Here is a 144179-nt window from a genome sequence, read left to right as displayed (position 1 = left end):
TTCACTGACATGTTCGGCTTGTGCACGCCCAGGCCGTTGCTCCTCAGAAGAAGAAGATGACATTCTGATGCATGCATGCAGAAAGAAATGGCAGAAATTAGGACATATATAGACAGAAAACAGAAAATAAAGACATTGGCTAGGATATACTCACATTGTTCAGAGTGTAGATTCCTTCCTGTGTCTGGTCTGCTGCGTCTGCTCTTGTTCCCAGTCTGCTGAGTAGTGACCTGCAAATGTCCACTCCCTCCCTTTATCAGTTTGTGTGGGGGTGGTGGCTAATCAGTGTCAAGACATATTTTCCTGTGGTGCAACACATGCGTTCACAAACACAAGCAAACGCATGAGCTTGTGAGCGCATGCGTTCACATAGACAGCAATGCTTTTTTTTGCCGCATTCCTTCCGCTAACAAACGCATACGTTTCTAGACGGCAAATTGATGCCTCTAAAATTACTACATGTAGCGTTTACGGCGCCAAACTGCAGACGATGAAACGATGCATGTGTCATCAAACGTGGCAAAACGCAACCGATCGCAGACACATGCATCCCTAATGTTAAATATAGGAATACATGACGCATGCAGATAATTGCAGAAGAAACGCTGCGTACACAACCGCAAATGTGAAACCAGCCTTAGACAGTGGTATAGAAGAAAGTAGAAAATGAAAAAAGAAATTCGTTTTGGTGTGCCTATGATCTATAGTGAACTGCAAAATCATAGTGATGACTGCTACTTTTGTACATGCAACATGAAGAGATTCAACCTTAAAAATTAAAAGGAAATTATATACACGGACCTCCCGAAGGGGATTCACCCTGTGGCTCACAATTCAGGAATACCTGTCCCTTCACCTCGGGAGAAACTTAAAGATTCACCTGATTCAGAACGTGAAGATCAAGATACTGAAGATTCACCTGATTCAGAATGTGAAGATCAAGATTCTGCAAAAGACTTTCACGCTAGCCCAAACGAGCCACAGCTTTTTACATATCTTTAATTAAATGATTTAGTCAGGGACTTAGACCTTTCTAAATATTCTGCAAAACTTTAGTATACTAAAGGAAAAGAAAACACAAAAGCGCACAGAGAGGTAAAAAAAATACTCTGTTGTAAAAAAGTCACAGTAAATAAGCAAGTGCTAGTCAAAAAATGAAAAAAATACAGGGTGTTTAGTTAATACTTTTTTTGCAAAAAAAGTATGTTAAGCTGCTCCACCAATCGCCAAGGTATACCCATAATAGAGCAGTCCTGTCTAATGTATATAATCCCTATCTGATGTATTTAAAAACCTGATCATCTGTATAGTACCTGTATGAACAAGGCTCAGAGAGAAAATATCCACGTTGAACATGCGAGATGGAACAGCTACAATGCAAATGACCCACAGAGGAGTGGTGAACTCCCCAGTCTTGTAGAAACAAGAGAACAATTATAAAACCAAAAACACATGGGCCACCTGCATAGTGAACAAGTCTGTAGGAACCTGTTCACACCACCAAAGAACTTGAAAACACAAAAGCGCACAGAGAGGTCAAAAAATAATCTGTTGTAAAAAAGTCACAGTAAATAAGCAAGTGCTAGTCAAAAAATGAAAAAATACAGGGTATTTAGTTAATACGTTTTTTTTGCAAAAAAAAGTATGTTGTTTTTGGTTTTACTAAAGGAAAAGAGCCTGATAGTTCTTGGTACCTGTTTTTCACTGTACAGAAGCAGAGAAAAGGAATTCCTTCCATATTTTTCTAAAACCAGTGCTCTAGTGTATTGCAGTAATGTTCATGAGCTGATGGAAAAATTTAACACTGAGTACAATGTGAGCAAGTGGAGACTCTTTTATTGATTTATCTGTAACACCCCAGGTAACCGGTTGTTACAGTGGAATTGCTTTCCTCACGGGGAGAGTGATGCCATGCTTGGAAGCAAGGAAGGATCCCTTTAACAGGTATCACATACATGCAACACGTTATGACTCCAGGCCAGAAGGGGAAGCTCTTATCCAGTTTGTGGGTTGCTCCCTTATATATATTCTGGCAGGAGGAAGAGGTAGTCAGTGAGTCTGTGAGAGGAGAAGAGTAAGGAAGAAAGATGGGACCGTGCAGACAAGCAGTTCTGCAGCTCCAGGAAAGGAAAGAAAGGAACAGAACAGTTTTGTAGAGAGAGTGAAGGAGGAAGAGAAGCAAAGGAGAGTGAAGAGCTGGAGGGAAGCTGCGACTGAGCTTCCTCCACACTGAAGGACAGGAATCGGTGGCCGAAGACTGAGGGGGTAACTTCATGCCCCACAGCAGAAACCGGCAGACAGCAGATTGCAAGTCTCCTGTCCACCATTAATATCCAAAGGCACAGTAACATATAGAGCCCGGAGTCATCTGAGAGACCCTGTAAAAAGGCTCAAGTTATCTGTCATGTGGGTAGTGTCCTACCTAAAGGGGGACAGAGAGAAAGTGAGGACATTGTGTGAGGCTTAAGGCAGCAAGGAACTATAATGCAGCGCAGAGAGATCATAGATACTTTATGGAATACACACCAGTCACCAATATAGTTATATTCTCAATGAGGGATTCAATATCAAAGAGTAATGGGACTGAATAGGACCATAATGGACAAACTTCATATTCATTCAGAACAAACTATCCATAAAAACGCAGTCATAAGTCCGAATAATTCAAAATACAAAAACCTTTATTAGTTACAACAGGCTAAAAACAGCAGATAGGAAAAGTCCCCGTGCCACCCTCAGCATGTACAAAAGGACGGGAATGGGTGCAAATAAATTATATCAATATAATCAGCATGAATAGTGACCATACAAAGTGCACAATAGATCAGTCCAACTATACACACATTATGCTAGGAATTGATGTCAACAAAAGAGGACAGATATACATAGTATACATATCGGTCAATATAAAGGCACCAGTGTGCAGGCACCCCACACCCATCCACCCCGACGCATGTTTCAGAAAATGCCTTCCTCAAGGGGGACAGAGAGAAAGTGAGGACCTTGTGTGAGGCTTAAAGGGACACTGTCACCTGAATTTGGAGGGAACAATCTTCAGCCATAGAGGCGGGGTTTTGGGGTTTTTGACTCACCCTTTCCTTACCCGCTGGCTGCATGCTGGCTGCAATATTGGATTGAAGTTCATTATTTGTCCTCCGTAGTGCATGCCTGCACAAGGCAATCTTGCCTTGCGCAGGCGTGTACTATGGAGGACAGAGAATGAACTTCAATCCAATATTCCAGCCAGCATGCAGCCAGCGGGTAAGGAAAGGGTGAATCAAAAACCCCAAAACCCCGCCTCCATGGCTGAAGATTGTTCCCTCCAAATTCAGGTGACAGTGTCCCTTTAAGGCAGCAAGGAACTACAATGCAGCGCAGAGAGGAAGGCTTCCAACCCCACCTGGCTAGAGGGATTCCTGAGTTGCTTCCAAGCTGGCCAGACCATACCAGGACCTGTGATCCGGTACCCTGGACTGTGGCTACCTTACACCAGTAAAGAGGTAAATAGACTACAACCTTATGTCCTTTGTTTCTTACTACACCATCTTTATCTACTACATTGGGAGCTCTGGGAACCCAGCTTCACGTGTGAGAAGCCATACCATCCCTGCTGCCATAACATCACCCCAGTGGACCCCTTTAATAAGCAGTGTTGGTTAACCCTGACCTAATACCACAGATGGCACCACGAACATTTCTTATTCTTAAAACCCCTTTAAAGACATTCCCTTTAAGTTGGACGCCCAGGACCACGGACCAGGTTGCTGCCACTATGACCACCCCGTTAACCACCACCGGACCCGGTACCAAGTATCCCATGGCCCTGGTGGGCACTCCAGTACTTGGCATCAAGACAGCTTTATTGAGAGACTATTGAATTGCTAATTGCTGCCCAAACTGACACCATTAAAGCACCACGAGGAGCGCAGGAGAAGAAAGGCATGCCATCGAGGGTGGAGACTAGTTGTGAGGCGCGAAAATCATGAATTCCACCTTCAAGTGTTGGTATACCACAAGGACATGTCCATCAGCAAGGGAGGTTCGCCTCCTGATTTGTTATGGCAGGAACCAGAAGAAGAAGAAGAAGCCCCGCCCATGGAGAACAGAACAGGAACAGCGCATGTGTGCAGCCGCCAACATGGAGAAAAAGATAGCAAGCAGTGGCCACCCAGAGTAGTGGAGTAGCAGCAGAGGACTGTCCCGAATGACGGGAGGAGGATCTGGACCTACCAATGCTTGTGGATCTGGAGCTCCTGGGTGCACAAGTGGAGGAGCTGAGCCGCCAGCTCCTGAGCACGGAGCTGACCATGGTAAGGAAATAGAAGGCGGCCCTGCACAGAAAGACTGTGCTGGAGGAGCTGCGGCCTGTCCTGCGATCAACATCCACAGCCTCAGCAGAGGAGCAGACCGGCACCGGAGGGATCACATCTGAAGCAGGTATGGAGAACAACCCTGCCCCGGAGACCGACCCCACTTCAGCGACTGCTTCTCCCCCTGCTACTGACCCCACTCCAGAGACTGACCTTACCACAGCCACTGACAGTACCGCTCTGCAGACCAAAGAGACACTGGTAGGCCCACTCCCAGCACCATCAGCCCCCCGACCTGGTTGGGATCATTACAACGTTGCCTGGAACCAGGCAGAGAATGATAGGACTCATTACTGGAGCCAAAAGGTTGGCAAATGAGAACATCTTCACAACCTGGATTCAAGAACTTAGTTGAGGAAAGTTTACTTGATCCCATTGAAGTTCTTTTGCCACCACTAAACATTAAGCTTTGACTGATGAATCAGTTTGTGAAATCTCTACGAAAAGAAAGATAAACTTTTGATATTTGTGTATGAAGTTTCAGGGACTGCCCAGGCAAAACTGAAGGAAGGCATTTTTGTGGCTCCAAATATTCAGAAACTCATGAAGGAAGACATGTTCAAAACAAAAATGAAAGCTGTTGAGAAAAGGGCTCAGGATTCTTTTAAACAAGTCATGAAGAAATGTCCGAGTAACAACAAAAATCCTAAATTTAAGTACATCATGGAGAACATGCTGAAATCAAACCTTCAGACCTTGAGTTGTCTGATGAACTTGAAGCTACATTATTTACATTCCCATTTGGACTACTTTCCTGATAACCTTGGGGCTGTGACTGAAAAGGAAGGAGGAATTTTTTACCAGGATATCAAAGAGATGGAAAGACGATACCAAGGTATATGTAACATGAACATGATCAGAGACTACTGCTGGATGCTTCACAGAAAATGTCCGCAGGTCTTCTATAAGGCCGGGATCACACATGTAAGAAATAATGCTGAGTCTCGCATGTTAATACCCGGCATTGCCACTGCCACACAGGAGCGGAGCATCCAGCCGCATAGCAATTAATGCAGCCACTCCCTCTGCTCCTGAGTGACGACGGAAATGACGGGTATTAACATGCGAGACTCGGCCATATTTCTCACATGTGTGATCCCGGCATTAGACAAAAGATATCAAGAGAAGCTTTGAAAAGAAAAGGACAAGGTGCAAGAATTCATTTCCAATAAAGTTGCAGAATGAATGTCCAATAAATATTTCTATATCATATTGTGTATAATAGAGATTTTTCCTGTTCGCCTTGCTTGTACATAATTTCGTGCATGATTTGTGAAAAATCCATATGTGATAGTTAAAAATAGAAGTGTTTGTTTTTTTTTTTTTAAATCAGGGCACAAGAAACTATAAGAATCAGTTATTGGACTTAAAAATAATGTACAGTGCCTTGCGAAAGTATTCGGCTCCCTGGAACTTTTCAACCTTTTCCCACATATCATGCTTCAAACATAAAGAGTCCAAATGTAAATTTTTGGTGACGAATTGACAACAAGTGGAACACAATTGTGAAGTTGAATGAAATTTATTGGATATTTTTGTGGAAATTCAAAAACTGAAAAGTGGGGAGTACAATATTATTTGGTCCCTTTACTTTCAGTGCAGCAAACTCACTCCGGAAGTTCATTGTGGATCTCTGAATGATCCAATGTTGTCCTAAATGTCTAATGATGATAAATATATTCCACCTGTGTGTAATCAAGTCTCCGTATAAATGCACCTGCTCTGTGATAGTCTCATGGTTCTGTTTGAAGCACAGAGAGCATCATGAAGACCAAGGAACACAACAGGCAGGTCCGTGATACTGTTGTGGAGAAGTGTAAAGCTAGATTTGGATACAAAATGATTTCTTCAGCTTTGAACATCCCAAGAGCACTGTGCAAGCGATCATATTGAAATGGAAGGAGTATCGTACCTCTGCAAATCTACCAAGACCAGTCCGTCCCTCTAAACTTTCATCTCAAACAAGGAGAAGACTGATCAGAGATGCAGCCAAGAGGCCCATGATCACTCTGGATGAATTGCAGAGATCTACAGCTGAGGTGGGACAGTCTGTCCATAGGTCAACAATCAGTCATACACTGCACAAATCTGGCCTTTATGGAACAGTGGCAAGAAGAAAGACATTTCTCAAAGATATTCATAAAAAGTGTAATTTAAAGTTTGCAACAAGCCACCTGGGAGACACACCAAACCTGTGGAAGAAGGTGCTCTGGTCAGATGAAACCAAAATTGAACTTTTTGGCAACAATGCCAAACGATATGTTTGGAATAAAGGTAACACAGCTCATCACCCTGAACACACCATCCCCACTGTCAAACGTGGTGGCAGCATCATGGTTTGGGCCTGCTTTTCTTCAGCGGGGACAGGGAAGACGGTTAAAATTGATGGGAAGATGGATTGAGCCAAATACAGGACCATCTTTGAAAAAAACCTGTTGGAGCCTGCAAAAGACCTGAGACTTGGACAAAGATTTGTCTTCCAACAAGACAATTATCCCAAACTTAAAGCAAAATCTACAATGGAATGCTTCACAAATAAACGTATCCAGGTGTTAGAATGGCCAAATCAAAGTCCAGACCTCAATCCAATACATAATTTGTGGAAAGAGCTGAAAACTGCTGTTCACAAACGATCTCCAAACCTCACTGAGCTCGAGCTGTTTGCCAAGGAAGAATGGGCAAGAATTTTAGTCTCTCCATGTACAAAACTGATAGAGACATACAACAACCGACTTGCAGCTGTAATCGCAGCAAAATGTGGTGCAACAAAGTATTAGGTTAAAGGGGCCGAACAATATTGCACACCCCACTTTTCAGTTTTTGAATTTCCACAAAAATTAAAAAAAACCAATAAATTTCGTTCAACTTCACAATTGTGTTCCACGTGTTGTTGATTCTTACCAAATGTAAATTTTTGGTGATCTTTGTGTTTGAAGCATGATATGTGGGAAAACGTTGAATAGTTCCAGGGAGCCGAACACTTTTGCAAGGCACTGTACATAATACAAAATTTTACATACCTGTGATATCAATGATCTCAAGATTACAAGTCAATTTCCAAAAATCTTGATGTTACTTTGTCCATGGTGTGCAACATAATGAAGAATTTTACAACGCATAACACTGTAGCTAATCTCCCTGGTTGTGGATGGCAGAGAATAATTGATGAAAGGTTACAATGCGGGACAATCCAGATGGTGGATAAGCAGTCCAAAGAAGTTCCAAAGAAATTCAAGCTGTCCTGCAGGCTCAGGATGCATCAATGTCCGCGTGAACTATTTGCTACTGTGAGTAAGCCACAAACCTTCTGGGAAAGTGTATTTTGGACAGATGAGCCCAAGATAGAGATTTTTGGTAAAACACATCATTCTACTACATTTCTACATTTTACTGAAAATGGAATAAGACCAACAAAGAAAAGAACACAGTACCTACAGTCAAATATGGTGGAGGTTCAAAAATGTTTTGGGGTTGATTTGCTGCCTCCGGCACTGGGTGTTAGGGCTAGCGGAACGCACCAAGTAATTAGAGAAAAGGCATAAGGTGCATTTGCAGCCCGGGGTCCACCGTGCAGAGATGGTTCCTGCTGCTAAGCAATGACGGACTATATGGCGGTACAATGAGGATACATATGGGTTAGCTTCACCCTGTGCGAAAGAAGCAAACCCTGTTGGGTCACAGGGCCACAGCACAACATGTAACAAAGCTAATAATTAAATAGCATGAGAGTGCGAGCTGTACTGTACTGGAGGATGCCACTAACCACCCTGACTTTGGCTAAAGAAGTGCTCTAATGGCGCATGGCGCCGTACTGTTGGTCACAGCAGTAGATGCTGTTTCGTGTGTTAACGCTGTGAGTTCAGCCGGGCGCTAGATTGCAGCCATACACCTTACGCGAACAGTCATACACAAGGGATGAGTTTTTTAAGGAACGACTTGCACTCATCAACACACACATGATTACAATTGTATTCTAGCGCATGGCCGTGCGGCCATGCAAACCTTTTATAGCTGCAGCATGTACAGGACCTTCCCAGAAGGACCAATGGGAGGCTGCCACAGAAGTTGAGCACCTTCAGGACCTTCCTGGAGGACCAATGGGATCTGTTGCAGTATCTGAGTATGTGACCCTCGATCTCGAACGGGAGACCTTGCCCTGGGCATGCTCAGAAGGGGAAAAGCAGGACTTAGTCCCAAAAGCATCTGCTCGCCGCTGTCCAGCACTGGCTTCAATGGCAGAAGCAGGAAAAGCAGCAGCAACCCTTTGCACAGAGTGAGACAGAGCAAGACGCTGGGACCAACGTCTCCGCTGAGCAGGCTCCACTTCGGCTGATGCAGAATGAGAGACTGCAGCAGACATGGTTCGAGATTCCCCTGTGCAGCGGTGGGAACTCGACTCCTAACATTACCCCCCCTCCGAGGGCCCCCCTCCTTGGGCCTCACTACACTCAAAGGCTGCTATGAACAGCAGAGCCCGAATGTGCTCTACAGGTTCCCAGGTTCTGTCCTCAGGGCCGTGGCCCTTCCAGTCCACCAGATAGTATTTTTTGCCACGTACTACCTTGCACCCCACGATAGCATTCAGCTCATACTCATCCATGGACGAACCCGATGTCCCGGCAGATGACTCAGAAAACCGGGACATATAGATGGGCTTTAAGAGGGAAACATGGAAGGTGTCGGTGATACGAAGGCACGGAGGAATAGCCAAACGGTAAACCACAGGGTTTACCTGTTCCAGAACTTTGAAAGGACCAATGTAGCGAGGCGCAAACTTAGTGGACTCAACTCGCAGCCTGATGTTACGGGTGGAGAGCCACACTCAGTCGCCAGGAGCAAAGGTCGGAGCAGGGGCGCCGGTGAGCATCGGCAGAAACCCTCATTCTCTCCTTGGAAGCCCGAATGGCATCCTGTGTGCGGTCCCAAATGTCACGTGTCTCCACTGCCCAGTTTGCCACCCTGGAATCAGTGGATGACACAGTCATGGGCACAGGGACACACGGATGCTGGCCATAATTAAGGAGAAAAGGAGTCTGCCCAGTGGAATCAGCTACGGCGTTGTTCAGAGCAAATTCTGCCCAAGGTAGCAAAGATGCCCAGTCATCCTGCCTAGCAGAGACAAAATGTTGCAAATATGTCACCAGAGTATGGTTGGCTCTCTCTACCAACCCATTTGTCTCGGGATGATATGCAGAGGAGAGATTTAGTTCTATGCTGAGTAAATGACAAAGCTCTCTCCAAAACCGAGACGCGAACTTGGGACCCCGATCACTGACAATTTTATCAGGCATGCCATGTAAACGGAAAATATGTTTATTGAACGGCGCTGCCAAGGCCCGTGCAAAAGGTAACCGTGGAAGTGGCACCAAGTGCACCATCTTAGAGAAATGATCGGTGACAACCCAGATAACAGTGCAGTTGCGAGACTTGGGTAAGCCCACCTCAAAGTCCATCCCGACCATCTCCCAGGGCCTGTCTGCCACCGGCAGGGGGTAAAGTTGCCCAGCAGGTCGTTGCCGAGGAGACCGATTCTTGGCGCAGGAGACACATGCCCAAATATAGTCCTCGACGTCATGGGCCATATGCGGCCACCAGTACATCCTCGCGAAAAGCTCAGATGTCCTCTTGGTCCCAAAATGTCCACCCACCCTGGATGAGTGAGCCCAAGAGAGAACCTCCTGTTTCAAATTAGATGGAACGAAAGTCTTGCCTGGCGGTACAGACTCTAGCGAAACCGGAGCTACAGTTCTCAGGCTCTCTGGAGGGACAATAAGCCGATGCTCCTCCTCCTCAGATGACACTACGGAGTGAGAGAGAGCGTCGGCACGAATGTTCTTCTCCCCGGAGAGAAAATGGAGAGTAAAATGGAATCGGGAGAAGAACAGGGACCCTCTAGCCTGGCGAGAATTCAGCTGCTGGGCCGTTTGTAAGTACACCAATTTCTTGTGGTCTGTGAACACTTGGAAAGGAAAGCCGGCTCGATTCAAGAGGTGTCTCCACTCTGAGAAAGCCAACTTCATGGCTAGCAACTCCCTGTCCCCGATGGAATAATTCCTCTCCGCTGGTGAAAAGGTCTTGGAGAAGAAGAAGCAAGGATACTTCCAACCTTGAGCATCCTTTTGGAAGAGGACTGCTCCAGCACCAAGGGATGAGGCATCCACCTCCATAATAAATGGCTTATCTACATCGGGGAGATGTAGGTTGGGAGCACTAGCGAAGAATTACTTAATCAAGAGAAAGGCCTTGGAGACCTCCTCCGACAACAACTTGGGATTTGCTCCCTTCTTGGTGAGGGCAACCAAGGGTGCGACCAAAGTTGAGAACTGTGGGATGAACTGGCGATAGTAATTAACGAACCTCATAAAGCGCTGCACCGCTTTAAGAGACTGGGGTTCTTGCCAGTCCATCACAGCCTGTAGCTTGGCAGGATCCATAGCCAATCCCTGGGCAGAGATGATATAGCCAAGGAAAGGCAAGGACTCCTGCTCAAACACACACTTCTCCAACTTGGCGTAGAGGAAGTTTGCCCGAAAGAGGTCAAAAACTTTGCGAACATCTCTCCGATGGGAGTCAATATCTGGAGAGTAGATGAGAATATCATCCAGATAGACTACGACCGAGGTGGTGAGCATCTCCCGGAAGATGTCGTTCACAAAGTCTTGGAAAACGGCTGGGGCATTACAGAGCCCAAAGAGCATCACCAGATATTCATAGTGCCCATCCCTGGTGTTAAAAGCCGTCTTCCATTTGTCCCTCTCATGGATGCGAATCAAGTTGTGAGCACCCCGCAGATCTAACTTAGTAAATACCCTTGCTCTCCATAGCCTATCAAAAAGCTCAGATATCAGGGGTAGTGGGTATTTTTTCTTAACGGTGATGGCATTAAGACCCCTGTAGTCTATGCATGGACATAGTTCTCCATTCTTCTTCTGCACGAGGAAGAAGCCAGCCCCTGCAGGTGACACTGACTTCCTAATTAATCCTCTTGCCAGATTCTCTTGAATGTAATGGGACATTGCCTCCGTCTCTGGGAGAGAACGGATAGACTCGACCCCAGGGAGGCTCTGCACCAGACAATAGGTCAATGGGACAGTCATAGGGGCAGTGAGGAGGAAGGGTCCTTGCAGCCCTTTTGGAGAACACATCAGCATAGGACCAATAGTGCTTGGGGAGAGAGGAAAGATCTGCAGGTACCTCTGTAGAAGTAACCTGAACGCACTCCCTCTGACATCTACCTTCACATGATTTACTCCATCCCAAAATTTTCCCTGAGGACCACTCTATATGAGGAGAATGATAGCGAAGCCATGGTATCCCCAACAGGACCTCATCAATTCCCTCAGGAATGACTAATAGGGAGATAATCTCCTGATGTGATGGAGACATAGAGTGAATGGAATGGTCTGATGTGTAATCTGTGAGGGTAGTGTCGACCCATTTAACACTCGTACGGTCACAGGTTTGGCGAGCATCTCCAGGGGTATTGCGTGACGCTGGGCAAAAGCAGATGACATGAAATTGCCTTCCGCCCCAAAGTGCAGGCAAAGCTCTACCATAAGAGTGGATGGGCCTATGGTTATTTTCCCCTTGAAGGACAATTTAGAGGAAAACGTCTCCGTGTCTAGTGTACCTCCTCCAACTACCACTAGATGCCCACGTTCCCCCGACCGCTGAGAACACTTGGAGGAAAAATGTCCTGACTGCTGGCAAACATGACAGACCATAGGTGCACGAGTGGACCGGGACTTAGATCCCACACGCAACGCCTCTATGGCCTCAGGTGACTCGGACGCCTGGACCGGAGATTCCTGAGGTTTGGCGAAGGTGGGAGCCAGCCGAAACCTCTGCCTACACTGGGCTCGCTCCAACCTTCGCTCGTGAAAACGAAGGTCAATGCAGGTGGATATAGCTATGAGCTCCTCCAGTGTGGCGGGAATCTCCCTAGTGGCCAAAGCGTCCATCACATGGTCAGCCAGCCCTCTCCAAAATATCGGGATGACCATTCCAGCTCAGACGCTAATGTCCGGAAGTGGATGGCAAAATGGCTCAATGAGTCAATGCCAGCAGTTGGAGCGCCGTATCATGGGTGACTTGGGGTCCTAAAAAGACCTGTTTCAGACCTGTTTCAGAGTGCTCAAAAACCGAGGAGCACTCTGCACCACATGATCATTACGCTCCCACAGTGGCATAGCCGACTCCAATGCCCTGTTTGATAGCATAGAAATTATGAATCCCACCTTTGCCCGCTCTGTGGGAAAACGTGCAGCCAGGAGCTCGAGGTGTATAACCCACTGGCTCACGAAACCCCTACAGGATTTACTGTCACCAAAGTATTTCTCTGGCAGCGGGAGGTGAGATAAGGTCGGAACAGAGATGGCAGTAGGTAAAGCTGCCGCAGCCACTTTAGCAGCCTGAAAAGCTATTGCGGTAACATCCACCGCTGAGGTTGCACGCTCGAGAGCCGCCAACCTGCCCTCCAGCAGCTGGATGTACCCCTGCAATCGCTGTTCGTCCGTCATTACTTAGCCAGACCCTGGCGCTAGTATAATGTTAGGGCTAGCGGAATGCACCAACTAATTAGAGAAAAGGAATAAGGTGCGTTCGCAGCCTGGGGTCCACCATGCTGAGATGGTACCTGCTGCTAAGCAATGACGGACTATATGGCGGTACAATGAGGATACATATGGGTTAGCTTCACCCTGTGTGAAAGAAGCGAACCCTGTTGCATCACAGGGCTGCAGTACCACACATAACAAAACTAATAATTAAATAGCATGTGCCGTACTGGCGGTGTCACAGGGATCCTAGGTAGACTAAAGCTAATAACCCGGGCCCCTGCGATTTCCCTAAGACTAGGGAAACCCTGTCTGTCCCTCTCCCAGAGATTACACTGATGGTGTGCTTGTCTGGGCCGCCAGGCCTGACCCTAACTCCTGATTCAGTACTAAACTGAAACCTCCACCCTCCACCCAGTGATAATCTTAACACCAACCTTTACAGAAAGCACAGACAGGGAAAACCAAAAACGCACCACGCCACAAACACACTCAGGAAAACACTATAATGTGCACAGGGCAAAACAAAACACGAATATAGGAAGGAGAAATATGACAAGGATCATACACCACCAGATCTGATATTTCCACTCCAAGACCACCACTCCGAACCGAGATCATCAGGCACAAGACACAAGCTATAATCGGCAACGCCCATAGTTCAGAAGAACTATATAAAGGCCGTGGGCGTGCCCCAGCCTCCAATCCGAGTACCAGCTAGATTAACCCCGGGCAACCTAGATAAAATCTAGCCGGCGCCACTGAGCGCATAGTGGACGAATGCAGAATTACCGCTGTCTGTCGGACACCCTAGTGTGAATAGCGTCCGACATGACAGGCGGACGCCACTAACCACCCAGACTTGGGCTAAAGAAGCGCTCTAATGGTGCGTGGCGCAGTAGACGCTGTTTCTTGTGTTAACACTGTGAGTTCAGCCGGGCACTAGACTACAGCCATACACCTTACGCGAATAGTCATACACAAGGGATGGTTTTTTTAAGGAACGACTTACACTCATCAACACACACACGATTGCAATTGTATACTAGCGCATAGCCATGCGGCCATGCAAACCTTTTATAGCTGCAGCATGTACAGGACCTTCCCAGAAGGACCAATGGGAGGCTGCCACAGAAGTTGAGCACCTTCAGGACCTTCCTGGAGGACCAATGGGATCTGCTGCAGTATCTGAGCATGTGACCCTCGATCTCGAACGGGAGACCTTGCCCTGGGCATGCTCAGAAGGGGAAAAGCAGGACTTAGTCCCAAAAGCATCTGCTCGCCGCTGCCCAGCACTGGCTTCAATGGCAGAAGCAGGAAAAGCAGCAGCAACCCTTTGCACAGAGTGAGACTGAGCAAGTTGCTGGGACCGACATCTCCACTGAGCAGGCTCCACTGCGGCTGATGCAGAATGAGAGACCACAGCAGACATGGTTCGAGATTCCCCCTGTGCAGCGGCAGGAACTTGACTCCTAACATTGGGTGCCTTGATTGTGTGCAAGTCATCATGAAATCTGAATATTACTAAAGGATTTGGAGCCGCAATGTAGTGCCCAGTGTCAGAATGCTGGTTTTATGTCATGGGTGTTACAGCAGGACAATTAGCGCAAACATACTTAAAGGGTAGATAAATGCATAGTTAAACACAATATCATAGTTTGTGATAACTGTGTAACTGTTATTGTAGGGGAACAATATGTGCTTTGACTGTGGGTGGGTTAAAGCTGGTCTAAAGGAAAAAAAGGAAGTAACCTGTGATTGGTCCATGTGACCTGTGTGTAGAGTGTTTGTTCTGGAAGTTTTTGGGAAATTCAACTGTGTTGTGCTGTGCTGCCTGGAGGACTAAAAATTCCAGTGAGTCTAAGCGAGGCTGCAGAGCGGAGCAGAGGCAGTATTAAAGTGCAAATGGGGTAGATAAGTACATAGTTAAACTCAATATCATAGTTTAACATAAGAGCATAGTTTGGTGCTTTCTTTTACTTTTCTTCTTTTATCGTTACTGTTTATCCACATTTAACATGTGCTCAATGGACAATGCTTCCAGGTGTGTGACCTGTGAGATGTATGCATGCCTTGGACATCCGTTTCATTTTTTCACATTAATGTACACTCTGCACCCCATCTTCACTGAACAAAGACAGAAATGTAGAAATTTTTGCAAATTTAATAAAATAGAAAAACTGAAATGTCATAAGTATTCAGACCCTTTGCTCAGTATTGAGTAGAAGCATCCTTTTGAGTTAGTACAGTCATGAGTAGTGTTGAGCATTCCGATACTGCAGTATCGGGTATCGGCCGATATTTGCGGTATCGGAATTCCGATACCGAGTTCCGATATTTTTGTGATATTGGGAATTGGTATCGGGATTAAGATTCATGTTTAAAATAAAGCCGCGACGTCATCGAAGGTCCTTAACGCGCTCATTCTTAGGAAGGGAATCATGGCGGTTGCAGCGGTGACAACCAGGGCGCGTCCGAGGGTAAGTATATCAATATTTTTTATTTTTATTCTTTATTTTACACATGAATATGGATCCCAGGGCCTGAAGGAGAGTTTCCTCTCCTTTAGACCCTGGGAACCATAGAGGATACCTTCCGATATTTGTGTCCCATTGACTTGTATTGGTATCGGATATCGGTATCGGCGATATCCGATATTTTTCAGATATCGGCCGATACCATCCGATGCCGATACTTTCAAATATCGGACGGTATCGCTCAACACTAGTCATGAGACTTCTTGGGAATGATTGAACAAGTTTTTCGCACATGGATTTGGGGATCCTCTGCCATTCTTCCTTGCAGATCCTCTCCAGTTCCGTCAGGTTGGATGGTGAACGTTGGTGGACCCGAACTTTTTGTAACAGTTCAGTCGAACCCTCTGGACCCGAACATCCAAGTGTCTGCCCATACAGTCATACAGCATCTAGGTAATGCAGATTGTACCTGAAACTGTAGCTGACAATGCACAGCACCACCTAGTAACAGCACATCTTGTTGGCAGCATGTAGCAGGTATAACATGGCATAATATAAGCATATATGTAATATTTGCATAGCAATAAAACAAAATATAGGGGTTCTCCATCAATTTTGTTTAATAAACCGAGTGTGTTATAAAAAAAGAAATAGTGAATGCGCAGTGATGGAGCCACCACCACTTTTCCATACCGCTAGCCTTGTCCCCCACAAATCTCTTTTATTATACTTCTGGCCTGGTCAATTCTTGATCACTAATGAATACTCCGATCAGCCACTCCAGAGCTCACTGTTATTAGCGGCAGCAGGCATCTGCTGATGGGAGCAGTAATCCCATCGGACAACACCATTGACCAAAGGTAAACTTTATACCTCGGATCACAGCTGCGGGATTACACTGTCATCTGATGATTTTACCACCTATCAGAAGCAGTGTTTGCCAAGTTGTCATGCATATGACAGCATGACAAACACCCGGTGTGTTTGGGGGGAGCAAAACTGAACAGCAACACTGTCGTCCTGGTGAAGTCCGTGTTCGGTGTCTGTGCTCGAACAGTAGTTGTTCGGTACGGATGCTGACCTTTACTGTTCGGGTTCGCCCATCTCTATATATGACCCATTATTTATTTCAAAGGGAATCTGTCACCAAATTTTTGCTACTTAATCTGAGATCACCATAATTTAGGAGCCTGACTCTAGGAGGGATGTCACTTGCTGCAGTTTCAGCAGAGAAAACAGGGATTCTATCCAACCAACCCCAAGAAATCCAGTAAGTGACACATCACTGGTATCAGGATCTCTGCTCCTGCCTCACGCAGTTCTCAGATTCCATAGTAAAAACTTACTGACATATTTCATTTAATAGCTAAATGGCAAATACTCCTCTGTCAATTGAACTAAAAAAACATTATCATCAAGAAAGTTAAATGTATTGCACTTTTTTTTAACCTTTTTATGAGTAGTCTCAGAGAAGATTGGGTGTCACAAACCCACATGAATAAAGCATTTAAAAAAAATAAGTGCGGAACTTAATTAATCCTAGAGCTTTGCTTTTACTAAATATGAAATCAAATGATCCATCTACAATCAGTTGTTTACCATTAGGATAGACTTTATGCTTTATTTATACATGGGAGGCATTATAAAAGGTCCAGCATTCATCTATTTAATATTGAGAACAAACATTGTAGTAATAATATAAATTATGGTATGGATATGGAAGACATTGAGCTCAGTGTTCCCTTTATAGTGCTGTCTTATAAGCTCACTGTCTCCCTTTAAATTGCTTTGCATGACACGATGTGCCAAGTTCTGCTTGGTATAGCTGTGGCATATTATCTCTATTAATTACTGATTGGTCTACTACTTGCACATGAAAAATGTCATGCAGCTGCCAATTTTATTGTCAGCTTAAGAAAATCCTTTTGTGAGATTCTTCACTCTAGTTGACATATTTAAATATTGTTAGAGCTTTTTCACATGCCGTTTTTCAATTTTACTTTTACATATCAAGAAATCATTTTTTAAAGCACCAGTCCAGCATTTTTTTAATGTTACTGTTGGAGTGGTCTCAGGAATATAAGTTCTCTGCCCTTAGTCTCATACTCACCAGCCACCATTTTCATCTTTCCTGGTGCGGCTCCTATCGGTGTTCTGCAGGTTGTGACTATTGATGGGCGAACCCGAACAGTACAGTTCAAGGTCCGTACCGAACACCTAGTGTCCATGCACGGACCCCGAACATGGATTTCTCCAGAATGTCTGTGTTACTGTTCAGGTTCGGCACCCCGAACATTGGCTGTTCGCCATGCTGTCATCTATGTGACAGCACGAGAAACACAGGTGTCTCTGATTGGCGGTAAGTTACCGTATTTTTCGGACTACAAGACGCACTTTTTCCCCCCAAAAAAAGGGGGGAAAATGGGGGGTGCGTCTAATAGTCGCAATGCAGGCTTACCGTGGCGGCAGAGGTCCGGTGGCAGAGGTGCAGTGGCAGAGGTGCGGCGGCAGAGGTGTGGGGGCAGAGGAGGCGCAGTAAGCGGGGTCCAATTCTCCGGTGAGGTGATGCAGCAGCCCGGTATGCAGCAGAGCCGGGTGAATCCTGTTGTTATCGGTGGGCGCGGCCATTTTCCTGAGGCCGCGCGTGCGCAGATGAAGTGCTCTGCTTCCCGGGGCTTCAGGAAAATGGCCGTGGGAGGCCGCGCGTGCGCAGATGGAGATCGCGGCGGCCATTTTCCTGAAGCCCCGGGAAGCAGAGCGCTCCATCTGCGATTCACCCGGCTCTGCTGCATACCGGGCTGCTGCATCACCAAGGGACCCCGCTTACTGTGCCTCCTCTGCCGCTGCACCTCTGCCACCGCACCTCTGCGGCCACGGTAAGCCTGCATTGCCTGCACGGTAAGCCTGGGACCCCTCTCACGCCATACCTCTCACTGCACCTCCTGATCCCAGCACCTCCTGATCCCAGCACCTCCTGATCCCAGCACCTCCTGATCCCAGCACCTTCTCATCCCAGCACCTCCTCATCCCAGCACCTCCTCATCCCAGCACCTCCTGATCCCAGCACCTTCTCATCCCAGCACCTCCTCATCCCAGCACCTCCTGATCCCAGCACCTCCTGATCCCAGCACATCCTGATCCCAGCACCTTCTCATCCCAGCACCTCCTGATCCCAGCACCTCCTGATCCCAGCACCTTCTCATCCCAGCACCTCCTGATCCCAGCACCTTCTCATCCCAGCACCTTCTCATCCCAGCACCTCCTCATCCCAGCACCTCCTGATCCCAGCACCTCCTGATCCCAGCACCTTCTCATCCCAGCACCTCCTGATCCCAGCACCTCCTGATCCCAGCACCTCCTGATCCCAGCAGCTTCTCATCCCAGCACCTCCTCATCCCAGCATCACCCCACCTCTGCCGACACCTTGCCTCCTGTGACCCTGCTCTGCCACTGCCAGCCCTCAGGTAAGATACTGTAAATTCGGACAATAAGACGGACCCCCATCTTATAAAAAATCTTTTTTTCTGCAATGTTCACCCCAAATTTGGGGTGCGTCTTATGGTCCGGGGCGTCTTATAGTCCGAAAAATACGGTAGTTACCGCCAGTCACAGAGCTGTGGTTCCCACACTGTCAGATGACAGCATGTGAACAAGCAGCTGTGACCAGCGGTAGAAAGGTTATTACTCTCACCAGCATATGCCTACTGTCGCTGATAGCAACAAGAACAGGCAAGGCTAATGAGAGTATTCTTCAGCTGGTGCCTGTGCTCTAAATAAATAAATCATTTAAAAAAATGACTTGGGATCTCTTCTATTTTTAATAATCAAATAATCATTGCAGGCAAAACCAAACCATTAACTGTGGGATACAACCCTCAGCTTTCAGCTTTATCATGGCTGGATATCAAGAATAGAGGGGTCCCACGACATTATTTAAATTTAAATAAATAATTAAAAAACATGAAATGGAGTTCCCCCATTTTTGACAACCAGCCAAGCTAAAGCAGGCAGCTGGGGGATGGTATTCTCAGACTGGGAAAGGACCATGGGTATTAGCCTTCCCCTTTTCCAAGCCTAAAAATAACATCCCGCAGCCACCACAGAAAAAGCACGTCTTTTAGATGCGCCAATTCTGGCACTTTTCCCAGCTCTTCCCACTTGCCCTGGTGTGGTGGAAAGTAGGATAAAAGGTTTGGGATTGATGTCAGCTGTTTTATGGTCGCTGACATCAAGCTCAGGGATTAATAATGGAGAGGCATCTAGAAGACGCCCCCATTACTACCCCCATAGATAGATTGTAAAAAAAACAGCCAGAATAAAATTCTTTAATTAAAGTAAAGATACTAACATCTTTATTTGAAATAAAAATAAAAAACAAACTTATGCTCACCTTTACGCCTAATATATTGATGCCTATGTCCCCTGTAAAAGACAAAAAATAATAAAACACATATTCCTCACCTGTCTGACAAGAAGATATCCACTGAAGCTCATGCCCCCCTGTAAAAGACAAAAAATAGCAAAATACCATATTCCTCACCTGTCTGACAATAATACATTAATTCGCATGTCCCACGACGATCCGGATGGCTATGTCCCCTATAAAAGGCAAAAAGTAATGCAACATATTCCTCACCTGTCCAACGATAATCCATTAATGGGCGTATCCCACGACGATCAGGATGATTTGGAAAGCGGTCACATCAGTGATGTGACTGTTCTCCACTACAGCCAGAACACACTGAGACAGGAGCGTGATTACTTTAGACAGACTACAAGAAGTTAAAAAAATAGATTCTGGGATAACACCTTTAACCCCTTCCCGACCTTTGACGCCACGTAGGCGTCATGAAAGTCGGTGCCAATCCGACCCATGACGCCTATGTGGCGTCATGGAAAGATCGCGTCCCTGCAGATCGGGTGAAAGGGTTAACTCCCATTTCACCCGATCTGCAGGGACAGGGGGAGTGGTAGTTTAGCCCAGGGGGCTTCACCCCCCCGTGGCTACGATCGGTCTGATTGGCTGTTGAAAGTGAAACTGCCAATCAGAGCGATTTGTAATATTTCACCTATTATAACTGGTGAAATATTACAATCCAGCCATGGCCGATGCTGCAATATCATCGGCCATGGCTGGAAACACTAATGTGCCCCCACCCCACCCCACCGATCGCCCCCCCAGCCCTCCGATCTGTCCTGTACACTGCTCCGGCTCCCCTCCGTCCTGTTCTCCGCTCCCCCCGTGCTCTTGTCCGCTCCCCCTGTGGTCCAATCACCCCCCGTGCTCCAATCACCCCCCCTGCACTCCGATCCACCCCCTCCCGTGCTCCGTTCCACCCCTCCGTGCTCCGTTCCACCCCCCCATGCTCCGTTCCACCCCCCGTGCTCCGTTCCACCCCTCCAGCGCTCCGATCCACCCCCCCATGCTCTGATCTTCCCCCCCCCGTGCTCCCCCCCACCCCATCATACTTACCGATCCGTCCGTCTTCTCCCTGGGCGCCGCCATCTTCCAAAATGGCGGGCACATGCGCAGTGCGCCCGCCGAATCTGCCGGCCGGCAGATTCGTTCCAAAGTACATTTTGATCACTGAGATATAATCTATCTCAGTGACCAAAATAAAAAAAATAATAAATGACCCCCCCCCCCTTTGTCACCCCCATAGGTAGGGACAATAAAAAAAAAATAATTTTTTTTTTCCACTAATGTTAGAATAGGGTTAGGGTTAGGGGTAGGGTTAGGGCTAGGGTTAGGGGTAGGGTTAGGGTTAGGGGTAGGGTTAGGGTTAGGGTTAGGGTTAGAGGTAGAGTTAGGGGTAGGGTTAGGGGTAGGGTTAGGGGTAGGGTTAGGGCTAGGGTTAGGGTTAGGGGTAGGGTTAGGGGTAGGGTTAGGGCTAGGGTTAGGGCTAGTGTTAGGGTTAGGAGTAGGGTTAGGGCTAGGGTTAGGGTTAGGAATGTGCACACGTATTCTGGTCCTCTGCGGATTTTTCCGCTGCGGATTTGATAAATCCGCAGTGCTAAACCGCTGCGGATTTATGGCGGATTTACTGCGTTTTTTCTGCGCATTTCACTGCGGTTTTACAACTGCGATTTTCTGTTTGAGCAGTTGTAAAACCGCTGCGGAATCCGCACAAAGAAGTGACATGCTGCGGAATGTAAACCGCTGCGTTTCCGTGCAGTTTTTCCGCAGCATGTGTACAGCGATTTTTGCTTCCCATAGGTTTACATTGAACTGTAAACTCATGGGAAACTGCTGCGGATCCGCAGCGTTTTCCGCAGCGTGTGCACATACCTTTAGAATTAGGCTATGTGCACATGGTGCAGATTTGGCTGCGGATCCGCAGCAGTGTTCCATCAGGTTTACAGTACCATGTAAACCTATGGAAAACCAAATCCGCTGTGCCCATGGTGCGGAAAATACAGCGCGGAAACGCTGCGTTGTATTTTCCGTAGCATGTCAATTCTTTGTGCGGATTCCGCAGCGTTTTACACCTGTTCCTCAATAGGAATCCGCAGGTGAAATCCGCACAAAAAACACTGGAAATCCGCGGAAAATCCGCAGGTAACACGCAGTGCCTTTTATCCGCGGATTTTTCAAAAATGATGCTGAAAAATCTCACACAAATCCGCAACGTGGGCACATAGCCTTAGGGTTAGGGTTGGAATTAGGGTTGTGGTTAGGGTTGTGATTAGGGTTATGGCTACAGTTGGGAGTAGGGTTAGGGGTGTGTTGGGGTTAGTGTTGGAGGTAGAATTGAGGGGTTACCACTGTTTAGGCACATCAGGGGTCTCCAAACGCAACATGGCGCCACCATTGATTCCAGCCAATCTTGTATTCAAAAAGTCAAATGGTGCTCCCTCAATTCCGAGCCCCGACGTGTGCCCAAACAGTGGTTTACCCCCACATATGGGGTACCAGCATACTCAGGATAAACTGCGCAACAATTACTGGGGTCCAATTTCTCCTGTTATCCTTGTGAAAATAAAAAAATGCTTGCTAAAACATCATTTTTGAGGAAAGAAAAATGATTTTTTATTTTCACGGCTCTGCGTTGTAAACGTCTGTGAAGCACTTGGGGGTTCAAAGTGCTCACCACATATCTAGATAAGTTCCTTGGGGGGTCTAGTTTCTAAAATGGGGTCACTTGTGGGGGGTTTCTACTGTTTAGGCACACCAGGGGCTCTGCAAACACAACGTGACGCCCGCAGACCATTCCATCAAAGTCTGCATTTCAAAAGTCACTACTTCCCTTCTGAGCCCCGACGTGTGCCCAAACAGTGGTTTACCTCCACACATGGGGTATCAGCGTACTCAGGAGAAACTGGCCAACAACTTCTGGGGTCCAATTTCTCCTGTAACTCTTGGGAAAATAAAAAATTCTGGGCTAAATAATTATTTTTGAGGAAAGAAAACGTATTTATTATTTTCACGGCTCTGCATTATAAACTTCTATGAAGCATTTGGGGGTTTAAAGTGCTCACCACACATCTAGATAAGTTCCTTTCGGGGTCTAGTTTCCAAAATGGGGTCACTTGTGGGGGGTTTCTACTGTTTAGCCACATCAGGGGCTCTGCAAACGCAACGTGACACCCGCAGAGCATTCCACCAAAGTCTGCATTTCAAAACGTCACTACTTCAATTCCGGGCCCCGGCATGTGCCCAAACAGTAGTTTACCCCCACATATGGGGTATCACCGTACTCAGGAGAAACTGGACAACAAATATTGGGGTCAAATTTCTCCTGTTACCCTTGGGAAAATTAAAAAATTCTGGGCTAAATAATTATTTTTGAGGAAAGAAAACGTATTTATTATTTTCACGGCTCTGAATTATAAACTTCTGTGAAGCACTTGGGGATTCAAAGTGCTCACCACACATCTAGATAAGTTCCTTTCGGGGTCTAGTTTCCAAAATGGGGGGCACCCGCAGAGCATTCCACCAAAGTCTGCATTTCAAAATGTCACTACTTCACTTCCGAGCCACGGCATGTGCCCAAACAGTAGTTTACCCCCACATACGGGGTATCAGCGTACTCAGGAGAAACTGGACAACAACTTTTGTGGTCAAATTTCTCCTGTTACCCTTGGGAAAATAAAAAATTGCAGGCTAAAAGATCATTTTTGAGAAAATAATTTTTTTTTTTTATTTTCATGGCTCTGCGTTATAAACTTCTGTGACGCACTTGGGGGTTCAAAGTCCTCACCACACATCTAGATTAGTTCCTTTGGGGGTCTAGTTTCCAAAATGGGGTCATTTCTGGGGGATCTCCAATGTTTAAGCACACAGGGGCTCTCCAAACGTGACATGGTGTCCGCTAATGATTGGAGCTAATTTTCCATTTAAAAAGCCAAATGGCGTGCCTTCCCTTCCGAGCCCTGCCGTGCGCCCAAACAGTGGTTTACCCCCACATATGGGGTATCAGCGTACTCAGGAGAAACTGGACAACAACATTTGTTGTCCAATTTCTCCTATTACCCTTGGCAAAATAGGATATTCCAGGCTACAAAAACATTTTTGAGGAAAGAAAAATTATTTTTTATTTTCATGGCTCTGCGTTATAAACTTTTGTGAAGCACCTGGGGGTTTAAAGTGCTCAATATGCATCTAGATAAGTTCCTTGGGGGGTCTAGTTTCCAAAATGGGGTCACTTGTGGGGGAGCTCCAATGTTTAGGCACACAGGGGCTCTCCAAACGCGACATGGTGTCCGCTAACAATTGGAGCTAATTTTCCATTCAAAAAGTCAAATGGCGCGCCTTCCCTTCCGAGCCCTGCCGAGTGCCCAAACAGTGGTTTACCCCCACATATGAGGTATCGGCGTACTCGGGAGAAATTGCCCAACAAATTTTATGATCCACTTTATCCTATTGCCCATGTGAAAATGAAAAAAAATGAGGCGAAAATAATTTTTTTGTGAAAAAAAAGTACTTTTTCATTTTTACAGATCAATTTGTGAAGCACCTGAGGGTTTAAAGTGCTCACTAGGCATCTAGATAAGTTCCTTGGGGGGTCTAGTTTCCAAAATGGGGTCACTTGTGGGGGAGCGCCAATGTTTAGGCACACAGGGGCTCTCCAAACGCGACATGGTGTCCGCTAACGATGGAGATAATTTTTCATTCAAAAAGTCAAATGGCGCTCCTTCCCTTCCGAGCCTTACCATGTGCCCAAACAGTGGTTTACCCCCACATATAAGGTATTGGTGTACTCAGGAGAAATTGCCCAACAAATTTTAGGATCCATTTTATCCTGTTGCCCATGTGAAAATGAAAAAATTGATGCTAAAATAATTTTTGTGTGAAAAAAAAGTACTTTTTCATATTTACGGATCAATTTGTGAAGCACCTGGGGGTTCAAAGTGCTCACTATGCATCTAGATAAGTTCCTTGGGGCGTCTAGTTTCCAAAATGGGGTCATTTGTGGGGGAGCTCCAATTTTTAGGCACACGGGGGCTCTCCAAACATGACATGGTGTCCGCTAAAGAGTGGAGCCAATTTTTCATTCAAAAAGTCAAATGGCGCTCCTTCCCTTCCAAGCCCTGCCGTGCGCCCAAACAGTGGTTTACCCCCACATATGAGGTATCAGCGTACTCAGGACAAATTGTACAACAACTTTCGTGGTTCAGTTTCTCCTTTTACCATTGGGAAAATAAAAAAATTGTTGCTAATAAATAATTTTTGTGACTAAAAAGTTAAATGTTCATTTTTTCCTTCCATGTTGCTTCTGCTGCTGTGAAGCACCTGAAGGGTTAATAAACTTCTTGAATGTGGTTTTGAGTACCTTGAGGGGTGCAGTTTTTAGAATGGTGTCAGTTTTGGGTATTTTCAGCCATATAGACCCCTCAAACTGACTTCAAATGTGAGGTGGTCCCTAAAAAAAATGGTTTTGTAAATTTCGTTGTAAAAATGAGAAATCGCTGGTCAAATTTTAACCCTTATAACTTCCTAGCAAAAAAAAATTTTGTTTCCAAAATTGTGCTTATGTAAAGTATACATGTGGGAAATGTTATTTATTAACTATTTTGTGTCACATAACTCTCTGGTTTAACAGAATAAAAATTCAAAATGTGAAAATTGCAAAATTTTCAAAATTTTCGCCAAATTTCCGTTTTTATCACAAATAAACACAGAATTTATTGACCTAAATTTACCACTAACATGAAGCCCAATATGTCACGAAAAAACAATCTCAGAACCGCTAGGATCCGTTGAAGCGTTCCTGAGTTATTACCTCATAAAGGGACACTGGTCAGAATTGCAAAAAACGGCAAGGTCTTTAAGGTCAAAATAGGCTGGGTCATGAAGGGGTTAAATGATGTTATTGTATATGTGTAAATCAAGGACTTATGAAGCTTGGAGTGATGCCACCTATTATTTGTATACGGAAGAGCAAAACCTACAAAACAGCAGCACTGCACAGGCCAAGTAATAGAAATCAGTCTTTATTTCATGAATAACACAAATGATTAAAAAAAATTTCAGCACAGAATGCTATTCCACGAGGTAGGACCAAGTAAAGTAATGCCGTTTAGAATACATTAATTGCATCTGTTATCTGCCAAAATACAGTATATTACTTAGCAAAAGATAAAAATCATCAAATATGAGGGGTAAGTACAATCTATAGCAAGTCCAAGCATTTACCCATGGGGTGCACGTTTTGTATTTAGCTTCTTAATAATGTGGGAAGGGGAGGTCACCCATCACTACCATCATGTGGTTACACCTTCTGAAAGATAATAGATACAGTGGGGCAAAAAAGTATTTAGTCAGTCCGCAATAGTGCAAGTTCCACCACTTAAAAAGATGAGAGGCGTCTGTAATTTACATCATAGGTAGACCTCAAATATGGGAGACAAACTGAGAAAAAAAAATCCAGAAAATCACATTGTCTGTTTTTTTAACATTTTATTTGCATATTATGGTGGAAAATAAGTATTTGGTCAGAAACAAAATTTCATCTCAATACTTTGTAATATATCCTTTGTTGGCAATGACAGAGGTCAAACGTTTTCTGTAAGTCTTCACAAGGTTGCCACACACTGTTGTTGGTATGTTGGCCCATTCCTCCATGCAGATCTCCTCTAGAGCAGTGATGTTTTTGGCTTTTCGCTTGGCAACACGGACTTTCAACTCCCTCCAAAGGTTTTCTATAGGGTTGAGATCTGGAGACTGGCTAGGCCACTCCAGGACCTTGAAATGCTTCTTACGAAGCCACTCCTTCGTTGCCCTGGCGGTGTGCTTTGGATCATTGTCATGTTGAAAGACCCAGCCACGTTTCATCTTCAATGCCCTTGCTGATGGAAGGAGGTTTGCACTCAAAATCTCACGATACATGGCCCCATTCATTCTTTCATGTACCCGGATCAGTCGTCCTGGCCCCTTTGCAGAGAAACAGCCCCAAAGCATGATGTTTCCACCACCATACTTTACAGTAGATATGGTGTTTGATGGATGCAACTCAGTATTCTTTTTCCTCCAAACACGACAAGTTGTGTTTCTACCAAACAGTTCCAGTTTGGTTTCATCAGACCATAGGACATTCTCCCAAAACTCCTCTGGATCATCCAAATGCTCTCTAGCAAACTTCAGACGGGCCCGGACATGTACTGGCTTAAGCAGTGGGACACGTCTGGCACTGCAGGATCTGAGTCCATGGTGGCGTAGTGTGTTACTTATGGTAGGCCTTGTTACATTGGTCCCAGCTCTCTGCAGTTCATTCACTAGGTCCCCCCGCGTGGTTCTGGGATTTTTGCTCACCGTTCTTGTGATCATTCTGACCCCACGGGGTGGGATTTTGCGTGGAGCCCCAGATCGAGGGAGATTATTAGTGGTCTTGTATGTCTTCCATTTTCTAATTATTGCTCCCACTGTTGATTTCTTCACTCCAAGCTGGTTGGCTATTGCAGATTCAGTCTTCCCAGCCTGGTGCAGGGCTACAATTTTGTTTCTGGTGTCCTTTGACAGCTCTTTGGTCTTCACCATAGTGGAGTTTGGAGTCAGACTGTTTGAGGGTGTGCACAGGTGTCTTTTTATACTGATAACAAGTTTAAACAGGTGCCATTACTACAGGTAATGAGTGGAGGAAAGAGGAGACTCTTAAAGAAGAAGTTACAGGTCTGTGAGAGCCAGAAATCTTGATTGTTTGTTTCTGACTAAATACTTATTTTCCACCATAATATGCAAATAAAATGTTAAAAAAACAGACAATGTGATTTTCTGGATTTTTTTTTCTCAGTTTGTCTCCCATAGTTGAGGTCTACCTATGATGTAAATTACAGACGCCTCTCATCTTTTTAAGTGGTGGAACTTGCACTATTGCTGACTGACGAAATACTTTTTTGCCCCACTGTATATAGATAGATAGATAGATAGATAGATAGATAGATAGATAGATAGATAGATAGATAGATAGATAGATAGATAGTTGAAAAAAGGAGAAACAGCACAAAAACTTTTTTAAAAAGTGGACTTTATTGCCCAGTGTTTCACTTTTTTGTAGTATTTCACTTTTTTACGAAAAGATTTACCTTTATAATATTCACAGTATGACACAGTCAGGGCACAAATCAAGAGAAGATTACCTGGGATATGTGGTTTGGCCTCAGGATGCGATGGATACCGACAGGTCACGCTGGTGTTACCATGACAACTGTATGACATTTTGTTCTTTGCTTGTGTGTGTGGTCTTTTTTATCTTTTAGACATTTAATGCTAACTTCCCAAATGTATTAACCTCTTTGCAATCAAGGGACTGGAGAATAAGTTTTTGTTTTACAAGGGTAATTCTGTTGTACAATGTACAATTTGCAAAACTGGATGAAAATAACTCAGGAAGAAAAAGTGTTTTTAGATCATCACCTTTTTGTCTCTTCTCTGTTTTGACCAATGTAATACTATACTTATTTATTTATCTCACGTGTATAGCGCCATTAATTCAACAGCGCTTTATAGACATTATTGGCACTGTTCCCAATGGAAGCCTATGGGAGCCAGAAGGTGCCGGATCCGGAAAATGACGGATTCTGGCGCCGGATTCTGTTTTTTTAAACTGAGCATGCTCCAATTTTTTTTTTATCCAATTATCTGGATATGCTAGTTGGATCCGTTGAGAAAATTGGATCCGTCCCATCAGTTTTCACAATCTGCGCCGGATCTGTTTTTTCCAACATTCGCCAGATTGTGCCTGATGCAAAAAACCTGATGTGTGAAAGTAGCCTTACATAGTAACATAGTTTTTAAGGTTGAAGGAAGACTTTAAGTCCATCTAGTTCAACCCATATCCTAACCTAACATGCCCTAACATGTTGATCCAGAGGAAGGCAAAAAAAACCATTTGGTAAGAGTAAGCTCCACAATGGGGAAAAAAAATCCTTCCTTTATGTGAAGCAGAAGTTGCCTTTACATTGCATACAGTATTCTTGTTCACCAAACAGAACAAAGTAATGCATGCTGCTATTTTTATTTCCATGAAAAGCCTCTGTCCGCTTGGAAAATCGTCCATGTTCACTGAATCTCTCCAAAACTGAACTTTTCATGTTTCATGCTTCTACTAACTTACCTATTCATGATATTTCAACTACATTGGGGTGTTCAACCATAACTCACTGCCGCTCACTGTCTTGGGGTCATATTTGACACAGAATTTGACAAAATATCACATGTTTAGATCTTTTTCATTTTTATTAGGCTAAATTATTCTTCCAATTGTAAAACATTAAGTTACTAAATTAAAAACAGTGCTAGGCCTGTAGATATGGGTCTCCACATTCATAATTTCATAGTTTTTAAGGCTGAAGGTAGGCATAAATCCCCTGTATTCAACCTACAATCCTACCATTATATATATTAAGTGATCATTTTTATCCCTGGATATATTCCTTTCATCCTTGTTGTGACCTGATCTATAATGGCTTCTAGCACACAAGTTAAAAAGTCTACATTTTTTTTCTTTTGCTAGTTTACAACCTGGCAGATATCTTCAAAAAAATATACTTTCAAATGTTTCCAGTCTTTTTATATAGGATGATGTACATTAGTGAATTATGTGCTGCTCCATTCTTAAAGTATATTGCCACTGCAGGTGAGCAAGTGACTTTTTTATGTATAGGCCATTTTAGTTAGTGAAATATTTGGTGGGGTGAAAAGAGGCTTGAGTTGGTGGTGATTTATTTTTTAAAGACTATATGGGTCAGATTTCATAACATATATGGCCTAGTATTCTGTCTTAATTGGCTTCCAAAATCTTTCATAGATGGCTTGCACTACAGTTATTATACAGGTTAAATGCTTTATATGACATGCTCAACACAGGGGTGTGGACTAGAGGAATGTTCAAAAGAGTAGTGGGATACATTGCTACACCATGGGGAAAATTGCACCAAAAATTGGCGCAAACCCTGGTTACAAAATAAAAAAGTAATAGATGAAGTAAACTTACACTAGACAGTCTTAGGATATGCCAAAGGTATCAAGCTGCATTTATTATTTTAATACGTTTTCCACATTTTAAAACTGTTAAGTTTGCCCTGTTCAAAAGGCATTATTTGTAAATTTATCAATTTTCCTACGGTTATGTACTATGTACCTGATTTTACATTACTTCTGTCTAGGTAAAATCTATTGGTCAAGTCTTCTGGAATACAAAACAGCAAGTGTCTAAAATTAGTTTTTTTCCCTAATTCTTCACTTCTCAGATCTACAAAGAGCATCACATAGAATTCCAGACACACAATCATCCTGTAAGCTGCAGGATTTAGGGCTTCCTTTGATGGTTATTAGAGGTACCATAGTTTACAGCTAAAACCTGCCTCTTCTGTCATGATCTAGAGCAGAAAACACAGACTGAATATTTCCTTCGTATTGATGTTTACCTTTCAAAGGATGAACCTTTAACTGACATAATCCTGCAATTTTATCATCATAGAAATGGCAAGCTTGTAGAATCTGTCAGTAAGGTTTTATAGATGACCTGACAATTTTGCAGAATGGAGAAGAATATTAAGAAAGAGATGATTTGCAGTGGGGATAATAGCGGATTCTAGGAGCTTGCCTGGAATACTGTTTAACTTTTTTGTTAAATAAACTCCTTATTTCCTGATTTAAATTATTATAATTTATGGTATATACAATAGACATGAGTGAACATTAAAAATTAGAATTTTTCAGCTTTGCAAATTTTTCCAAAAAATGTAATTCCCTGTGAATTGGTTCAAAATAAATCCAAAGCCTCCAATTGCCCTAAAAAACGTTTGACTTTCTGAGGTTTCCTAGAACTGTTCCAACCCCTTAATGCTGTTTAAGGCAACACAGCCTTAGCAATGTCAAGGTGGGCATTATCAACATACATGGCTGTGAGTAACTAGGCAATCTGCGGTAACACCTGTTTAATAATCCACAGACTTTACATGATTTCTAAAATAATAAAGTCCAAAAATTATCACTTTTTTAAGATAAGGCAGACAATTCTCCTGCTACCTTTAAGGGAACATTAGAATTGATGACAATTGAGAACCCTGGTTTCCAGAAAAATGGTTAGTGTAAACAGGCTGCCAATCACTCAGTAAACTTGCTTAAACATTATTGTTCTTCACAGCACATTATTATGTGTAATCAAGATGTGACATTGAAAAAAAAATGAAAGCCTATGTATACACAAGCTATTAAACAATCACTGCTCGACTTCTATGTAGCCGATCAGTGATCATTTAACAGCTGCAGCATGGGCCTAATATGTTTGGTGCAGGGGACTACCGGCCAAAATAATTTGCCACAGTCTATGGTCATGCCAAATTAAGTTGGACAACACATTTTATAAAAGATGAACTCAGGGCAGTTACTGTCTACCCTAATAACTTTGTATGTTGCCTTATGTGGCATGATGCCCAGACCAAAAATTAGAGTTTGATTCCTGTTTCAATTACACACTCTGACCCATGAGGTAGTGAGGAAAAGTCACATTAAAAAAATCTGTACCCAGTCCTTGGCAGGGACCCAATCCCGATTAAAATATGCTCATTTGTAAACAGAAAAACGCAAAAGATGAAAAGTAATATATTAATCTTGGAAGTCATAATTTTTGTTTCTATTTTTGCCTTTTCGGCTCAATCCTTTGCTGGGGTCCAATCCAATCCAATGGTCTACTGGGGAAATTCACAAAAGTCAATGAACAATAAAGACCCATTGTTTCAAACAGTGAGAATGATGGTAAAAAAAATAGCAATCATGGAAGACATGGAATTATTTTTAGGAAAAATGTTTAGTCTTTTGTGCCCAGTCGAGAATAAGCGCACACTGGCAGAATATACATCAGTCAATGGTCTAACAACCCCCATTTTTACCAAAATTATAATGATTGTAAATAAGGGATTATGGAAGGAATGGCTTATTTTTCAAGATTTAACAAAACAAATATCTAAATGTCTATAAATGTTACATTTTCTTGCACACAGACCAAAGAAAGCCCCAAGAAAGTAGTATTGACATTTATAAAGTAATGTTATGCTGCAGGGGTTGTCCTATATACTATTGCCTGTAAAAACGTAATGTGAAGAACAACGGGGCCTCAACCGAACAAGCGTGGTGGGATGTTTGGAAATTTCTGTTCTTGCTCCATGCCTTGTTGCCAGTTTTTTTTTCCATTCTAAATAAAAGAGGCATTCATTCCACAGTTGTCCTTACTAACAAGTTTTGCATCCTATTTACTAGGGCCTCAGAAGGCAATACACCCCATTCATCATATGTCATTAGTGAATTTCAAGGTAACATAAGCTCCAATTTGTGTGCTGAATTATATAATCAGTCACATCACCATCTTATATTGCTTGTACAGATGTTTCAACAAATGCAGCAATGAATTCCATTTTGTAGCAAATCACATGGGGATAAGTCATGCCGCTCTGTCATTGCAAACTTAGGAGACCGTTATTTGCCACGTAAGTGCTCACATACTCTCCTGGCCATTAGAATCACATTGTTCAGATGGTATATTTGTTTAAAAATGTTGCACGATCAAATTGAGGACATATGTCATGCTGGTAGCATGTGTTACTTTGCCCACACAAATTGCAGCCAATTTTATGTTCCTGGCATTGTCGCTTGTTAAGTTGCTCAGTTGTAGTTGGTGTAGAGCCATCCAGGATGAGATTTGATCAAATATTCTGCCCTGCTCCTGTTGGGGATGCAGAAATATCCATTATGTGGAGGAAATGAAGGGACAGCATGAGTGCCTCCTGATGTGAAGCTATTACCTGTCACAATCCAGCCTGCCTGTGGTAGCATACCCACAGTTCAAAACATTGACTCATTGGGCCATGGAAGACATGTAAAGTCCCTGACAGCCAGTGCTGTGGTTGATGGTGGAATGCACTTTGCTACACAATGACAATTTCAAGGATGCAAAGCTGATCTGACAACAGCAATTAGAGAAAGTTGGAGCCAGATTGATGAAAACTGTTTGACACTTATTAAATCAATGCCTCAGAGACTGCAAGATGTTATAAAAGCCAGAGGTGGTGCAACAAAATACTAGTGATGTGTTGGAGTGTTTGTTTGTTTGTTTTTCATAATTCCATAATTTTTCCTCAGAATTTAGTGATTCCATAATTTTTCCTCTATGCTTGATTAAAAAAAAGTAACCATTACTGACTACTACATTTTTTGTTCTTGATTTCTTTCAGTGTTTCTCAAAGCCAGAAAGTTGCCATTTGAAATTACTTTAGTTTTGCGCCATGTCTGTGATCTGCTTTTTTTCTACAAAATTAAACAACTGAATGAACATCCTCCAAGGCCGGTGATTCCATAATTTTGCCAGGGGTTGTATACAGCTTGCATAGTCTCCTTTATCATGGATATTACCGTCCCTTATTACACATATCGGATTATTTATAACGTACTGTTCTTTACTACATATCGTTCTCTCTTGTAAACAAAACTAGAAAAAAAACATAAAATAGTCATTATTTAATGTAATAAAATATTATTAAAATACTAGAACGTAGAAGATAGGAAAGCATATATGAATGTAAAATAACAAAAGTAATGTGGTTTAGGGAATGGACTTCATAGTACCTAGCTCAACCCTAAACACCCCCTACCAGTCCACAGAGGTTGGCACCCTAATGCATACGATGTGGTGCACCCGTGTGAGCAGGTTGTGGGATGCAGTGAAGGACAGGAGATAGAGCAAGAGTTAACAATTTTAATTAATACTGATACAGTATACTCCACGCAGGGAGGTTAAAGGTTAACCAGGGGGTTGAGTAGGCAGTTTAAAATATAGAAAGTATGCAGAGATTAAAGAAAAGTGAAAAATGGTATTAACAGTTCTTGGGGGTTAACTTATCCTGTCAGACGTTTATCAAGACGTGGTAGTTCCAGAGCAGGTGATGGCGCCAACAACGGCTAATGGGGCACTTGTCTGATAATGACCTTTAGGTAACGATGATACGTCTTCTGTTGGCAGCGGTTGGTCTCCGGCACCTTCCGCTGAGCCCCTAGTCCATATACTGATGTGGCCAGAAGAGCGTGGGCCACAGTTCTGTCTGAGCCCGACGTGGCCCAGCAGACATACACTGGTGAATCAGGGTGCAGATAGCAGTCCTGCACCCAGTCTCTCTCTGTCAGCACATACGCAGTACTCACTAGCCCAGAACGTTCAACATCTTGCTTTGTGGTGACCAACGGGCACACTGCACGTCTCCTCACAGTCTCTGTCGGTGATGACGGGGAAGCTCGAGTGTGGGCCTGCGCTATATTGATGCTCGAGGGCCGGAGCACTCACTTCGCTGCGTGCTGTCTCTTCCCGCCACGTCTGCCCATTTCTGCATGTGCTGTGTCTGTAAGCACTTAGCCAAACCCCCTATTTCCACCTGCAATGATTGATCCGGTCTCTTAAGCTTTCACCCTGACAACAGAGAAGACAGCCTTGATTCCGGACCCGGCACAAGAAAGGTACACATGGCACGGTCCTTCTTCTTAGACCAAGGGACTGACCCTATTGGTTGCTGCAAGACCCTATTCGTGAATTGCGCACCACAGCTTGTAGAGTCACATAACATAATACAACAATTTATCTACTTGTTCAGTAATACATTGGTATCCTTTTAGTAATAAAAGATTTAGCTGAATAAACTTGTGTAAGGTAGATTTTTAGTTGTCAATTAATATGGCAGGACCTTTAATTTAAAAGGACGTAGTATCCCACAAGTATCCTATAGGAATGTCTAAGATGCCCATAGTGTATTAATAAATATTTATAGCATCACATTGAATAAGGTCACACATGGGTGGTCATACCGCATGTGTAGCCGATGCAGCTGCATAGGGACCCAGGAGGACAGGGGGCCTGATCAGCTGCTGAAATATCTTGTTCTCTGATAGAACCAGCAACAACAGAGGAAAGTCTTTTACTGTCAGAGAGGGGCCCCCTTCCTCTCCTCTGAGTTGATGCTGCCGCTTGCTCTATGATGCAGGAGCTCGGGATTCCTGGACATGCTCCCTGCTTCTCTGCGTCCTGCAGGCAGGAACAGGCCTGGTAAGTATAGCTGATCTCAGCCAATCCTCTCTCCTGCCTCCTCCTTACTGCCTCTGACTACTGCTGGGAACAGCCTTCCAGCAATCAGTATAACTGACACCTCTCCTGCCTCCTGAGGAGTTCTGACAACTGAACTGCCTAATTGTTCATATGAGCTAGCACATAAATCCTCCTGCCCCCTTGTAGCTACTTCCACCCCCTGTACTGAGGGGGCTTTATTGGAAAACCGCTGCACTGGCCAACTCAGAAGCAGGAACTGCAGTGTGAATGCTGCCTGACTGGACCAGTGCAGCCATTTCTCAATAAAGACCCATCAGTACAGGGGATGGTAAGTGGCTACAGGGGGGAGGGGAGGGTGATGTGATGGCCGATGTTCACATGGGTCAGACACCTTCCAGAACTTCTCAGGAGGAAGGAGAAGTGTCAGATGTAGTGAAGAGGCAGAAGACAGGACTGTCTGACAGCTGGAGATCTGGCCAGTAAGTGCTGATGGAGGACTGAAGACCCCCAGGATGGAGCTGCTGAAGATGGAAGAATGCACCTGCCAGAGGGACGACATATGTAAGTAATAACTGCAGATTCTTTCTTCCCTTGGCATCAAAGGCCTTGCCCTGTCCTGGATTGCCTCACACCTTTCCGACCGCACATTTAGCGTTTCCCACTCACCCACTACCTCCTCACCCCACCCCCTCTCTGTTGGAGTCCCTCAAGGCTCTGTCCTAGGGCCTCTACTTTTTTCCATCTATACCCTTGGCCTAGGATAACTCATAAAATCCCATGGCTTCCAGTACCACCTATATGCGGATGACACTCAGATCTACCTCTCTGGCTCAGATGTCACCTCTCTGCTGTCCAGAATCCCGGAGTGTCTTTCAGACATATCCTCCTTCTTCAAATCTCACTTCCTAAAACTCAATGTAGACAAAACCGAACTCATTATCTTTCCCCCATCTCGCGTATCCCCCCTACCTGAACTATCTATTATAGTAAACGGCATCGCACTCTCTCCCGCACCTGAAATCCGCTGCCTCGGGGTAACTCTCGATTCTGCCCTGTCCTTCAAACTGCACGTCCAAACCCTTGCCACCTCCTGTCGCCTCCAACTCAAAAATATTGCCAGAATCCATCCCTTCTTCAGCCCACAATCTACTAAAACTCTTGTGCATGCCCTCATCATCTCCCGCCTCGATTACTGCAACACCCTCCTCTGTGGCCTCCCCGCTAACTCCCACTCCAGTCTGTCCTCAACTCTACTGCTCAGCTAATCCACCTCTCTCCTCGCTACTCCCCTGCTTCACCCCTCTGCAAATCCCTCCATTGGCTTCCAATTCCCCAACGAATCCAGTTCAAACTACTAACACTGATCTACAAAGCCATCCACAACCTGTCCCCTCCTTATATCTCTGAACTAATCTCCCACTATCTTCCCTCACGTAATCTTCGATCCTCCCAAGACCTCCTTCTCTCCTCCACACATATCCATTCAATAACACATCCGCCTCCAAGATTTCTCCCGAATATCCCTCATCCTCTGGAATTCCATGCCTCAACACATCTGATTATCCACCACCCTCGGATTCTTCAGACGGAACCTGAAAACCCATCTCTTCAGGAAAGCCTACAGTCTGCAATAACCATTCTGCCGCTTCACCAACCGCCCGAGCTGCCGCCACATCACCGACCACCTGAGCTGCCGCCACGTCACCGACCACCCAAGCTGCCACCACGTCACTGACCAACCAAGCTGCCGCCGTTGTCACCAACCACCCAAGCTGCCGCCACGTCACCGACCACCCGAGCTGCCACCACGTCACTGACCACCCGAGGTGCCGCCACAACCACCCGAGCTGCTGCTACGACCACCCGAGCTGCCGCCTCACCACTACCAGTGCTGCAGCACACCAACCTCCTGTCTCTTCCCCACTATCCTGAAGAATGTAAGTTCGCAAGGACAGGGTCCTCTCCCCTCTGTACCAGTCTGTCACTGTAAATTTGTTTACTGTTAACGATATCTATAACCCTGTATGTAACCCCTTTTCACATGTACAGCACCATGGAATTAATGGTGCTATATAAATAATAATAATAATAATAAAATGTGTACAGACTTACTATCTTCTATGTGTATTACCATACTTCTGTGCACCTGTTTGTAAAAGTCTCTCTCTCTCTCTCTATATATATATATGTAAATGTGCAAATTGTTTTTATGTATCTACAGTACAGACCAAAAGTTTGGACACACCTTCTCATTTAAAGATTTTTCTGTATTTTCATGACTATGAAAATTGTAAATTCACACTGAAGGCATCAAAACTATGAAATAACACACGTGGAATTATATACTTAACAAAAAAGTGTGAAACAACTGAAATTATGTCTTATATTCTAGGTTCTTCAAAGTAGCCACCTTTTGCTTTGATGACTGCTTTGCACACTCTTGGCATTCTCTTGATGCACCGACTGCACCCTGCAAGATAAAGTGCAAAAAAAACCCACATATCAATGTATGTAAGTTATTAGTTTATATTGGGGCCTCAATACGAAAGCTGGCAACCCGCGTCAAATGTCCTTACATTTTGCCAGTCCTAATGCTAAACATAGAATAAAAGCTCACCACCACAAAAAGAGGACTTAGAAATCCTCCAAAAAATTTAAAAAAATTGCAGAGAAAAAAGCAGAGATGTTTAAATATAAACTAATACCTTACATGTACATTGATATGTGGGATTTTTTGCACTTTATCTTGCAGGGTGCAGTTGATCCAAAATGGCTCTGTAAACTGTTGGCCTCTGTTCGCACAACATGCATTTTGCAGCACTGGGCTGTAAACCAGATGCTCTGCATTGCCTGTGTAAATAATGCCATATACAGACTAGTATGTCTTATCTTTTTGCGCACTAAGGGTACCGTCACACAGTGCAATTTTGATCGCTACGATGGCACGATTTGTGACGTTACATCGTCGCTTAATTATCGCTCCAACATCGTAGACTGCGGTCACACTTCACGATGTACGGCGCTGGAGCGATAATTTCATGACGTATTTGCGATGTAGAAGTCGTATGGGACAGTCGTACGGTCGTGTCACACAAGACGATTCAGAGCAAATTTTGCATAATCTGTGCGTGACGTTGTTCACTAGGGGGCGTGTCGAGCTGCTAGCTATGTGCTGATAGGCCACAGGTTCTGTGCACACAATTGGTTGGAAAATTTGTCACCTGAGCGCTATTGTCCCCAAAGCCACCTCACCGGTTTCAAAATTTCCTTTCTTCACTTTGTACTTGGACACTTGTTGGACCAGGACGTCGGATTCAGTATTTCACAGAATATTCCACGCTTTACACCGCAGCTTCGAGGTATGTTACACCGCTTGGGCATAGTGGATGGAACGATGTACTGTCGTCATGAGCGCTTCGTTCCGCCGCTGAAGCGATGCGGATGGTACGCTGTTGTGACTGGTTGTGACTGGTGGGCTAGAGCGTGGTAGATGGAACGCTGTTTGGTCGGCATGAACGCGTCGTTCCGCCGCTGAAGCGATGCGGATGGTACGCTGTTGTGACTGGTTGTGACTGGTTGTGACTGGTTGTGTCTGGTGAGCTAGAGCGTGGCAGATGGTACAATGTATGGTCACCATGAGCGCTTTGCGTGGCTGCTGTAGTGAAGCGGGCGGTACACTGTTTTGGGTTATGGTGGCCTATGGCGTGGCAGATGGAACAAGCGATGCGGATGGTACGCTGTTGTGACTGGTTGTGACTAGTGTTGAGCGATACCGTCCGATACTTGAAAGTATCGGTATCGGATAGTATCGGCCGATACCCGAAAAATATCGGATATCGCCGATACCGATATCCGATACCAATACAAGTCAATGGGACATCAAGTATCGGAATGTATCCTCATGGATCCCAGGGTCTGAAGGAGAGGAAACTCTCCTTCAGGCCCTGGGATCCATATTAAAGTGTAAAATAAAGAATTAAAATAAAAAATATTGTTATATTCACCTCTCCGGCGGCCCCTGGACATCAGCGGGAGGATCCGGCGTCCGGCACGGCTTCTTTCTTCAAAATGCGCGCCTTTAGGACCTGTGGAATGACGTCCCGGCTTCTGATTGGTCGCGTGCCGCCCATGTGACCGCCACGCGACCAATCAGAAGCCGCGACGTCATTCCTCAGGTCCTAGAAGGCGCTCATTCTAGGACTTTAGCTGAGGAATGACGTCGCGGCTTCTGATTGGTCGCGTGGCGGTCACATGGGCGGCACGCGACCAATCAGAAGCCGGGACGTCATACCACAGGTCCTAAAGGCGCGCATTTTGAAGAAAGAAGCCGTGCCGGACGCCGGATCCTCCCGCTGATGTCCAGGGGCCGCCGGAGAGGTGAATATAACAATATTTTTTATTTCAATTCTTTATTTTACACTTCCGATACCGATACCCGATATCACAAAAATATCGGATCTCGGTATCGGAATTCCGATACCGCAAGTATCGGCCGATACCCGATACTTGCGGTATCGGAATGCTCAACACTAGTTGAGACTGGTGGGCTAGAGCGTGGTAGATGGAACGCTGTTTGGTCGGCATGAACGCTTCGTTCCGCCGCTGAAGCGATGCGGATGGTACGCTGTTGTGACTGGTTGTGACTGGTTGTGACTGGTGGGCTACAGCGTGGTAGATGGAACGCTGTTTGGTCGGCATGAACGATTCGTTCCGCCGCTGAAGCGATGCGGATGGTACGCTGTTGTGACTGGTTGTGACTGGTTGTGACTGGTGGGCTACAGCGTGGTAGATGGAACGCTGTTTGGTCGGCATGAACGCGTCGTTCCGCCGCTGAAGCGATGCGGATGGTACGCTGTTGTGACTGGTTGTGACTGGTTGTGTCTGGTGAGCTAGAGCGTGGCAGATGGTACAATGTATGGTCACCATGAGCGCTTTGTGTGGCTGCTGTAGTGAAGCGGGCGGTACACTGTTTTGGGTTATGGTGGCCTATGGCGTGGCAGATGGAACAATGGATGGTCGGCATGAGCGCTTTGTGTGGCTGCTGTTGTTAAGTGTTTGGCACACTGGTAAAAGTATTGTTTAAAGGACTCTTTGTCAACCGTGTAATTTTTTTTTATAATTATTTTTCAGATGTCAAATCGTGTGGAATTCATCAGGGATTTCATAGAAATATACCAGTCTTTTCCCTGCCTCTGGAAGTTCAAATCTCCAGAGTATTGTAACAGGGAAAAGAGGAAGGAGGGTTATTTAAAGCTCATTGAGCTTTACAATCGTCATGCACCAGAAGAGCCAGCAAATGAAGCGGTTATTAAAAAGAAAATTCAGGCGCTCCGCACGGTGTGGAGGAAGGAGCTTAACAAGGTTCTTCACACTACAAAGTCTGGGGCTTCCACCGAAGATGTTTACGTGCCAAAGCTTTGGTATTTTGAACATATGAATTTTCTGAGGGACCAACAGGTGCCACGGACATCCACGTGTTTTCGCTTGTTGGCACCTGTGGAACAAATTGTTTCGGAGAACCACGCCGAGCAGGACTCATAAGGGCAACAAGTAAGTAGCTCTTTGGACGAAAGTTCACCAATGTGTCCTATGATTACATATTTTTTCTCTGCATTTTATGTTTTATACTTCTGATTATCCCATCAGTTTGAAGTTATTACAAAAACATGTACACATAAGTAACCCTGTCGCAGTAAAGTATTATATGGGGAACTTAATATGTATGAAATGGCGATATTTCTAAACCATACCATCTAAGCAATATAGAAAATAGTATTGCTTCAAGCTGCCGATGTACTCTTGTTGAGACTATTTAGACTATAAAATATTCATCAGGTTCCCCTAGCAGTCAGAACAGTGTAGTTCAAAGTATTAAATAAATGGGAAGGTTAAAGAATATTACTAAGCTTAAAATATATTACAACCTTTTTTAACCTAATACGAATATATAGTTTGGATGCGGTTATGGTGGTAAAACTTTTTGTTGCCGGGTTCATAACTTTTTTTTTTTTTTTTTTCCCAGGATGACAGTGCACAGGACAGTACACTGGACTGTTCACAGGACTGCACGACAACAGATTTAGTGGAGGCTGCACCTGCCAGGACTCAATCGAGGCAAGGTCCAAGGAAACGGAAAGCCACCTCAGACGTCTCACATGAACTGTTGAACCTTGCAAAAAAGGTGTTAACAAACAATGTTAGCCCTGCGTTGCAGGGGTTTGGACACTATGTTGTTGACAAACTGGCCAAAATGGACGACAGCCAAAGAACACTAGCGGAGCATCTAATTATGGAAGCTGTAAACAAGGGTACAGATGGCGATTTGGACAAGCACACTCGTTTGGTCTATTCCCGGCCAATGCAGCGGACAGAGCCCTCATATTACAATGGTTGGTCACAGTGTCAGACACCAATGCGACACAATGTTTCCGTTTCCCACTTCGGGGAGCCACCCCCTAACTCCTACACGCCAATACCTTCACATATGGCTTCGCCCATCAGGCACCAAAGTTATCAGCCGGAAGAATCGTCGTATCACAATTTGTGATTTCCGAACTTCTTTAACATTACTTTTTATTTTATTGTCTTGTTAAAATAATGTTTTAAATAAAAGCTTTTATTAGAAATTCAATCACGACTGTTTGATTGGTGTGTCTCGATCACAGCACTGTATCAGGGCACAAATTAACGTAACAAAGTCATGTACAGTTAACTAATACAAAAAAAATGGAATCATAGTTTAACTAAATATTTTTAATGTAACAACCAAAAATGTATTATTGGCCCGCCTCCAACTGTTGGCACATGTCCCTGTGGTGGGATATATATATATATATATATATATATATATATATATATATATATATATTTTTTTTTTTTTAAATTAACAAACTTTTTTTAACTGTACAACACACAACCTAAAATGTTCAGACACTTGGTTTCTATTTTGGCCCCGCCTCCAACTGCTGGCACATGTCCCGAAGCTTCTGCAGCTCCTCCATTGCAACATTGTGCTGCTCCTGAATCCGCGCCATAGTGTGGATAAGCCTTTCTATGCCGGCTTCCAGATCCTCCTTGTTCACACTGACGACAGCTGTGGGTCAAAAAACATAACATTAATAACACAGTAGTCTCCCGATGTGTCTTTGCTTCTGTGAAGGAAAAAAAAAAAACTGTCAGCATATAAGTAAATACTGACTTGGGGGGGGGTTTGGGTTGGGGGTGAAAGAGTGGGCCTGCAACCAAATCAAAATAACTTTATTGTGGGAACCTACTAGGATGTTGAGGCACGGAGGGCACTTCGGGATCAGAGTCCGTGTCGAATGCCTCGTGCTGTCGGCGGCGGCGCTGTGTCTTTGCCTCTGTGAAGGAAAAAAAAAAAAAGGTCTGTCAGCATATATGGCGACACTGGCTGCCGGGGGAGGGGGGGGAAGAGGGGACCTGCAACTGAATCCAAATCACATAATTGTGGGAACCTACTCGGATCTGTTGTCATTGAACCTGAGGGCTCTGGGACATCAGAGGCGGTGTGTGATGCCTCGTGGCGGCGGCGCTGTCTCTTTGCCTCTGTGAAGAAAAAAAAAAAAAAAAGGTCTGTCAGCATATATGGCAACACTGGCTGCCGGGGGAGGGGGGGGAAGAGGGGACCTGCAACTGAATCCAAATCACATAATTGTGGGAACCTACTCGGATCTGTTGTCGTTGAACCGGAGGGCTCTGGGACATCAGAGGCAGTGTGTGATGCCTCGTGGCGGCGGCGCTGTCTCTTTGCCTCTGTGAAGGAAAAAAAAGAAAAAAAGGTCTGTTAGCATATATGGCAACCCTGGCTGCCGGGGGAGGGGGGTGGAAGAGGGGACCTGCAACTGAATCCAAATCACATAATTGTGGGAACCTACTCGGATCTGTTGTCGTTGAACCTGAGGGCTCTGGGACATCAGAGGCGGTGAGTGATGCCTCGTGGCGGCGGCGCTGTCTCTTTGCCTCTGTGAAGGGAAAAAAAAAGTTCGGTCAGCAGATAGCTGTGCCACATAGTGCTCTTCAACGTTCATACTGCCCCATAGCTGTGCCACATAGTGGCTCTGCAACGTTCAAACTGCCCCATAGCTGTGCCACATAGTGGCTCTGCAACGTTCAAACTGCCCCATAGCTGTGACACATAGTGGCTCTGCAACGTTCAAACTGCCCCATAGCTGTGCCACATAGTGGCTCTGCAACGTTCAAACTGCCCCATAGCTGTGCCACATAGTGGCTCTGCAACGTTCAAACTGCCCCATAGCTGTGACACATAGTGGCTCTGCAACGTTCAAACTGCCCCATAGCTGTGCCACATAGTGGCTCTGCAACGTTCAAACTGTCCCATAGCTGTGACACATAGTGGCTCTGCAACGTTCAAACTGCCCCATAGCTGTGACACATAGTGGCTCTGCAACGTTCAAACTGCCCCATAGCTGTGCCACATAGTGGCTCTGCAACGTTCAAACTGCCCCATAGCTGTGACACATAGTGGCTCTGCAACGTTCAAACTGCCCCATAGCTGTGACACATAGTGGCTCTGCAACGTTCAAACTGGCCCAAAGCCCTATAAAAATCCATGCAGTGAACCCCCCATTCCCATGAATCACCCAATTAACCCTTCTGCGTGCCATACTTTTGGGTACCTGCGTACTGACCTCTGCGAATCTCCTTGCGAAGCTCCTGCAGGCGCTCTGGGCTTTTGGACTTGAGATCGCACCATTTTTTCACAATCTGGGCCTTGCTGCGAGTTATCCCAAACCGCTTCCTGAGGCCCTCAGACACCACACGGACAACTTCCTCCTTGTGCTGGTTGCGGTGCAGCACCAGCCCAGTTGTCTCGTACTGCATCCGATCCATTGTTCCAATAAGGAACTTGAGCTCTGGGATGCCCAGAGGAGGATCACGGCGACTGGCAGCCATTATCAGGATGTCAGGGATTCAAAACAAGCTAGCGCAGGCACGCCGGAACGCTGTAACTCATCACGCCGTCATAGACCACGAGCGTACATTACGTGACGCTCCGGCGTTATATAACCATCCTTCGAACGGCATTTACTATGTGCGTTCCTTCCGTACCGCTCAGCCGTCACAAATGTGACGCTGTCCATAAACGGCAACGCTATTGCGATGCCGATCGGGCGGCAGAGTCAAGCTCCTCCTCTGGGCGTTGCCGTTCAGGGTCATTCCATCTAAAATGGCGGCGAGATTGCGTTCAGCTCCTCTGGGGCAGCCAGAGCTCCTTTTTTTTATTAGTCAGATGGATGCCCTGGATTATGAGGGTCTGGAGAGCCGCCCTGCCCACCCACACATCCACAAGCGGGAAGTGCTTGGCCACATTACCAGAATGATGGAGAGGAGGTTTGGCGTCTGCCGCAGTCAGCTTCAGCTACGGAAAAAGTGGGCTGACCTCCGCTACAAAACGCCACAAATGTTTGATGAGTTGCGTGCGGAGGCAAGGCGAGGCAAGTACTAGTATGGGGGGATTGGGAGATGCACGCTGTCAGGAGGGGGGGGGGGTTTGGGAGGGAGGCTTGCGCTCATGGTTGCCAACGTGACCTCAAATGCATTAAAACACATGCCCCGTTTTTGTAAAATTTAGTTATTTTCCAAGCAGAATATGCGTTGTCCGTGAGAAAACTTGTCGGGTTCCCTAATCTCAACCACCATCTTGAAATTATTAAGATGTCCGTAATTTTTAGTTTCTCAATGTACCAAAAATATTATCGGAGGAGGTTGGCCTACTGATGAAATGACACATTTTCCAAAGACAGGCAGACCATTGAACACCAGAGCCCACAGACATGTCAGAGTATCGCACACCTGTAAAGTGTGATCTCTATTTTATGTTTCAATATATTGTTAGCTTTGATCTGCAGCACTCTACATGTGTTTTTAAAGATTGCGTTTGTTAACTTTATGTGTAGAGAGACAGCGGCGGCAACAGGTACCTGCCATTGCCAGCAGCACCACAGCATCCACCACCAGCGGGAGCCCACAGTCCGTGACTTCACGTAAGTTAACAATCATTGATTACAGTTTTTCAACTGCATACGGGACATAAGAGGGTAGCGGAAATATTTGAATACATTACAGACGCAGTAATGACCCAACGGCCTACCACGCCTCCACCAGACAGCAGACGGCCTCGCACCCCTACACCACCCTCAACACCTCCCTTCCGACACTCCTCTTCCTCCCCCGGGTCGGCGGCATTCTCCCCAGAAGCTAACATACGTAAGTGACCAAAACAGCGAGCGCTTCCCAACGGCGTTGTTACGCCCACAGGGCATGGGGAAATATAGTGGACTCACTAGACCACTGATGGAGCAGTGGCAGCTGTATACCCGGTACACAAGAGACAGGAGAATGGCTTCAAAATGCAATGGTATTTAATAAAATGAAGTTTTAAACAAACAGAAAGAGGTGCCTGAGAGAAGAACCCTCTGGACCACAACACTGAACCACGTAGTGGAGCACCGGGCAAGGTGTACCCCTATACAGGAATTCCCCCGTCACAACACCAGATGGCCTAAATGCCGCAGTACCCGGACCAGAGGGACGACCCGTACAGACCATATAAACAAGACGGTGGAATTCAAGCTCTATCAGTGAAGAGGATCCTGGAAGCTCTGTGTAGTTTCGGAAAGGCTGATCCAGCCGGCAGCAATATCAGGATAGTTCTGCGAGGAGCAGCTCAGTCAGCCAGGAGTGGAAACCGGGGAGTCCAGAAGGATCCAGAATAGGGAACTGCCAGCGGAGGATACTGAGGAGACAGAGGGATTAGAAAACCAAAAGTAAACTACACTTTGCAGAGCAGAGCACAGCAGAGTGTGGACTGAGCAGAGGGCCATAAACAATAGAATGAACACATTGTCCAGGCACCTCCCATAATGGGAGGATGCCTTTTATGCACAGAGCATCATAGCACAGAGAGCCTTAATAGAGAACAGGTGCTCTGCTGTTTTAAGTATGTGCAGGAAGCGGGGCGCGCCTCCTAAGAGCATTTCCAGGAGACCTGCCAAGAGGATGCAGGTTCTTAGCAGAGAAAGGAGCCGCTGATCGTCTGGAGCCACGGACAGGGTGAGTAGTACCAGTGGAGCTGTGTGAAAGGTGCCGGTCTCCCTTCACAGCAGAGACCGAACCCGCAGCTGAGGGCATGATAGTACCCTCCCCCTTACGCCCCCCCTTCCTCAAACCTGCCAGGAACTTTCTAAGAAGGACCGGGGCATTAATGTTCTCCTCAGGCTCCCAGGACCTCTCCTCAGGACCATATCCCTTCCAATCAACCAGAAAGAGCGACCTGCCCCCTCTTTTCTTCATGGCCAATATGTCCTTCACCTCATAGACATCCTCAGAACAGACAGGAGGAGGAAAATTACCTGGATCCTGGGTAAAGCGACTGAGAACAACTGGCTTCAGCAGGGAGACATGAAAGGAGTTATGGATCCGTAAGGAGGCAGGCAACTTCAAACGATAGCACACATCATTGATCCGGTGGAGCACTTCAAAGGGACCGATGAAACGAGGAGCCAGCTTATAAGAAGGGACCTTAAGACGGATGTGCTTAGAAGACAGCCATACCTTATCTCCTGGTTGAAAAGGTGGTGGATCCAGACGTCTCTTATCCGCATGCTTCTTGGTTTGAACCGATGCCTTCACCAGAGAGGTCCTGGTCTCTGTCCAGACCTTTGTGAAGTCCTTGGCCAGGGAGTCAGCCGCAGGATTGCCGGAGGCAAGAAGCAATGGAGTCGGGATCCTAGGATGCTGTCCATAAACAATGAAAAACGGGGAGTTAGAGGAAGACTCACCAACATGATTGTTGTAAGAAAACTCCGCCCACGGCAGCAGGTCAGCCCAGTTGCTGTGGTGACCATTCACGAAGTGTCGCAGATAGTTGGTGATGACTTGATTCACTCTCTCCACTTGGCCATTAGATTGTGGGTGATAGGCCGAGGAGAAGTCCAGGGTGACCTCCAACAGCTTACAGAGGGACCGCCAAAATCGGGAGACGAATTGAACTCCTCTGTCGGAGACAATGTGCAGTGGAAGTCCGTGAAGCCGAAGGACATGCAGAATGAAGAGCTCCGCAAGTTTAGGAGCAGAAGGGAGACCAGATAGCGGAGTGAAGTGTCCCATCTTGGAGAACCTGTCCACAACAACCCAGATTACTGTACAACCAGATGATGCTGGCAAATCTGTGATGAAGTCCATGGCAATGTGTTGCCAGGGAGCAGACGGAATCGGTAGCGGGAGGAGGCGACCGGCTGGCAGTTTCTTGGGTGTTTTATTACGAGCACAGGAGGGACAGGCTGCAACGAAGTCCAAAACATCTTGGCGCAAGGTGGGCCACCAGTAGTGTCGAGATATTAATTGTAAAGTCTTCTTTTGACCGGCGTGTCCGGCAAGCTTAGAAGAATGACCCCAGTGTAGAACTCTCCTCTTGTCTCTTTCAGTTACAAGGGTCTTACCGGGAGGGGGCTGCGATAGCTTGACTGGAGCCACCGTGATCATCTTGGACGGTTCAATGATATGCTGAGGCTCCTCTTCAAGGTCGTCAGACAGGAAGGATCTGGAAAGCGCATCAGCTTTAATATTTTTTTCTGCAGGACGGAAATGGAGAGAGAAATTGAAGCGAGCAAAAAATAAAGACCAACGAGCCTGGCGAGGGTTGAGTCTTTGAGCAGACTGAAGATAGGACAGAGTTTTATGATCAGTGTAGATGATGACCGGATGAACTGCGCCTTCAAGCAGATATCGCCATTCCTCTAAGGCGAGCTTAATTGCCAGTAACTCTCTATCCCCAATCGAGTAGTTACGTTGACAGGGCGAGAATGCCTTAGAGAAGAAACCACAGGTCACCATCTTACCGGTAGGCAGTTTTTGTGTGAGGACCGCTCCGGCTCCAGATGACGAAGCGTCCACTTCAAGGAAAAACTGTTTGTTGATCATTGGTCTGTGCAGGGCCGGTGCGGTTGAGAAAGCTTGTTTGAGGGAGGAGAAAGCTGACTCAGCCTCAGGAGTCCAATCCTTAGGTTTGGCACCTTTACAGGTCAAGGCAGTGAGTGGACTTACCAAAGAGGAGAAGTGAGGGATGAATTGCCGATAATAGTTGGCGAATCCCAGGAACCGCTGAATGGCCTTGATTCCCTCAGGTCGGGGCCACTTAAGCACGGCAGAGACTTTCTCTGGATCCATCTCGAGACCTGTATCGGAAATGATGTAGCCAAGAAAGGGTAAAGACCTCTGTTCAAACAGACATTTCTCGAACTTTGCATAGAGACGATTCTCCCTCAATCGTTGAAGAACAAGACGAACATTCCTCCTGTGACTTGGTAAGTCGGGAGAAAACACCAGGATGTCGTCCAGATACACCACCACACAAACATAGAGCAGGTCACGGAATACGTCATTGACAAACTCTTGGAAGACGGCGGGTGCATTGCTTAAGCCGAAGGGCATCACCAGATATTCATAGTGACCATCTCTCGTGTTGAAGGCAGTTTTCCACTCATCCCCAGATCGTATCCTGATGAGGTTGTAAGCCCCACGGAGATCCAACTTGGTGAAAATTCGGGAACCTCGAAGACGATCAAAAAGCTCTGGAATTAAGGGAAGAGGATATCTATTCTTTACAGTTATTAGGTTGAGACCACGATAGTCGATGCACGGGCGAAGAGATCCATCTTTCTTCTTGACGAAGAAGAATCCAGCTCCAGCCGGAGAGGAGGACTTCTGGATAAACCCTCGAGCCAAATTCTCCTTAATGTACTCGGTCATGGCTTGAGTCTCAGTGGGAGAAAGAGGGTAGATCCTACCTCGAGGCGGAGAAGATCCAGGAACAAGATCGATGGGACAATCGTAAGGCCTGTGAGGAGGAAGAGTCTCGGCTTCCTTCTTGTCGAACACATCTGCGAAGGACCAGTAGGCACGAGGTAACCCGGGTAAAGCTGCAGGAGGCCGCAGGATAGAACCAGGCCGAACCGGTTTGAGGCAGTGATCGAAACAGGACTGACCCCAATGAAGGATATCCCCAGACAGCCAATCCAGGACAGGTTCATGGAGACGCAGCCACGGAAGACCTAGTAGAAATGGTGGAGAAAGATTCGGTAACACATAGAAAGAAATCTTCTCCCTGTGGAGTGCTCCAATCTGAAGTTCCACCTCCTTGGTGATGCCCAGAATGGAATCCTTCAGGGGTCTTCCATCTACAGAGATAATGCACTGGGTCCGCTGTAGAGGAATGATTGGGATCCCGAACCGCCTGGCCACAGTTTCTTGAATGAAATTTCCACCAGACCCAGAGTCCAGATAGGCCATCTTGGAGAACCGCACCTTTCCGTAGATCACCTGTATGGATATAGTTAGTGGAGGAGAGGAATCATTCTCACTTAGGGAGACCTCCCTTACCTGTCCTAGGCGGAAGAGTTCTTCCGGCCTCTCAGCTCCACTGCATTGCTCGGGAGCGAAGCATCCGCTATAACAATACGGATTTCTAGTGGGCATCTCCTGCAGATTCCTCTTCACCTTTACGCGATCAAGCTCCATGGGTCCATCCCCAGAGACAAGAGCATGAGAAGGCGGAAACCGGGGTTTCGGTGAAGAAGATGCTGGATGTGGAAATTGCTTCTCGAAGATCCTCTCTCTGGAGCGCTCCTGAAGACGCAGGTCAATCCGAATGGCGAGGGATATGAGATCATCCAAAGTCTCGGGTAGGTCCCTGACTGCCAACTCATCCTTAATTCTTCCAGATAGCCCTCGCCGGAAGGCTCCGACCAGAGGCTCATTGGTCCACTGGAGCTCCGAAGCTAGGGTGCGGAAACGGATGGCATACTGACCGACCGAGAGCGAGCCCTGTTGCAGATTGAAGAGAGACTCCATGGCAGATGTAGCACGACCAGGCTCGTCAAATATCTTGCGGAACGTGTCCAAGAATACCTGCAGATCAGACACGATGGGATCATTCCGCTCCATTAGGGGGTTGAACCAAGCTAAAGCCTCTCCCTCCAGATGAGAGGCAAGGAAAGCCACCTTGGCCATGTCTGTCTGAAAATGCTGAGGCAAAAAATGAAAATGCAGCAAGCATAGGTTGAGAAATCCTCTGCACAACTTGGGGTCACCATGGTAACGAGGAGGCTTGCAGAGACGAGGACACGGTCTCATGGTGGGCTCAACCGTCAGATGCTGTACCTTAGTTAACCAGTCATCCACAGAGGTCATGAAGTCCAACAAGCGGGTCTGCGTCTCAAGTTGGCGATTGAATTCCAGACGGAGCTCTGCTAGCTGTGTCATGTTGGTGGACTCGGCAACCTGTAGAGTAGATAAGCGGGTATCCAGAGTTTGCATGAAGGAAACTAGCTGATCCTGGTCCTGACAAAGCGTAGCCAGCTCTCTCTGAACTGAGTATCGGGTATCAGCGGAGTCCATGGCCTGGACAAACTGTTACGCCCACAGGGCATGGGGAAATATAGTGGACTCACTAGACCACTGATGGAGCAGTGGCAGCTGTATACCCGGTACACAAGAGACAGGAGAATGGCTTCAAAATGCAATGGTATTTAATAAAATGAAGTTTTAAACAAACAGAAAGAGGTGCCTGAGAGAAGAACCCTCTGGACCACAACACTGAACCACGTAGTGGAGCACCGGGCAAGGTGTACCCCTATACAGGGATTCCCCCGTCACAACACCAGATGGCCTAAATGCCGCAGTACCCGGACCAGAGGGACGACCCGTACAGACCATATAAACAAGACGGTGGAATTCAAGCTCTATCAGTGAAGAGGATCCTGGAAGCTCTGTGTAGTTTCGGAAAGGCTGATCCAGCCGGCAGCAATATCAGGATAGTTCTGCGAGGAGCAGCTCAGTCAGCCAGGAGTGGAAACCGGGGAGTCCAGAAGGATCCAGAATAGGGAACTGCCAGCGGAGGATACTGAGGAGACAGAGGGATTAGAAAACCAAAAGTAAACTACACTTTGCAGAGCAGAGCACAGCAGAGTGTGGACTGAGCAGAGGGCCATAAACAATAGAATGAACACATTGTCCAGGCACCTCCCATAATGGGAGGATGCCTTTTATGCACAGAGCATCATAGCACAGAGAGCCTTAATAGAGAACAGGTGCTCTGCTGTTTTAAGTATGTGCAGGAAGCGGGGCGCGCCTCCTAAGAGCATTTCCAGGAGACCTGCCAAGAGGATGCAGGTTCTTAGCAGAGAAAGGAGCCGCTGATCGTCTGGAGCCACGGACAGGGTGAGTAGTACCAGTGGAGCTGTGTGAAAGGTGCCGGTCTCCCTTCACAGCAGAGACCGAACCCGCAGCTGAGGGCATGATAGGCGTGTTCCATAGTTAACCAGATTATTTCCTTTTAAGTGCCGCAGCAGTGGCCAGATCGCTGGGGTGGGAAATTAGCAGCTCTGGTTCTGGCAATGAGGAACCGGCGTCCCTTCTCCGTAAGTATCAAGATAATACGAGTGGTTATCTGCTGGATGTCACAATAGACAACTAAAACTGTCAAATTTAATAAAATTAACATCGCCCTGTGGTGCCAGACCAAATAGAAATTTACAACACACAAAATTTGGTCCTGCCCCAGAGGTCGAGATGTATTTTCAGCGGAATCAACGTTGGTTCTCCAACCTCTTCTATCCACAGAACCGCCCACCGTAAGAGAGCTCCTGGCGAGACAATTGCGCCTGGAGCGGACAGCAGTGCTCCTGCAGCAGATAGCAGCGCTCCTCCAGACTCAAGTAGAGCAGCAGGGCGTGACGCTGCGACACCTGTTGGGCCGTGGAAGGAGATAATTTTTTTTTTTTTTGGTTATGTTATATTTTGTTGTTAAATAATTTAAAACCAAGAAATTGTTACAAAAAAAACAAAAAATCTTCGCATTCTTTCTTTAATGTTTACCAAGCTATAAGGGTTAACAGCACCATTTTATAGGCATCACATTTAAAGTAATTTAGAGAGGTTTATATGACAGCAAAGCAAAAAAAAATATTTTTTTATACGGCGCGATCCTGCCAGGGTACAGCTCCAGAACCATTAAAGTACTGACAGTATTTTTCGCGACAGTCCCTTGCATCGTCTGCCTGTCTGCCAGATCCAAGTGCTTGAAGAGCTGTAAAATTATCAGGTTGTGTACGCCATTCCCCGGGCACAATATCTCCGGTTCTTGCGTCCACTGCATCAATAAACGAAGGAGGAGAATAGGAGCTCGTATCATGACGTCTCAGGAAATTATGGAGCACACAGCATGCCAAAACCTCAAAGTCTATAGACGGCAGCTTCAAGTTGATAGCTGTGTGGAACACTCTAAACCGATTTGCCATAATCCCAAAGGCATTTTCAACCACACGACGGGCCCTCGACAACCGGTAATTAAAGATTCTGTGCTCCGGTGTGAGTGTTCTCTGTGCAAATGGCTTCAGCAAATGTGGATGAAGAGGGAAAGCTTCATCAGCGATGAAAACAAAATTTAGGTTTGCTTTTGTGTCTTCATTTAGTGGCAACAGCAGTTTATTGTTCCTCAAGCTTTCCCCAAATGAAGTGTGTTCAAAAACACCACCGTCGGAGACTCGACCATTCATGCCAACATCCACATCGACGAACTCATAGTTCGCATTGACAAGGGCCATGAGGATCACACTGAAATATCCTTTGTAGTTGAAAAAAAAGGATCCAGAGTTGGCTGGTTGCGTGATGCGCACATGCTTTCCATCTAATGCACCACCGCAGTTTGGAAACTGCCACAGCTCATCAAAATCGGAAGCAATCCTCTTCCAGTCATCCGCCGTCTTGGGAAACTGCAAGATGAGAAGGAAACATGTACAAATTAGGTCAAATATATCATGCACATACACTCTCATGTGGACATCCTACAGTGATTGAGGCGCAGTATGGATTAGTATAACAAAGTCAACAACCCTGAGTATGCAGGCAGCCATTTTATCAGATGGCTTCGGTGACTGAGAGGGGGTGCTAAACAATATATCTAAATTATATAATCAATAAAATTACGTTGGGAGCAGCAAATAAAAGAAGGGTGGCGCAGGGTTGGAGCAGCACATATCAGAATGGAGCCGCAAAATGGTAGCAGCACATGTCAGAATGGAGGCGCAGGATCACAGCAGCACATGTCTGAATGGGGGCGCAGGATGGGAGCAGCACATGATAGGATGTAGAACATATACCAATAGAAATGCGCGCAAACAGGGCGTAGAACGGGTTAAATAGCTACTATAATATATCGACATAACACAGCAGCCAAAAAAATATAGTAGTACCTCCATATAATGCCTTAAGCTGTGCACAATGGCCTCGCATGTCTCCGGAATCACAACGCTCAGGAAAGGTCTGGAAACAGCTGCGGAAAACTGCAAATCCTGAAGAGACCTTCCTGTTGCCAGGAACCGCAGTGTCACCGCCAACCTTTCATCCACGGGCACGGCTGCACGCATCGGCGTATCACACCTTTGTATGAGTGGCGTAACAGCAGACAGTATTATTTTGAAGGATTCCTCGGACATCCGAAGGTAGTTTCGGAAATCATGAGGGTTATTGTCACGTAACTCTCTTATGAGACCCATGTGTGACAATGTGGATCTTTTCTGCAGCCAGCTCCGGGTCCACATGCGACGTTTTCGTTTAGGACGTCTCTCCTCTTGGAGACGTGCTGCCTCAAACACCAGGGCAGCAGCAACAACAGAACTCTCATCGGAAGTGAGCATAGTTCCTAAAAAGAAAACAAACGTACAATAAATACACGTGCTTACAAAACAATGTTCTGACCACTGTGTACCTGAGGTTCTCAGGCCTACCCTACTCTCCATAAAGGAACAATCGACCACTCTCCAGCGTTTATCCCCGTTGAAGCGCAACATATGCTACGCTGTAGCGTTATACATACCTTTTGCGGTAAAAGTCTAGTAGTTAGAAAAGTCCAGGGAATCCAATTTAGGAGTTCTGTTTACAGCACGTGCTACAGAGAGAAATGAATAGCGCGCTCGAGAGCTCCGGTTTTATCCGCTGGGAACAATAGTCCTTTGTCGAATGAGCGCACAGTATTGTGCCGCCCAATCAGCACACGGGAGGTGGAGAATTCAGCGCTCCTACGTAGCCAGCTCCTCCGCCCTTTACATCGTATACAATATCGTGCACACCTTTGTTACACCATGCGATCATGCCGCCACAGCGGGACACTAGACGACGAAAGAAAGTTTCAAACGATGTGCTACGACGTACGATTCACAGCGGGGTCCCTGATCGCAGGAGCGTGTCACACACTGCGATATCGTACCTATATCGCTCGAACGTCACAAATCGTGCCGTCGTAGCGATCAAAATTGCACTGTGTGACGGTACCTTAATACCAGACAGCCAACACTGAATTGAAAGTGGTTGTTTCATCGGTATTTTTTGCACCTGTGTGTTTGCCATCATTAATCGGATCTGCTGCACCCTGCCAGTGCATTTAGCTGTAAATCATGCAACTGTGTCAACAAAAACTAAATCTCTGAGCAGTCACAAATACTCGGAGACCACCTGAGCGCAATGAGTACACTCTCGCTCATCACTAGTTTTCATGTATTGATGTGTACTTTAGTTATCTGTGCATGTATGTGTGTACACACACACTTGTAGTAGTACAATTTTTTATATAATAAATATAATATAATATTATATATAATATATTAGCATCTGAGACACAGTAGACAGTATGTGTAAAGGTAAATGCAACACCCGCTAGGGTCATGAGGTACTCGGAACCGGGTCAGACGGTTCTTAAAGAGGTGGTCACAGCAGCGGTGACCCGGTCCGTGGCCCTGGGCGTGCAATGATAAGGGATGGATGATGGAAAAAAATAAATTTTATATAGGAAAAGGGGACTATTCATGAAGCCACCTGTGGTACTCGGCCAGGGATGGCCGACGCTGCTTAAAGGGACCACTGGGGACAATGGTGATGCAGCTGGGATGGTTCTGCTCCCCACAGGTGGAGCGGAGCCCCAGGGCTACCAGAACAGTTTATGAGGGATTGTGGACATTTGAGTGTAGGAATGAGGGTGCAGGAATATCTAGAGGACTCAAGGGTTGCAGTTTCCTTTACCTTTAATCCCAGGTTGCAGGTGCAGCCCGGGGCACAAGTCACAGCTGGCGATAGAGGTCTGGACAGCCTGGAAGCAATTCAGGATCCACCTAGCCAGGTAGGGTTAGAGGCCTCCCTGCTGCACTGTTCTCTGGGTGCTTGGTGCTTTTAGTTCTCCTCAAGTCCTTCTCTCAGTCTATCCACTAAGTGAAACACTACCTGCATGGCAGGCAGGCTGCCTGCTTGAGCCTGTTCCAGGTGTCACTCCCTTGTGGTGACTCCGGGCTCTCGTATGCTGCTGTGCCTTCGAGTGTCCAATTGGGCCAGGAGACGTGCAATCTTCTGTCCTCCGGATTTGGTTGCGGGACTTGCGGTTTCCACACAACCATGGACTCCGGTGTCCAATCTTCGGTGCTCAGTCCTGGGGTGAGCTCAGTCACAGCTCCTATCCCACAGATTCTCCGCACTTCTTGTCTCTTCTTCCTTCACTGTCTGCTCTCTGACTAACACTAACTAACCCCTCCTCCAGACCAGAACTTATAAGGAAGTTTCCCTGAAAACCGGGTTAGAACTCCCCCTTCTGGTCTGAAGTCAGGAAAGGTGTTGCGTGCTGACTGTATTACCTGCTAAGGGATTCCCTCTTGCTTCCAGGCACGTCATCCCCCACTCTCTGAGGAAGGAAATGCCACTGTGGCAACCGGACTCCTGGGGTGCCACATAAATATCACTTAAAGCGAACCTCACCAGGTTTGGCCGATATAAGATGCGCCCACTACCTTTCAGGGCTTATCTACAGCATTCTATAAAGGGACAATTCCTCTGTCACATCAATATAAAATATATACTGTACATCCTCTTGCAAGGAAAACAACATCCCTTCATTCCCAGTAGTTCGCACATAGTTGTCATAAATTGCTACATAAAGTGATTACTTATTGGTGTCCTATGTCAGAACAAAGTCCCAGGTTCCCTCCTCTTCATTTCAGGGGTTCATCAGCGTTCCATTAGGTTCCTCATTTCAGATGGAAGACTATGGTGCACATCATAAGCACCTCTATGCCTCTCTATTCTCCTCTGATGAACCTCTGAAATGAATAGTGGAGAAACTGGGGCTTTTTCTGGCAGCACTTATCACCGCTGCAGTCAATCACTAAGACCAGTGGATTCTAGAGTCTACACTCTAGTCAAAAGACAGAGACTGAAGCAACGGTGAAAAGCTGAAGTGTAATGGAGGAGTTTGAGAGCCCCTTTAATTTCTTATTCTCTGAGCATTCCCATTTTTCTAAAACTATGTGGCCCCAATATGTGACAACTGACTGTTTTCATGCTGGTCTTGATGAGGGGACATTGTGTAGTCAAAATCTCTTGATTCATTAAGAGGCACAGGAGCGTCTGGCAAGTGGTGTGTGCCCCTGTAGGCTACGCCAGACATCTTACTGCAGTATGTACATGGGTAGAAAGCTGTCGGTGTGGGTGAGGATATACAGATAACTGCTAGATCCACAGCAGATGAAACTGTGATTTTATCAAAATGACAGCAAGATGCTCAGTAAGTGACACATCACTGGAATCAGAGTTTCTGCCCTTACATTATGCTGCTCACAGAGTAGCAGTTTACCAGTGACAGATTCCTTTTAAACGCTAAATTTCTTATTTAGCCACAGTAAGACTACTTTCTATTATTTTAAAAGCAATTCGTACTGAGTTGGTCTTATTGTATATCGCAGGTAGAGATTCTTCCTTCGGGGAAACTTATAGGAATACAAAATCCAGGCTTTCGACATTCAAACTATTTCTAAGAAACATTGAACAGCTGGGACTTGTGTTAAATGGAATCGAGTTTTCCTTCATTGTGAGAAGAAAATACATACAACAGCTCCATCTACAGATATTTTTGCTAATATCCAAGTTTACTCAAGACAACAATGGAGAGAATCCTGAAGTCTATTACAGATTCTACAGGTAGGCAGTGCAGAAAATGCGAACAGAAAATCCAGAATAATACACCACATTAATACTGTTAAATGCCTGCTCACTAAATTTTCTTTGTTGTGCTGTCATTTTTTCCTCCTCTACTTCTAAAAGTCATTCCATCTTTTTTCTTTTTCCATCGAAGAAGCTGTATGAGGGCTTATTTTTGGCTAGACAAGTTGTGGTTTTTAATGAAACCATTCATTTCACCATATAATGTACTTTAAAGCTGAAAAAAACTGGAGTGAAACGGTGAAAAAAATTCAATTCTGTCATTTTTGGGGCTTTGTTTTAATGCTTTTCACATTCTGCAATAAAAATGACCTGGCACCATGATTTTACAGGTCAGTACAATTATAGTGGTAATAAACTAGAATCATTTTTATTTTATTATTATTATTATTATTATTATTATTATTATTATTATTATTATAGTGGTGAAAAGTAATGGGATTTTTCCATCCTCAATATGAAATGCTTTTCTCGTCCATTGGGGGTCAAAGCGACCGTGGGTTATAGCTGTTGCCAATTGGAGGTAAACACTAAGCATTTATAGGGAATCTGTCAGAAACTTTAACCCCCACCACTAAACCATTGAAAAGGTTGTCCACTACTTTAACATTGATAGAATATCAATTGGTGGGGGTGCGATAACTTGGCCACAGCAATTAGCTATTCTCCGCATTGGTAGGCTGTAACCGAAAAGTTATGGAGCTGCACCGTATAGCTCAGTCTACTGTATAGTGGTCATGGTCGGGGACTGCACATTCACATGAAGCACCTTCACCCCCCCAAAAAAAAATATTTGGTGGGACACAGAAAAGCGTATCTCACAACTTTACAGCCCTTACAGAATAAGTTTCTTCCTATTGAAGCCCTAGACTCCCCTTTCATAGCCTCCCTAGAGTGTTATGTCAACAAAAATGCCCCCCAAACACAGTATGATACCCACATAGTGAATTCTTAAACAGCACCCCCCAGATACTCAGTACGATGACCCCTCTAAACCCGCCCAGCAAAATATGGTGATCCCCAGCACAGAATGATGGTGTCACAGTTCCACTTTTATTTTAATCAAATTATAATGTAGTGCCAGGGAAAAATCATCAAAATGTGTATCATGTAATCTCTTTAAAAATATCTTTAATGAAAAAGTATTAAAAATACCCTCCCAGTGCAAACCAACACAACACAATAAAGGTCTAACAATAACCTACCAAATCCCTAATCTTGCCTGCTGTCCCTTCCTATCAGCGGGGGTTGGCACCCTATTAGACACAATTTTTTGGTGCCCCCACTCCACGGCGGCTGTCCCAAATATAGATATGAGGTGTCATGATGAGAGGACAGACCTGCATTGTGTGCCTCCTGCTGGAAGGTATGGACGGGGAAATGCGTCGAGGCTGGAAGCTAAGTTTGGGTTAAATCCCAACTCTGTTTGGATCTTTTTTTGTAGACTAGTACTATGTCATTGGTATATGAGGGTGCCAATTTGTACAATAACCTACTGCTCTTTAATCAATAAGCACTATCCCTTTATCTATTTTATTTGCTTGCTGTTTTCCCACCTATAGCACATTAGGGAACTATCAGGGCTATTTTTGGGACAGCCGCCGTGGAGTGGGGGCGCCAAAAAATCTTATCTAATAGGGTGCCAACCCCCGCTGATAGGAAGGGACAGCAGGCAAGATCAGGGATTTGTTAGGTTATTGTTAAACCTTTATTGTGTTGTGTTGTTTTGCACTGGGAGGGTATTTTTAATACTTTTTTCATTAAAGATATTTTTAAAGGGATTACATGTCACACCCCTCAGTGTGTCTGGAATGCAGTTACTGACAGCTCGCTCGTCCAATCTGGTATAGGTGTTTGCTGAGCTGTCAGTGTGTTGATTGACAGCTCAACTATCCAATGTGAGGCGTCGGCTGTCTCCATGTGTTCATTATTCCAGTTAATCCCAGAACACTGCCAGACGTATATTCACTTTGTGAGGTTTGTTCCTTGTGCTTTCCTGTGCCCTGAGTTCTTTATGCTTGATATGTTGCCTGACCTTGGACTTCGTTTTGACCATCCGCCTGTTTAACTCCTTCAGCTCTGATCCATTATCCTCTCAGTACTCTGACCTCGGAACGTTACCTGACTATGCTTTTGTCTCTTCCTTCTGTTTATGGCGTACACTCCTGGCTTCTGACCTTGGACTCCTTGACCACTCTGACTCACGGCTTGTCCGTGAGAAGTGACTAGCATCACAGATGCCCTAACTGTGACCTTAACACATTCCTCCACACAATATGATGTAACCGGGACCAGGGCAGTAGTCATGGTGAACGGTGGCTGCTCTGTCACACCCTGGTCTCCCGCCACATACACACAATTTCCCTTCTCTAGCGTACCTTTCAGTCCGCTTTCTTGTCATCAGGGTCCTCTCTGGTCTGCTGAGGATTTCTCAGCTAACTTTACTCAGTTCTTTTCTCAACTCGTCCAGATTAGTCACAGGTACAACACAAGGTCTTTCACAAAGCATAGCCTTTCCTTTCCCTGTGCTGTCCCTTACACCTTCAGGAATATCGCAGGGTGGTACCATCATCTCCGGTACCCCAGCGTTCTGTATGATCATTCCAACTATCTTCAGGAGTTCCCTATCCGTTTGGCACTGAACAGCCAGGCGTCTTCCTATATAGCTGACTGTCACCATGATGAAGCTGCCCTGTATTCCTTTGCTTCTCTGGCAATCATTGCTCCTAGGCCCTGGACGAGCGGGGCTCCTTTTCCTTTAATAACTTTGCGTGGCTCAACAGCCTTGTACAGGCTCTGATGCCCTACTGACTGACTACTGGAAATCCTTCCAGCTTATCCCAGTTGGCCCTTCCTAATTTAGCCATTTCCTATCCTACTGATGTCTAAAGGTACCGTCACACTAAGCGACGCTGCAGCGATACCGACAACGATGTCGATCGCTGCAGCGTCACTGTTTGGTCGCTGGAGAGCTGTCACACAGACAGCTCTCCAGCAACCAATGATCCTGAAGTCCCCGGGTAACCAGGGTAAACATCGGGTTACTAAGCGCAGGGCCGCGCTTAGTAACCCGATGTTTACCCTGGTTACCGTTGTAAATGTAAAAAAACAATCACTACATACTTACATTCCCAGTGTCTGGTCAGGTCCCTCGCCTCCGCTGTGCTCTGCTTTACGGCTGGCCGGCGCTCACCAGTCAGTGCGGGAAGCTGAAGGCGAGGGACATGACCAGACAACGGGAATGTAAGTATGTAGTGTTTGTTTTTTTACATTTACAACGGTAACCAGGGTAAACATCGGGTTACTAAGCGCGGCCCTGCGCTTAGTAACCCGATGTTTACCCTGGTTACCAGTGACGACATCGCTGAATCGGCGTCACACACGCCGATTCAGCGATGTCAGCGGGAGATCCAGCGACAAAATAAAGTGCTGGACTTTCCCCAGCGACCAACGATCTCCCAGCAGGGGCCTGATCGTTGGTCGCTGTCACACATAACGATTTAGTTAACGATATCGTTGCTACGTCACAAAAAGCAACAATATAGTTAACGATATCATTATGTGTGACGGTACCCTTATACTATTGTGCCCCCTCTAGTGGGCCAATCTGAATACTAAAAAGAGAAGGAGATCCAGCTCAACGAAATAGTGAAAAATCCATAGTTTATTTCACTTAAAATATAGTGAAAGGACAAAACATCAGCATACAAAAAAATATTATAAAACCAAGGTCAACGCGTTTCCGGTGACTAAGCACCCTTAATCATGATTAAGGGTGCTTAGTCACCGGAAACGCGTTGACCTTGGTTTTATAATATTTTTTTGTATGCTGATGTTTTGTCCTTTCACTATATTTTAAGTGAAATAAACTATGGATTTTTCACTATTTCGTTGAGCTGGATCTCCTTCTCTTTCCTGTTCGTCTACGCCCTGACACAGCGGTTCCGTGCTCCGAGCTCTTGGGAATGTCGGTATGGTGAGCTGGATTTTGTTTTAATCTGAATACTGCACTTTCTCTAGACAATAACATAAATACATGACATTAACAATCTTACAGTACACATAACATTTGATAATTATATACAATTTAGCAGCAGTACATGTTAAACACACCAGTTTGTCAGGGACATAAAACATGGGCCAGGGCAAGTGGGCACAATAGCCCTTGTGCACCCTTTACGTACAGTATGCTGGATCTCAAACAAACCTCCACAATGTCTCAATTTTGTCTCATTGCTCCAAATCACCCGTTTCCAATCTTCTACTGTCCACTTTTCATACTTTTTTGCAAACTTGAGTAGTTTGTTATTTTGACAATATTGAAGTTGAGGCTTCCTCAACCTTTTTTCGGGCCATCATTCCAGATTTGTGTAATGTGCAATGCATGGTGCTTGCATGGACATCTTGGATCTCATTTTTACAAAGCATACGAGCCACCTCCACTACCGTGTTTGTAATGCTAGACTGATAGACCTTGCAATGAGCCGATTTGATGGCTCAATATTTTGCCTGGACATCTAACTTTTGGCTTTTGAATGGATGGACGGACTTTATTTTGTATTCTCCCAACTGCCATGGCATTCACATGATGCAGTTTGGAAATATTATTGGCCCAGAGACCACTGTCGATGAGCTGGATGATGCTGTTTAATTTTTCTTGGAAAATCTTCTTCATGGTTGCTCCTTGATTCGAACCACTGACCTTTCTCTTGGGTATCAATCTAGTAATGCACTGCGGTAATGTGAGAACAGGTTGTAATTTGAAGTTTACAGGAGGAAAACGATGTTTCCATCACCAGGAGCAAAACAGTAATATGCAGTAACATGACAAGGATCTGGATAACTAGTCATATGCAAAATAGTTGCAAGCCAAATTTATGTCTGTCTATAAAATGATGGAAATTTCACATTCAAAGCAGTAGTGGTTGGTGACATATGGAGCCTGAAAAAGTTCAAAACATTATTACCTTTTTGCTCGTCAGTGTAAAGGGCCATCAGTGACAGCAGCCTAAGTAGAAACAAGTTTCCAGGAATGAGGGAGATGTCATAGGGCCCGAAAAATTTAGCTTTTGCAAGCAAGAGTTGGGAAACCGCTTCTCACTCGTCGGAGCCTGAACAGGTCTGTTCTATAGGTTCCCATTCTCTATACTTTGCTGTTCACACAATGATGAACACGGAAGAAAGGTAGGTAGAGGTCACCAAGGGATGAGATAGGGTTGTTGTGGAAATTTGTGCATGGCGCCATAATCACCTGATCCCAAAACATATTCTATTTCTTTTTCTACTGTTTTTTCTTTTGCTCATTGTTATACATGTCTAAAATGATCCTTTATTGTCTCCATTTGCCTTTTTTCTATTTCCTTCTTTTTTCCCTTTTTCTTTTTTCATTGTTTGATCTTGACTATAAATCACTGAAGATCACTCTTACTACTTGTATGACGAATATCTTTTGTCAGTAAATCTTTTGTTTTCCATTTAATTTGTGTCATATATCCCAATAATTCTATTAGGGATACACCCCCTTTTTTACACGTAAAAATAAAGTTGATCAGATTATTTCTGGAAAAATAAAATAAGAGATTATAAACGCATTACTATGTGACATTAACCCTGCTGTTTTGTTTGCATTTACTATACACTTGTAGTGTTCCAGGTCACTATGACCCGGCTTATTAAACCTTGATTTTAGACACTCTAACTCCATTTTTTTTATACTTTTTGCTTACTAGACTGTTTGTGAACATGTTTGGTAGTAAAAAAAAAAAAAGAAAAATGAACTAGAAATCTTTTTTTTTGTTTTTATTCTGAAAAAACAGATCCATCCAATGAGCAAAACGAAAATAGAAAACTACACATATTTTGTAAATAAAAAAAAAAAAAACTGAAAGGTAACATGTCTGGGCTGGCATATGTGTACTGATAAGAGCAGAGAAGATAAGAACCCTTCTGAAAACAAGCAGATAAGCCAGGAAGACAGACTTACTTAGCAAAAAATATTATTTGCAAGACTTTACAGCTCAGCTTTACAAAAAAAAACATCTTAGACAGCGCGTTCTGAGCAGTCCATTCTGCGCATAGTATACACGTGTAGTGCACACCTAGTGATCTCTCCGGATGCACTCTACATTTTAGAATAGACTGCGCACCAAAAATAATCAATATAAAGCCATTTTTATGCTGCGCAGATCTCAATGCATACCCCCGGTAGAGCAAGTGTACGACCCCATTGAAATAATTTAGGAAATAAATCAATTGATATACAATAGTAGATGCAATAAATAGACCCAACTGAGGTTATAACTCCTTTATTTCATTGAAAATATGGCCTCACAGCTGTAAAAAACGATGTCGGGTCACTATGACCCGAACACAACAAGTGTAACTTTTTGCGTGTAGCAAAAAGTAACCAAAAAAAAAAATACTCGTAGGTAGGTCCCCCCAAATGAGGAAAAGTCAAGGAGTCTCAAATTTTATAGACTTACAGAAAAAAATCTACAGGGCCGCAAAAAGTCTGTTCGGGTCACTATGACCCGAACAGAACAGCAGGGTTAAAAGTATTTTAGATATGGATATATTCCTGTTAGTGACAAACTGTTATGTCTACAAGCTGAAAATTGCGTTTAATAATAATAATCTATATTTTTATATAGCGCTAACATATTCTTCAGCGCTTTACAGCTTGCACACATTATCATTGCTGTCCCCGATGGGGCTCACAATCTAAATTCCCTATCAGTATGTCTTTGGAATGTGGGAGAAAACCGGAGTACCCGGAGGAAACTCAACCAAACACGTTTATGTATTTATTTATTTTTCTGATCATCACCTGTATGTAGCAGAACCGATCGGGTTATGGCAGCTTCTAGTCTCCCATGGAGACTAAAGAAGGATGCCAAAAGTTAAAAAAATAAGTTTTTAAAAATGTTACAAATCTATATATATAATTGTCTAAGGGTTTTTCCGTCTGTCTGTCTGTCTTTCTGTCTGTCTGTCCTGGAAATCCCGTGTCTCTGATTGGTCAATCAGCGACAGGCACAGCGACGATGATGTCATAAAGGACGTAGACATCCCGCGTCTGATTGGTCGAGGCCGCCAGCAACGGGCACAGCGACGATGATGTCATAATGGTTGCCATGGCGACGATGATGTCATAAAGGTTGCCTCGACCAATCAGCGACGGGCACAGTCTGCCACGAATTCTGGAATCATCATTGTCCATATACTACGGGGACATGCATATTCTATAATACCCGATGCGTTAGAATCGGGCCACAATCCAGTATATATATATATATATATATATATATATAAAAAAGTCCAAATCACCCCCCTTTTGTCCCATTCAAAATAAAACAATTAAAAAAATCTAACATACACATATTTGGTATCGCCTCATTCAGAATCACCCGATCTATCAACATAAAAAAAGAATTAACCTGATCGCTAAACAGCGTAACGAGAAAAAAAGTCAAAACTACAGAACTACATTTTTTGATGGCCGCAACACTGCAATAAAATGTAATAACGGATGATCAAAATTATCGTATCTGCACCAAAATGGTATCATTATGTCCAGTGCCAGCTCGACACGCAAAAAAAATAAGCTCTCACCCCACCTGAGAACGTGAAAATTGGAGACGTTATGGGTATCGGAAAATGGCGCATTTTTTGAACAAACTTTGGAACTTGTTTTCACCACTTAAATAAAAAAGAACCTATACATGTTTGATTTCTATGTACTTATAATGACCTGGAGAATCTTAGTGGCAGGTCAATTTTTAATTTTTAACCCTTACCCTAGCCCTAACCCTAACCCTAGCCCTAACCCTAGCCCTAACCCTAGCCCTAACCCTAGCCCTAACCTTAAACCTAACCCTAGCCCTAACCCTAGCCCTAATGGGAAAATGGAAATAAATACATTTTTTTAATTTTTCCCTAACTAAGGGGGTGATGAAGGGGTGTTTGATTTACTTCTATAGCGAGTTTTTTAGCAGATATTTATGGTTGTCAGCCGTCACACACTGAAAGACGCTTTTTATTGCAAAAAATATTTTTTGCGTTACCACATTTTGAGAGCTATAATTTTTCCATATTTGGGTCCACAGAGTCATGTGAGGTCTTGTTTTTTGTGGGACGAGTTGATGTTTTTATTGGTAACATTTTCGGGCACGTGACTTTTTTGATAGCTTTTTATTCCGATTTTTGTGAGGCAGAATGACCAAAAACCAGCTATTCATGAATTTTTTTGGGGGGAGGCGTTTATACCGTTCCGCGTTTGGTAAAATTGATAAAGCAGTTTTATTCTTCGGGTTAGTACGATTACAGCGACACCTCATTTATATCATTTTTTTATGTTTTGGCGCTTTTATACGATAAAAACTATTTTACAGAAAAAATAATTATTTTTGCATCGCTTTATTCTCAGGACTATAACTTTTTTATTTTTTTGCTGATTATGCTGTATGGCAGCTCATTTTTTGCGGGACAAGATGATGTTTTCAGCGGTACCATGGTTATTTACATCTGTTTTTTTGATTGCGTGTTATTCCACTTTTTGTTCGGCAGTATGATAATAAAGCGTTGTTTTTTTGCCTCGTTTTTTTTTTCTTACAGTGTTTACTGAAGGGGTTAACTAGTGGGACAGTTTTATAGGTCGGGTCATTACGGACGCGGCGATACTAAATATGTGCACTTTTATTGTTTTTTTTTTTATTTAGATGAAGAAATGTATTTATGGGAATAATATTTATTTTTTTTTTCATTATTTAGGAATATTTTTTTCTTTTTTTTTTTACACATTTTGAAAAAAATTTTTTTAACTTTTTTACTTTGTCCCAGGGGGGGACATCACAGATCGATGATCTGACAGTTTTCACAGCACTGCAGGCTTCACAGTGCCTGCTCTAAGCAGGCTCTGTGAAGCCACCTCCCTCCCTGCAGGACCCGGATCCGTGGCCATCTTGAATCTGGGCCTGGAGCAGGGAGGGAGGTAGAGAGACCCTCGCAGCAACGCAATCACATCGCGTTGCTGTGGGGGGGCTCAGGGAAGCCCGCAGGGAGCCCCCTCCCTGCGCGATGCTTCCCTGTACCGCCGGCACATCGCGATCATCTTTCATTGCAGTGTGCCGGGGGTTAATGTGCCGAGGGCGGTCCGTGACCGCTCCTGGCACATAGTGCCAGATGTCAGCTGCGATAAGCAGCTGACACCCAGCCGCGATCGGCGACGCTCCCCCCGTGAGCGCTGCTGATCGCATATGACGTACTATTCCGTCCATGGGAATTAAGGCCCACCCCACATGGATGGAATAGTACGTCTAATGGCAGAAAGGGGTTAAAGCCTTTACCTCGCCATTTCAAAGTAGTCCATGGATTCAAATCTACTTTGCGTGATCGGCATTGACCGAATTATAAAGGATACCAAAACTAAACTGGCCCAGCTGGAGACTATATGGATCTATGTTCTTCCATCTCTCACTTTCTGTTAACACTGCTGTGTACTTATCTTCTCTACCGCATTGGTGCCATATGCTTTCCTGTTACCATACATATCCATTAGTTTTGGCATATTCTGATATATATTTATTTTATGCTCATCCACCCATATTTCACCTAACAGTACTTTATTATAGATAAAGGTGGGGAAGGAAACCTCCAATGAAGAAATAAAAAAAGAAAATTATCTGTTTGTAAAAAAATGAAAAACTTTTATTCGGTACAGTAGTACGTTAAAAAAGACAGGAATACTGGTCACCAGACCTGGGATGAACAACCAACGCATTTCAGCTAGGAACCATAATCATGGTATTTTTTTACACAAAAAGATAATTTTCCTGTTTTGATTAAATCGCTGGAGGTTTCCTCCCCCACTCTTCTCTATTTGCCGACGCAGGAAAGAAGAGCGTAGAGTAAGACAGGAGGTGGGGAGAAATAGCGAATAGGCCCCGCCCATCGGACAGGGGTAATTTACTTCCATCATTTCCTCCTCCACCACCATCCCCATCCTTGCCCATTCCACCACCATCCCCATCCTTGCCGATTCCACCACTTCCATCATTTCCTCCTCCACCACCATCCCCATCATTGCCCTCTCCTCCTCCTACACACACACACCATTTACTTCTCTGCACATTCCCCTGCAGCGCGCAACACACACACACACATGCACGCGCGCGCGCACACACACACACACACACCCCTCTCACCTCCCCTTGCGCTCTGCCGCAGCAACTCCATCGCCTTCCTCTGACACAGCCGGCCGCTGAATGATGACGTCATCCAGTGGCGCGTCTGTGTGAGAGGAAGCGCTGGCAGGAAGCAGGAAGACAGATCGCTGCAGCTCCGCTGCTATTTTCTCTTGTAAGCAGCGGAGCTGCAGGGATTTCTCCCTGCCTGCCACAGCCACCCTGCCGGGGCCCCCCTCCACCTCCGCACCCATTGGGAGTCGGCGCTCTGCAGCTTCTCTGTGCCGGCTGTCAGCTTGAAAGTCGGCACAGGGAACAGCTGACTCCCATACCGGGGCGGCAGAATGCATCCGCTGGGGGAAATGCTGCGGACCACCACATTAGGCGGCCTGACTGCGCTCCCCCCTGCCGGCTGCGCCCGGAGCACATGCCCCGGCTGCCCCCCCAGATACGCCACTGCCTGCCATCCTCCAATTGGCTGGATGCTTTTAACTATTGACGCAGGTTCAGTTACTTCACAGACAGAATCCTGCCGCTGGGGCCCGGTGCTTCTTTCTCTGCCAAAATTGATCAGTGTTTATCAAAATCCTCAATTCTCTAGGTGAAATCTGTATTCAGTGAAGACACTCTCCCATTACTGAGATAGGAGGTGGAAGATGCTACTGATAAGATTCTATGTAGATAAAAGGGAAAGGAGGGGGGATGAACTCTGCCTCTAGCTCCTCCCCTCCTATCTACATAGAATTGCATCCATAACAGCTGCCATCTATCTCAGTAAGGAGAAAATCTGTCTTTAGTGAATATAGATTCTCCCTCAGAATTGAGAATTTTGATAATTACTGATCAATTTTTGCAGAGAAAGAAGCAGATATCTCTGATAAGATATATTCCAAAGTTTCTTATTTTAATGTGTACTATTGATTTATGAAAAAAAAATAAAACTATGGTTACACTTTAAGCTTCTGGATGTCATGTGAAAAAATGTGGAAAAGGTAATGAGGCATGAATACTTTTTCAAGGCACAGTATTTTACCGTCCATTTACTTATAGATTGTAATCTTGAAAGTAGGGTTGAGCGAAACGGGTCGGTCATTTTCATAAGTCGACGATTTTTGGCAAAGTCGGGTTTCATGAAACCCAACCCGATCCCTGTGTGGGGTCAGCCATGCGGTACGCGACTTTCGCGCCAAAGTCGCGTTTCAATGACGCGAAAAGCGCCATTTCTCATCCAATGAAGGTGGACGCAGAGTGTGGGCAGATTGATGACATAGATCTCAGTCCCCACCATCTTAGAGAAGGGCATTGCAGTGATTGGCTTGCTTTCTGTGGCATCACAGGGGCTATAAAGGGGCGTTCCCGCCGACCGCCATCTTACTGCTGCTGATCTGAGCATAGGGAGAGGTAGCTGCCGCTTCGTCAGAAGCAGGGATAGTGTTAGGCAGGGTCCATTAACCCCCAAACCGCTTGTGCTGTTGCGATTTCCACTGTCCAACACCACCATTTGTTTGCAGGGATAGTGGAAGCTACATTTTTTTTTCCTCAGCGCTGTAGCTCATTGGGCTGCCCTAGAAGGCTCCCAGATAGCTGCATTGCTGTTTGTACACCACTGTGCAAACCAACTGCTTTTTTCAAAGCACAAGTCCTGTTGCTCCTTCCTTTCTGCACAGCTTCCTTGTTTGTTTGTCCACACTGTTGACTTTTTTTGTGCAGCAGTCCACTCCTTGTTATTGCTGCCTGCCATACATTGCTGAGATTACTGCAGGGAGATAGTAATTGTAGGACAGTCCCTTTTTTTTTTGTTTCGTTATATCTCTTCAAGCCACTTTCTGCCACAGAAAATATACTCTAATACAGTGGCCCAGATTTATTCACTAGTCTCCCTGAAGAAGAAAAGAGTGCAGATTAAAATTGGCAAATCTGTATCAGTGGCAGTCCTGTGTGTGGCACCTGTCTCAAATTGTGTGCCACATTAAACCTAGTGTGTAATACTGGGTCAGAATTCTTTTAAATTCTCCCTGAAAAAAAAATAGTGGGAGATTAAGATTGGCATTTCTGCTTCAGTGCCACTCCTGTGTGTGCCACCTGTCTCAAATTGTGTGCTACATTAAACCTAATGTGTAATACTGGGTCAGAATTCTTTTAAATTCTCCCTGAAAAAAAAATAGTGGGAGATTAAGATTGGCATTTCTGCTTCAGTGCCACTCCTGTGTGTGCCACCTGTCTCAAATTGTGTGCCACATTAAACCTAGTGTGTAATACTGGGCCAGATTTCTTTTAAATTCTCCCTGAAAAAAAAAATTGTGGGATATTAAGATTGGCATTTCTGCTTCAGAGCCACTCCTGTGTGTGCCACCTGTCTCAAATTGTGTGCCACATTAAACCTAGTGTGTAATACTGGGTCAGATTTCTTTTAAATTCTCCCTGAAAAAAAAATAGTGGGAGATTAAGATTGGCATTTCTGCTTCAGTGCCACTCCTGTGTGTGCCACCTGTCTCAAATTGTGTGCCACATTAAACCTAGTGTGTAATACTGGGTCAGATTTCTTTTAAATTCTCCCTGAAAAAAAAAAAATGTGGGAGATTAAGATTGGCATTTCTGCATCAGTGCCACTCCTGTGTGTGCCACCTGTCTCAAATTTTGTGCCACAGAACATATACTGTATGAGAGTGGGCCACATTTCTTCAATATTCTCCCAGAAAAAAATAAAAAGGGGGAGATTTGAATTGTTAGTGTCTGCTGTTATGAACAGGTAATTCAGAACCACAATGGACCTTGAAGTTCAGAGCACACAAAGTGACCTGACATTTACCAAAAACATCGGACGAGCTCTGAGACGTGGAAACTCTGCTGACCGCAATCCCTAATCCTATCACACCACACTAGAGGTAGCCGTGGATTGCGCCTAACGCTCCCTATGCAACTCGGCACAGCCTGAGAAACTAACTAGCCCTGAAGATAGAAAAATAAAGCCTACCTTGCCTCAGAGAAATTCCCCAAGGAAAAGGCAGCCCCCCACATATAATGACTGTGAGTAAAGATGAAAATACAAACACAGAGATGAAATAGATTTAGCAAAGTGAGGCCCGACTTACTGAATAGACCGAGGATAGGAAAGATAGCTTTGCGGTCAACACAAAAACCTACAAACAACCACGCAGAGGGGCAAAAAGACCCTCCGCACCGACTAACGGTACGGAGGTGCTCCCTCTGCGTCTCAGAGCTTCCAGCAAGCAAGAAAAACCAATATAGCAAGCTGGACAGAAAATATAGCAAACAAAAATAACACAAGCAGAACTTAGCTTATGCAGGATAGAAAGGCCACAGGAACGATCCAGGAGGAAGCAAGACCAATAGAAGAACATTGACTGGAGGCCAGGATCAAAGCACCAGGTGGAGTTAAATAGAGCAGCACCTAACAACTTAACCTCATCACCTGAGGAAGGAAACTCAGAAGCCGCAGTAAAACTCTCATCCACCAAAGGAAGCTCATAGACAGAACCAGCCGAAGTACCACTCACGACCACAGGAGGGAGCTTGGCCACAGAATTCACATCAGTCTGCATCAGCGTCATTCCTGTTAGTGGCATATCTGTCTGCTACTGAAGCTGTGTACTGTTATACATTGGGCCTGATTTTCCCTGCAGTCTGACCCACCTATAAAGGGATATATAAATCCAACAGAAGTTTGAGTTCACCTTGTAACTGGTTTTACAGTAACAAATACCGTTAGTTTGGTTACGTTTTTCAAACAATGAGGAAGTCTGGTGGAAGAGGTCGTGGCCGTGGGCAGTCATTGCCAGCTGATAATGATGGTAGTGCTGGTGGAGCATCAGGTGGTCGTGGGAAAAGCAATATAGCACCTAAGTCTCGAGTTGTTGAGCCAGGTTCGTCGTCTGGCTACATAAGGCCTCGAATGCTCCCTTTTCTGGGAGTAGGAAAACCGCTTTTAAAGCCGGAGCAGCAAGAACAAGTTTTGGCTTTCCTTGCTGACTCAGCCTCTAGCTCTTTCGCCTCCTCTTCTGAAACTTCTAAATGTAAAAGCAGCGCATCGTTAGTGGATGTTCACTGTCAGGGACAAGTCGCTTCCTTGTCTTCTTCACCAAGAACAACAGAGAAGGATGCGTCAGGCGACACAACGGGTTACTCCATGGAGCTCTTTACACATACCGTTCCTGGGTTAGAAAGTGAAACAGTTAACAGGCCATGCCCATTACAAGTTGAATCGGACATGGAGTGCACATATGCACAGCCACAGCCAGATTACTATGCTGTTCCTTTGACTTAGACCACAACATTGCCCTCGCAGTGTACTGATCCAGAATCAGACCCTGATGAGACTATGGTGCCCTGTCACGAACGCTATACCACCGGCTTACACGGTGACACAGACGAAGTTGCACACGAGATAGAAGAGGAGGTCATGGATGACCCAGTTGTTGACCCCGATTGGCAGCCATTGGGGGAACAGGGTGCAGGTGGCAGTAGCTCTGAAGTGGAGGAGGAGGAGCCGCAGAAGGCATCAACATCGCAACAGGTTCCATCTGCCAGGCCCGTATCTGGCCAAAAACGCATGGCAAAACCAGTTGTAGGACAGCGTGGAAATCCGGTTAAAGAAGCTCAGTCTGCAATGCCTGAAAAGGTATCCGATAGTAGAAAGAGTGCAGTCTTGGATTTTTTTAAACAACATCCAAGTGATCAGCACAAAGTCATCTGTCAAAAATGTTCAACTACCTTAAGCAGAGGTCAGAATCTTAAAAGTCTAAATACAAGTTGCATGCGTAGACATTTAACCACCATGCATTTGCAAGCCTGGACTCACTACCAAACGTCCCTTAAGGTTGTAGTACCCTCGGCCAATGAAGCTAGTCAGCAACGCTACATCCTTTCCCTCACTGTAAGCCCACCATTTCCCGCACCACCTGCAGCAAATGTGCAGATTTCGTCGCCAGGCCAAAGCAGTCAGGGAATCACCAGTTTCGTAGTAGGAAACACTGCATGTAGGGCATCAGCAAGAATACCATCTCCAACCCTCTCTCAGTCTGCCATGTCCACCGGCACCCCCGCTAGTTCCATGATCTGCAGCTCTCCAGTCCAGCTCACCCTACATGAGACTCTCGTTAGGAAAAGGAAGTACTCATCCTCGCATCCGCGTACACAGGGTTTGAACGCCCACATTGCTAGACTAATCTCATTAGAGATGATGCCCTACCGGTTAGTTGAAAGCGAAGCTTTCAAAGCCCTGATGGACTACGCAGAACCACGCTACGAGCTACCCAGTCGACACTTCTTTTCGAGAAAAGCCATCCCAGCCCTCCACCAGCATGTAAAAGACCGCATCGTCCATGCACTCAGGCAATCTGTGAGTATGAAGGTGCACCGGACAACAGATGCATGGACCAGTAGGCATGGCCAGGGACGTTATGTGTCCATCACGGCTCACTGGGTTAATGTGGTGGATGCAGGGTCCACAGGGGACAGCAATATTGGGACAGTTCTGCCTAGCCCACGGTCTAGGAAACAGTTGGCTGTAGGCGTTCGCCCCCCCTCGTCCTCCTGCAGAAGCAAGAGCTCGTCCACAGACCGCAGTCGCACGAGCAATCCATCCGCAGCTGCCACTGTTGCACACGAGGTGTCCCATTATGGGACACCTAGTGGGAAGCGTCAGCAGGCTGTATTGGCAATGAAGTGTTTGGGAGACAACAGACACACCGCGGAAGTTCTGTCTGAGTTCTTGCAGAAAGAAACTCAGTAATGGCTGGGCACTGTACATCTTGAGGCAGGCAAGGTAGTGAGTGATAACGGAAAGAATTTTATGGCTGCCATAGCCCTTTCACAACTGAAACACATTCCTTGCCTGGCTCACACCTTAAACCTGGTGGTGCAGTGCTTCCTGAAAAGTTATCCGGGGTTACCCGACCTGCTCCTGCAAGTGCGCAGACTTTGCTCGCATATCCGCCGTTCTCCCGTGCACTCCAGCCGTATGCAGAACCATCAGCGGTCTTTGAACCTTCCCCAGCATCACCTAATCATCGACGTTGCAACAAGGTGGAACTCCACACTGCACATGCTTCAGAGACTGTGCGAACAGAAGCGTGCTGTTATGTATTTGTGGGAGGATACACATACATGGGCAGGCAGTTGGATGGCAGACATGGAGTTGTCAGGTAGAAAAAAGATGGCTGACAGCACTCACAGGTCGGTGCGCCCGTCCAGGTCCAGGGAACCGACTAGGACCATCGAAAATTCAAGTAATGAAGTGACGGCGCTCCATCCAGGTGTATAATCAAAAACGAGTGGATTTATTAAGCCATATAGTAGCAACGTTTCGACCATGCTTGACAAAGACCCACCAGGGTCGAAACGTTGCTACTATATGGCTTAATAAATCCACTCGTTTTTGATTATACACCTGGATGGAGCGCTGTCACTTTATTACTTGAATGGAGTTCTCAGGTGTGCAGTGGTCGAAGGTACAAGTCCTGTGTCAAGTCCTTCAGTGTTTTGAGGAATGCACACAGCTGGTTAGTGCAGACAACGCCATAATAAGCATGAGCATCCCCCTAATGCGTCTGCTGATGCAAAGTTTGACGCACATAAAGGAGCAGGCGTCTGCAGCCGAGGGAAGCCTTGATGACAGTCAGCCATTGTCTGGTCAGGGCAGTCTACAGGACCGTGCGCCCCTGAGGAAGGTACAGCTACCGAAACACGCGTCGGGGTGTCCCGGTGTCCCCTGCGCTGGTCCGGATCCATCGCGGCAGGTAATATGCACAGTTTACCACTGTGTCCACATGCCTCGTTCTATATCCGTATGTATTACCTATGATACTATTTAGCCCCTCTGTTTGGTGGCACTGCTGATAACTGTATGAGCAGTGGGTGATTGACATGAGGCGATGGGTGCTTTGCTGTGCCAGCTGGTGGGTTCTGTTCCATTGCAGGGGTCACCGTACCTTGGGTGACTGCTTTCTTATGCTGTTTGTGGCATGTTCATTGTCATCTGCTGGTTCTACTAGCACTATTTGTCTGGTGTTTTGTATGTATTTTTAGACATTTTTTGTAATAAAGATATTTTTATTGGATTCAGTGACTGCGATTTTCTTTGGTTGTTGTAGGACGAGGTAGCGGGCGAAGAGGAGGAGGACGAGGGGGATGATGGGGATGAGTATTTTTTGTATGAGGAAGCTTCTCCCGGGCCAATAGCAACTGGTGGCGTTGCAAGGCCGGGTTCAGGGTTTTTTAGGGAGACAAGTGACGTAGATTTGTGTTGTGAATTCTGTTGTCGGGCTCCCTCCTGTGGTCATGAATGGTACTTCGGCTGGTTCTGTCCATGGACTTCCTCTGGTGGGTGTTTCTGAGTTTCCTTCCTCAGGTGACGAGGTAATTCGTTAGCTGGCTGCTCTATTTAACTCCACTTAGATCTTTGCTCCATGCCACCTGTCAATGTTCCAGTATTGGTCTAGTTCACTCCTGGATCGTTCTTGTGACCTGTCTTCCCAGCAGAAGCTAAGTTCCAGCTTGTATTTCTTTGGTTTGCTATTTTTCTGTCCAGCTCGCTATTTTTATTGTTGTCTTGCTTGCTGGAAGCTCTGGGACGCAGAGGGAGCGCCTCCGCACCATGAGTCGGTGTGGAGGGTCTTTTTTGCGCCCTCTGCATGGTCTTTTTGTAGGTTTTTGTGCTGACCGCAAAGTAACCTTTCCTATCCTCGGTCTGTTCAGTAAGTCGGGCCTCACTTTGCTAAATCTATTTCATCTCTGTGTTTGTATTTTCATCTTTACTCACAGTCATTATATGTCGGGGGCTGCCTTTTCCTTTGGGGAATTTCTCTGAGGCAAGGTAGGCTTTATTTTTCTATCTTCAGGGCTAGCTAGTTCCTTAGGCTGTGCCGAGTTGCATAGGGAGCGTTAGGCGCAATCCACGGCTATTTCTAGTGTGTTTGATAGGATTAGGGATTGCGGTCAGCAGAGTTCCCACGTCCCAGAGCTCGTCCTTTATTATCAGAAACTATCAGGTCATTCTGTGTGCTCTTAACCACCAGGTCCATTATTGTCCTGACCACCAGGTCATAACAGATTTGCCTGAAACTGCCCCTCAACCCAGCACAACCGCAGATTTGACAACTGGGACTTTGGCCCGCATGGCGGATTATGCCTTACATATCCTCAAAAGGGACCCACGCATTATTAAAATGATGACTGATGACGATTACTGGTTGTCCTGCCTCCTTGATCCTCGCTATAAAGGCAAATTGCAAAATATCATGCCACATGAGAACATCGAACAAATATTAGCAACCAAACAAGCAACTCTTGTAGACCGTTTGATTCAGGCATTCCCAGCACACAGCGCCGGTGATGGTTCTCACACGAGCTGCAGTGGGCAACAGGGCAGAGGTGTTAGAGTTGATCAAATCAGAAGTGGCGTTGGACAGAGGGGTTTTCTGACCAGGTTGTGGAGTGATTTCGCAATGACCGCAGACAGGACAGGTACTGCAGCATCAATTCAAAGTGACAGGAGACAACATTTGCCCAGTATGGTTACTAACTATTTTTCATCCCTTATCGATGTTCTCCCTCAACCATCATTCCCATTTGATTACTGGGCATCCAAAATAGACACCTGGCCTGAATTGGCAGAATATGCATTGCAGGAGCTTGCTTGCCCAGCAGCTAGTGTGCTATCAGAAAGAGTATTTAGTGCTGCTGGTTCAATATTGACCGAAAAAAGGACTCGCCTGGCTACCCAAAATGTTGATGATCTAACCTTCATTAAAATGAACCACTCATGGATTTCGAATTATTTTGCCCCACCTTTCCCGGCTGACACTTAGCTTTCCTATAAAAAGGTCTTGCTTGTGGACTCGTCTTACTGACTGCTCCAATCTCTTAATTTGCAGCAGCTGTTTGTCCAGCACACAACATGTTTACACCTCCCTAAATGGGCTAACTCTCCCCATGGGGCCGTGGTCGCGCCACTTGGCGCAAGCACCCGTGAGAGTGCCGTTTGTCTGTAGAGGTGGGTGTGCCCGCTTTTGGTCGACGGCACTGCAACTGGGTCCCTCATAGTACAATAAAGTGTCTCTGGCGGTGGTGGTGAGCACCCAATGTCAGAAACACCGTTGTAAGATGAGGGGCCCTGGGCCTGTACCGCCGGCCACAAGAGAGTCCCCCCCAGCTCAAACAGTGCTCTACCACTTGCAAAATTATCTCTCACAGCTCCAACAATGTTTAGTCTATGCGCTGACATCCTTCAATGCCTGGCACTGACAATACCAATTTGTTGACATGTATGATGCTAGTTAAAATAGTCAGGGTCAGTGTCCTATATTGACACCAGTAAATACTTAGCGCCAAATTACTATGTTTGAAACTCAGCAGAGGAGCCCACCCCTGTACCTATGCCACCCTTTTGTTTTTTGGTTTTGTTGTTTTGCGAGACATTAACATCTGTTTATTTTTGGGGAGTACTAACTGTGTCAGACACTCCTTCCAATCATCCTCCGCTGACCACACCAATGCTGCCTGTGTACCTCTGCAAGATAATTCAAACTGCTTTGAGCCTAATTTTTTTATTTTAGGCCTACTAAGTCTGTCTGCGGTCCCTCCTTCCAATTGTCCTCCGTTGAATACAACAATGATGCCTGTGTACCCCTGCAAGATAATTGAAACTGCTTTGAGGCTAATTTTTTTTATTTTAGGCCTACTAAGTCTGTCTGCGGTCCTTCCTTCCAATTGTCCTCCGCTGAACACACCAATGTTGCCTGTGTACCCCTGCAAGATAATTGAAACTGCTTTGAGGCTAATTTTTTTTATTTTAGGCTTACTAAGTCTGTCTGCGGTCCCTCCTTCCATTTGTCCTCCGCTGAGCACACCAATGCTGCCTGTGTACCTCTGCAAGATAATTCAAACTGCTTTGAGCCTAATTTTTTTATTTTAGGCCTACTAAGTCTGTCTGCGGTCCCTCCTTCCAATTGTCCTCCGTTGAATACAACAATGATGCCTGTGTACCCCTGCAAGATAATTGAAACTGCTTTGAGGCTAATTTTTTTTATTTTAGGCCTACTAAGTCTGTCTGCGGTCCTTCCTTTCAATTGTCCTCCGCTGAACACACCAATGTTGCCTGTGTACCCCTGCAAGATAATTGAAACTGCTTTGAGGCTAATTTTTTTTATTTTAGGCTTACTAAGTCTGTCTGCGGTCCCTCCTTCCATTTGTCCTCCGCTGAGCACACCAATGCCGACCGTGTACCCATGTAACTTTTTGTCATCCTGCAGTGAGCCTACTTTGTGGTGTAAGGCCTACTAGCAGTGTCTGTCTGCGCCACTTAATACAGCTGTCCTCCTCTAAAAAAAAAATGGCGGATTTTCAGCTTGTCAGAATTATAAAACTGCATTGGGGCCACAAGTTTCGTTGTGGTCTACATACTGAGTCTTCCGCTCCAAGGTGTTCTCTCTGTTGCCTCTCCTTCACTTCTATCTTGAAGCTCTTGTTAAGTAGTTGTTGAAACAACACTGCATTAGGCCTACAAGTTGGGTCTGGGTTGTAGAGACGATGTCTGCCGCTCCAAGGTGTTCTCCAGGTTGCCTCTCCATAGCTTCAATCTTCATGCTCTTGTTAAGTAGTTGTTGAAACAACACTGCATTAGGCCTACAAGTTGGGTCTTGCTTGTAGAGATGGTGTCTCCCGCTCCAAGGTGTTCTCCAGGTTGCCTCTCCATAGCTTCAATCTTCATGCTCTTGTTAAGTAGTTGTTGAAACAACACTGCATTAGGCCTACAAGTTGGGTCTGGGTTGTAGAGACGGTGTCTGCCGCTCCAAGGTGTTCTCCAGGGTGCCTCTCCCTAGCTTCAATCTTCATGCTCTTGTTAAGTAGTTGTTGAAACAACACTGCATTAGGCCTACAAGTTGGGTCTGGGTTGTAGAGACGGTGTCTCCCGCTCCAAGGTGTTCTCCATGTTGCCTCTCCATAGCTTCAATCTTCATGCTCTTGTTAAGTAGTTGTTGAAACAACACTGCATTAGGCCTACAAGTTGGGTCTGGGTTGTAGAGACGGTGTCTCCCGCTCCAAGGTGTTCTCCAGGTTGCCTCTCCATGGTGTTCTCCAGGTTGTCTCTCCATAGCTTCAATCTTTTAGCTCTCATTAAGTAGTTGTTGAAACAACACTGCATTAGGCCTACAAGTTGGGTCTGGCTTGTAGAGACGGTGTCTCCCGCTCCAAGGTGTTCTCCAGGTTGCCACATAATCGAAGCTGCATAGAGCCTATTTTGTTGTTTTAGGCCTACTAAGTCTTTCTGCGGTCCCTCCTTCCAATTGTCCTCCACTGAGCATACCAATGAAGACCGTGTACCCATGTAACCTTTTTTAAACCTGCGTCGAGCCAACTTTGTGGTGTAAGGCCTACTTGCAGTGTCTGGCTGCGCCACTCAATACAGCTGTCCTCTTTAAAAAAATGACCTGCAATTTTCAGGTTTTCAGCCTATCGGAATTTTAAAACTGCAGTGGGGCTACTAGTTTGGTTGGGGCCTACTAACAGTGTCTGCCGCTCCAAGGTGTTCTCCTGGTTGCCTTTCCTGAGCTTCTATCTTCAGGCTCTTGTTATATAGTTGTTAAATGGAACAACTGCATTTGGCCTACTAGTTGGGTTGGGGCCTACTAACAGTGTCTGCCGCTCCTTGCTGTTCTCCTGGTTTCCTGTCCTGAAATTCCATTTTCAGGCTCTCGTTAAGTAGTTGTTAATGTTAGACTGCATTTGGCCTACTAGTTGGGTTGGGGCCTACTATCGGTGTCTGCCGCTCCTTGATGTTCTCCTCCACTGAACAAACCAGTGCCGCCTGTTTACTTCTGTTACCAATTTTGAACTGCATTTAGCCTACTTACTGATTTGGGCCTACTCACTGTGTCAGCCTCTCATTACAGTTGTACTCCACTGAACAAAGCAATGCCCCCTGGTTAGTCCTGTTACCAATTTTGAACTGCATTTAGCCCACTTTATTCTTTGGGCCTATATCTGTGTTTCCTCCTCATCCTGCCCATTGCCCAGCCAGTGATAGATGAGTCTGCTGGTACAATGACCCATAACGCAACATTCCCCGTGCACGCTACACAGCAAGATTGTGACCCTGCTGAAAGTCAGGTTCCCCTTCCTGCATACCATACCACCTTACACGGGGACAAAGAGGAAGGTGCAGATGAAAGTGCAGGTTCCTTCATCAGGTGGGGGGAGGAATACTCGTTGGCGACATCACTGGCACAGGGCCCCTCATTGTACGCAAAAGTGTCGCTGCCGGTGGGAGGCGCCCCCGCCGTGCAAACACACTGCCGTACTTTGAGGGGTCCTGTGCCAGTGCCAATGCCAACGAGTGGGCCCCCCCTGCTTGCTCAGGATCACAGCACTTGCAAAGTTGAAATACTTACCTCTCCCTGCTCCACTGCTGTGACGTGGTCCAGATTTCCTGGGCCCACTAAATACTTGAACCAGCCCTACCCCCCACAACTTTAGCCAAATGACCCCCAATTTCCAATGCCTTACTATTATTATAAGGTAAATTAAGATTGACAAGCTTCAGTAACAAGAATGTATGTTTTTGCCATTAAAATGGGCACTGTACATGTTTTCCTGGCCTCCACTCACTGCCGACTATGCTCCCCCATTGACTTGCATTGGGTTTCGTGTTTCGGTCGATCCCCGACTTTTTGCGAAAATCGGCCGATTCGACTTGACTTGAGATAGTCGTGTTTCGCGAAACCCGACTCGACCCTAAAAAACTAAAAGTCGCTCAACCCTACTTGCAAGTAGGATCCTCACTCCTCCTGTAACTGTTGAACTATGTGTTACTTTGTATTGTCTTTTTTATTTCTACATGTCCCCAATTAAAGCAAACCTGTCAGCAGGATTTTGCTAAGTAACCTGCAGACACTGTCTGGTTGGTGCTGTTAAACTGATTAAAATTATGCCTGGGATGAAGAAATCCATCTTATGGTTCTTGTGTAGTCAGTGTTAGAAGTTTTCAGTTAATAAGATGGCCGTGCTCTGGACAGGACTGTAGGCAGAGACTTATCTTCCTGCTCTAAGCCATAGAAACCAAAGAAAGACCTGCCCACAGGCCGCCCCAAAGCACAAACATGTTCCTCATCATAGAGACAGACTGTGCTTTGGGGAGGCCTGTGGGCAAGTCTTTCCTTGGTTTCTCTGACTAGAAACTAGAGTAGAAAGACTCTGCCTACACAACAACCACAAGATGGATTTCTTCACCCCAGGTATTTTAATCATTATAACATCGCCAACCTGACACTGTCTGTAGTTTACTTAGCAAAATCTTGCTGATAGGCTTGCTTTAATTGTAAAGTGCAGCAGAATATGTTGCCACTATATAAATAATAATAATCTTTAATTTTATATAGCGCTAACATATTCCGCAGCGCTTTACAGACATTATCAATGGAGCTCACAATCTAGAATCCCTATCAGTATGTGGTTGGAATGTGGGAGGAAACTGGAGTGCCCGGAGGAAACCCACGCAAACACAGAGAGAACATACAAACTCTTTACAGATGTTGTCCTTGGTGGGATTTGATCCCAGAACTCCAGCGCTGCAAAGCTGCAGTGCTAACCACTAAGCCACCGTGCGTATTATAATTATATATATATACATGATTATTATAACGTTAACATTGTAAACATTTTGGTTGCCTGTTTTGCATACAATTCTGCAAGGATCCCAATGATTAACCCATGAATCCAAATTCTTAACTCTCGCTTGTTATTCAGCAGTCAGTAAAATCGTTTAGTTTTTGTAGCCTTTATTCTCTCAGTTTTAAGCAGACAAGGCTATTGGTGGACATATTTGGAAAACAGCAAACTACCGTGGTAATTGGACATTTTTGCAGATCACTAAAAATGCCTTACTTTTCTTATTGCTTGGGTACGAACTCTGGAGAAACACCCTCTTCCACTGGCAAAAAACAAAATTCATGTTATCTGCAGCTTCACATTGCAAAAATTTCCAGATGTTCAGATTCTTGACCGTGTAAACGAGCATGAATATGTAAAATTTCTCTTACTCATAGGACTTCTTTGTATTAGTTCAGGAAAACAGATAAAGATTTCATGGGAGTCAGGGACAGTTGGATCGCCCCCAGACACAGGGCCACGAGTTCTCGGTACCGGGCCTCTCTGGTTCGGATCAGAGACTGTCATGGTGGCTAGACCCGGTCCGTGACCCTGCTAAGGGGCGTCCAATAAAGGTGGTACAGTCTGTCAGGGATTCGTGACGCCAAGTTGTGGTGTTCGGACAGGGTGACCGATGCTGCTGTAGGGTCCGCTGGGGTGATGGAACGGCAGCTGGATGGTATACCTTCCCACAGGTGAAGTATGTCCCCAGGGCTTCACAGTAAGGTAGATGATGTGAGGTGCAGTCAATAACGAGGACACAAGGTTGCAGTCTCTTTACCTCTTTACTGAAGACTTCAGGATCCTCAATCCAGAGCACGCTTAACAGGGCTTTCTGAGACCGGCCGGTCCGATGGGCACATCCAGAGTTCCCTTAGCAGGTGGAAATCAGTGCCTACCACTAGCGCCTGTGTGTTGTAGTGCTACCCTGCTGAGCATTCGGAATAGTCCTCACAACTGCTGTTCTCGTTCGTTCGTACTTTCTAGTTCTCTTTATTTCTCTCTCGTTAGTTCCAGATGTTACTAGTTTCTCGTTCCCCAGGTATGTTATGGCTAGGACGCACCCGTATGACGGGAAGGCTCGGAGCTCTTCCGGGACCCTAGAGACGCCCCTCTCCACTCGTTGCCCCCTATGTCTTTGTAGGAAATTTAAGGTAGACAGCCAACCTATAATTAACTGTCCTGCGGAGTTCGAAGTAAGGCCTAGAGTCAGTTACTCCTGCGGTGTTCCGGCCACTGGCTACGCGTCTCAGTAGGATGTTGCCTCGGTCTCACGGCACGACTCCTACTGGCTCTCCTTTGTGCTTGATCTCGTTTCTCACTGTTCCACAATATCCTTCCCTTCGTGTCACTTTCTTAGGATACCGCCGCGGGGTGTGCAGGCGCGGTTCCGTAACGTTCTGCTCTGTTCGTTAGGCACCTGCCAGGTTCCCACGCCTGACAGGGACCCTCCTGTGTCTTCTCCCTGCAACACCCCCTGCCACGGGATGTTGCCTGAATCCAACCCAGTCAGCTTCTGACTAACTTCCTATCCAACCCCTAGTTTTACCAGTGTGAGGAGTGGCCCAATAAATAAAGCCTTTTTCTCCCCCTAGTGGCCGGAGTGTGAAGTGTAATGTGTGCTGGTGATACCTGGTCAGTAGAATTCCATCAGTACCATCAGACGTATCATCACTCCCCTTAGCGGCCGAGTGTCATACTGCAACGACCAGATCTCTGGGGCGCTGCACAGACATATCATTGGTGCAAGCTGTGCAGGCACAGAGTAGCCCCAAGATGTAAGGGGACCACTTACACCTCCAAAGGAGGCAGAATTGTGCATTATGATGAGCTATTATACTGCATAGGGCCTATATATTGTTAAGGCACAGATGCCCTATTCTATTTGTGTACATCACTGATGGTGGATTAACGGTTTTCAGAAGTGATAGACTTATGAAAACATGGACTATACAAAGCTAATAGATAGATAGATAGATAGATAGATAGATAGATAGACAGACAGACAGACAGATAGATAGATAGATAGATAGATAGATAGATAGATAGATAGATATGGATGATGGATAGATAGATAGATAGATAGATAGATAGATAGATAGATAGATAGATAGATAGATAGATAGATAGATAGATAGATAGATAGAGCCAGTAGTTTATTAAAATAGGATATTTTCTACTTCATAGAACTTTTACAAACACATTGCTACATTCAATACAGAAATCTGCTGTCTGTTGCCCTTGCTTGCTCTCTGTTGCCCTCGCCTGCTCTCTTACACCTGCCTGCTCTCTTGCCCTTGCCTGTTCTCTGTTTCCCCTGCCTGTTCTCTGTTGCCCCTACTTGTTCTCTTTTGCCCCTAGAATCATAGAATCATAGAATGATAGAGTTGGGAGGGACCTCCTGGGTCATCTGGTCCAACCCCCTGCTCAAAGCAGGATTCATCCCAGACAAATATCTGCCCAGCCTCTGTTTGAAAACTTCCATGAAAGGAGAACTCACCACCTCTTGTGGCAGCCTGTTCCACTCATTGATCACCCTCACTGTCAAAGTTTTTTGCTAATATCTAATCTGTGTCTCCTCCCATTCAGTTTCATCCCATTGCTTCTAGTCTTTCCTTGTGCAAATGAGAATAAAGATGATCCTTCTACCATGTGACAGCCCTTCAAGTATTTGTAGATAGCTACTAAGTCTCCTCTCAGTCTTCTTTTTTGCAAGCTAAACATTCCCAAATCCTGTAACCGTTCCTCATAGGGCATGGTTTGCAGACCGGTCACCATTCTGGTCGCTCTTCTCTGAACTTATTCCAGTTTGTTGATGTCTTTTTAAAATATGGTGACCAAAACTGGACACAGTATTCTAGGTGAGATCTGACCAAAGAGGAGTAGAGGGCAATAATGACTTCGTGTGATCTAGACTGTATGCTTCTGTTAATACATCCCAGAATTGCATTTGCCTTTTTTGCTGCTGCATCACACTGTTGACTCATGTTCAGATTTTGATCTATTAGTATACCCAAGTCTTTCTCACATATGATGTTGCTTAACCCTATTCCTCCCATTCTGTATATGCTTTTTTCATTTTTACTGCCAGATGTAGTACTTTGCATTTTTCCTTTTTAAAAACCATTCTGTTAGTTGCTGCCCACTGCTCCAGTTTATTTATACTTTTTTGAATCCTCTCTCTTCTCTAGTATTAGCCATCCCTCCGAGCTTTGTGTCATCAGCAAATTTAATCAGTGTACCCTCAATTTCTTAATCTAAATCATTGATAAAGATGTTGAACAATACAGGGCCCAGGACAGAACCCTGTGGTACCCCACTTGAGCCATCCTTCCAACTGGATGTGAAGCCATTTATGACCACTCTTTGGGTCTGATCACTAAGCCAGTTATGAATCCACCTAACAGTTGCCCTGTCCATTCCATACTTAGTCATTTTTTCAATAAGGATGGTGTGAGATACTTTGTCAAATGCATTGCTGAAGTCAAGATATACTTTATCTACAGTATTTCCCTGATCCACCCAGTCAGTGATTCTGTCATAGAAGGAAATTAAGTTAGTCTGACATGACTTATTAGTTACAAACCCATGCTGACTCTGGTTAATCACTTCATTCTTATCCATGTAGTTACATACATGTTGTTTAATAAATTGTCGGCAGTGTGTTTTCCCAGCAGGTATTGTTACGCTTTTTATTTCTATATGGGCTCACTCCTCCTGTCTTTCATATGAAGCACAGCGTTACCGTGTATGCCCAGTGGTACTTGGCACTTGCCTCTTTATACACATGTTATTGGGTTTAGCTTATTTATGTTGGAGTTAGTGTATACCCATTTGTCGTACTATATATTACTGCCTGCTGGTCTCCACATTGTCTGTTTGGTGACCATTTGTCATTCCCTGGACTCCCTTGTTGTTATTTTTATGCTATTGGTAATGTACATTTAATAAAGTTTGTTTCCTTTTACTGGTTCGTTGTAGTGCTATCTTTTCTAGGTTTTCCATTTACTTTTGGTTGCACTGAACCTTCTAGATATCTGAGCACCTGTGGTATTATACATAAGGGGTGTATATATGGTCTGGTGTTTTTTGGTTTTGTATCTAATACTGTGGATTCCCACAGGTTTGTTCTTTGTCCTGACCAGGATGGATTATCGCACAAGGGATGCAACATGGCAAACAGCAGTTGCCCAGGTTTTTGACAGTGATCCCAACAGCATGGTGACTGATGATTCAGGGAATTCGAGTGTGTTACAGACTCAGATAAAAAGACTTTTACACAGGCGTACCAAATTGTGGTGGAACAAGGCGTTTTTAGAAAACTATTTTAAAAAGAAGCTTGTTCCACGTGGGTTGCGTATCCAGATTTTTCCTTCCTTCCCGGTCTCAGATGATCAATTCACATGTAGTTGGGAGGATGTGTGTAATAAAGCATCCATGCAATTTATGGAGCTTCTTATTGACTATGACAAAAAAGCCTTGGTCTCAATTGAGAACGAAATTGATGAATTATTTACTAAATTCAAAAAAGTGGCTAGTGTTGATGTACTTTCAGTGTTCAATACATCTATGGATAAAAGCTCCTCTGAGTGGGAGGCTCAGATTAAGACCACACAGGCTAAAAAACTTACTCGTGATATGACGGATTTCCAGAAAAATACTGCCTATACATGGAGACGCACGGGATATCCATTGAGGGAACGCAGATCCTTCTCTGTTTCTTCAGCATCATCCTCTGGGGAGGTATCTGATACCTCACAACATTCCATGCAAACCCGTTTTGGTAATACGGGAAAGAGGAAATGGGAACGTAAAATATCCCAGAACAAACGGGGTGCTAACTACTCTACAAACAAGGATATTCCCAAGGTAATAAATCTGTCTGAACACTCCTTTAATGCTGATGAGATATCTCTTCTTACTAAGGGCTTTACGTTTTCACCTAGCATACAGTTTGATCCATTTCTGGCCTTGAAAGATCTACACTTTTTTGCACGGTCCCTACTTTTTAAAAAATGGCACCATAATGAAGACATTCAACGGGCATTTCCTTTACCTGAGGAACAATTAGCTCTTCAAACGCTAGAAGAACTGGCACGGGAACATGTGAACCCTTCGCTGGGTAAGGTACCCCCCTCATTGTACCCCAGGTCCAAGAAATTCCCCCCCTTGTCGCTGTGCTCCAATGTAGACATTTTTGTGAAGCTTGTGTCTAATGATTTTAATTCGATCCCTAACACCATTAAACATAACAATTTATCTTTGGCAGAACAAAGGAGTTTGAAGAAACTGAAGCAATTTAAAGATGTGGTCTTTAAGCCGGCTGACAAGGGGGGGAATATTGTTATTTGGCCTAATAAATTGTATTTGGCTGAAGCTTACCACCAACTGCGCGATACTTCGTGCTATAAAAGGTTAACGTATAACCCTTACTTGTCCTTTAGAGAGGAATTATCTAAGATTTTACAACAAGCATTATCTGATGGAATCATCACCACTCAAGTTCGGGATATCCTGTTGGGCAAGGATCACTGTGTCCCTACGCTGTACTTACTACCCAAAGTGCACAAAAATTTGGTTACACCTCCAGGTAGGCCGATTGTCTCTGGGGTGGGGGGACTTACGGAAAACATTGGCAAATATATTGACTCCTTTCTCAGGCCTCTAGTAGAGACGATCCCTTCATATCTTAAAGATACATCAGATTTTCTCAAAAAGATTGATTCTGTGCATATTGAAGAGGATTCTCTGCTGGTGACCTGTGATGTGGAGTCGCTCTACACTGGCATCCGACATCAGGATGGCCTGAGAGCTGTTTCACAGTTTCTGTCCATGACCTCTCTCTCCCCTAGTGACATCACTTTCATTACGGCTTTGCTTGAGTTTCTTTTGAATCACAATTTTTTTCTGTTCAACGGATCCTTCTTCCTACAGCTCCAGGGGACAGCAATGGGGGCGGCCTGTGCGCCTTCATATGCAAATTTGTTCCTGGGGCTGTGGGAGAGGGATCTGTTCTCGTCGGATCGGGGTTCGTCGATGGAGCGGGTCCTCTTTTGGGCCCGCTACATCGACGATATTTTCCTGATCTGGCGGGGTTCCCCATCTGAGTTACAGTTATTTTTTCAGGAGTTGAATACTAATGACTTGAATATACGTTTGACATACAAATTTGATTTCCATCATATAGATTTTTTGGATGTCCTAGTGGAGAGGCAGGCGGACGGCCTGTTGTGTGCCAGTGTTTTCCGTAAGGATACAGCAGTGAACTCTCTACTTCACGCTTCATCTTCTCATCCACCCCATGTGATCAATGCGGTCCCGATCGGACAGTTTCTTCGTTTAAAAAGAATTTGCACATCAGCTGATACCTTTGAAGCACAAGCTGAGGATCTTAAACAGCGGTTTTTATCTCGTGGATACAGTAAAAGGAGTGTGAAAAAGGCGTATAACAGGGCCAGGAATACCAGTCGACACCAACTTCTGTTTTCCAACCCACGAGCTAAAACTAATCAGCAGGTAAGGATGATTACTCAGTATCATTCTTGGTGGAAGGAAATGTCGCAGATTTTAGCTAGACATTGGCCCATACTCCTTGCGGATCCGGTGCTCAAGCAATATTTACCTTCTTATCCCTCAGTAGTGGCCCGTAGATCAATGAATTTGGGTGACCTTTTGGTACGTAGTTACTTTACACCATGCAGCCCATCACCCATCTTTCCAACTGCTTCGGGTCAGCAACGCCCTCGTTGGGGTTGTAGACCATGTGGGAAATGCATTGCTTGCCCTAATGTGCTTAGTGCTACCCAGTTTGTGTCCTCAGATGGTCGTGAGTTCACAATTACACATTCCATTAACTGTTCTACAACTATGGTGGTGTATCATGGCACATGCCCTTGTGGTAAAATTTATGTCGGTCTTACAACGCGTGCCCTTAAGCTACGTGTACGTGAACACTTCCGTGACATTTTGGCTGCCAAAAAGGAGGATAACGTTGAATGTTTAAAAACAGTCCCCCGACATTTTAAACGCTGTCACGGCTGTGAACCCTCTGGTTTTAAGATCATTGGCATAGACCATTTAATAACCACATTACGTGGTGGTAATCTTAGTCGGCATCTCGCTCAGAAAGAGGCGCGATGGATCTGGAGACTTAAAACTTTGCAACCCCAAGGCCTGAATGAAACTCTTAGTTTCTCCTCTTTTCTCTGAATCATCAGTCCCTGCTTTTTAATTGGCACTTTTATCTGTTTTTATAATTGTTTTGTGTTGTTCATTTTCTTTTAGCCTGTTTGGACGCCGTTATCTAACAGCTTCTTATGAGAGTATTTCTGTGACCTCTTCAGCGATATGAACATTCTCAACTTGTTTTGCTCCGCATACCCATCTGATGTCATCATGGGAATCCCTTTTGTATATGTCATACTTTTGCACTATTTTTTGCACAAAATTTATGTAATTGGTTTTTAATATTTATATGTGATGTATTGTATATGTACATTTTTGTATTTGTCAGATTTTTGTATATTGTGCATTTGTATTTTTATACAATCTATATATATTATTGTTATATATTTGTTTTGTGTCACTTGCACTTTTGTGCATTAATGTATTATTGTCTTTTTTGTCTCATTGCTGGCACTGTTGCACTTTGGTACTTACGCTTTTTATTAGTACTATATTTATTCTGCAGGAGTATCACTCTATATACATCATTATGTATCTTCGGTCTCTGTTAATGTGCACTCGGTGCGGTTATATATCTGTCGTTGTCTTGTTGCATTTGCACTTTGTAGTTACCTTTTCATGCGGTTTCTAATTTCCCTGGTTTTCCCATTCTATGCGTGCTTTGCGGTTGCCAGGCAGCGGTGGAGGCGTCTCCTGGAGTAGTACGCCGGGATCACTTTTATCTGTCTCGCGCCTTACCGGTGGGCGTGACACAGACGATCCTTACGTCCCTCTCCTCTGACGTCTCTGGCCGTTTCCTTGGCGACGTCCGGACCCATTGCGCAGGCGCCGTTCCATTTCTCTTATGGTAGCGGCTATTTGATTGGTCCGTTCTATCGCTCGCGCTGTTAGTGTGCCATTGTGTGCGCTTGCGCGCTTTATATTTACTCATACGGTATTCTAGTAGGGGCTTTTTGATTCGTCCACACCTCTCTTAAATATTTCTCTTGTTTGGAGTATGCCACACCCCCGGAAGAAGGCATCGCGCCGAAACGCGCGTAGGGGCTTGTCGGCAGTGTGTTTTCCCAGCAGGTATTGTTACGCTTTTTATTTCTATATGGGCTCACTCCTCCTGTCCTTCATATGAAGCACAGCGTTACCGTGTATGCCCAGTGGTACTTGGCACTTGCCTCTTTATACACATGTTATTGGGTTTAGCTTATTTATGTTGGAGTTAGTGTATACCCATTTGTCGTACTATATATTACTGCCTGCTGGTCTCCACATTGTCTGTTTGGTGACCATTTGTCATTCCCTGGACTCCCTTGTTGTTATTTTTATGCTATTGGTAATGTACATTTAATAAAGTTTGTTTCCTTTTACTGGTTCGTTGTAGTGCTATCTTTTCTAGGTTTTCCATTTACTTTTGGTTGCACTGAACCTTCTAGATATCTGAGCACCCGTGGTATTATACATAAGGGGTGTATATATGGTCTGGTGTTTTTTGGTTTTATAATTATTATAACGTTAACATTGTAAACATTTTGGTTGCCTGTTTTGCATACAATTCTGCAAGGATCCCAATGATTAACCCATGAATCCAAATTCTTAACTCTCGCTTGTTATTCAGCAGTCAGTAAAATCGTTTAGTTTTTGTAGCCTTTATTCTCTCAGTTTTAAGCAGACAAGGCTATTGGTGGACATATTTGGAAAACAGCAAACTACCGTGGTAATTGGACATTTTTGCAGATCACTAAAAATGCCTTACTTTTCTTATTGCTTGGTCACGAACTCTGGAGAAACACCCTCTTCCACTGGCAAAAAACAAAATTCATGTTATCTGCAGCTTCACATTGCAAAAATTTCCAGATGTTCAGATTCTTGACCGTGTAAACGAGCATGAATATGTAAAATTTCTCTTACTCATAGGACTTCTTTGTATTAGTTCAGGAAAACAGATAAAGATTTCATGGGAGTCAGGGACAGTTGGATCGCCCCCAGACACAGGGCCATGAGTTCTCGGTACCGGGCCTCTCTGGTTCGGATCAGAGACTGTCATGGTGGCTAGACCCGGTCCGTGACCCTGCTAAGGGGCGTCCAATAAAGGTGGTACAGTCTGTCAGGGATTCGTGACGCCAAGTTGTGGTGTTCGGTCAGGGTGACCGATGCTGCTGTAGGGTCCGCTGGGGTGATGGAACGGCAGCTGGATGGTATACCTTCCCACAGGTGAAGTATGTCCCCAGGGCTTCACAGTAAGGTAGATGATGTGAGGTGCAGTCAATAACGAGGACACAAGGTTGCAGTCTCTTTACCTCTTTACTGAAGACTTCAGGATCCTCAATCCAGAGCACGCTTAACAGGGCTTTCTGAGACCGGCCGGTCCGATGGGCACATCCAGAGTTCCCTTAGCAGGTGGAAATCAGTGCCTACCACTAGCGCCTGTGTGTTGTAGTGCTACCCTGCTGAGCATTCGGAATAGTCCTCACAACTGCTGTTCTCGTTCGTTCGTACTTTCTAGTTCTCTTTATTTCTCTCTCGTTAGTTCCAGATGTTACTAGTTTCTCATTCCCCAGGTATGTTATGGCTAGGACGCACCCGTATGACGGGAAGGCTTGGAGCTCTTCCGGGACCCTAGAGACGCCCCTCTCCACTCGTTGCCCCCTATGTCTTTGTAGGAAATTTAAGGTAGACAGCCAACCTATAATTAACTGTCCTGCGGAGTTCGAAGTAAGGCCTAGAGTCAGTTACTCCTGCGGTGTTCCGGCCACTGGCTACGCGTCTCAGTAGGATGTTGCCTCGGTCTCACGGCACGACTCCTACTGGCTCTCCTTTGTGCTTGATCTCGTTTCTCACTGTTCCACAATATCCTTCCCTTCGTGTCACTTTCTTAGGATACCGCCGCGGGGTGTGCAGGCGCGGTTCCGTAACGTTCTGCTCTGTTCGCTAGGCACCTGCCAGGTTCCCACGCCTGACAGGGACCCTCCTGTGTCTTCTCCCTGCAACACCCCCTGCCACGGGATGTTGCCTGAATCCAACCCAGTCAGCTTCTGACTAACTTCCTATCCAACCCCTAGTTTTACCAGTGTGAGGAGTGGCCCAATAAATAAAGCCTTTTTCTCCCCCTAGTGGCCGGAGTGTGAAGTGTAATGTGTGCTGGTGATACCTGGTCAGTAGAATTCCATCAGTACCATCAGACGTATCATCACTCCCCTTAGCGGCCGAGTGTCATACTGCAACGACCAGATCTCTGGGGCGCTGCACAGACATATCATTGGTGCAAGCTGTGCAGGCACAGAGTAGCCCCAAGATGTAAGGGGACCACTTACACCTCCAAAGGAGGCAGAATTGTGCATTATGATGAGCTATTATACTGCATAGGGCCTATATATTGTTAAGGCACAGATGCCCTATTCTATTTGTGTACATCACTGATGGTGGATTAACGGTTTTCAGAAGTGATAGACTTATGAAAACATGGACTATACAAAGCTAATAGATAGATAGATAGATAGATAGATAGATAGATAGATAGATAGATAGATATGGATGATGGATAGATAGATAGATAGATAGATAGATAGATAGATAGATAGATAGATAGATAGATAGATAGATAGATAGATAGATAGAGCCAGTAGTTTATTAAAATAGGATATTTTCTACTTCATAGAACTTTTACAAACACATTGCTACATTCAATACAGAAATCTGCTGTCTGTTGCCCTTGCTTGCTCTCTGTTGCCCTCGCCTGCTCTCTTACACCTGCCTGCTCTCTTGCCCTTGCCTGTTCTCTGTTTCCCCTGCCTGTTCTCTGTTGCCCCTACTTGTTCTCTTTTGCCCCTAGAATCATAGAATCATAGAATGATAGAGTTGGGAGGGACCTCCTGGGTCATCTGGTCCAACCCCCTGCTCAAAGCAGGATTCATCCCAGACAAATATCTGCCCAGGCTCTGTTTGAAAACTTCCATGAAAGGAGAACTCACCACCTCTTGTGGCAGCCTGTTCCACTCATTGATCACCCTCACTGTCAAAGTTTTTTGCTAATATCTAATCTGTGTCTCCTCCCATTCAGTTTCATCCCATTGCTTCTAGTCTTTCCTTGTGCAAATGAGAATAAAGATGATCCTTCTACCATGTGACAGCCCTTCAAGTATTTGTAGATAGCTACTAAGTCTCCTCTCAGTCTTCTTTTTTGCAAGCTAAACATTCCCAAATCCTGTAACCGTTCCTCATAGGGCATGGTTTGCCGACCGGTCACCATTCTGGTCGCTCTTCTCTGAACTTATTCCAGTTTGTTGATGTCTTTTTAAAATATGGTGACCAAAACTGGACACAGTATTCTAGGTGAGATCTGACCAAAGAGGAGTAGAGGGCAATAATGACTTCGTGTGATCTAGACTGTATGCTTCTGTTAATACATCCCAGAATTGCATTTGCCTTTTTTGCTGCTGCATCACACTGTTGACTCATGTTCAGATTTTGATCTATTAGTATACCCAAGTCTTTCTCACATATGATGTTGCTTAACCCTATTCCTCCCATTCTGTATATGCTTTTTTCATTTTTACTGCCAGATGTAGTACTTTGCATTTTTCCTTTTTAAAAACCATTCTGTTAGTTGCTGCCCACTGCTCCAGTTTATTTATACTTTTTTGAATCCTCTCTCTTCTCTAGTATTAGCCATCCCTCCGAGCTTTGTGTCATCAGCAAATTTAATCAGTGTACCCTCAATTTCTTAATCTAAATCATTGATAAAGATGTTGAACAATACAGGGCCCAGGACAGAACCCTGTGGTACCCCACTTGAGCCATCCTTCCAACTGGATGTGAAGCCATTTATGACCACTCTTTGGGTCTGATCACTAAGCCAGTTATGAATCCACCTAACAGTTGCCCTGTCCATTCCATACTTAGTCATTTTTTCAATAAGGATGGTGTGAGATACTTTGTCAAATGCATTGCTGAAGTCAAGATATACTTTATCTACAGTATTTCCCTGATCCACCCAGTCAGTGATTCTGTCATAGAAGGAAATTAAGTTAGTCTGACATGACTTATTAGTTACAAACCCATGCTGACTCTGGTTAATCACTTCATTCTTATCCATGTAGTTACATACATGTTGTTTAATAAATTGTTCAAAGATCTTTCCTGGTATAGGCGTCAGACTCACCGGACTATAGTTCCCTGTGTCCACCTTCTTCCCCTTTTTGAAGATAGGAACAACATTTGCTCTTCTCCAGTCTTCTGGGACTTCTCCTGTTCTCCAAGAATTTTCAAAGATTATGGAGAGTGGTTCAAAAATGTCTTCTGCTATCTCCTTCAGTACTCTGGGGTGTAATTCATCTGGACCTGGAGACTTGCATTCATTTATATTAGCTAAGTGTTTCCTCACTATCTTTCTGTGTATTGATATCCTGGATTCTTCTACTCCTTTAATAGGACAGTGAAGATCAGTTGATATTACATTTCCTTTCTGAGAGAAAACAGATGCAAAATAGGCTGCTCTCTCTTTCCTCTGCCTACTCTGTTCCCCTGCATGCTGTTTCTCCTGCCTGCTCTCTATTACCCCTGCCTGCTCTCTCTATGAGTTGTTTTTTATGAACTAATTTGCATAAAAGTAATTAATTGACAACCCCACACCATTAGTATATTAATGAATCCCCACCTTCCATTTACAATCACATTTTACCTTGCAGTAATCACCCCTCCCCCTTGTGTAATAAATAGTAATTAAGATAAGTCAATAAAATTATTAATTGTTTAATAAATGAATAATTAATCACACACCCCTGTTATATAGGCTATAATTTATCCCACTCTCAGAAATCACCAACATCTCCCTCACTACAAGATCCAGAGCGCTGCTGCCTTTCACTGGGTCACAAACGCTGGCATCAGCACTAAACAACCGTTGTACAGTAAATTACACAAGTTCTACCTGATAAGTCTCAGACAGATGCTCATCTCACCTAAAGGCGGGTGCAACCCTGGAATTTTTGAGAGATTTGTTGGAATCAGTTTGTCGGCACCATTTAAAGAGCACCTATCACAAACATATTACTTATTATTCAGGTGTTTTCCAGAAAAAAAAACAATGCAATAGATGAGTGAATATTGCAAATATGCCAGATTAGTGCCCAATACATTGTGACTATATTTGGCTTTTGGATACACCCATCCAATAAATTGTTAAGTACAGTTGTGGCCAAAATTATTGACATCCCTGCAATTCTGTCAGATAATACTCATTTTCTTCCTGAAAATGATTGCAAACACAAATTCTTTGGTATTATTATCTTCATTTAATTTGTCTTAAATGAAAAAAACACAAAAAGAATTGTCCTAAAGCCAAATTGGATATAATTCCACACCAAACATAAAAAAGGGGGTGGAAAAAAGTATTGGCACTATTCGAAAAATCATGTGATGCTTCTCTAATTTGTGTAATTAACAGCACCTGTAACTTACCTGTGGCACCTAACAGGTGTTTGCAATAACTAAATCACACTTGCAGCCAGTTGACATGGATTAAAGTTGACTCAACCTCTGTTCTATGTCCTTGTGTGTACCACATTGAGCATGGAGAAAAGAAAGAAGACCAAAGAACTGTCTGAGGACTTGAGAAACCAAATTGTGAGGAAGCATGAGCAATCTCAAGGCTACAAGTCCATCTCCAAAGACCTGAATGTTCCTGTGTCTACCGTTCGCAGTGTCATCAAGAAGTTTAAAGCCCATGGCACTGTGGCTAACCTCCCTAGATGTGGACGGAAAAGAAAAATTGACATGAGATTTCAATGCAAGAGTGTGCGGATGTTGGATAAAGAACCTCGACTAACATCCAAACAAGTTCAAGCTGCCCTGCAGTCCAAGGGTACAACAGTGTCAACCTGTACTATCCGTCGGCATCTAAATGAAAAGGGACTGTATGGTAGGAGACCCAGGAAGACCCCACTTCTTACCCCGAGACATAAAAAAAACCAGGCTGGAGTTTGCCAAAACAAAAAAAAAAAAAAGCCTAAAACATTTTGGAAGAATGTTCTCTGGTCAGATGAGACAAAAGTAGAGCTTTTTGGGCAAAGGCATCAACATAGAGTTTACAGAAGAAAAAAAGAGGCATTCAAAGAAAATAACACGGTCCCTACAGTCAAACATGGCGGAGATTCCCTGATGTTTTGGGGTTGCTTTGCTGCCTCTGGCACTGGACTGCTTGACCAAGTGCATGGCATTATGAAGTCTGAAGACTACCAACAAATTTTGCAGCATAATGTAGGGCCCAGTGTGAGAAAGATGGGTCTCCCTCAGAGGTCATAGGTCTTCCAGCAGGACAATCAAGTAAATAAGGCAGCACACTGCAGCGCTAAAACATGCAAACATGAAACACGAAAATTGAACTGCATTACTGCACTAGAAATATGAAAAATGAGAGCTTTTAGCGCATAAAAATGGCCAATTATATGTGTACCTGGTAGCCACTTTACGGCATCTCTCTTATACCAGGTCCTAAACTTGCCTTTCCTCGCTGAGAATAAATGTCTCCATCTGAATGGGTTCCTGTGAAACCTCTTCTTAGACTAAAATTCTCTCTCTGTGGAGTGGTATTGGACCTGCTGTAATTAAAACACCTGCGGCTAGGAGGCAGAGTGCTCAATCAGAAGGCTAAAGAATACATTTAAAAAAAACTGACCGTCACATCCAAACATAGACTAAGTGTGAACAGGTGCTGAACCTTTGAGTCGCCAACTCGTATATAGTCAAGTAAATAAGGCAGCACACTGCAGCGCTAAAACATGCAAACATGAAACACGAAAATTGAACTGCATTACTGCACTAGAAATATGAAAAATGAGAGCGTTTAGCGCATAAAAATGGCCAATTTTATGTGTACCTGGTAGCCACTTTATGGCATCTCTCTTATACCAGGTCCTAAACTTGCCTTTCCTCGCTGAGAATAAACGTCTCCATCTGAATGGGTACCTGTGAAACCTCTTCTTAGACTAAAATTCTCTCTCTCTGTGGAGGGGTACTGGACCTGCTGTAATTAAAACACCTGTGGCTAGGAGGCGTAGTGCTCAATCAGAAGGCTAAAGAATACATTTCAAAAAACTGACCGTCACATCCAAACATAGACTAAGTGTGAACAGGTGCTGAACCTTGAGTCACCAACTCGTATATAGTCAAGTAAATAAGGCAGCACACTGCAGCGCTAAAACATGCAAACATGAAACACGAAAATTAAACTGCATTACTGCACTAGAAATATGAAAAATGAGAGCGTTTAGCGCATAAAAATGGCCAATTTTATGTGTACCTGGTAGCCACTTTACGGCATCTCTCTTATACCAGGTCCTAAACTTGCCTTTCCTCGCTGAGAATAAACGTCTCCATCTGAATGGGTACCTGTGAAACCTCTTCTTAGACTAAAATTCTCTCTCTCTGTGGAGGGGTATTGGACCTGCTGTAATTAAAACACCTGTGGCTAGGAGGCGGAGTGCTCAATCAGAAGGCTAAAGAATACATTTAAAAAAACTGACCGTCATATCCAAACATAGACTAAGTGTGAACAGGTGCTGAACCTTTGAGTCGCCAACTCGTATATAGTCAAGTAAATAAGGCAGCACACTGCAGCGCTAAAACATGCAAACATGAAACACGAAAATTGAACTGCATTACTGCACTAGAAATATGAAAAATGAGAGCGTTTAGCGCATAAAAATGGCGAGAGAGAATTTTAGTCTAAGAAGAGGTTTCACAGGTACCCATTCAGATGGAGACGTTTATTCTCAGCGAGGAAAGGCAAGTTTAGGACATGGAATAAGAGAGATGCCGTAAAGTGGTGTGGCACCCCTAGGGGTATTTGCCACAAAAACAGTTACTGACACTAAATACAAATACTAAAATAGCAAGACTGCACTACCACCTCCGGCCAGAAGGGGGAGCTCCAGAGACTCCCCTTGATCCATTCTGGTCTGAGAGAAGAACTGGCAGTTGGGCTAAGGAGCTGAAAGTGAGAGGTCATACAGCTGAATTTCTAACAGCCCTATGATGGTTTCCAGGCCCAAATCACCGGCCTGAGGAGAAAAGGGACAGAGAAAAAGGACATTGTGAGAACCGGGTAGCATTAATCACTACCCAGAACAGGCGTAAAGACGGATACCGGATCCGTGGCTGTATTCATTATATATAATACAGCAACCGGAAAAACGTGAGGTAATATCAGCTTCATTAGGGCTGGACGCAGCAACAGACACAGAGTTCAGCGGTACTCCTGGAGGGGGTAAGCCGATAAAAGGACTCGGGTTGCCCGTCGAACCAGGACCCGGAGGGGACAGATTGGGCCAGCAGCCAGTTCACATACAGCAGCAGGGCCACACAGAAACTGCGTACAATAAGAGGCGAAGACCCCGGCAGGGTCAAAGTAACTCAGAGTTCTCATACAGACTCCGGCGACAGGACTGGTTGTAAATCCTTTTATGTTGAAGTAAACTGGTTAAACGTTTCAGTGCCTCAGACTTTCATTTGGACAGTAGCTATCTATCCAGGATCAGGATCATCACCGCTGAGAGAACCTGCTGCTGATCAAGTAAGTGCCTGTTCCCTCATGATACCCCTTACACTGTGCATTGCCTGAGGCCACAGCACCGGGTCAAGCCACCCGTGACATCTCGCTCAAGAGACAGACCCCATTGGTCCGGTGCTGGGTACCCCGGTCTCCTGGGCGTCACAATTGGCGTCACGAACAGGATCCAGCCAGCCCGTATACCGGGTATTGTGTGCCGTGATTGGAGCCCAAAACTGTGAAAACTTGGATGAAAAATCTTGAAAATTGACTTTATTAAAGAAAATTCCATTTCCCATTAAAAACTATTGAAAGTGACTTTTCCCCATTGGTTATAATGGAGTAAAGATGGCCGCCATCACCTCATAACCGTTAGGCACGAGACTGTTAATTGAGCTACGCCATTACCTGAGCCCCAGTCTGACTGAAAAACTTCAGAATCCGCCATTACAGAGCGCGTGGCGGGCGGGAGCAGCAGGGGGCGTGTCATTGTGGGCGGCACCAAGCTGAGCGCTCTGATTAACTAAGGGGGCACAGTATGTCGCAGCACGGAGATGCCGCAGCACCCGGCGACGCTAATGCAGCTGAAAGACAGAGTGTCGATAGAGAGTCCGGTAGCACAGCGGTGCAAGGAGTGGCGCCCATCATGCCGGTGCTGATGCCATATACCCCGGGTGGCCCGTGGCTTCCAATGTATGAAGGTGAGCCTAATACCCTTGACGATTTCAGAGAAAAGATGCTGGCCCATTTTGACATGTTCCCCGTGGGTGAAGTTCAGCGTGTTAGTCTCCTGATGATGCAGTTAAGTGGCCATGCTAAGCGAGAAGTCACAGCATGGGCAGCTGATCTAAAAGGCACTGTTGAACGCATATTTGCTGGATTAAAAGCTACATTTGAAACCACTGCCGGCAGCAAAGCTAAAGTACGATTCTTTAATTGCAAACAAAAAGCTAATGAGGGTGTGAGAGACTTTGCCTTAAACCTGCAGGAAGCCCTTAAATCACTTACACTGGCTGAACCCATTTTTAACACCGGAGCAGATAAACTGCTAAGAGATCAATTTATTGAGGGACTCTACACCCCTTCTCACCGGGGGCATGTGAGTATGCTTGTTTTTAAGAACCCTGAATTGACATTTGCCCAATTAAAGGAGAGCGTTATACGTCTCCAGCTGGCAGAGGCACCTCGGGATCAGGATCCTGCGCAACCCATGGCAGAGGCACCTCAACAACAGGGAGTGCAAGTGACATCAGCTATGTCCGGGGCCATTGCTAAGCCCCTGGGGCCCAGTACTAATGAGGCTCTTCAACAAAAGCTTGACTCTTTAACTGATGTTGTTGCTTCAATGGCTAAAACCATGCAGGAGATGAGAGGACCCAAGATGGAGTTGGCAAACCGTAGAGAGGATGTTCCATGGATGAGACCCCGGAAATACCCGACATGGAGAGGACGACCCCGCGACCGCTACCAACCGGATGGACAGCCCATTTGCCACCGTTGCCAGCAGCCAGGCCACTTTGCACGAGATTGTGATTTAAACGGGAATCCCCTGGGAATGCGGGCCGCTTCACAGGAATGAACTTTCAAGGCCCAACACCCTGGCACGACAGGTACATCGGAGGATGACCCATTATCCCTATCGTGCTGGACGGAATTCCCCTCAACGCTTTGCTGGACACAGGTTCCCAGATTTCATCTATACCGTATATCCTTTATAAGAGGTACTGGGCTGATGCAGATATTGATAAAGGGCCCTCTGATGTTGAACTAGATATATGGGCCAGTAATGGTAAGTTGGTACCGAAACTAGGATTCAGGGAGATGACCATAAAGATTGGTAAAGTAGAATTGAAGAAACAGGGTATAATTGTTGTTGATGTTGACCGGCGGAACTGTGAACCAACTGTATTGATAGGAATGAATGTGTTAGAGAACTGCTTTGCTGAAGTTATTTCTGTCTTACAGCAAATTGCTGAAACTGCCCAATCCTACCAGCAGAGAGTTCTCCGGAGGGAAATAAAAGTATTGATGTTAAGGCAACAGGTAGAAGTTGCAGGTGGAGAAATCGGCAGTGTGAGGGTAAGTGATCATACGTCTATCGTAATCCCACCAAAAACAGAAATGCTGGTATGGTGTAGAGCAGCCATTGGTACTAAGGGACGAGATTATCAAGCCTTAATAGAACCAGTGTACACCGACAGCAGGCCCACTATACTCACAGCACGAGGGGTAGTCGAGGTACACCGGGGACGAGTGCCGGTACGACTTTTGAACTGTGGAGAGGAAGAGGTCACTTTGCCAAGGTATGCTACAGTGGCAAAGCTATATACTGTTGACAACAATGCCATCACAACCATTGAGCCCTTAGAACCAACCTGTCAGGTGGAAGTCAACGGCTCAGATGGAGAATTGGAGGATTGGTGCCAACAGCTACACGTGGGCATAAATTCAACACCTACCCATCAAAAACAAGGGGTGTATAGGCTAGTGACGGAATATGAACAAGTCTTCAGTAAACACCCATTGGACTTCGGACGGATAGAAGGGGTAGAACACACAATCCCCACCGGTGACCATCCCCCAATAAAAGAAAGATATAGACCCATACCGCCCGCTCACTATAAATGTGCAAAAGATATGCTGAGGGAGATGAAACAGGCCGGGGTAATAAGAGACAGCTGTAGCCCCTGGGCAGCCCCTCTAGTGATTGTCAAAAAAAAGGACGGAACCATGAGAATGTGCGTAGACTACCGGCGGATTAATAACATCACCCATAAAGACGCCTACCCCTTGCCTAGGATAGAAGAGTCCTTGACTGCTTTGAAATCTGCTAATTATTTTTCCACCTTAGACTTAACAAGCGGGTATTGGCAAGTCCCTGTGGCTGAGAGAGATAAGGAAAAGACGGCATTCGCCACACCAATGGGTCTATGTGAATTTAATCGCATGCCATTCAGACTCTGCAACGCATCCGGTACCTTCCAGCGGCTGATGGAATGCTGCCTCGGACACAAGAACTTCGAGACCGTCCTCCTGTACCTAGATGATGTGATCGTCTACTCAAAGACTTACGAACAACACTTAAAAGACCTGGCAGAAGTGTTCGAAGCCTTATCCAGGTATGGCATGAAAATCAAGCCATCCAAATGTCACCTTCTCAAGCCAAAGGTACAGTACCTGGAGTTCGGAGGGAGTAGCACCGGATCCCGAGAAAATAAGCGCCATAAGGGATTGGCCAAGACCTACCAACGCAAAAGAAGTGAGGCAATTCCTGGGATTGGTGGGTTACTATCGCAGATTTATAAAAGGATTTACCAAGTTGGCAGCACCCTTGCAAGACGCCTTGGTAGGGCAGACGAAGAAACCTTCAAACCGAAACCCTCCTTTTCAGTGGAACGACGAAAGGGAAGACTCCTTTGAACAACTAAAGAAGGCACTAACCGGAGAAGAGGTTCTGGCATACCCAGATTACCATCAACCTTTCATCCTCTACACCGATGCCAGTAATGTGGGACTAGGAGCGGTGCTGTCACAAAAGCAAGAATGTCGGGAGAAAGTCATCGCCTTTGCAAGTAGAAAGCTCCGGCCAACTGAAAGAAATTCAGAAAATTACAGCTCCTTCAAATTGGAACTTCTGGCAGTAGTTTGGGCTGTGACTGAACGTTTCAAACACTATCTGGCCGCTGCAGAATTTATTGTCTATACTGACAACAATCCGTTGACTCATCTGGACACAGCCAAATTCGGTGTGTTAGAACAGCGATGGATAGCCCAGTTATCTAATTACAACTTCATAATCAAGTATCGAGCAGGTCGCAAGAATGGAAATGCCGATGCCCTATCCCGGATGCCACACTTGAGAGATGTAGAAGAAGAAACGGGGGAGCTTGAAGAAATTGAACTACCAGCCTTCCATCATCCCAAGGCAAAACATCATCAGTCGAGTACCTATCAGAAACAACAAGAGGTGAATTTTAATCCGTTAGCACACCATAGATGGGCTGACACCCAAGACAGCAATCCGGCTGTGAAGTTGGTGAAGGAACTGCTGACTGAGCAAAGTGCATATCCCGATGAGGATGCCCCAGAAGAGACGCATCAACTCTGGAAAGAGAGAGGCAAAATGTTCCTGTATCAAGGGAAGCTCTGTAGAAGGTACACCAATCCGAAAACACATGAATTGGTTTGGCAGATTATCGTGCCTAAACAAGATGTGAAGATGGTCCTCGAATCTTACCATAATGGTGCTGGTCACTTCGGTTGGAAAAAGTTAGAAGTACTTCTAAGAGAAAGATTTTATTGGGTCGGGATGAGAAAATCAATCGAACAGTGGTGCAGAAACTGTGGCCCGTGCAACCTCAGAAGAAACGATCAAAAGAACCAAAGAGTACCACTGCAGCCCATTATCACCAAACAACCACTTGAACTTGTAGCCATAGACCACGTGAAGTTGACACCAAGCCGGTCCGGCTATGTCTATGCCTTGACCATCGTGGACCATTATTCACGCTTCTTGGTAGTAGTACCCATAAAAAATCTGACAGCAAAAACAGCAGCCAAAGCGTTCCAAACGTACTTTTGTAGACCCCATGGATATCCGGAACAGGTTCTCACCGACCAAGGTACAGCCTTTGAATCAGAGATCTTCAGAGAATTCTGTAATATGTATGGTTGCAAAAAGATCCGGACGACGGCCTATCATCCACAAACAAACGGCTTATGCGAGAAGATGAACCATATTGTAATAGACCTACTAAAGACTTTACCTGAGACAGAAAGGAATCAATGGCCAGAGAAATTGCCTGACTTGGTGGATCTGTATAATCATGTCCCGGTGAGCTCCACCAACTGCACCCCAGCTTACCTTATGCGTGCAAGACCCGGCCAATTACCAATCGATCTAGAAATGTGAATTCTGAAACGAGACGCAGAAGTTCAAGACTCCAATTGGGATATCATACGGCAAAAGCAGTATCGCCAAGTGCAAGAGAGTGTGGAAAGAAGCCTTCAGCAAACTAGAGAAAGACAAGAGCGAACTTTCAACCAGAATGCTCTAGCGACCCCATTAAGACCGGGTGACCAAGTGCTCAAGAGAAACCGTCGAACCAATAAACTAGACAATCAGTGGGAAGCCGTACCCTACACAGTTTTACCAACAAGAGTGGATAATCCTAAAATGTGTCTCATTAGCAAAAACGGAGGCTTGACATCTGTACTAGTGTCAAGAGACAATCTTAAATTATGTCCGGAAGCATTGAAAGAGCCAGAAGTTGTCCAGCCAGAACCAGAAGTTATTCAACCCATGCAGGTCCAACCAGTAAAGGAAAAAGAAGAGGAAATGTATCACACCTGTATAGGAGACTTTCCCAAAACCCTACTAACATACCATGGTGCAGTAGTGGTTCCCATGGTGGCCTTTTACCCAACACCGAACCCAATACCAGAAGTCCCAAGACAGGAAGAGGCTGACCCCGTACTACGGGAGGTTCCAGGCCAGGAAGAACAGATTCCTGATCAGAGTAATCCCATTCACGGTGGACTTGCCAACTCCATAGTCGTGGAATTATCTTTAGCAGAGCGGGCAGACACTACATCCGCAGTAGACAGTAGTACACCACATGAAGAGACACCGCTATTACGTAGATCACAGCGTAGTACCCAGGGTCAATTACCGGCCAGGTATGCGGATTACCAACTATAAAACTATAGTCATTGTTATCATTCTGCAACGTTTAAGCCCAGTACCTACAGAGACTTGTCTGTATGAACTTATTGCATATTCTTGAACTTTTTATCAGCCCGGAGGCACTAAATCAAAGCTCCGGAAAGACTGCTTTTTGAACTTTGCTTTTTGCTCTTTTTGAACTTTCTTTAGACTTTATATTGGTAACTCCGTTGGAAAAATGGAACTAAATTCTTGGACACAAAGTGCAGTGCCTTTCCTAGTACCTTCAAGGATAGAACTGTATTAATGGACGCTATTTGAAGTGACTTTTTACAGAACTCTATTTTTGTTTCCTTGAGTGGTTTTTGTAACTTTTCATTTTTAAGACTCTGTACATATTAATTGTTATTTCAAAATGTTATCGTCCCACAGTCCCGGAGTACTGTTCTTAACTAAGGGGGAATGTGGCACCCCTAGGGGTATTTGCCACAAAAACAGTTACTGACACTAAATACAAATACTAAAATAGCAAGACTGCACTACCACCTCCGGCCAGAAGGGGGAGCTCCAGAGACTCCCCTTGATCCATTCTGGTCTGAGAGAAGAATTGGCAGTTGGGCTAAGGAGCTGAAAGTGAGAGGTCATACAGCTGAATTTCTAACAGCCCTATGATGGTTTCCAGGCCCAAATCACCGGCCTGAGGAGAAAAGGGACAGAGAAAAAGGACATTGTGAGAACCGGGTAGCATTAATCACTACCCAGAACAGGCGCAAAGACGGATACTGGATCCGTGGCTGTATTCATTATATATAATACAGCAACCGGAAAAACGTGAGGTGATATCAGCTTCACTAGGGCCGGACGCAGCAACAGACACAGAGTTCAGCGGTACTCCTGGAGGGGGTAAGCCGATAAAAGGACTCGGGTTGCCCGTCGAACCAGGACCCGGAGGGGACAGATTGGGCCAGCAGCCAGTTCACATACAGCAGCAGGGCCACACAGAAACTGCGTACAATAAGAGGCGAAGACCCCGGCAGGGTCAAAGTAACTCAGAGTTCTCATACAGACTCCGGTGACAGGACTGGTTGTAAATCCCTTTATGTTGAAGTAAACTGGTTAAACGTTTCAGTGCCTCAGACTTTCATTTGGACAGTAGCTATCTATCCAGGATCAGGATCATCACCGCTGAGAGAACCTGCTGCTGATCAAGTAAGTGCCTGTTCCCTCATGATACCCCTAACACTGTGCATTGCCTGAGGCCACAGCACCGGGTCAAGCCACCCGTGACATCTCCCTCAAGAGACAGACCCCATTGGTCCGGTGCTTTGTACCCCGGTCTCCTGGGCGTCACAGTGGCTACCAGGTACACATAAAATTGGCCATTTTTATGCGCTAAACGCTCTCATTTTTCATATTTCTAGTGCAGTAATGCAGTTCAATTTGCTTGAGTCACACGATGCAAACTTGAGTAGTAAGCACTAGCCATCATATCGTCATCATTTCTTTTTTTTACATTTGAAAAAACCCAAATTCTAACTCCAACCCTAACACAACCCTAACCCCAAATCTAACCTTAACACAACCTTAACCTAACCCCAACCCAACCATAACCCCCAACCCTTACTACAACCCTAACCCCAGCTCTAACCCTAACTGCAAGGAATAGGAAAAATGTTACAAAGGAAGATTTGATTTGCTACTTTTTTATTTTGATCACTGTGATAGGGTATTCACCCCGACCGAGCACCTGTTGGAATTGAGCCTGTAATAGCAATCAACAATCTTCATGTTCCTTGATGAGAGATAGTGTCAGATTCTTTGAAAGCTGGCCTTATGCCTAGATGTAATAGCATATTTCCATTCACCAAGGATATCATTTTTCTTACACCAGATGAGTTTTACCTCTTTAGATTCTAAATGTCATCATTCTAATTTTTTTTATTTCCAAGCTTTTTTAGTAGCACGTTTTTATATTGCAACACTCTGTGTATTTTCTCACTTTTTTAGGTCGATAGAGAGGCCTATGTGGAAAACAATACAGCAAAAAATATTTAATAGTTAGGGACATGGTATGATTTGAAATAAGCAACTGACACCAAGTGCTGAAAAAATGCTATGTAAGTAGCATTTTCAAAATTTCGCTATAGACGTAACATTGAACATCAGGGTTTTTGAAGTAAAAACATAATGTAAAAAATGGCAATAAAAATGTCACGAAATATGCTGCCATACATAGACAATGGTATATTATGTATTTAATGGATATGTGTACATGGAAAATAATATTGTGCTTAGTACATATAATAGTATAGACGACTTGACAGAAATTGTCTAAAGATGGAAAGCAAATCACAACTTTCTTTGCTTTTTTTCACCTGTCAACTTGCCCAGGAGCAAAGAAAGTTAAGAAGTCATCATTTTCCATGTTTTTACCAATTTAAAATGAGGAATAATTGGGCAAGTTTTCTGCACATGTGGAAAAATGTCTCATTTTGTCGACAGCCATACTGCATGTATCTATGGAATAGCCACAGTTTAAAAAATAGGGGGAAAAGTACAAATTAACAATAATATCTACATTGTAATATTTGGTGGCTATTGTGTGTTGAAGATAAAAATGACAGTAAAGTTTCAGTCATTTTTATATTCTCCAATTTTTTGAAAGTGATAATTGTTAGTGCTTTTGTTCCTTTCTTGCTCTCACCATCTGTAAACAGCTGAGTAGTTATTTTCCATTGTCAGCTTGAACAAATCTAACTTATCTGAAAAGACGAAATCCAACCTCCATCTTTATTTTATGCTGACACTTTTGTCCTTTCTATGAACTTTACATGTTGTAATGGGAGACAATAGTTATTTGTTTATGCAATGATCTTCTAAGCCTAAGTGAATTTAGGAAGTAGAAATCACTGAGGGTAAGCTCATGGTGATCAATGACTTATTTTCCAAAATAGGATACCTTCTTATAACTTACACCATACCTCTAACTAATTAATGAGATAGGGAGAAGTGTTACCTCGATGGACTGTCAAACCTAGGTGATAAATGGTGTAGGCTTAAAGTACCGTCACATTAAGCAACTTACCAACGAGAACGACAACGATCCGTGACGTTGCAGCGTCCTGGATAGCGATCTCGTTGTGTTTGACATGCAGCAGCGATCAGGTTCCCGCTGTGACATCGCTGGTCGTCGCTGAAAGTCCGGAACTTTATTTGGTCGTCAGGTCGGCGTGATTCATCATGTTTGACAGCAAAAGCAACGATGCCTGCAATGTTTTTCCATGGAGCGAACAACCAGCGAGAACGATAAGTACGTCACTGGATCGCTCCTGCATCGCTCAGCTGTTACAGTGTTTGACGTCTCCTAGCGACCTAAACAGCGACGCTGCAGCGATCGGCATCGTTGTCTATATCGCTGCAGCGTCGCTTAATGTGACGGTACCTTTATTCTTCAGGTGAAGGCAGTCATGGTATTAGGAAAATCTCTGTAATTTGTACCACAACAAAGCTTTGTCTTTCTTATTATCAGGACTGAACAGTCCTATTAGGGTTATCAGGAACAAGCGGTACTATCTGAATAATTGTGGACAAACGGCCCTGTCGAACATAATGGAATAAGCAGTCCTATCGACATTATTGGGGGCGAGCGTTCCGAGGATTTCTCACTCCCGATAATAAGTCCATGTAAACAGACTATCACATGCACAACGTTCAAAATACTCACTTGTCTAGTGAAATGATCATTCGGTTTGAACAATGGTGAGAACAATGGCAGCCTATATGCCCTGAATGATCTGTTACTGATTGTTATTTGGGCATCTGAAGCACTGTCTGCTTGTTTACACAGGATATTAAACAATCACTGACTGGAAAATATGATTCCAATCAGTGGTCATTTAACGCTCTGCATCAGCAAGTGTAAAGACAATTTTAATCAATATAGACAACATAATTACATTTACCGCACATAAAGCCTGTATTTCTGGTCGGATGTCAAGTGTTAACAAAATAATGTTGATTGAATAAAAAATACAGTAGTAGTAGCAGTAACTCTTCAGTTCCACAAGAGTAAATCACAATACATGATGGAAATCCAAAAAAGATGATTCTTCAGCTAGTAGATAAATGAATGCGTCCATACATTAAGTGGATGCTTTCCTGAAACGGAAAGTACTTGCAAGCAGCATAATACAAAGAATAGCAGGTTTACCCAGAATCCTTTGCAGTAGGCGGAGCTATGCAAATCATCTCTTTCCACCCCAGTCTAATCCACAGCGCTTGGAACCACCAAGCGTGCAATGCTGCGGATTAGTTTCTAAATTTACACAGCCAACCAATTCCTACCTGTGGACACGTGTTTCGGGCTTTAGGCCCTCATCAGCACAGGGCTGGAATTGGTTGGCTGTATGGAGTGGGGCTCGGTGAGCAAGCGATACATATATGCTAGCCACCTTAGGGAGAGACCCAAGTTGGGCTAAATGTAGCGGGACGAAAGAGACCGAAAAGCCCTCTACTTAGAGGAAATACATAGTGGATGCTTTCCTGAAACGGAAAGTACTTGCAAGCAGCATAATACAAAGAATAGCAGGTTTACCCAGAATCCTTTGCAGTAGGCGGAGCTATGCAAATCATCTCTTTCCACCCCAGTCTAATCCACAGCGCTTGGAACCGCCAAGCGTGCAATGCTGCGGATTAGTTTCTAAATTTACACAGCCAACCAATTCCTACCTGTGGACACGTGTTTCGGGCTTTAGGCCCTCATCAGCACAGGGCTGGAATTGGTTGGCTGTATGGAGTGGGGCTCGGTGAGCAAGCGATACATATATGCTAGCCACCTTAGGGAGAGACCCAAGTTGGGCTAAATGTAGCGGGACGAAAGAGACCGAAAAGGCTTTTCGGTCTCTTTCGTCCCGCTACATTTAGCCCAACTTGGGTCTCTCCCTAAGGTGGCTAGCATATATGTATCCATACATTAAAAGGCTTCTCCGGTAACACAGAAAAAATCACTAACAGAAAAATCATTATAAATAAATTTCTAAATACTTTTAATTGGTAAATCATGTTAATTTTGTCTAGAGAAGTAATCCCAATATAATTAAAGTGGTTGCAGGCTTGTTAGTAATATTGTTACTAATTTAGCATATTTGCACTTGTTTCAGCCCGATGAAGGATGTCTGGTCCTTTTCAATGTTCTTTGTACACTTGGCAATGATTAAAATAAGTGCAAAAAATGTAATGAGTGTGATTCAGTGCATTGCAGAACGATTCTGGGGACGTACATAACACACAATGAAGCCATTAAGTCATCCACTCTGTAGTACTTGTTAAATGGCTCTCACGATAAGTAGTGATTCCAGAGGTAGGACCAGGGCCGACTCCAGATTTTCGTGGGCCCCTGGCGAAAGAGTCTCAGTGAACCCATTTAACACATTCCACAATTCATGATGCACAGATATGGCAGAGAAATCTAGGTATAGTACAATGCCAAATATTTCACTCGCTTCTTACATTACATGAGTGATATCTATTGTACATTCTACAATAGTTCAGAAACCAGACAGTGTTCCATACAGTATTATGGGCACAACATACAGAATAATGAGCCTCATATTTTGCTCCATACAGAATAATGGACACCACATAATGCCCCATATAGTGTAATGATCCACATAAGTTGCTCCATATAGAATAATGAGACCCATATATTGCTCCAGACAGTAGAGTATAATAGCACCATATATTACTCCATGCAGATAATCAGCCCCACATAGTGCTTTATATAGTATAATTGATCCCATATAATGCTCCAAACAGTATAATGAGCCCCATATAATGCTCCATACAGTATAATGAGCCCCATGTATTGCTCCATACATTATAATGGACCCCATATCATGCTCCAAACAGTATAATGAGCCACATATAATGCTCCATACAGTATAATGAGCCCATATATTGCTCCATACAGTATTATGGGCACCACGTAGTGCTCCATACAGAATAATGAGCCCCATGTATTGCTCCATACATTATAATGGACCCCATATCATGCTCCAAACAGTATAATGAGCCACATATAATGCTCCATACAGTATAATGAGCCCATATATTGCTCCATACAGTATTATGGGCACCACATAGTGCTCCATACAGAATAATGAGCCCCATATATTGCTCCAGACAGTATATAATAGGCCCTATATATTGCTCCATATAGATAATCAGCCCCACATAGTGCTCCATACGGAATAATTGGTCCCATATAATGCTCCAAACAGTATAATGAGCCCCATATAATGCTCCATACAGTATAATGAGCCCCATATATTTCTCCACACATAGTGGGCCCCATATAATGCTGCATACAGTATATCATGGGCTTAATATAATGCACCATACATAATGGGCCCCATATAATGTTCCATACAGTATATGATGGGCCACATATAAGGCTCCGTACAGAATGGGCTCCTTATAATGCTCCAGTATATGAAGGGCCCCATATATTGCTCCATATATAATGGGGTTCATATAATGCTCCACACAGTATAGGATGGGATCCATACAGTATAATGAGCCCCATACATTGCTCAAAACAGTATAATGAGTCTTATATAATGCTCAATACAGTATATGATGGGCACAATATATTGCTCCATACAGAATGTGCCCCATATAATGTTCCATACAGAATAGGCCCCATATTATTCTCCATACTGTATATGATAGGCCCCATATAATGCTCCAGTATATGATGGACCCCATATATTGCTCCAAACAGAATGGGTCCCATATAATGTTCCATACTGTATATAATGGACCCAATATATGATGCTCCAAAATATGATGGGCTTCATATGATGGGCCCCATATATTGCTCCAAACATAAAAAAAATTAAAATGCTCGCCTCTCCTTGCTGGCCGCTGCTCTTTTCTGGACTTCTCAGGTTCGGTGCCTTCCATCTCTCTGCACTGCAACTGTTCAGGCAGAGGATGCCCAGATGTGACATCATTGCACCTTCTGACCTGAAACAACACAGTCAAGAGATGCGCAAGATGCTGCAACTGTGGAACAGGGAGAGGTAAGTATCACAAGAACAAGGGCCCTGAGCTGGTTGGGGAGCACCCACTCGCTGGCCTCTGCTCCGGACTCTTCAGTGTCAGGGTCTACCATCTCTCTGCACTGTGACTGTTCAGGCAGAGGTCGCACAGATGTGACATCATTGTACCTTCTGACCTGAAAGGTCACATCCAGAAGAAGCGGAAGATGCCGCAACCATGGAACAGGGAGAGGTAAGTATCGCAAGTGCCAGGACCCTGATTAAGCAGGCAGGGGGGCCCACCCACGGGTGCTGGCACTGGCACAGGCATCGAGCACCCTTAGCGCGCCCGTGTCCCTGACGGCAAGTGGGCCTCCCAATCTGCTCAGGGCCCCAACACTTTCCTGGGCGCTGACTCCAGCCCTCGGTAGGACCTTCAGTGATCAGACATTTACCACTTATACAGTGGACAAGTGATAAGTTTGAATTTTGGGATATCTGTACATGTTCAGTGGCATAGATATGACATATCAGCTTGATAGTAAAGAAAGTATTCTACTTTCAAATACATCTTGCCACATCACGCTCCCCATCACCTGGAAGAGAAGGTCCTGGTGCCCTATACCATCTTCATAGCATCAGTACATTTTGTATTACGTCTTTGCTAAAATTGCAGCACCAGACAATTACTCTGTACAAATTTTCAAACTTACACAAATGGACAATTTGGTAAATATTTTTGTCATAAAGAAGTGCATTGTTCAAATAGATTGGGAGACTCTGTGCAATACTATAGAGTTGTCAGAACTCAGCTCATAGAATGTACAAACAGGTCCCTGTAACTATGTGCATTATGTAGAGGAAAATATCAGACATGATTTAATACTATATAACAGTGACAAGTAGTTAAGATTATCTTGCTCAGTGAGCAGTGTTTACACAGCAGACCAGACTTTCCTTTTGGTATAGGCTTCAGTTCAACATTTGTTCTTTATTTGAATGTTAGATCCTTGAAAAGTGAGTTTTGTTAAAGTGGTATAGCACTGAAAATGATACAATTATGACATTCCATTACCCATTGGCAGTTACTAATATAATTATTGAAAAGTGATATACTTACAAATATACAATTTCCAAATGCGCTCCATTGTTTTTTATTGGTAGACATTTAGAGACAATACAGGGCACTGTGTCACACATGCAGGTGCACACATGGTTCATGGACCCACTGTGCCATGAGGCCGGGCTTGCCCAGGAAGGGCATAGTCAATTGGCTACCTCGTGCTCATTGGAGCTCCTGATGGTGGAATCAAGCTTGAGCTGCAGGTAGCCACCAGGCACAACTCCAAGGCAGTCCGCGGTACGGCAGCTGCTGACCGCAGGGGTCCGGTACACTGAAACAGATAAGACTCGAGCTCCGTTCAAATTACTAGGTTCAGGGTCCATGGATAGAATAGTTACTGTGAGGGGTGTACCGGGATCTTGTTATGTTCCACTCCCTTTCCTCATGTTGATATTGTGTATAATAATTTATATATAATGTTACTGATGCTGCTATGTACATATAGTTATATGTTGTGTAGATAGGGAAAGTATAGTACCTCAAGATGGACATTAGATAGGGCTACAATAGTGTACATAGTTTGCATAGGAGGAGACATTTGTGGATAGGATAGAGGGTTTTCCTGTTCCTAGTTAGTAGGGGCCATAGAGCCCAGTCAGGGTGGTCAGCTCCGTAATGTTACAAGCAAAGGGCCCAGCAGTCCAGGACCGGTGGGCCAGAAGTGCAGCAGAAGAGGTACGCAGGTCGCTCCAAGATGTGGCCGCTTTCTACATGGGCAGATGCCTGGTGCGAAACGGCCCAGCGTGCCTGAGCCAATCCGAGTGTGCACAAAACTGAAACCTAGCATAAGCTCATCAGGTCATTAAAGCCTGCACCATAAAGTGCAGGAGGGAGACTCACATCTGTCCAATGTGCTAGTCAGAGCGTAGAATCTCCGGCAGGCAGAGAAGCCGGCATTTTCCTGCTCTGCTCCTTTGCTGTGTTCTGCCTTATCAAAAAAGTAGTAGTGGCTCTCGTTGGGTCCCTTCATGTGACAGGGCCTGGGGAGATGGCCCCCTCTGCCCCCCCAGTAGCTACGCTACTGCCCTGGAGGATTCAAAGACCAACTGGAGTCTTTCTGTCTGGTTGGTGGATCACAGAGACTTAGATGATGGCATCACCTTGACATTCTCTTCCACCGACCACCTTGAAACTGAAGATACCTTCTACGGGTCCATCTTCAGTCTGGTCTCCAAGACGATACGTCCACAATGCAGGGAGTTTTTTGGGGGCAGATGATTCTCACAATTGTGGGAACTGTGTAGGGAAAGCACCCCCACTTCCCATACTTCGCAGACTCCAGCACACAGAGAGTCGGTGACTATCAGACCGGGCGGAGAAAATTATGACACTGATGACTGACCTGGGCATATGGGGACCAGGCACCTCTTGTGACTCGACTGTCCCAAACGAAGCACCTCTCGGGGGCTCCAGACTAGGATGGGCACTTCAGTTCTCAGAACTGGATGAACCATGAGAAAAATAGATAGCACATGGAAGGCATTCTTCTCCATATACAATGCTCCAATCTGGAGCTCTAGTTGCTTGGAAATGACTTGACTGTTTTTGGGAAGAGATCATCCTTCACCTGACAACATCATCACTGGATTCTTCAGCTGTAGGACGGAAATCTGACACCGACTCTTATTAGCCTCCAACAACAACTTTCCTGATGAACTGAAGCCTCCATTTACCATGGATACAGGCATAGTCAATAGTCATTGGTGGAGAGGAAGTACTGCCACCAAGGACAGCCTCTCCTATTGGCTTGAGGCTTTGGAGTTTTTTAGACTTCTGAGGACAAAGTCTTCCAGGATGTTCCAATTCTCAGAATCTCTGGGGGTTCCAGCAGTCAAATCCCCAATTTTCAATAAGTTATGCCCTGTCCTATGGCTAGGGGATAACGTAAAATGTTTTGTATCTCTTTTAATTTAAATAAAATAAATGACAAGATAGATAATATAGATGAACAAAAAGAATTGCACTGCTCTGGGCCACAGTCCACTGCTACTCCAAAAAAGCTGGAACAGGCCAGTATATATTTCCTCAGCTGGCACCTGAATGCCAGCATCCTGGGCAACTCTTGCAATTAACAAGCTGGAGCTGTGTAGCACAATCCATTTTTTTGCTCATATCTAGTAGAAAATCAAGTAGAATTCAGTTTCATAACAATCACAGGTACCAACAATAATAATTTGCAGATATGTAAGGAATAATTATACTTTGGTATGTTGTTAAAGTGGATATGGCCATCGGGTTAAAAAAAATCTAGGTATTTCTTTTATTGTACTTGTATTAAGGCTTCTGGCGCTAGAGCAGGAGATGTCTTACTATTTTGGGAACAAACCTTTAACTTCCTTATGGGAAATTATTCTTCATTGGCAGTTGTTGAAAATAATCTGGACATCTGATGAACAGGCTTACTGTTATTTGCTATTATATACAGATGGTTTATGAAATTGAGTAATACCATGTGTGTGTGTAGAGCTTTGAAGAATAAAGAAGTCTTTCTAATCCCAGAATGATACAGCTACAGTGGAGATATTATTTGTAAAAATTATTAATGCAACACAGAAACACTGTAGACCAGGGGTTGGAATTTTTTTTCAGAGAAACCAAGTGAGAGCCTGTGGCTGTTGAGGAGGATTGAAAAAATAGATTGAAATTAATTCTGCTCAATATGATGCGCCCATCGCCCCCCAAATAGTAGGGTCCTCCACAGCCCCTTAACACAAAGCTCCCACACACACAGTATGATGGTCCCTACAGCCACTTCCACACACAGTATAATGCCCACACATCCCTACACACAAAGCAGGAAGAATCCACAGACACTCCTCCTTACATAGTATGATGGCCTCCACAGTCTAAGAGTATCATCCCTCAAAACTTAGTAGCAAAGCCACAAAAGAGAACTAAAAGTCCTCCAAAAATTCAAGAATTAGTACAGCTGATAAAAGGCAGCACCGCTTAACTGCTCTTTTTCAGCTGTATTAATTCTTGAATTTTTGGAGGACTTTATTTTTGGAGGACTTTTAGTCCTCTTTTGTGGCTTTGCTACTAAGTTTAGTGATAGGACTCGCAAGCATGAGGACCAGAGGCATAGCTAGGGTTTTGGTTCAGGAGGGCGAAGCTTCTGAGTGGGTCCCTAACCTGGTAACCTTGATTGCAGCTGGGCGATGCGCCCTAATAGTGGAGGAGAACCTCAGCAGATGACCGCGCTATTACTGAAGATAATCTCTATACAAAGACTAACATGGATATTACTGGCATATGGTCAGCGGTAGATACCAGCCCTACAGAACATATAAGAGATCACAGCACAGTTACAGATAATGTCTTACCGCTGACGTTCTTTATGATGGAATCATCACTTTTCCCGTCTTTTCCATCTGGCCCAGACCGACATGACAGCTTCTCCCGCCAGGACTCGGCTGCAGAGAAAACAACAAAGACACATTTCACTTTTCACATTCCAGCCCCATCACCATCTTTTCACAACCTGCACAAAATCTTCATCCTGCTGTTACCCCAGTACTGAGCCGCTGCTGTAAGAGGGTAGTGCTGTTATGGACAGTAACACGCTGCCACTTTAAGAGACAGCACCCCCTTGTCTGCTGCGATGGAATGTCCTGCTACCCCCTGCTATAGACAATGAAGATAAACTGCCCTAGGTTGAGGGGAGGAGTTGAGCCTGAACTGCGTGTGTGAGCTGAAGCTGCAAGAGAGAACTGTGTGCTGTTTGCTACAAGAAAGGTCCCACAGCTTGGGACGAAGTTCACTTGTGAGATTTGCAAGACTTTTCCGGGTACAGCAAATGTGGCTGTTCTGTGCTAGTTTGTGAAGCCACAAAGATACTGAGAAAGGGACTTACAGTTTCCAGGAGCATCCCTAGGATCCAGAAGCAAGGAGAAGACTACGTTTCACAGAGCTGACAGAAAGCCGTGCGCACCACCATGTTGGACTTCTGAGGGCCCCCCTGGGACTGGACCTGAGTCTCCAACATCACCGTGAGTCTGTTCCTGTTTGGTGCACCTGTTAGGGCCTAGTGTAGGCTTCAGTAGTCAGTACACTGGAGCCGTGTGGCCCGCTTAGTAAAGGCCAGGGAGGTTATACAGTACATAGAGTAGTGTTGTGAATTCTGTTGTCGAACTCCCTCCTGTGGTCGTGAATGGTACTTCGGCGAGTTCTGTCTATGGGCTCCCTCTGGTGGCTATGAGTGAAGCTGCTGCTTCTGAGGTTCCTTACACAGGTGACGTGGTTTATCCTTTGGTTGGCTTCTCTATTTAACTCCTCTCAGATCGTTACTCCATGCCAGCTGTCAATGTTTTTGCATTGGTTCAGTTCGCTCCTGGATCTCTCTGGTGACCTGCCTTCTCCTGCAGAAGCTAAGTTCCTGATAGTCATTATTTGTTCACTGTTTTCTTGTCCAGCTGGTTATCATGATTTTGTCTTGCTAGCTGGAAGCTCTGGGATGCAGAGTGGCCCCTCCGCACCGACTCACGGTCCTTTTTGCACACTCTGCGTGGTCTTTTGTAGGTTTTTGTGCTGATCGCAAAGTTACCTTTCCTGTCCTCTGTCTATTTGGTAAGTCTGGCCTCCCTTTGCTGAAACCTGTTTCATTTCTGCATTTGTGACTTTCATCTTTACTCACAGTCAATATATGTGGGGGGCTTCCTTTACCTTTGGGGAATTTCTCTGAGGCAAGGTAGGCTTTATTTTCTATCTCTAGGGCTAGATAGTTCTTAGGCTGTGACGAGGTGCCTAGGTCTGGTCAGGAGCGCTCCACGGCTATTTCTAGTGTGTGTGATAGGATTAGGGCTTGCGGTCAGCAGAGCTCCCACATCCCAGAGCTCGTCCTGTATGAGGTTTAACTATCAGGTCATTCCGGGTGCTCCTAACCACCAGGTCATAACAGTACAGCTGGCCCGAAGTATTAATGCATCTCAATAGAGGGATAACAGAACTTCTGAGACCATTTTTTTTCTTTGCACTGTGTTTTGTCTTTCTTTTCCCCTAGACCTTTGGGTGGTTCAGGACACAGGTGTAGATATGGACATTCAAGGTCTGTCCTCTTGTGTGGATCATCTCACTGCAAGGGTACAAAACATTCAAGATTTTGTGGTTCAGAATCCTATGTTAGAGCCTAGAATTCCTATTCCTGACTTATTTTCTGGGGATAGATCTAGGTTCTTGAATTTAAAAAATAATTGTAAACTGTTTCTAGCTTTGAAACCCCGCTCCTCTGGTGACCCTGTTCAACAGGTAAAAATCATTATTTCTTTGTTGCGTGGTGACCCTCAAGACTGGGCATTTTCCCTTGCTCCAGGAGATCCTGCATTGCGTGATGTTGATGCGTTTTTTCTGGCGCTTGGATTGCTTTATGATGAACCAAATTCAGTGGATCAGGCAGAGAAAATCTTGCTGGCTTTGTGTCAGGGTCAGGATGAAGCGGAGGTGTACTGTCAGAAGTTTAGAAGGTGGTCTGTGCTTACTCAGTGGAATGAATGTGCCCTGGCGGCAATTTTCAGAAAGGGTCTTTCTGAAGCCCTTAAGGATGTCATGGTGGGATTTCCCACGCCTGCTGGTCTGAATGAGTCTATGTCTTTGGCCATTCAGATCGATCGGCGCATGCGTGAGCGCAAAGCTGTGCCCCAATCCTTCGGTATTCTCTGAGCATAGGCCTGAGCCTATGCAGTGTGATAGGACTTTGACCAGAGCTGAACGGCAAGAACACAGATGTCGGAATGGGCTGTGTTTTTACTGTGGTGAATCCACTCATGCTGTCTCCGATTGTCCTAAGCGCACTAAGCGGTTCGCTAGGTCTGCCATCATTGGTACGGTACAGTCTAAATTTCTTTTGTCCGTTACTCTGATTTGCTCTCTGTCGTCCTATTCTGTAATGGCATTTGTGGATTCAGGCGCTGCCCTGAATTTGATGGACTTGGAGTTTGCCAGGCGCTGTGGTTTTTCCTTGGAGCCCTTGCAGTATCCTATTCCATTGAGAGGAATTGATGCTACGCCTTTGGCCAAGAATAAGCCTCAGTACTGGACTCAATTGACCATGTGCATGGCTCCTGCACATCAGGAGGATATTCGCTTTTTGGTGTTGCATAATCTGCATGATGTGTTCGTTTTGGGGTTGCCATGGCTACATGTCCATAATCCAGTGTTGGATTGGAAATCTATGTCTGTGTCCAGCTGGGGTTGTCAGGGGGTACATGGTGATGTTCCATTGCTGTCAATTTCGCCTTCTACTCTTCTGAAGTCCCTGAGTTTTTATCAGATTACCGGGATGTATTTGAAGAGCCCAAATCTGGTGCCCTACCTCCTCATAGGGATTGCGACTGTGCTATTAATTTGATTCCTGGTAGTAAGTTTCCTAAGGACCGTCTGTTTAATTACTCTGTGCCAGAGCACGCCGCTATGCGGAGTTATATAAAGGAGTCCTTGGAGAAGGGTCATATTCGTCCGTCGTCGTCACCATTGGGAGCAGGGTTCTTTTTTGTGGCCAAGAAGGATGGTTTTTGAGACCTTGTATTGATTACCGCCTTCTTAATAAGATCACAGTCAAATTTCAGTATCCTTTGCCGCTGCTGTCTGATTTATTTGCTCGGATTAAGGGGGCTAGTTGGTTCACCAAGATAGATCTTCGTGGTGCGTATAATCTTGTGCGAATTAAACAGGGTGATTGAATGGAAAACGGCATTTAATACGCCCGAGGGCCATTTTGAGTACCTGGTTATGCCATTCGGGCTTTCTAATGCTCCATCTGTGTTTCAGTCCTTTATGCATGACATCTTCCGAGAGTACCTGGATAGATTCATGATTGTATATTTGGATGACATTTTGGTCTTTTCGGATGATTGGGAGTCTCATGTGAAGCAGGTCAGAATGGTGTTCCAGGTCCTTCGTGCGAATTCCTTGTTTGTGAAGGGGTCAAAGTGTCTCTTTGGAGTTCAGAAGGTTTCATTTTTGGGTTTCATTTTTTCCCCTTCTACTATCGAGATGGACCCTGTTAAAGTTCAGGCCATTTACGATTGGACTCAGCCAACATCTGTGAAGAGCTTGCAGAAATTCCTGGGCTTTGCTAATTTTTATCGTCGCTTCATCGCTAATTTTTCCAGTATTGCTAAACCGATGACTGATTTGACCAAGAAAGGTGCTGATGTGGTCAATTGGTCCTCTGCGGCTGTAGAGGCTTTTCAGGAGTTGAAGGGTCGTTTTGCTGTGTTGTGCCAGCCAGATGTTTCGCTCTCTCTTCAGGTTGAGGTTGATGCTTCTGAAATTGGAGCAGGGGCTGTTTTGTCGCAAAGAAGTTCTGATGGCTCGGTGATGAAACCCTGTGCCTTCTTTTCTAGAAAATTCTCGCCTGCTGAGCGCAATTATGATGTGGGCAATCGGGAGTTGTTGGCCATGAAGTGGGCATTTGAGGAGTGGCGACATTGGCTTGAAGGAGCTAAACATCGCGTGGTGGTCTTGACGGATCACAAGAATTTGACTTATCTCGAGTCTGCCAAACGGTTGAATCCTAGACAGGCTCGATGGTCGCTCTTTTTCTCCCGTTTTGATTTTGTGGTTTCATACCTTCCGGGATCTAAGAATGTGAAGGCAGACACCCTGTCGAGGAGTTTTGTGCCTGACTCTCCGGGTGTTCCGGAGCCGGCCGGTATTCTTAAAGAAGGGGTAATTTTGTCTGCCATTTCCCCTGATTTGCGGCGTGTGCTGCAAAAGTTTCAGGCTGATAGACCTGACCGTTGTCCTACGGAGAAACTGTTTGTCCCTGATAGATGGACTAGTAGAGTTATCTCTGAGATTCATTGTTCAGTGTTGGCTGGTCATCCTGGAATCTTTGGTACCAGAGATTTGGTGGCTAGATTCTTTTGGTGGCCTTCTTTGTCACGGGATGTGTTGTGAATTCTGTGGCTGAGTTCACTTCTGTGGTCACAAGTGGTATTGCAGTCTCTGGGCTTCCTCCCTCAGGTGTTTTGGTGAGCTCGTTGGCTGCCTTGCTATTTAGCTCCACCTGAGTCTGTCTTCCTTGCTCCTTGTCAATGTTCCAGTGTTGGATCTGAGCTACTGCATCTTTCCTTGGGCCTGCTGCTCTGCTAGATAAGTGCTTCTAGTTTGTTTTCTGTTTTTTCTGTCCAGCTTGCTATTAACTTTTGCTGGAAGCTCTGAGAAGCAAAGGGGTGCACCGCCGTGCTGTTAGTTCGGCACGGTGGGTCTTTTTGCCCCTTTGCGTGGTTTTCGTTTTAGGGTTTTTTGTAGACTGCATAGTTCTCTTTGCTATCCTCGCTCTGTCTAGAATATCGGGCCTCACTTTGCTGAATCTATTTCATTCCTACGTTTGTCTTTTCATCTTGCTAACAGTCATTATATGTGGGGGGCTGCCTATTCCTTTGGGGTATTTCTCTGAGGTAAGTCAGGCTTGTATTTCTATCTTCAGGCTAGTCAGCTCCTCAGGCAGTGCCGAGTTGCATAGGTAGTTGATAGGCGCAATCCACTGCTGCTTATAGTTGTGTGAGGATAGATCAGGTACTGCAGTCTACAGAGATTCCACGTCTCAGAGCTCGTCCTATTGTTTTTGGTTATTGCCAGATCTCTGTATGTGCGCTGATTACTGCACGCTGTGTTGCCTGATTGCCGGCCATAACAGTACAAGGAGCCCTCCAATGATTTCCAATAGAGGGAAAAAAGAAATCCTGACATCATTTTTTTTTCTTAGCTCTGTCTTCAGTCTTTTTTTTCCCCTAGACATTAGAGTGCTTCAGGACACAGCTGTGGACATGGATATTCAGGCTCTGTGCTCCTCAATGGATAATCTCGTTGTAAATGTACAAAAGATTCAAGATACTATTGATCAGAAATCGATGCTAGAACCAAGAATTCCGATTCCTGATTTGTTTTTTGGTGACAGAACTAAGTTCCTGAGCTTCAGAAATAATTGTAAGCTATTTTTGGCCTTGAAACCTCATTCTTCTGGTAATCCTATTCAACAGGTTTTGATTATTATTTCTTTTTTGCGCGGCGACCCACAGGACTGGGCGTTTTCTCTTGCACCAGGAGATTCTGCATTGAGTAATGTTGATGCATTTTTCCAGGCGCTGGGATTGCTTTACGATGAGCCTAATTCAGTGGATCAAGCTGAGAAAAATCTGCTGGCTTTATGCCAGGGTCAGGATGATGTAGAAGTATATTGTCAGAAATTTAGGAAATGGTCAGTACTCACTCTGTGGAATGAATCTGCACTAGCGGCTTTGTTCAGAAAGGGTCTCTCTGAAGCTCTTAAGGATGTAATGGTGGGATTTCCTATGCCTGCTGGTTTGAATGAGTCTATGTCCTTGGCCATTCAGATCGGTCGTCGCTTGCGCGAGCGTAAATCTGTGCACCATCTGGCGGTATTGTCTGAGAGTAAGCCTGAGCCTATGCAGTGCGACAGGACTATGACTAAAGTAGAACGGCACGAACACAGACGTCTGAACAGACTGTGTTTCTATTGTGGTGATTCTACTCATGCTATTTCTAATTGTCCTAAACGCACTAGGCGGTTCGATAGCTCTGCCGTTATTGGTACTGTACAGTCCAAATTCCTTTTGTCCATTACCTTAATGTGCTCTTTGTCATCATATTCTGTCATGGCGTTTGTGGATTCAGGCGCTGCCCTGAATCTGATGGATTTGGATTATGCTAAACGTTGTGGATTTTTCTTGGAGCCTTTGCGGTGTCCTATTCCGTTGAGAGGAATTGATGCTACACCTTTGGCCAAGAATAAGCCTCAGTACTGGGCCCAGCTGACCATGTGCATGGCTCCTGCACATCAGGAAGTTATTCGCTTTTTGGTACTGCATAATTTGCATGATGTGGTCGTGTTGGGGTTGCCATGGCTACAAACCCATAATCCAGTATTGGATTGGAACTCTATGTCGGTAACCAGCTGGGGTTGTCAGGGAGTACATGGTGATGTTCCATTTTTGTCTATTTCGTCATCCATTCCTTCTGACATCCCAGAGTTCTTGTCGGACTTTCAGGATGTATTTGAAGAGTCCAAGTCTGATGCCCTACCTCCGCATAGGAATTGTGATTGTGCTATCGATTTGATTCCTGGTAGTAAATTCCCTAAGGGTCGTTTATTTAATTTGTCCGTACCTGAACACACCGCTATGCGCAGTTATGTGAAGGAGTCCCTGGAGAAGGGACATATTCGCCCATCGTCGTCACCATTGGGAGCAGGGTTCTTTTTTGTAGCCAAGAAGGATGGTTCGCTAAGACCGTGTATTGATTACCGCCTTCTTAATAAGATCACTGTTAAGTTTCAGTATCCCTTGCCATTGATTTCTGACTTGTTTGCTCGGATTAAGGGGGCTAGTTGGTTTACTAAGATTGATCTTCGTGGTGCGTATAATCTGGTGAGAATCAGGCAGGGAGATGAATGGAAAACGGCATTTAATACGCCCGAGGGTCATTTTGAGTATCTGGTGATGCCGTTCGGACTTGCCAATGCTCCATCTGTTTTTCAGTCTTTTATGCATGACATTTTCCGTGAGTATCTGGATAAATTCTTGATTGTTTACTTGGATGACATTTTGATCTTCTCAGATGATTGGGAGTCTCATGTGAAGCAAGTCAGAATGGTTTTCCAGGTACTGCGTGCTAATTCCTTGTTCGTGAAGGGATCAAAGTGTCTCTTCGGTGTGCAGAAAGTTTCATTTTTGGGGTTCATCTTTTCCCCTTCTACTATCGAGATGGATCCGGTTAAGGTTCAGGCCATCCAGGATTGGACTCAGCCGACATCTCTAAAAGGTCTGCAGAAATTCCTGGGCTTTGCTAATTTTTATCGTCGCTTCATCTGTAATTTTTCTAGCATTGCCAGACCATTGACCGATTTGACCAAGAAGGGTGCTGATTTGGTTAATTGGTCTTCTGCTGCCGTGGAAGCTTTTCAGGAGTTGAAGCGTCGTTTTTGCTGTGCCCCTGTGTTGTGTCAACCTGATGTTTCTCTTCCGTTCCAGGTCGAGGTTGATGCTTCTGAGATTGGTGCAGGGGCGGTTTTGTCACAGAGAGGTTCTGGTTGCTCAGTGTTCAAACCATGTGCTTTCTTTTCCAGGAAATTTTCTGCTGCTGAGCGTAATTATGATGTGGGCAACCGAGAGTTGCTGGCCATGAAGTGGGCATTCGAGGAGTGGCGTCATTGGCTTGAGGGTGCTAAGCATCGCGTGGTGGTTTTGACTGATCATAAGAACCTTACTTATCTTGAGTCTGCCAAGCGCTTGAATCCTAGACAGGCCCGTTGGTCGTTATTTTTTGCTCGTTTTGATTTTGTGATTTCATACCTTCCGGGCTCTAAAAATGTGAAGGCGGATGCTCTGTCTAGGAGTTTTGTGCCCGACTCTCCGGGGTTATCTGAGCCGGCGAGTATCCTCAAGGAAGGAGTCATTGTGTCTGCCATCTCCCCTGATTTGCGGAGAGTGTTGCAGAAATTTCAGGCTAATAAACCTGATCGTTGTCCGGCCGAGAAACTGTTCGTCCCTGATAGGTGGACTAGTAAAGTTATCTCTGAACTTCATTGTTCGGTGCTGGCCGGTCATCCAGGAATCTTTGGTACCAGGGAGTTGGTTGCTAGATCCTTCTGGTGGCCATCTCTGTCACGGGATGTGCGTGCTTTTGTGCAGTCCTGTGGAATTTGTGCTAGGGCTAAGCCCTGCTGTTCACGTGCCAGTGGGTTGCTTTTGCCCTTGCCGGTCCCGAAGAGGCCTTGGACACATATTTCGATGGATTTCATTTCTGACCTTCCCGTTTCTCAAAAAATGTCGGTCATTTGGGTGGTCTGTGATCGCTTTTCTAAAATGGTCCATCTGGTGCCCTTGGTTAAATTGCCTTCCTCCTCTGATTTGGTGCCTTTGTTCTTCCAGCATGTGGTTCGTTTACATGGCATTCCTGAGAATATTGTTTCTGACAGAGGTTCCCAGTTTGTCTCGAGGTTCTGGCGAGCCTTTTGTGGTAGGATGGGCATTGACCTATCTTTTTCCTCGGCCTTCCATCCTCAGACTAATGGCCAGACCGAACGAACCAATCAGACCTTGGAAACATATCTGAGATGTTTTGTTTCCGCTGACCAGGATGATTGGGTGTCATTTTTGCCGTTGGCTGAGTTCGCCCTTAATAATCGGGCCAGCTCGGCTACCTTGGTCTCTCCATTTTTCTGCAATTCTGGGTTCCATCCTCGTTTCTCTTCAGGACAGGTTGAGTCTTCGGACTGTCCTGGTGTGGATTATGTGGTGGACAGGTTGCAGCAGATCTGGACTCAGGTAGTGGACAATTTGACCTTGTCCCAGGAGAAGGCTCAGCTTTTCGCTAATCGCAGACGCCGTGTGGGACCCCGACTTCGTGTTGGGGATCTGGTTTGGTTATCTTCTCGTCATATTCCTATGAAGGTTTCCTCTCCTAAATTTAAACCTCGTTTTATTGGTCCGTATAGGATTTCTGAGATTCTCAATCCGGTGTCTTTTCGTCTGACCCTCCCAGACTCCTTTTCCATACATAATGTATTCCATAGGTCGTTGTTGAGGAGATACGTGGCACCTATGGTTCCATCTGTGGAGCCTCCTGCCCCTGTTTTGGTGGAGGGGGAATTGGAGTATATTGTGGAGAAGATTTTGGATTCTCGTGTCTCTAGACGGAAACTCCAGTATCTGGTCAAATGGAAGGGTTATGCTCAGGAAGATAATTCCTGGGTTTTTGCCTCTGATGTCCATGCCCCAGATCTTGTTCGTGCCTTTCATGTGGCTCATTCTGGTCGGCCTGGGGGTTCTGGTGAGGGTTCGGTGACCCCTCCTCAAGGGGGGGGTACTGTTGTGAATTCTGTGGCTGAGTTCACTTCTGTGGTCACAAGTGGTATTGCAGTCTCTGGGCTTCCTCCCTCAGGTGTTTTGGTGAGCTCGTTGGCTGCCTTGCTATTTAGCTCCACCTGAGTCTGTCTTCCTTGCTCCTTGTCAATGTTCCAGTGTTGGATCTGAGCTACTGCATCTTTCCTTGGGCCTGCTGCTCTGCTAGATAAGTGCTTCTAGTTTGTTTTCTGTTTTTTCTGTCCAGCTTGCTATTAACTTTTGCTGGAAGCTCTGAGAAGCAAAGGGGTGCACCGCCGTGCTGTTAGTTCGGCACGGTGGGTCTTTTTGCCCCTTTGCGTGGTTTTCGTTTTAGGGTTTTTTGTAGACTGCATAGTTCTCTTTGCTATCCTCGCTCTGTCTAGAATATCGGGCCTCACTTTGCTGAATCTATTTCATTCCTACGTTTGTCTTTTCATCTTGCTAACAGTCATTATATGTGGGGGGCTGCCTATTCCTTTGGGGTATTTCTCTGAGGTAAGTCAGGCTTGTATTTCTATCTTCAGGCTAGTCAGCTCCTCAGGCAGTGCCGAGTTGCATAGGTAGTTGATAGGCGCAATCCACTGCTGCTTATAGTTGTGTGAGGATAGATCAGGTACTGCAGTCTACAGAGATTCCACGTCTCAGAGCTCGTCCTATTGTTTTTGGTTATTGCCAGATCTCTGTATGTGCGCTGATTACTGCACGCTGTGTTGCCTGATTGCCGGCCATAACAGGGATGTGCGTTCTTTTGTGCAGTCCTGTGGGACTTGTGCTCGGGCTAAGCCCTGCTGTTCTCGTGCCAGTGGGTTGCTTTTGCCCTTGCCGATCCCAAAGAGGCCCTGGACGCATATTTCCATGGATTTTATTTCTGATCTCCCTGTTTCTCAAAAGATGTCGGTCATTTGGGTGGTTTGTGATCGCATCTCTAAGATGGTCCATTTGGTACCCTTATCTAAATTGCCTTCCTCCTCTGATTTGGTGCCTTTGTTTTTCCAGCATGTGGTTCGTTTGCATGGCATTCCAGAGAACATCGTCTCGGACAGAGGTTCCCAGTTTGTTTCGAGGTTTTGGTGGTCCTTTTGCGCTAAGATGGGCATTGATTTGTCTTTTTCTTCGGCTTTCCATCCTCAGACTAATGGCCAAACCGAACGAACTAATCAGACTTTGGAGACATATCTGAGATGCTTTGTTTCTGCTGATCAGGATGATTGGGTGTCCTTTTTGCCTTTGGCTGAGTTCGCCCTTAATAATCGGGCCAGCTCGGCTACTTTAGTTTCTCCTTTTTTCTGTAATTCTGGTTTCCATCCTCGTTTCTCTTCAGGGGAGGTTGAGCCTTCGGACTGTCCTGGTGTGGATACGGTGGTGGACAGGTTGCAGCAGATTTGGACTCATGTGGTGGACAATTTGACATTGTCCCAGGAGAAGGCTCAACGTTTCGCTAACCGCCGGCGCTGTGTTGGTCCCCGACTTCGTATTGGGGATTTGGTTTGGTTGTCATCTCGTCATGTTCCTATGAAGGTTTCCTTTCCTAAGTTTAAGCCTCGTTTCATTGGGCCATATAAGATTTCTGAAGTTCTTAATCCTGTGTCATTTCGTTTGGACCTTCCAGCTTCTTTTGCCATCCATAATGTGTTCCATAGGTCGTTGTTGCGGAGATACGTGGCGCCTATGGTTCCCTCCGTTGATCCTCCTGCCCCGGTGTTGGTCGAGGGGGAGTTGGAGTATGTGGTGGAGAAGATTTTGGATTCTCGTGTTTCGAGACGGAAACTCCAGTACCTGGTCAAGTGGAAGGGTTATGGTCAGGAAGATAATTCCTGGGTTTTTGCCTCTGATGTTCATGCTGCCGATCTTGTTCGTGCCTTTCATTTGGCTCATCCTGATCGACCTGGGGGCTCTGGTGAGGGTTTGGTGACCCCTCCTCAAGGGGGGGTACTGTTGTGAATTCTGTTGTCGAACTCCCTCCTGTGGTCGTGAATGGTACTTCGGCGAGTTCTGTCTATGGGCTACCTCTGGTGGCTATGAGTGAAGCTGCTGCTTCTGAGGTTCCTTACACAGGTGACGTGGTTTATCCTTTGGTTGGCTGCTCTATTTAACTCCTCTCAGATCGTTACTCCATGCCAGCTGTCAATGTTTTTGCATTGGTTCAGTTCGCTCCTGGATCTCTCTGGTGACCTGCCTTCTCCTGCAGAAGCTAAGTTCCTGATAGTCATTATTTGTTCACTGTTTTCTTGTCCAGCTGGTTATCATGATTTTGTCTTGCTAGCTGGAAGCTCTGGGATGCAGAGTGGCCCCTTTTTGCACACTCTGCGTGGTCATTTGTAGGTTTTTGTGCTGATCGCAAAGTTACCTTTCCTATCCTCTGTCTATTTAGTAAGTCTGGCCTCCCTTTGCTGAAACCTGTTTCATTTCTGCGTTTGTGACTTTCATCTTTACTCACAGTCAATATATGTGGGGGGCTTCCTTTACCTTTGGGGAATTTCTCTGAGGCAAGGTAGGCTTTATTTTCTATCTCTAGGGCTAGATAGTTCTTAGGCTGTGACGAGGCGCCTAGGTCTGGTCAGGAGCGCTCCACGGCTATTTCTAGTGTGTGATAGGATTAGGGCTTGCGGTCAGCAGAGCTCCCACATCCCAGAGCTCGTCCTGTATGAGGTTTAACTATCAGGTCATTCCAGGTGCTCCTAACCACCAGGTCATAACAGAGTAGCATCATTATTTGTTAATTGTTTAAACTTGGTGGTGAGACATATTCTGAGTTTGTAATAGTTGTAGCACCGTGCTATTTTACAGGAAAGATAACACATGTCCATTGTCTTTTGCCATTGCAAACCCCTGTTTGCATCTTCCTCGTTCCCTTCATTCCTTTCCTTCTAATAAATCAACCTTTTGTTGTTTGCACCTCATCTTGTGTACAGTAGTCTTACTGCACAGTGGTGGTCACCCAGCCATCGCTTCACTGCTGCCATATGTGACCCTATTACTGCACCTGATACCCCAATACTGAGCCGCTGCTGCCATATGTGACCCTATTACTGCACCTGATACCCCAATACTGAGCCGCTGCTGCCGTATGTGACCCTATTACTTCCCCTGATACCCCAATACTGGGCCGCTGCTGCCATATGTGACCCTATTACTGCACCTGATACCCCAATACTGAGCCACTGCTGCCGTATGTGACCCTATTACTGCCCTTGATGCCCCAATACTGAGCTGCTGCTGCCATATGTGATCCTATTACTGCCCCTGATATCCCCAATACTGAGCTGCTGCTGCTGCCGTATATGACCCTATTACTGCCCCTGATACCCCAATACAGAGAGCTGCTGCTGCCATATGTGTCCCTATTACTGCCCCTGATACCCCAATACTGAACCCCTACTGCCGTATGTGTCCTTATTACTGGCCCTGATACCCCAATAATGAGCCGCTGCTGCCGTATGTGTCCCTATTGCGGCACCTGATACCCCAATACTGAGCCGCTGCTGCCGTATGTGTCCCTATTACTGCACCTGCTGTGTGGTTCTGTGTGCCCTCTAAATTCTAAAGCACCCCTCTATAATATAGTATTGCCGGGTGCAAGTGCCCTAGAAAACAGTGCCCATATTTTGTCCCTTAGAAAGTAATATTGCCATGTGTGCTCCTTTAACAGTCACAGTGACCTGGGTTTCCCTATAATGAGTGCCCACTTTACATTTAATAATGTCCTGAGTCTGCCCCCTGTACAGCTCTCCTATACACAGTATGATGCTCTCTTATACACAGTATACTTACCCCTTAGTAGCCTCCAAACTGTTTGATGGCTCCAACACTGTAATCCCCACACTGTATAATGCCCCTCTAGATAGCCTCTTTATAGTATAATGCACCAGATAGTCCTCAATATAGTATAATGCACTCCCCATAGGCCTACTCTATATTGCATAATGCACTCCCCATAGGCAGACCCTAAAGTATAAGGTAGCACCCCGCAGGCAGACCCTGTAGTATAAAGCAGCACCCCTATAGGCAGACCCTGAAGTATTAGACAGCACCCCTATAGGCAGACCCTGCAGTATAAGGTAGCACCCCTTTAGGCAGCCCCTGTACTATAAGGCAGCACCTCCATAGGCAGACCTGGTACTATAAGGCAGCACCCCATAGGCAGACCCTGTACTATAAGGCAGCACCCCCATAGGCAGACCCTGTACTATAAGGCAGCACCCCTATAGGCAGACCCTGTGGTATAAGACAGTACCCCATATGCAGATCCTGTAGTATAAGACAGCACCCCCCATAGGCAGACCCTGTAGTATTAGGCAGACCCCCCATAGGCAGACCAGGTATTATTAGGCAGACTCCTATAGGCAGACCCAGTAGCATTAGGCAGACCCCCCATAGGCAGACCCTGTAGTATTAGGCAGACCCCCCATAGGCAGATCCTGTATTATAAGGCAGCACCCTTCAAAAAAATAAATAAATACTCACCTCTCTTCTTCCTGGTTCCTGCGCTGCTCTGAGCTCCCGCTTGTCTGCTGACAGCGGGTGCCGGGCAGTGACTTCATCGCTCCCCCGTCAGCGTCGCCGATGTCAGACGCTGACAGGGGGATGATGGGGGAAGGAGCACAGCGCTCCTTCCCTCATCATTGCGGTCAGCTGTATCGGCTAAATGCCGGTGCAGCTGACTGTTGTGAATTCTGCTCTTGGGCTCCCTCTGGTGGTTGTTGATGGTAATGCTGTTATTCCTGAGCAGCAGTCTTGGACAGGTGTTTCTGCTAATTGCAATTCTGACTGGGGTATTTAGCTGTGCAGGACTCTTTAGTCCTTGCCAGTAGTCAATGTTCCTTTGGAAGTGTTGGTCCTCTGCCTGGCCTCTCCTGCTTGCTGCCATCTCAGCAAAGATAAGTGTTTGCTTCATTTTTTAGACACACGACTGTGTTTTTATTTTCTGTGCTGATTTTGTTTCTATTTTGTTCCTGCTAGACTGTGCCTGTTGTTTTTCTCAGTCTTTTTGGATTCGCTGGAGTCGCAGATATACTCTCCACATCTTTAGTTAGGTGGTGGAGTTTTTGTATTTTTCTGCTGTGGATATTTTGTAGTGTTTTATGCTGACCGCGTGGTATCCTGTACTATCCTTTCCTATCTAGGAAGAAGTGGCCTCCTTTGCTTATCCCTGTTTTCTGTATGCGTGTGTCTTTTCCTCTCCTTCTCACAGTCATTATTTGTGGGGGGCTACCTATCCTTTGGGGGTCTACTCTGAGGCAAGAGAGTTTTCCTATTTCCATCTTTAGGGATATTTAGTTCTCCGGCTGTGTCGAGGTGTCTAGGTCTGGTTAGGCACACCCCACGGCTACTTCTAGTTGCGGTGTTAGGATCAGGGTTTGCGGTCAGTAAAGTTACCACTGCTCCAGCGAAGGTCATTTCATGCTGCTCCAAGGCCACCTGATCATAACAGCTGACCCTACGATGACAGGTGGGGGGCCCGCTGCTGGCACCAGGCTCCCCCGCTTGCTCAAGGGCCCCTGAGCCTCCGGCTGCAGAGCAGGGAGATCAATTCTCCCTGCTCTCCGCAAAAGGTAACTGCACAGTTACAGCAGCGTAGCTTTGGGTGGGCCCCCTCTGAGCACTGGGCCCGGGGCGCCCGCACCCTCTGCCCTCTGGTAGCTACGCTACTGATGAGGCCCTTTGATGTTTGGTTGCAAGCTTGCATATCTTGGTCAAAATATATCAAACAATAATTCACATATTAGGGAGTGCTGGCCAGCCCACCTGATCAAATAGTAATGGCGTGACTATTAGGCTGTAAACCAGACACTATGCATTACCTGCATGTGAACAACGCCCTATACAAGCCTCTATTGTACAATTATATTCTAAGCAGTCACCCCCTCCATGCCTGTGAGTGGCTGTCTTGTTAGTATTTTGCACCTGTGTTGCCGACATCTTTGCTACACGTGTTGGCTGCATCCTGTAGTGCATTTACTCAGTGTCCTGGGCAGGTAAGCGGTGCTGCCCTTTTTCAGCTGTATTAATATCATTCCTCACAACTTCCCACACAATATGTTGCCCCTACAGTTTTCTGCTATATACCGTATATACTCGAGTATAAGCCGAGATTTTCAGCCCAAATTTTTGGGCTGAAAGTGCCCCTCTCGGCTTATACTCGAGTCAATGTGGGTGGCAGGGTCGCCGGGTGAGGGGGTGAAGGCGCTGAGGCATACTTACCTAGTCCCAGCGATCCTCGCGCTGTCCCTGCCGTCCCACGGGCTTCTGTGCTGCAGCTTCTTCCCCTCTTCAGCGGTCACGTGGGACCGCTCATTAGAGATATGAATAAGCGGCTCCACCTCCCATAGGGGCGGAGCCGCCTATTCATTCCTCTAATCAGCGGTGCCGGTGACCGCTGACAGGAAGAGCTGCGGCACCGAAGACCAGGCAGAGGGACAGCGCGAGGATCGCCAGGACTAGGTAAGTATAGCATATTCACCTGTCCTCGTTCCAGCCGCCGGGCGCCGCTCCATCTTCCCGGCCGGCGCCTCCATCTTCCCGGCGTCTGCGCTCTGACTGTTCAGGCAGAGGGCGCGATGACGCATACAGTGTGCGCGGCGCCCTCTGCCTGATCAGTCAGAGCAGAGACGCCGGGAAGATGGAGGCGCCGGAACGAGACGCCGGGAGCTGCAATCAAGGGAGGTGAGTATGTGGTTTTTTTTTTTATTGCAGCAGCGGCGGCAGAGATTTCTATGGGGCACAATGAACGGTGCAGAGCACCGTATATGGCACAGCAATGGGGCATAATGAACGGTGCAAAGCACCGTATATGGCACAGCAATGGGGCACAATGAACGGTGCAGAGCACCGTATATGGCACAGGAATGGGGCACAATGAACGGTGCAGAGCACCGTATATGGGCACAGATATGGGGCACAATGAACGGTGCAGAGCACCGTATATGGCACAGCAATGGGGCACAATGAACGGTGCAGAGCACTGTATATGGCACAGCAATGGGGCACAATGAACGGTGCAGAGCACCGTATATGGCACAGCAATGGGGCACAATGAACGGTGCAGAGCACCGTATATGGCACAGCAATGGGGCACAATGAACGGTGCAGAGCACTGTATATGGCACAGCAATGGGGCACAATGAACGGTGCAGAGCACCGTATATGGCACAGCTATGGGGCACAATGAACGGTGCAGAGCACTATATGGGGCACAGCTATGGGGAAATAATGAACGGTGCAGAGCACTATATGGCACAGCTATGGGGAAATAATGATCTATTTTTATTTTTGAAATTCACCGGTAAATGCTGCATTTCCACCCTAGGCTTATACTCGAGTCAATAAGTTTTCCCAGTTTTTTGTGGCAAAATTAGGGGGGTCGGCTTATACTCGGGTCGGCTTATACTCGAGTATATACGGTATACTGATTACAATGAAAAAGCACAAATACTGGAGAAAAAAAGCACAAATACTGCTCACCTTGCCTCATTTCTCCAATGTGCTGCTCCGGTCTATCCTGTTTGGGAACTAAGGCTCTGTGCATCAAACATAATACAGTGGGGAAAATAAGTGTTTGATACACTAAAGATTTTGCAAGTTTTTCTATCTACAAAGAATGGAGAGGTCTATAATTTTTATCGTAGGTACACTTCAACTGTGAGAGTCAGAATCTAAACATATAAACCAGACTATAACACTGTATGATTTTTAAATATTGAAATTGCATTTTATTGCATGAAATAAGTATTTGATCACCTACAAATCAGCAAGAATTCTGGCTCTCAGAGCTGTTAGTTTTTCTTTAAGAAGCCCACCTACTCTCCACTCATTAGCATTACCTGTATTAATGGCACCTGTTTGAACTCGTTAACTGTATAAAAAACACCTGTCCACACACTCAACCAATCACACTCCATCCTTTCCAAGACCAAGGCCAAAACCAAAAAGCTGTCTAAGGACATTGGGGACAAAATTGAAGACCTGCACAAGGCTGGGATGGTGTAGAGGATAATAGGCATGCAGCTTGGTGAGAAAGCAACAACTGTTAGCACAATTATTAGAAAATGGAAGAAACACAAGATGACTGTCAATCTTCCTCGGTCTGGGGCTCCATGTAGTATCTCCCCTCGTGGGGTAAGGATGATTTTGAAAAAGGTAAGGAATCAGCCCAGATCTACATGGTAAGACCTGGTCAATGACCTGAAGAGAGCCGGGACGACAGTCTCAGGGTATGTGCACACGTTCAGGATTTCTTGCAGAAATTTCCTGACAAAAACCGGACATTTCTGCTAGAAATCCGCATGCATTTTTGCGCGTTTTTTTTTCGTGTTTTTTTCCAGAGCTTTCCCAATGCTTTAAATATCGGGGAAAAATGCAAGAAACCTCCAAAATTAATGAACATGCTGCTTTTTTTACCGCGATGCTTTCTTCTCGCGGAAAAAAAACGCATCATGTGCACAAACATTGTGTAATGCATTCTAAATGATAGGATGCATATGTATGTGTTTTTTATGCGTTTTTATCGCGTTTTTATAGCGAAAAAATGCAAAAAATCCTGAACGTGTGCACATACCCTCAAACGAATTGTTAGTAACACACTACGCTGTCATGGATTAAAATCCTATGTAACCTATCATCAGCCAAACACAATTGTGCCAATTAAAGTAAATTAAAGATTAAGGGCAACTTATCAAGCAATATTTGTCCATATTGCAGCTATACACAGGGTGGGACATTTATATATACACCTAAATAAATGGGAGTGGTTGTTGATATCAACTTCCTGTTTGTGGCACATTAGTATATGGGAGGGCAAAATCTTTTCAAGATGGGTGGTGACCATGGTGGCCATTTTGAAGTCGGCCATTTTAGATCGAACTTTATTTTTCCCAATGGGAAGAGGATCATGTGACACATTAACCTTATTGAGAATTTCACAAGAAAAACAATGGTATGCTTGATTTTAACACAACTTTATCCTTTCATGAGTTATTTACAAGTTTATGACCACTTATAAAATGTGTTCAAAGCGCTGCCCATTGTGTTGGATTGTCAATGCAACCCTCTTCTCCCACTCTTGACACACAGATAGCAGCACAGCAGAAGAAATGCTAGCACAGGCTTAAGGTATCCATTGTTTCGGATGCTGGGGTCATCTGAAGGCAATTGTCTATGCTGTGAAGATGCGAGATGTGCAGCATCTCAAACAATGGATACTGGAAGCTTGTGCAAGCATTTTTTTTTTTTGCAATCGCTGTTATTTGGTAAATAACGGCGATTACAAGACAGGGAAGGGTAAAAACCGATTCGAATCATGTTCTCTGGGATCTCAACTACCCCCAATAGCCAAGACCCTGGAGATTTTATGACACTGGGGGGCGCTATACACTTATTTCTCAGCGTGGTGAGGAATAAGGCCCTTAACTGCCGCTGTTTAAAGGCGTATCGGCGGTCATTAAGTGGTTAAGTAGCTTCACTGGAGAGTCAGTGTGTGTTGTGGTTTTGGAGAGAGCAAGTCTACAAATGGCAGCTCTAGGCAGAGCTGAATACACCTGTGGTCTGAGCAAGTGAATTTCTCAGACAAGTGGACTTTGTCGTATGTCATCTTTTTCTTTTACCTTTATGCCAGAAAGGCTGTTTATTTTGCTGAACCCTGCTGTGGTCTATGCTGTCCATAATAAACTAGCGGATGATTCACCACAAGAAATGTTCCTGTGTCTACCCTAGGAAGCAGCTGAGTGTGTCGACCCCTCACAATGTACAGTGGGTACGGAAAGTATTCAGATCCCTTTAAATTTTTCACTCTTTGTTTCATTGCAGCCATTTGGTAAATTCAAAAAAGTTGATTTTTTCACATTAATGTACACTATGCACCCCATCATGACTGGAAAAAAACAGAAATGTAGAAATTTTAGCAAATTTAATAAAAAAGAAAAACTGAAATATCACACAGGGAAAAATTTAAAGGGGTATAAATACTTTCCGTACCCATTGTATATAATTTAAGTAGAGGCCATTAAGCCAAGTATAAGTTGCATTAGTGCCATGACAAATAAATCTTATAGAGAATAAACAGAGAAATTAAATTTAAATACCTGTATTCATCTCCACCTGTTGAAATGGCGCCAGGTCCCAACACGTTTTTTGGTGTATAGCCTTCCTCAGTGATGTGGGGTCAGACCAGCAGGAGGCACATTAAATATCAGCCAGTGCCAAGTAGGCTCCACAATCATGGGGAAGACTTTTGACTTGACAGATGTCCTGAAGGCAGTCATTGACACTTTCCACAAGGAGGCTAAGCCACAAAAGGTAATTTCTAAAGAAGCTGGTTGTTCACAGAGTGCTGTATCCAAGAAAATTAACGGAAAGTTGAGTGGAAGGAAAAAGTGTGGTAGAAAAAGGTGCACAAGCAACCAGGATAACTACAGCATTGAAATGATTGTTAAGAAAAGGCCATTCCAAAATTTGGGGCAGATTCACAAGGAGTGGACTGCTGCTGGAGTCATTGCTTCAAGAGCCACCACACACAGACGTATCCAGGACATGGGCTACAAGTGTCGCATTCCTTGTGTCAAGCCACTCATGACCAGTAGACAACACCTGAAGCATCTTACCTGGGCCAAGGAGAAAAAGAATTGGACTGTTGCTCAGTGGTCCAAGGTGCTGTTTTCAGAAAAAGTAAATTTTGCATTTCATTTGGAAATCAAGATCCTAGAATCTGGAGGAAGAGTGGAGAGGCACACAATCCAAGATGCTTGTGGTCTAATGTGAAGTATCGGCAATCAGTGATGGTTTGGGGAGCTATGTTATCTGCTGGTGTAGGTCCACTGTGTTTTATCAAAACCAAAGTCAGCTCAGCCGTCTACCAGGAGATTTTAGAGCACTTCATGCTTCCCTCTACTGACAAGCTTTTTGGAGATGGAAATGTTATTCTCCAGCAGGATTTGGCTCCTGTCCACACTGCCAAAAGTACTAATATCTGGTTTAAAAACAACAGTATCACTGTGGATGATTGGCCAGCAAACTCATCTGACCTTAACCCCATAGAGCAGTGATCCCCAACCTTTGTAACCTTGAGAGCCACATTCAGCTCTGCAAGAGGGTCATGAGCCACATCCAGCTCCTGCTCCCCAGTAGTGGCAACCAAAGCCCACATTACGGGTATAATGATAACCTAAGCTTTTCCACACAAATCACTCTGAAGCCTGCAATGTCTGACTTTCATTTGCTCATTTATATAGATTTTTTAGTTATTATTACTTTTGCCAGATTCAAGTTACTGTATTTCTGTGACCATTGTGGGCTTTTCTGTCATTAAACGAGGGGTACCAACAATTTTGACCACGTGTATGGTGCATAAGCATCCAGATCTGCTCTTCTGTGCAGAGCTACTCACAAAGTTCATCATTTTAAGATGGACTCTTCATACCAGTTTACTAAATCTGAAGCTAATTCACCAAGCTGGCAAACAGCCGTGAGCCCCAATTCATGGGACTGCGAGCCACATGTGACTCCCGAGCTACAGGTTGGGGACCCCTGCCATAGAGGAAGATGAGAGACACCAAACCCAGCAATGCAGATGAGCTGAAGGCTGCTGTCAAAGCAACCTGGGCTTCCATAGTGCAGCGCCCCAGAGACCTGGTCGTTGCAGTATGACACTCTGCCACTAAGGGGAGTGATGGTACGTCTGATGGCACTGAAGGAATTCTCCTGACCAGGTATCACCAGCACACATTACACTTCACACTCCGGCCACTAGGGGGAGCAAAAGGCTTTATTTATTGGGCCCCTCCCCTGGTAAAACTAGGAGTTGGATAGAAAGTTAGTCAGAAGCTAACTGGGTTGGATTCAGGCAACATCCCATGGCAGGGGGTGTTGCAGGGAGAAGACACAGGGGGGTCCCGGTCAGGCGTGGGAACCTGGCAGGTGCCTAGAGAACAGAACAGAACGTTATGGAACTGCGCTTGCACTACCTTGCGGCGGTATCCTAAGAAAGAGACAAGAAGCGAAGGATATTGTGGAACAGTGTAAACGAGATCAAGCAAAAAGGAGTACCAGTAGGAGTCGTGCCGTGAGACCGAGGCAACATCCTACTGAGGCGCGTAGCCGGTGGCCGGAACACCGCGGGAGTAACTGACTTTAGGCCTTACTTCAAACTCCGCAGGACAGTTAATTATAGGTTGGCTGTCTACCTTAAATTTCCTAAGAAGACATAGGGGGCAACAGTGGGAGAGGGGCGTCTCTAGGGTCCCGGAAGACCTCCAGGCCTTCCCGTCATACAGGTGCGTCCTAGCCAAAACATACTGGGGGACGAGAAACTAGCAACATCTGGAACTAAAGAGAGAGAGAGAGCTGTAGAGAACAAACGAACGAGAACAGCAGTTGTGAGGACTATTCCGAATGCTCAGCAGGGTAGGACTACAACACCCAGGCGCTAGTGGTGGGCAACGATTTCCATCTGTGAGGGAAACTCTGGAAGTGCCCATCAGGCCGGCCTGTCTCTGATAGCCCTGTTAAACGTGCTCTAGATTGAGGATCCTGAAGTCTTCAGTAAAGAGGTAAAGAGACTGCAACCTTGTGTCCTCGTTATTGACTGCACCTCACACTATCACCATCTACCTTACTGGGAAGCCCTGGGGACATACTTCACCTGTGGGAAGGTATACCATCCAGCTGCCATTCCATCACCCCAGCGGACCCCACAGCAGCATTGGTCACCCTGAATGAACACCACAGGTGGCGTCATGAACCCCTGACAGACTGCATCACCTTTATTGGACGCCCCTTAGCAGGGTCGCGGACCGGGTCTAGCCACCGTGACATATATAATAAAACCTGGCACTCAACTTTGTGTCTGGAGATATATTTTATTGTCAGCAACGAAACGTTTCGGTCCCAAAAACTGGACCTTCATCAGTCACTGAAAGTGCAAAATAAACTGCACAAAAATAATAAAATAAAAATTGAACAAAAACAAAGTATATACAATACTGGACATCCAGTGTATGACAAATATGGCAATACAGTTACTAAAAGGTACAAAAAACAGTATAGAACCGACCAACATTGGCACAATGCTACTACGGATGGTAAGTGGTTAATCTATAGAAAGTGAGGAGGTAGTCCCATACCGTGCTATGCAGAGTTTTTAGAAGAAATGTGCCCGTGTGGGCAGACGATAGTTTCTGTAATAGAGGATTGAGTATATGAGTGGTAGGCCAGGGGAATCGTGGTATAGAAAGAATGAGTCATACCCATAAAGATGCAGGGTAATGGTCTGTATACGGCTGTATGGGCAGCACCCTATTAAGGTATATAACGCAGGGAGTTAGATAAAAGGCATTCGCCTATATGACCCCATAAAGTGTGTGGTCACCTTACCGTGCAGGGATGGCATAATCGACGCGGTGTCCACCGCTAGTCAGACGCCCTAAGGGTAGAAAGTGCGCCATATATAGACCCTGATCGCAGCGGTCTGTAAGCCGCTGACCGGAAGTAGGCGTGTCCGGCGCGCAGTGCAGCGAGGCCATGTACGTCATCACCAACATGGTGGTGCGTTCCAGAGGGCGGCATATGCGTGTCACGCCTGGAGGCGTGTCCCATTGAAGGAGGTGTATTCTAGTGCGCAGCCTCTGAGCCGTCGGACCGGAAGTAGATATACCCGGCGCATCCTAATGCAGACACCGGCCTGGGACGTCATCACCAACATGGTGGTGCATTCCAGGGAGTGACGCCTTGCGTATCATGTCGATAGACGTGCTGGATAGGGGGAGGTGCTCCCTTGTATGCAGCGGCATAATGTCAGGAATAGTGACAATTAAACAAGGATGGATGTCTTGTCCTAAATGGGTATGAATGTGGCATATGGGTACGGTGATGTATATGGAAACATGCAGTGAGGCACTGGTAGTAAGTCACATACATAGACAAAGAAATATCTATACGGGAAAAATATATACAAACACTGTGGAGCTTATTCAGTGAGAGGATGTACCAGGAGGCAGTATTACGTTCACTTTGCTGAGACAGTGCAGGTGAATAGAAGAAGGTGAGCCGTCATACTAAAGTGAGTGCCACATGGAAGAGTTCTGGATCCAAGAATCAATAAAGACGATTCGAAAATAACAGACAAAGGGAATAATTAGCATACATATGACAAAAGGCAGAATAACTAAACAGTACAACCCCAAGCAGAAATGGTACAGTTATTCAGATAAATGCCAACAGATCATAATCCCTGTTTAACCCTTTAGGTGTTAGGGTTTCCAAGGTGTGTATCCAGAACGCCTCTCGCTTCTTTAGAAGCGCAATCCTATCACCCCCTCGTCGTTGTGGGGGAATTGAATCAATCACTTGGTATCTCAGCTGTGAAATGGTGTGACCGTGGGTGGAGAAATGATGGGGAACTGGCAAGAGTAGATTATTACAGCGAATGGTAGATTTGTGCTTAGATATCCTGTCTCGCACTGGTTGGGTGGTTTCCCCGATGTATAATAGGCCGCATGGGCATTTGATAAGGTAAATGACGAATGATGACAGGCATGTGTAATAGTTTTTGATCTCAAAGCTTTTACCCGTGTGTGGATGTCGAAAGGTATTGCCTTTCTGCACATTCCCACATTGTGCACAGTGTAGACACGGGAATGTCCCCATTCTGGGATGTGACAGAAATCTAGATTTTGTTGTCTGCATAGGACCAAAATCCGCCCTGATCAGCGTGTCCCTGAGATTTTGTGGTCTTTTAAAACATGGGAGGAAAGGAAGTTTGAATTCCGGAACTGTGGGGTATGCTATTGAGAGTAGAGGCCAGTGTTTTCTAATATGTTTGTGGAGGATGGAGGTGACCGGGTGATAGACATGCACAAAAGGGACCCTTTTTCCCTGATCATCACCCTGGATGCGGGGAGGAGGGTTTTGTTGTTCCTCTAAAACGTGTTCCGGGTAACCACGCTGGTGGAACTTAGTGGTCATATCCCGTAGGCGTCGGTCCCGTAGGCCTTGGTCAGAGACAATACGGCGTACGCGTTGTAATTGTGATCTAGGGATACAGCGTTTAACTGCTGGAGGATGAAAACTATCGTAGTGCAGAATGCTATTGCGGTCAGTGGGTTTTACATGGAGGTCAGTGGTCAGATGGCCCTCCTGATCCTTCAGAACCATAGTATCTAAAAAACTTACGGACCCAGTATCATGGGTTATGGTAAACCTTATGCCCGGCCATGCTCCATTCAAAAACGTGAAGAATGTTTCCAGGGATTCCAACGTGCCCCCCCATAGGCAGAATATGTCATCTATATAACGTGTCCAACAGAGGACATGCGAAATGAAGAGCGGATGCTTATAGATTATGGACTCATCAAAGTGTGCCATATAGGCATTAGCGTACGGGGGCGCAACGTTGGAACCCATCTACAAGGGATGGGTGAGGATACAGTAGGTGAGGATAGAGCTGGTCATGCAGCGGTTTGGTCGATTGGTGGTTATTGCAGGTTGTAGGCTTGTCAAAAGAGGTAGGTCTTCAGGTTCTTTTTGAAGGTTTTGATGGTAGGCGAGAGCCTGATATGTTGTGGTAGAGAGTTCCAGAGTAGGGGTGATGCGCGTGAGAAATCTTGTATGCGATTATGGGAAGAGGAGATGAGGGGAGTAGAGAAGGAGATCTTGTGAGGATCAGAGGTTGCGTGCAGGTAAGTCCCGGGAGACGAGGTCACAGATGTAAGGAGAAGACAGGTTGTGGATGGCTTTGTATGTCATGGTTAGGGTTTTATACTGGAGTCTCTGGGCAATGGGAAGCCAGTGAATATTAACAGAGGGGAAAGGCCGGGGAATAGCGAGGGGACAGGTGGATTAGTTGGGCAGTAGAGTTTAGAATAGATTGGAGGTGTGCGAGAGTGTTCGAGGGGAGGCCATAGAGCAGGAGGTTGCAGTAGTCAAGGCGGGAGATGATGAGGGCATGGACTAGGGTTTTTGCAGATTCTTGGTTTAGGAATGTTCAGATTTGTGAAATATTTTTGAGTTGATGTCAGCAAGAAGTGGAAAGGGCTTGGTTATGTGGTTTGAAGGAGAGATCAGTGTCAAGGATTACCCCAAGACAGCGAGCTTGTGGGACTGGGGAGAGTGCGAAGCCGTTTACTGTAATGGATAGGTCCGTTGGGGGGGTCGAGTAAGATGGGGAAAGATGATGATTTCTGTTTTGTCCATGTTAAGTTTTAGAAATCTAGCGGAGAAGAAGGATTAAATAGCAGACAGACATTGAGGGATTCTGGTTATTAGGGTGGTGATATCTGGCCCAGAGATGTAGATCTGTGTGTCGTCAGCATAGAGGTGATACTGAAAGTCATGAGATTCTATGAGCTGTCTCAGGCCAAAGGTGTAAATGAAGAAGAGCAGGGGCCCTAAGACTGAACCTTGCGGGACTCCAACAGATAGGGGGCGAGGTGAGGAGGTGGTGTTGAGTGGGAGACGCTGAATGTCAGTCTGTTAGGTATGATGAGATCCAGGATAGGGCCAAGTCTGTGATGCCAAGGAATGAGAGGGTCTGTAATAATAGCAAATGGTCCACTGTGTCAAAGGTAAAGGACAGGTCCGGGAGGAGGGGGACAGAGTAGTGTCGCTTGCTCTTGATGGTTAATAGTTCATTGGTGACCTTATTTAGGGCAGTTTCAGTGGAGTGGTGTGACCAGAAGCCAGATTGTAAGCAGTCAAAGAGGGAGCAGGAAGAGAGATGAGAGGACAGTTCAAGATTGATGTGCTGTTCCAGTAGTTTTGAGGCGTAGGGGAGAAGTGATATAGGGCGATAGCTAGACACAGAGGATGGGTCAAAAGAGGGCTTTTTGTGATAGAGGCATGTTTAAAGCTTGAGGGGAAGACACCTGTTGTTAGTGATAGGTTGAAGAGATGAGTTTGAGTTGGGATGAAGACTGTGGCGAGGTTTGGGATGAAGGTGGTGGTGAAATGCGATCTTGAGAGTAAAGTGGGGAGTCGATCTTCTGTAATCGTGGAGAAGTTGATTTTAGAGGTGGAGGGCTGGGCAGTTGGTAGAAAGGGCTCTGGGGGTTGTCGACCAAAACTGCTTCTGATTATATCAATCTTCTGCTTGAAAAATGAGGCAAAGAGATGAGAAGTATGTTTGTTTTGCTGTAGCGAGTTTGGCCTTGAAAGTAGTGAGGGACTATTTGAATGCGATGAAGTGCTCGTTGGAGTGGGATCTTTTCCATCTCCGCTCAGCAGCCCTGGAAGCTCACCTCCGTTCTTAGGTCAGGCTGGTGGGCTGTCTGTTGATTTTGCGAGCTTTGGTATGTGTGAGAGGGGCAACAGATTCCAAAGCTACAGCTATTGTGGTGTTATATGGAGCAGCAGTGGCATATGCATTGTGCAGGAAACTTATGTCTGTAAGAGGGAGGAGGCATTGAGAGAGTGAGTGTAGATCAAGTTGTTTAAGATTTCTGCGAGGGTGTGCAAGTTTGTGGGTTGGGGATTGTAGACAAGGAGTGGAGAGGAAAGAGAATATGAGTAGGTTGTGGTCTGAAAAAGGAAGAGGTGAGTTCAAGAGGTTAGATAGAGCAGAAGCGGATGAAGATGAGGTCTAGTGTGTGGCCATCTTTGTGGGTGGCTGCAGAAGACCATTGAGTGAGGCCGAAGGAGGAAGTGAGAGATAGAAGTTTAGTGGCAGCTGAGAGGGAAGTGTCAATGGGGATGTTGAAGTCACCCAAGATGATAGTGGGGATGTCAGCGGAAAGGAACTGAAGTAGCCAGGTGGTGATGTGGTCAAAGAAGGTGGTGGCTGGACCAGGGGGCGGTAAATGACAGCCAGTTGGAGGGGCAGTAGGTGCGCACAGAGTGCATCTCAAAGGAAGGGAGGGTAACAGAGGGTGGCAATTGGATTTTGGTGAAGGAGCAGTTATCTGACAGGAGAAAAACAACTCCTCCACCATGCTTGATAGTGGGGCGGGGTGTGTGGGAAAGGTGGAATCCACCAAACGAAAGTGCAGCAGGGGATGCTGTGTCAGAAGGGGTGAGCCAGGTTTCAGTGATGGCGAGGAAGGAAAGTTTGGTAGTAACAAAAAGATCATGGATGTAGGAAAGCTTGTTGCAGACAGAGTGAGCATTCCACAGAGCTCCTGATAGTGGGACTGGGGAAGCGGGGGCTGGGCGAATGGGTATAAGGTTGGAGAGGTTACTGAAATTTGTGATAGAGCGTGGATGGAAGGTAGAAATGACTATGGGGATGTGGTGAGGAGGACTAGGATTTAGAGCGATATCATCAGCAGTGAGAAGGAGCAGAGAAAGTGTTAGCAGATGGGAGCAGGAGAAGGCATGAGGTGGCTGTCTGTGTTTGAAGATGGGATTGTATGGTGAGGAACAGTTCAGAGGAGGAGGTGAGATGGATTGAAGAATAGATACAGTTCCTTAATAGGTGTAAGGATTAGGGGGGTTAATAGAAAGTGAAGGGTTATAGGGGTGAGAGAGAAAACAAATAGAAACATTGTTTACTGTGACTGTATCCAGTTACCTTCAGTTCCTTTCTGGTTCAATTCTGGAATTAATTTTGATCTTCACACTTGTATGATACACACTTATAGGATGCACACTGCAGACTAAAGTCTTGCCAGACTTGTGCTATGCAATATACCTGCTGCAAAGTGCATTCAGGTGTGAAGCAGAGAGGAGTGGTCTCTGTTCATCTTGGTCAGAGAATTAAGAGTGGACCAGAAAAATATTTAGAATTGAGAGTCCTCAGTGGTTGATACCTTTTAATGAGTGGACCAGAAGCATATAATCAAGCCAAAGTAAACAAGGTCATAAATAACACTGGGGTAATGCAGGGGTTAGTTGAAAGGCATACTATGTGAATAGTAGGAGCAGAGGTAACAGTCTGTGTGGAAAGTTGGGTGATGTACCATTAATGGGGAATGTTGCAGGATGGTAAGCAGCAGATGACAGCAAGCAGATATTGTACCATTAAAGGGAATGTTGCAGGATGATAAGCAGCAGATGAAAGCAAGCAGATATTGTACCATTAAAGAGGAATGTTGCAGGATGATATGCAGCAGATGGCAGCAAGGAGATATTGTAATTGATGCAAAAGGAGCCCCAACCAAGTATTGAGTGCATTTACTGAACATACATTTCAGTAGGCCATCATTTCTAATTTAAAAATCATTTTTCAAGCTGGTGTTATAAATTATTCTAGTTTACTTAGAAAATGACTTTTGGGCTTTCATTGGCTGTAAGCCATAATCATCAACATTAACAGAAATAAACACTTGAAATAGATCACTATGTTTGTAATGACTCTATAATATATGAGTTTCACTTTTTTCTATTGAAGAACTAAAACAAATTAACTTTTTGATTATATTTTAATTTTGTGAAAAGCATATGTATGTTAAAAATAATAAATATGTACAAAATTGTGCTTACTTAAATATGATATACTATTTCAAATATTGCATTAAAAATTTAGTTGCATGAAGAAATCTCATGCTAAGAATGAATATAAGTGCTATAAGTGATATAGTGCAAAAATTACAATAAAGTGATGTAGTGCAAGGAATGTATAGCAAAAATTGTGCTGTAACATACAAGTGAAGTAGTACATATATATGTGAATTAAATCACTAGACAGATGTGTATATATATATAAATCTGAAGGTGCATATTAATATAAATAAATAGATGCATACAATATACACTGCTCAAAAGAATAAAGGGAACACTTAAAAAAAAAGAATATAACTCCAAGTAAATCAAACTTCTGTGAAATCAAACTGTCCACTTAGGAAGCAACACAAAAACCTACAAACAACCACGCAGAGGGGCAAAAAGACCCTCCGCACCGACTAACGGTACGGAGGTGCTCCCTCTGCGTCTCTGAGCTTCCAGCAAGCAAGCAAAACCAAAAAAGCAAGCTGGACAGAAAATATAGCAACAAAAGTAACACAAGCAGAACTT

At 45.1% G+C, this 144179-nt stretch overlaps 1 protein-coding gene across 1 annotated transcript; it reads right to left on the bottom strand.

Annotated features, from left to right (window-relative positions):
• Positions 1–51824: 51824 nt before the first annotated feature.
• LOC138671576 (uncharacterized) lies at positions 51825–135384 on the bottom strand. Its single transcript, XM_069759755.1, has 5 exons — positions 135292–135384; positions 131709–131835; positions 114726–114815; positions 53222–53670; positions 51825–52741 (listed from the first exon to the last, which is right to left on the bottom strand). The coding sequence occupies exons 1-5, from the start codon at positions 135382–135384 to the stop codon at positions 51941–51943; spliced, it is 1560 nt and encodes a 519-aa protein (XP_069615856.1). The 3' UTR covers positions 51825–51940.
• Between the last annotated feature and the right edge of the window lie 8795 nt (positions 135385–144179).

This window comes from Ranitomeya imitator, chromosome 3 (genome assembly GCF_032444005.1).
Source record: "Ranitomeya imitator isolate aRanImi1 chromosome 3, aRanImi1.pri, whole genome shotgun sequence".
In the NCBI taxonomy this organism is placed as follows: Eukaryota; Metazoa; Chordata; class Amphibia; order Anura; family Dendrobatidae; genus Ranitomeya; species Ranitomeya imitator.
This window is presented reverse-complemented; position numbering and strand designations above follow the sequence as displayed.

Bases quoted from the DNA above. Each gene is read 5' to 3' on its own strand.
- LOC138671576 (XM_069759755.1), bottom strand. From the start codon at position 135,384: ATGTGGGCTTTGGTTGCCACTACTGGGGAGCAGGAGCTGGATGTGGCT. The intron at 114,816-131,708 runs GTGAGCAGTATT...TTTTCTCTGCAG, and splicing joins CATTGGAGAAATGAGGCAAG to CCGAGTCCTGGCGGGAGAAG. The intron at 53,671-114,725 runs GTAAGACATTAT...TTTTCTTTTTAG, and splicing joins CATCATAAAGAACGTCAGCG to GAACTATGCTCACTTCCGAT.